This window comes from Oryzias latipes, chromosome 8 (assembly GCF_053564925.1).
Source record: "Oryzias latipes strain Hd-rR chromosome 8, Olatipes_Hd-rR_3.1".
NCBI classification, from domain to species: domain Eukaryota; kingdom Metazoa; phylum Chordata; class Actinopteri; order Beloniformes; family Adrianichthyidae; genus Oryzias; species Oryzias latipes.
The window spans coordinates 19,305,487-19,449,665 of NC_136244.1; the positions used below are offsets into that span (position 1 = coordinate 19,305,487).

General features: G+C 39.2%; 3 protein-coding genes across 9 annotated transcripts; 2 read left to right on the forward strand and 1 right to left on the reverse strand.

Annotated features, from left to right (window-relative positions):
• Window positions 1–1,990: 1,990 nt before the first annotated feature.
• Window positions 1,991–12,778, reverse strand: rdh8a (retinol dehydrogenase 8a). Of its 2 annotated transcripts, XM_004071356.5 has the most exons (7): window positions 12,546–12,778; window positions 12,278–12,463; window positions 4,637–4,798; window positions 3,638–3,817; window positions 3,206–3,299; window positions 2,935–3,118; window positions 1,991–2,849 (listed from the first exon to the last, which is right to left on the reverse strand). In XM_004071356.5, exons 2-7 carry the CDS (start codon window positions 12,381–12,383, stop codon window positions 2,622–2,624), a joined length of 954 nt encoding a protein of 317 aa, XP_004071404.1. In that variant the 5' UTR covers window positions 12,384–12,463; window positions 12,546–12,778; the 3' UTR covers window positions 1,991–2,621. The 2 variants fall into 2 exon arrangements, with proteins under 2 accessions (XP_004071404.1, XP_011476362.1); XM_011478060.4 differs by having other exon boundaries at window positions 12,278–12,714.
• Window positions 12,779–21,181: 8,403 nt separating this feature from the next.
• col5a3a (collagen, type V, alpha 3a) lies at window positions 21,182–63,949 on the forward strand. Of its 5 annotated transcripts, XM_078951678.1 has the most exons (68): window positions 21,182–21,299; window positions 21,417–21,573; window positions 28,941–29,105; window positions 29,418–29,631; window positions 29,821–29,983; window positions 36,400–36,519; window positions 37,598–37,996; window positions 38,655–38,771; window positions 38,880–38,999; window positions 39,093–39,146; window positions 39,244–39,285; window positions 39,681–39,743; window positions 40,901–40,975; window positions 41,153–41,239; window positions 41,374–41,430; window positions 41,652–41,705; window positions 41,823–41,876; window positions 41,982–42,035; window positions 42,504–42,557; window positions 42,804–42,857; window positions 43,805–43,849; window positions 44,882–44,935; window positions 45,106–45,150; window positions 45,301–45,354; window positions 45,645–45,689; window positions 46,177–46,230; window positions 46,565–46,609; window positions 46,892–46,945; window positions 47,446–47,490; window positions 47,619–47,672; window positions 47,766–47,873; window positions 48,083–48,136; window positions 48,457–48,510; window positions 48,611–48,655; window positions 48,804–48,857; window positions 49,294–49,338; window positions 49,458–49,511; window positions 49,606–49,659; window positions 49,837–49,890; window positions 50,155–50,262; window positions 50,544–50,633; window positions 50,771–50,824; window positions 50,979–51,086; window positions 51,340–51,447; window positions 51,542–51,595; window positions 51,748–51,801; window positions 51,896–52,003; window positions 52,202–52,255; window positions 55,825–55,878; window positions 57,189–57,242; window positions 57,361–57,414; window positions 57,813–57,920; window positions 58,014–58,067; window positions 58,146–58,199; window positions 58,359–58,412; window positions 58,512–58,565; window positions 58,663–58,770; window positions 58,869–58,922; window positions 59,048–59,101; window positions 59,173–59,280; window positions 59,367–59,420; window positions 59,697–59,732; window positions 60,169–60,222; window positions 60,315–60,606; window positions 60,718–60,830; window positions 60,912–60,980; window positions 61,645–61,878; window positions 61,997–63,949. In XM_078951678.1, exons 2-68 carry the CDS (start codon window positions 21,492–21,494, stop codon window positions 62,141–62,143), a joined length of 5,592 nt encoding a protein of 1,863 aa, XP_078807804.1. In that variant the 5' UTR covers window positions 21,182–21,299; window positions 21,417–21,491; the 3' UTR covers window positions 62,144–63,949. The 5 variants fall into 5 exon arrangements, with proteins under 5 accessions (XP_078807804.1, XP_011476360.1, XP_011476361.1 ...); XM_011478058.4 differs by lacking the exon at window positions 21,182–21,299 and having other exon boundaries at window positions 21,310–21,573; window positions 38,883–38,999; XM_078951681.1 differs by lacking the exons at window positions 21,182–21,299; window positions 21,417–21,573 and adding an exon at window positions 28,647–28,860.
• A 19,581-nt stretch (window positions 63,950–83,530) lies between these two features.
• olfm2a (olfactomedin 2a) lies at window positions 83,531–127,188 on the forward strand. 2 transcript variants are annotated; one of them, XM_011478056.4, is made up of 6 exons: window positions 83,531–83,987; window positions 115,109–115,258; window positions 120,140–120,295; window positions 123,270–123,489; window positions 124,121–124,227; window positions 126,214–127,188. In XM_011478056.4, the coding sequence occupies exons 1-6, from the start codon at window positions 83,931–83,933 to the stop codon at window positions 126,886–126,888; spliced, it is 1,365 nt and encodes a 454-aa protein (XP_011476358.1). In that variant the 5' UTR covers window positions 83,531–83,930; the 3' UTR covers window positions 126,889–127,188. The 2 variants fall into 2 exon arrangements, with proteins under 2 accessions (XP_011476358.1, XP_004071403.1); XM_004071355.4 differs by lacking the exon at window positions 83,531–83,987 and adding an exon at window positions 105,028–105,473.
• The last annotated feature ends 16,991 nt before the right edge of the window (window positions 127,189–144,179 follow it).

Here is a 144,179-nt window from a genome sequence, read left to right on the forward strand (position 1 = left end):
TGCTGGAATGCATTCTAGTTCCTGCTTCAAATGATGCGGCACCCTTGTTACTCTGCCGCGATTTTCAGATTGTTTCTGAACAAGTTCTTGTGAACATGGGAAGTAAAAAGCCGGTAAGTGGAATCTGATTTGGGCTGCAGCTGACCCAAGGTCAGTTTGAAGCACCTCTGTCTAGACATCAGCGTAAAGAGGCATCAAACCGCATCCCCCTGTCCCTTTCTTTCCCTGATTCTCTAATGCTTCCGTCTCTTCTCATCTTTCAGTTGGGTCTCACAGTTTTACAGCTCTGCTTTAAATTTCAGTCAGTCTATCAGCTTCCGATGACACAGAGAGGAAGGAGCAGTCAAATATCTGGCAATAGATAATCTGGATGCATTGCACTGATGGTGTCTAACTGATGTACTAACAAATCCGCAAAGGTTTTCTTTCTTTTATATTTTTTTGCAGCTAAATGTGTCAACCATGGAGAGGTTGCATGCAGACAAACTAACCTTTTATAATTGCATCAGAAATTGTGACAAGACTAACTACATCACATTACCCTCATTATATAACAATTCCACTTTTGATTGTATACAGCAATGGTTTAAAAAGACTTGTTGTTTAATTGGATTTTGCTGTAACTTTTGAATTCCCTCAATTAGTAAATAGGTCTTTCTTTCCCTTATGAGCACTCTAGTCCTCATTTTCCCAAGTGCATCATGCCCCACCCAATTCTGCCCAAAACCCACTACCTACCCCCTGCCATTAACCTTCAGTGTTCCACACTGGCATCTCTCTGAACATTCAGGACACACAGGCTCCTCCCCCAACCTCCTCAGATCCCCAATTCCCCTTCCCCACAACCCGCACACACCCGTTTGATTGTGATTGACAGTGTCTTTGTTCCATTGTGTGGAGCTGTCGTCTCTGATGAAGACACATACACAGAGCTGAGGCTCCTCTCTCAGTCTGTTTATTATATGCTGCAGCCCGACTACAAGTCTACAAGCAGTTCCTCTGCCTGCTGAAGATGAGCTGCATGTGGAGAATCCAAAAAAACAGCCACTTAGCATAAGATACACCATGTAAGTTGGACCAAAGCCTCTTTTTGCACAGACCCGGCCCAGAACGTCCAGAGCTGATGGACAGAGGGCCAGCTGGAGAAGGAGGCTCAGGCCTGCGGAATGCAGCTGAAGCTGTCATTAGACTTCGCTCTTCCTCAGGGATGGGAACCAGGTCACATTCTCTCACACGGCACAAAGCCGAGTGTGTGTGTCACAGGGTTGGGGTGTTCAAGGGAGGGGTTTTGATGGGGGGGCAGGCCATGACCTCTTTATATATTCATCAACAGATCACTAACTTGGCCATAGACATGCTCGAGGAGCACGTACACACAACCACACACATTCTCATGCATGCAAACACATGCTAATGCGTACGGTACACACCAAGTGCATGTGCACAAAACGCTACATGTTCTGCCGAAGGCCCTGCTAGCTTTTTGGACTTTCATCTTTCCTATAACTTTACGCTGCTGCTCTTATCAACATAACATGATAAATATGTGTGACTAAAATATATATTTCGATCAAATGGCTGTAAAAGCAACTACATAAGAAGGGATGTTTGCTGCAAGATTTCTTAAAGCCAAGGCCTCATCCATGTTCCCGTTCAGAAACAAGTCAAAAATTCTGATGTATAAGAAAATAAATTAAATGTGACACATTCACATTCTCTAGGGCAATCTAAACAGAAGGGTAATATTAATAGCTTTTTGAGCTATAAGTTACTAGTGAGTAGTAAAGTCGGGTCTCACTTCTGATGATCTGCTGTTTCCAGAGTAAGAATAGTGATATACTGCCCCCTGCTGGTATAAAAAGGTTTTGCGTGATAGTAGTTCCTGCAAATGTTTTAGGGTGTGAAAGTCCTGTCCTGCTACTTATTTATTTATAATAAAACTTAGCAATTAATATTTTTATGGAACTGAATAAAAACAAACAGTAAAACATTAAGGGTAAACCAAAAGCGTTTTATTTCTAAATCAGATTAAAAAATATATGATCCTGTCTTCATTCACGTTCAAACATCAAAAACATTATGTTTCTTAACAGATTAAAAAATATTATCCAACAGCAGTTATATCTATAAAAATACTACATTATGGCAAACAAAAATGCAGGCACAAGCAGATTTATCTATTCTGACTTTGCTACATATGTTTGCCACATATGTGTAAAGTGAGGTTACAATCTATCTTTCTATAATTATTTTTCACATATCAACTGGGTTCAGTTTTTGTGCTTTGATATCTTTTAATTGTTCGATTTCTGTCTGGTAATTTCCTTCTCCTTCTACTGAATGCACAACAGACCGGCATCAGTGTTTTCTGTACATCTGTGTTGGCTGTTTGCTTAATCTTGTGGTTTCATATAAGGTCAAAGAAAAAAAAAAAGGCAAAAATTTGTGCAATTGTGCATTTTGTCTAACAAAGCTTATCATGGTATCACGTTTAAGCTAAGAAGAGCCTCCTGTCTCCAGGTTACTGGTTCTAGTCTACCTGCTGGGCCTCGGCAGAGCCTCAGGGAAAGAGACTAGGGGTCTTGGAGGTTAAGATAAAAGGTGAGGGTTGAACCCTGCCCTCAGTCAGGAGAGATGGTGCGTCTGCGCAGGCAGCTACACGTTAGGCACTTCAGGATGTTCATGGTGATGTGCATGAGAGGACCGAAATTGAAGAGCAGGTTGTAGAAGGTGTTGACCGACAAGCCGCCGGTTTCATCTGCATATTTTAAGGCCACGATGGGCGTGTAGAGGCTGTTGGTCAAATTCCTAAAGCGAGGGCTGTCTGACTCGATAACCTTTTTAGTGCACTGCAAAAAGAAAACAGTTTGGGTGATTTCATCCGTTGATTTGAACATTTCTTTAGTCAAATACAAGCTAGAAATCAATTCTTACTTTTGCTATGTCCTCTGGTGTCTGACCCATAGCTTCAAATATATCTATGGACGATGGCAGGTAAACATCTTTAAAATACCGAATTGTGTCTGCATCTACTCCTGGATATTCCATCTTGGCCACTTCCTCCATCATCTTCGTTTCAAACTCAGTATGAACCGGGCCGGGCTCAATCATGGACAACCTGAGGCGAGGCACACACACAGAGTCAGCATGTGCAGTGAAAAAGTAAAGACAGATGTACAGTTAGGGGGAAAAAGGGGTAATCTACCGGATATTAAACTTCAACAGCTGGACAGCCATGCTCTCACAGAACCCCTCCATGGCAAACTTAGAGGCAGTGTAAACATCGTTGAACACCACTCCTTATTCAAGAACAAGAAAAATATAAGGGACAGGACTAATTTATGTCATCCAGTTACACAGTATTTAGTTACCTGAATCATTTTTTTCTTTTTCTCATAGGGAATTAAGTTATCTGAGGCACAAAAGAGACATTTGTGCGCTAACAGATTGTTACAAATGTTAACACCTCAGCAAGTTGTCCTATTAATCTTTCCAAATGTGTACAATTTGACAGAACTGAACATAGTTTTTACTAGTCATTTTTAAACGACTAAAGGCAATTTAAAAAGCTTCAAAAGCCTGAATCTTCTGGTCACTGACTTCCTGAAAATTCCATTTAACAGTTGAAAAGTCGTACCCTGGAGCCCCATCACACTGCTCATCACCACAATGTGTCCCGAACGCCTCTTCTTCATGTCTGGCATCACTTCTTTGATCATGCGAACCACACCAAAGAAGTTGGTGTCAAACACTCTTTTCATCTCCTCAATGCTGATGCTCTCCACGGGTCCCAGCAGACCCACGCCTGCATTGTTGACTGACAGGAAACACAGACACACACATGTTACTCTGGTTAAAAAGCTGTGATGATCCAACATTGAAAAAAAAAAAAATACTGATATTTGCTAGTCTGTTAAATAAATGATAGACTGTAAACACAGATGGCAGTACTATATTTGACCACCAGATGTCAGTTTGCAGCTAAAACAGGGAGCTGTGATGTAACACCAGTCAGTATTGAGATAGAGGCCACTGAATCTTGAGTAATTATGTGAAAAAGGGAGCAACAATGGATTTGAAATAAGATGGAGAGTGCTTTACAACACAATGCTTCATCCAGTCTAAAAGTATCAATCCAGATACATTAACTCTGCTGCAACAGAAAATCAGCTGTAGGCAACAACCCGTGTTGTTTTTGACATCTAGCGGGATTTCCAACCTTTGGAGCCCTCATTTGCTTTGTTAAAGCTGCAGCGCCCTCCCGGTTCAGACAAAGAGGCTGTCAGGGGCACACGAAGCTGCGGGACTGCTGTCAGACATGGCTCACTCATGTTAGCTCATAATAGCTTTTTCAGTTTAGGTGCAAAATCCATCAGCTCACTGGAATTTCAAGACTCCCAATCCCCTCCTTCCACCCACTCAACTGCAAAACCACACAGAGTGTAACCTCTGTGTCAAATCATCTCTGTTTTGGACTGTCATCTCTGACAAGTCAGCCCCGGAACAAGCACTGATGATAATGTGAGCATTTATATGCGCTTAAGGAAAGGTCTATTTTAATTTACAATTTAATTTAATTAGTTTGATTTAAAAGATGCAAAAAGAAAAGCTTGTCTTTGAAGTGTGTCCCACTTACTCAGAATATCAATGTGGCGATCCTTAACACTGTTGATGCACTGCCTGACAGACTCGTCGCTGCACACATCTAATGGAAGAAGCATCAAGGTCTTCCCGTACACGTCTCCAGCTGCCTCCAACAGCTTGTCCTTTTTCTTTAGGTCCCGCATGGTGGCGATGACTGATGATGGGAGACATCAGTTGGACATGGATGACAGCAAACAAAAACAAAGACAAATGTGTTTTTAAAAGCCCCACTCCGATCATCTTCGGATCTATTTTAAAAGTGTTCCCAGTTGTCTTTTAATGATTTTTGAGCTGTTTTAAGCCGAAATCCAAAAATCAGTGCCGTTTCACAAGATGTAGTTTCTGCAGAGCAGCAGTGTTGGCGCAGAGTAAAACCACCTCTGCTTGCCAACATCAATCTATTAACACTCTCTCCCGCTAGCTTACAGCCACTCACAAACAACCCCGATCTAACAATACCGGTGCAACAGAAATGGCGAGCAAAAGTGGAGCTAACCAGGCGTAGAGTTTTGAGTCAGATGCTAGCTCATACAAGGAAAACAAAAATGCACATGGATCTATTTGTCTGCAAGTGGATGCATCAGAATGGAGTGGAGCAGGTTTGCCATTGACTCTACGTCAAACCGACAAACTTTTCCAACTGCTTATTTCATCTGCGTCTGATTCACAAAGATATGACTAATGAAATACTCAGAAATGCAATTTTATGGTTAATTTTCCTTATAGATGTCCTCCAACATCAGGAAAATGTCACAAGAAATGTTAAAAACACCAAAATCACATTCTTTATTGTAATGGATCATTAAAGGCCTCTTTTGATCAATCCAAGGGAAACTTTTCCAGCATTGAGTTTCCGTGAATCTACTGAATTTGTTTTTTTTCTCATCTGACTGTGACACTAAAAAAATGTAATTTTTTCCCCCTGAAAGTTAAGTACAAAAAGCAGTTTAAGATTCATGGTAAAGGAGACAAAGTAACACACAAAGGTGTGCAAACACTCTGACAAGGCAGAACACAGGACTGGACTCAGATGCAGAGCTTAAGGATTTAATTTCTTGAATCAAGAGAAGAGCTAGCTTTGGCAGGTGAAAGCACATGACAAACAGGCACAGGACAAAGGGAAACACAGGCTATAAATACATGAGGAGGGGAGGCACAGGTGGGAATGATCAGGGATGATGAGGCAGACACAGGTGTGGGGAGCAGACACAGCAGGAAGGGGAAGGTCTGGAACGAGAGGTAGGTTAGACTTTCAAAACAAAACAGGAAACCCCACACGAGACAACAGGAAACTTGACGAGACATGACAGAACCCCCCCCTTAAGGACCGACTCCTGACGGTCCAGGAGCCCCAGACCTAAAGAAATCCGTCAGGAGCGACTTGTCCACAATAAAGCGTTCCGGAATCCACTGTCGCTCCTCCGGACCGTATCCCTTCCAGTCCACCAGGAACTGGCGACCCCGGCCCCGCTTCCGGACAGCCAGAATCTTCTCCACCGTGTACACCGGACCACCCCCCACCATTCTGGGCGGAGGGGGTGGCTCCGAGGGAGGCATCAGGGAACTGTCCACCACCGGCTTCACCTTGCTGACATGGAATGTGGGATGGACCCGGAGGGACCGGGGCAGCCGAAGGCGGACCGCTGCTGGGTTGATGACCTTGGAGACAGGAAACGGACCCACGAACCTTGGAGCCAATTTCCGACTTGGAACGTGCAGGTTGAGGTCCTTGGTCGAGAGCCAGACCTTCTGACCGGGACGGTAGGTGGGAGCGGGACGCCTTCGGCGGTCAGCGGCTGCCTTGACCCTGTCCTGTTGCCGAACCAGGACCTGCCGGGCAGCCTCCCAGATGCGACGGCAGCGGCGGACCAGGGCGTGGACCGACGGAACTGCAACATCGGGTTCCAAGGCTGCAAACAGGGGTGGCTCGTAACCGAAGACACACTTGAAGGGCGAGATGCCGGTAGCTGAGGTGGGCAGGGTGTTGTGCGCATACTCAACCCAGATCAAGTGCCTGCTCCATGTTGAGGGGTTCTGAGAGACCAAGCACCGGAGGCCGGTTTCCAGCTGTTGATTGAGACGTTCAGTCTGGCCATTGGATTCGGGATGGTAACCCGAGGTCAAGCTGACCGTGGCACCGATGAGCCGGCAGAACTCCTTCCAGAACCGGGACACGAATTGAGGTCCCCGGTCTGACACAATGTCCTTCGGGAAACCGTGGTACCTCACAATTTGGTTCATGATGATCTCTGCCGTGCCTTTAGCTGAAGGCAGTCTAGGCAGGGCGATGAACCTGACCATCTTTGAGAACCTGTCCACGACCGTAAGAACAGTGGTGTGACCACGTGAGACAGGAAGGCCGGTGACGAAGTCCATGGAGATGTCCGCCCACGGTCTGGAAGGTACAGGAAGGGGTTGTAGGAGCCCCATGCGACGACTGGTGGAAGACTTGTTCCTGGCACAGACTGAACAGGCAGAAACGTACTCCCGGACCTCCGGCTCCATGCGAGGCCACCAGAACCTCCGAGAGATGGCGTGCATGGTCCGCCTAACTCCCGGATGACAGGAAAGCAGTGAGGTGTGGGCCCAGTGGATCACCCTAGAGCGCAGTGTCGGGGGTACAAATAGGCGATTCCTTGGGCAACCACTGGGCGTTTGCACCCCACTGTTAGCCTGCATTACCTCAGATTCTATCTGCCAAGACACCGCTCCAACCACACAAGTCAGTGGAAGAATAGGTTCAGGTTCTTTGGCAACAGGCGCGGGGTCGAACTGACGAGACAGGGCATCCGGCTTCACGTTCTTGGACCCCGGCTTGTAAGAAAGGGAAAAAGAAAAACGATCAAAAAAGAGTCTCCATCGGGCCTGGCGAGCATTAAGTCTCTTGGCAGTCCTGATATACTCAAGGTTTCTATGATCGGTCCAGACAATGAAAGGGTGCTCCGCACCCTCCAGCCAGTGCCGCCACTCCTCCAGAGCCACCTTGACCGCCAACAGCTCCCGGTTGCCGATGTCGTAGTTGCGTTCAGCCTGCGAGAGGCGCCGGGACAGGAACGCACAGGGATGGACCTTCCCATCCAGCTCCGACCGCTGTGATAGGACGGCCCCTAACCCTTCATTGGAGGCGTCAACCTCCACGATGAACTGACGGTGTGGATCAGGCATAATGAGCAGTGGAGCTGATGTGAAGCGGCGTTTTAACGCCCGGAAAGCGGTCTCGGCCGCAGGCGTCCACCGGTACTGCACCCGTGGGGACGTGAGGGCATGGAGGGGTGCTGCAATTGAGCTAAAACCCCGGATAAAGCGTCTATAAAAGTTCGCAAAGCCTAGGAACTGCTGCAGCTTCTTTCGGCTGTCAGGTGTCGGCCAGTCCCTGACTGCGCTGACCTTGGCTGGATCCATCTTTACCGCCCCTGCTGACACAACAAAACCTAGGAAGGTGACGGTGGAAACGTGGAACTCACTCTTTTCGGCTTTGACGTAAAGGTGGTTATCTAGAAGTCGCTGGAGGACTGCGGAGACATGGGAGACATGAGAGTCCAGGTCCGGGGAGTAAATCAAGATGTCATCCAAATAAACATACACAAAATGATCCAAGAAGTCCCTGAGGACATCATTGATCATGGCCTGGAAAACGGCGGGGGCGTTAGTGAGTCCAAAGGGCATGACCCGGTATTCATAGTGGCCTCTTGGGGTGTTGAACCCTGTTTTCCACTCGTCCCCCTCTCTGATCCTGACCAAATGATAGGCGTTACGGAGATCGAGCTTAGTAAACACCCTGGCCTGCTGGAGCTGGTCGAAAACAGAGGACATGAGCGGCAACGGATATCTGTTTTTGACGGTTATGTTGTTGAGCGCGCTGTAATCTATGCAGGGTCGAAGGGTCCCATCCTTCTTTCCGACAAAGAAGAACCCGGCACCAGCTGCGGATGAGGATGGACGAATGAGACCCGCTGCCAGAGATTCGTCAATGTATTTATTAAGCGCCTGGCGTTCCGAAGCTGAGATTGAATACAGGTGTCCTTTAGGAATGATGGATCCCGGAACCAGGTCGATGGCGCAGTCGTAGGGGCGATGGGGTGGAAGGCTCAGAGCCCGGGATTTATTGAAGACCTCAGACAGATGATGGTAACATGAGGGTATTGTGCTCAGGTCAGGGGCCTCTGGACCTGGAGCAGAACGAACAGGAACAGGGTTATTGTCTATGATGGTTCGTTTACCTGCAGCATGGGGACTTTTGTGTCCGTCACATCCTGGCCCCCATTCTAGTATTTTCCCGGTCGCCCAGTCCACCAGGGGATTGTGCTCGCGCAGCCAAGGAAATCCCAGAACCAGCTTCCTAGAGGAGCCCTCAAACAGGTGGAAAGACATGATTTCTGAATGGTTTCCTATGGACAGTTTGAGGGGTTCTGAGACATGAGTGATATTAAAAAGACCCCTCCCATGGAGGCCCCGGGCCTGGATGGGTCTGTCCAGAGGCTGTGGCTTAAGACCTAAGCTGACTGCCAGCTTCCAGTCCATTAGGCTGACATCAGCCCCGGAGTCAATGAGAGCTACGAGAGCTGTGGAGGAGCCGTGGTGGGTCACCACTAATGACGTGAGGCTCCGTGTGCGTCCGTCCATAGCGGAGATCTGACTCACCGTTGCTGTTTTTTTCACGGGGCAGGAGAAAACGGGATGACCAATCTCCCCACAGTAGAAGCACCGGCCCTCCTGCAGGCGTCGCTGTCGTTCCTCCGCCGAAAGTCGTGTCCTTCCCACCTGCATGGGCTCTTCACAGCTGTCCGCCGTGACGGAGGGATGCGGGTCGGCTGAGAATCGGCGGTGGTTTCGTCTTTCCGCGGATTCAGCCCCGCGAGAAGACCCGCCTCCTGATGATCCGCTGCCACGTCGGGAGACGAGTTCATGGAGTCGGTTATCCGTGCGGATGGCGAGAGCGATCAGAGAGTCGAGACCCTGAGGTAAATCCAACGGAATGAGCTGCTCCTGAATGCGCGGAGCCAGCCCTTTCATGAAGACATCATACAGCGCCACCGAGTTCCACCCGCTCTCGGCTGCTAGGGTGCGGAATCGGATGGCGTAATCGCAGACAGAGTCCCCCCCTTGGCGTATGATGGTGAGCTCACGGGCTTTATCCCGGCTGGTTGACACCGGGTCGAAAGTGTTCTGAAGCGCCTCCTGGAAGGCGATGAGAGATGAGCAGAGCGGGGAGTCACGAGCCCACTCAGCCATGGCCCATGCACGAGCCCTCCCCGCTAGATGGGAGATCATGAAGGCGATTCTGGCTCTGTCAGAAACGAAGGCATGGGGTGAATGTTCATAATGAATAGAACAATCAGTGAGGAAGGGCTTACACAGTCCAGGTTCTCCAGAGTAACGATCGGGAGGGGCGAGCTTGATTTCCTGGCTCCTGACAGGCATGGAGGTAGGAGGAACTGGGATGGAAGCAGAGGGTCCTGGAGGAGGGATTGTCCAGGGGGAACTTGAACGGAGGTCTTGAACTTGGGTAGAGACCTGAACCATATGAGACGCCAGGGCCTTCTGGAAGTCCTCCTGTTGAGAAAGGCGGGCTTCCAGGCGTTGCAGGATGGATGTTAAACTACTGCTCTCTGCTGAGTCCATTCTGGCCTGTTTGTACTGACAAGGCAGAACACAGGACTGGACTCAGATGCAGAGCTTAAGGATTTAATTTCTTGAATCAAGAGAAGAGCTAGCTTTGGCAGGTGAAAGCACATGACAAACAGGCACAGGACAAAGGGAAACACAGGCTATAAATACATGAGGAGGGGAGGCACAGGTGGGAATGATCAGGGATGATGAGGCAGACACAGGTGTGGGGAGCAGACACAGCAGGAAGGGGAAGGTCTGGAACGAGAGGTAGGTTAGACTTTCAAAACAAAACAGGAAACCCCACACGAGACAACAGGAAACTTGACGAGACATGACACACTCAAGGCTGGAGCTCAGGGTCAGAGTTTCCAACAACAACAACAAAAATCCCCACCCCTGTAACAGAATTGATTTTGTCTGAACTTTACACGCTGGACAACATTAACCTACATAGAGCGCTGCAATCTATCTGAACCAGCTGCTATCACGATGCTCTGTGTTGCGTCGGCTTTCTCTGCTCTTTTTTCTTCACTTTCTGCTGACTTTGAAAGCGTTACCTAACATACCGTGTTGCACAATGACCTGGAGGAAATAACTTTTAACACTGCAATTAAATCTACCTGCTCCCCTTGTCAAATAAAAACAAACAAACTACTGTTTTAACCCAAACCCAGTTGTATAACAAAGATTAGAAAGGGATTATTTTGTTGTGGCAGTTTAGGATTTACCGGACATATTACATCACGTTGACATGTTATCAGTATTTGATGATACAAGCAGTGAATTCATATAATTTTTCTGGCTACATTTTAGAAGGGGGTATCTTTAAAAACAGTCAAAAGTGCCATGCACTGAAGGGATCTTAGCAAACCTATTGATTTAAGAAGCAGCTGCTCCATGAAATGTATGTATTTGTGGGGAAGTAAACAAGAGAACCATTGTTCTTGTGGTTCCTGAAGGAAATACTGCAGCAGCTTAAACATTTTTGACTGAACCCCACTGCTGTGGAAATTCAGAGACTTTTTTAACAGTTTCTTTTTGTTCGTGCCACTGCAGCAAACTCTCACTTTGTGCAATATTTGATCTGCTGAATTTCTGTGCAAATCAGCTTTACGCGGCTCAAAGGAGGGAACACAATCAGCTTGAGCAGGACGATGGGAGAGGTCTTTTCACATTCATGGTAATAAATCTAACAATGCCTTACAGTCACGACTGAACTCATGTGTGACTGTAATTACAGGTTTCTTATAGTAGTAATTGAGGGTTTAACTCTTGGCACTTACTGTAGGCTTGCAGCCAATCAGAGCTCTGGAGGTAAACTCACCAACTGGGCTGTGGCTGCTACAAACTAAACAACTTTTTGAATTCAATTTCAGGTTTCATGAGTGAAATGATGGCTGGGAAGTGGAGACACACAATGTCAAAGTGGGACACCCAGCTCCCCTGTGTCCCAATGAAGACTTCAAACAAGGTCCTTGCTGTAGAGTGAACCCGTGCTTGTTCAGGTCTCAAACTTTGTCCCTCGTTCCACACTCGCTCCACTGATGGAACTATAGGCACATTAGACACGGCACTAAAATGGAGCAGGGGCTTTACAATTCTCAGCTATAAAAGGAGCTTTGTGCCGGAGAAGTCACTTGAAAAAGAACTGACAAGACTTCTTTTCTGAGTCCAGCCTGTCATGCGGCATCCTTGCAGATCCAGCCCTGGAAGCACCTCTTTCAGATGTTAATAGGCGCACTAAAGAAGGAGGGGGCAGAATCCCGGACCTGACAAAAGCCTATGATTCTAAATATTAACCGGGGTTGCTGTTAATCGACGCAGAATGACGCGTGAGCCGGCGGAGAGAGTCGTGCATGCAACTCACTCCAACTAAGTTGGTGCGTAAAGAGGGTGCAACAGCACGGTGTTGCTGGGAAAGTAAACACGGCCATTCGAGCCCTTTAAGCGAAACTCACTTTTATAGATTTGCCACTGATATGTCGGAATAAAAGGTATGAAATGTGAAATAAAGCGCACTTACCATGGTAACGCTTCTTTTCATCAGAGGCCAGCGTAACTGCAATTCGTAACCCAATGCCGGAGGAGCAGCCGGTGATCAGCACAACTTTCTGCCCGCTGTTCGCCATGATCTGTCCGGGGAGGCAGTGTGTTTCCAGCGCTCCTCTGCTCCGGATGGTCGCTGTGGAGGAAGCCGCCGATCACCGGACTTAAAAAAAAGAAAGAAAAAAACTAAAGCGGATCATGCAGCCGTGTGTGAGCGCCTAACGCAGTCACATGTGTGGACTAACCCGTAACCTGAAAGCGACGCAGCGGGGCACCTTGAACGTTGATAAGTCCTGCCTGGACGCAAAATTATAGTCAAAGTTTATTCTTTTTTTTTTTTAACAGTGGAAGCGTGCATGCGCACGCGCGCGCGTTGCAGAGTGGGCAGTGCTTATTTTATTTCTGTGCTTCTGTGTTGACCTCAGCAACACGTTGCTGTCTTTTCTACTGTCATGTTGGCTATGCTGCATGTACGCGTGAGTGTGTGTGCATGTATATATATATATATATATATATATATATATATATATATATATATATATATATATATATATATATATATATATATATATATATATATAGAATATATATGTGTGTGTGTGTATTCTAAAGGTGTGATCTGGCAATAGCGTATAAAACCAAATTAAATCTTCTTTGCCTGGTTTTCGTGAAGTTAGTTTGACTCATTGCATTATTTGCTGTCTAATAAAACAGTGAGAGGAGCAAAAAAGCGACATACTGTCCTCTTGTGGTAACGCAAGGTATTACCTGCATGATTAATTTCGATCATACTCTGTTGTTTCGATTTATAATCTCGGTGTGATCGATGAATGATATTTTTAGAATTAATTTCTAAAGCTACACAACTGAACACAACTGTTATTAGAAATAGTAAGGAATTGTTCTATGTTTGTTTGTTAATTCTTACTAAAAAGGAATGTTTCAAGTTAAGACATTTCCACTAAACTCTGAAATATTTCCAAAATAAAAGTCCCAATTTTCTAAAATCTGCATGCATACGTTTCAATATCAAGCTTTAAAATATCAATTAAAGTCTTCTTTTTTAGCATTTTAACGCCCTTTGTAATCCTACACAAATGTCATTATTTCAGAAATTAGATCAGCTGGGATCCCATCTAACTGCATAACTACAACCCAGATAATAACAGATTCAGACTGTGAGAAGAATTTTCTGAGTTTGTTTTGACTCTGGCTAAATCAGCAAGGGTCTGTTTGGTTGAGCAGAGAGACTTTGCTCTCATAAGAGGTTGAAGGTGTGCTGATAAGATAAGACATCTTGGTGCAAAAGTCCGTTTTGTTTGGATCTGTTGCTAATGTGATGCAACTTCATGCAAATTCCTAAATACTGTTTTTCTGTCTTAGGATTGTCAGTTTGTTTTCCTTGTAATCCAAATGTTATGGCCCACAAGCAGACATAAATAAAGACCCCTCAAAGGCATTTAAATAATTAGCAAGTGAACGGTTTGTGAGTGTTTTGTGCCCTAATTTTTACATTAACTCAAAGATTCAGCCTACATGCCATGTCATGTCAATGCAGTTAAAATGATTTGTGCGTAGTTGTTGCAAAAATATTGATATTGTACTCGTTAAGCTGCTGAAAGCCCACTTTCCCTGAGAGAATTATCCCAGAAGGATCTACAATGTCTGTCTGAGTCAATTTTATACAGCATATGGCTGTTTAATATTTTCAACAGTTAACCTAACATTGACATATTTGCCATGTTGTCATCTTAAATGCATGAAACACTGCTTGATATTCACTCATCAGGTATTATCTTGATTAGGGTAGATTCTAGATTTTAAACAAAGCTCAACACACTTTAAAAGATTCTTCCTGCCTCAGCCTAAACAAGAAACCTGACTTTTTTCACATCCAATATATTTTCTGGCACCAATACCTTCCCATCAAAATATCATGTTCAAACATTTGCCCTGTCCCCGTCTGACCGTTGAGTGACTTTTCAGTTTTTATGGTTAGATGGCAGACTTTCCGGATAAAGGTTATTTTGGCATTTAGATTCTTGTTACCAACAAAAGCGTTTAAATGTGACAACTGTGACATTTTATAATCCTCCTCCCCTCCTGCTCGAATGCAAAGCAGCCAAATGATTAGAGGGGGCACTAACACAACCCGTGACATGGCTGAAAATCTCGGTTACAGCTCTGTACCCTAAACAACCATCCAGCCATCTATTTTCTGAAGCTGCTCAATCCCCTTTGGGGGTTGCTGGAGCCTATCCCAGCTAATTTTAAATGAAGACACCCTGATGAGTTGCTCTTCTGCCACAGGGCTCTCTAAACAAACAAATGCAAAGAGTTAAGATTACAGAAAAAGGTAACTTAATCAACCATCATAGCTCCATCTGATTTATCAACAAGCCTAAAAAAAGGAGAAAGAAATTTAAAATAACTTTATAATTTTAAAGCGAAAAATTGTTTTAATAAAGGAAAATGCGTTCCGTCAAACTGTGTGGTGTAAGTTACTTAAAAACCATCAGAATTTACAAATAAGTTGTTGATGCATTTTAAAAATAATCCATGAATTTACAATATTATTGTCACTGCATTAAAATGCATCACGTCCATGCCTTTTGTTTTACATATACTTGTAGGTCACTTTTTGTGTAATACCTGCTCAGGGGAACATTAACTCTGAAGTAACAAATGTGATTTAAAATTCGTTAGCAGTGCCATACACTGATTTGTTTCTGTAAAATGTAATCTGTTTGTTTAATACATAAATGTTGTAATAAGCTACTCCCAACACTGATGTCAAGTGACACACTTGGAAGCATTTTTAATTAAAAATAAAACAGCTTTGAAAAGTAGCAACCAAAAAAGAAGGCATCAAAGCCAAACCACATGCAGCAGAAATGTTATGCATGCAGCCATAATCCACAACAAAACCATTTTAAATCCCTCTCCAAAACAGCCATGGGTTTCTTTAATTACCAAATAGTTTTTTTCAACCCTCTGTCTGCATTTTGTAAATCTGTAGAAATCAGCAATTTGAATGAAAGAAACAGGAAAATGAAGTGGAACATAAGTTGAAACAAAAGGGGTATACCGGAATTAATGCACATCCACAGCAGTTCCACTTAACTGCTCGCCATGTCTGAGGTGGTTCCTCCTGAAGAAAAACAGAAAAGGATAATGCAAGGGAGGAAGCCACAGCAAAAAGAAACAAGGTTCTGCTCAAAAGCCAGCAGATTCTGCTGAAAAATGTGAAGAAATGACTCTTATTTCATGTGCAATCAACAATGCATTAGCATTCACTGTTGTGGTTTTTTTTTCCAGAGGTTTATCGTTTGACTTACCAGAAGCATTTTTTTGTTTTTGTTTACAGAATTCTTATAGTTTGAATGCTTTCTTTTTTTGGCTCACTGATGCATGTTTCATTTTACGTTCTTGCTGACTGCACTTCTATTAGTAGGTCTTTTAGCAAATACTGCAAAACAGAAACAAAGAGACCCCGATGTAGTCCCCCGAATCCCAGGCTTTTCATGAGTCTTTATCAGAAAGCAGATCCAATCTTTACCAAAAGAAATATTCCTAATTATTAAAATAAATGTTTACATTTGAAGAAATGTTGTTTTAGGAAATATTTTTTGAATGTTTAAGTTAAGCAAATGAAACTTCAATTTAAGTTGTCAAAGAAAAAACTCTTAAAACACAATCATAGCTTAATAAATACTTGTTTTAAGAAAAGATGAATTTTTTTATATAAACGATGGGACTATTTGTGTCATAATAGTCTAAGGAGAAATCAAGTAAATCAATTAAGTAAAAGATGGAAATAAATATCCAAATGCTTTAGAGTTTTAATTAATGATAAGACTCCAAACACAATAAAATCATCATTTTAAAATACATCCACCAAATGCTAAAATTGATGGAGGTTGTGTTTACTGGATAATTTGAACGCCTCTAAATAGACGGAACAGGCTTGGATGGTAAAGCAGAAGGAAGCTGGAAAACTATTGACGTCTGCCGGACTCCAAGCTTTTGTTGTGAAATTTGAAAAGCTGCAACACAGAAACAATTCAAAGAGTGACAAAAAGGAGGTGGTAATAATGTAAGTCTTTACACGCTTTTCCGTGCTTTGTGCTCAGTCTATTTTAAAAGTCTTGTTGTGAACCCTCCGACCCCCCCCCCCCCCCCCCCTTTTTTTCCCTCTAATGAAAAGTCAAATGCATCCATACCGACAAATGCTCACTGCAGCAGTAAGTACTTTTTTATTTTTCTGCAGAGCTTTTCACCTTTCTCAGAAGTCATCTGAAAGCATTCCAATTGTGCTGTGAACCCCAATCATCTCTTATTTCCTCTCTAAAGTCCAAGTCATCAGCAATGATCCTTGCATCCCAAATAAACCTCATTTTTTACAGTTGACTAACCAATTTCCTGTGTACTGGCTTTAAGGATATATGAACAGATGCTTCAAGGACTTTGACTGTTTTTCCAGCTGACTGAATAATGTCTGCTTTCATTCACCGCAATTAAAGATGAAATGCTGGGAATATTTGATGACAAAATTCGGAAAATTAGTAAGAAAAACATGTTATTTCTTAGCAGTAAAATACTAATGTTGCCTGTGACTTGTCTGGGTCTTAATTATGTCCCTGTGGTACTGGACAAAACAGAGCGATGCAGCAGAAATGACAAGGGTTCCTATCTGTACAGAAAAACCAACAAGACTGGAATGTTTGCCACGGATGAAGCGACACTTTTTGCTCTTTTGTGTGCAGTCTCCAGAGGAGGTGTGGAATGCAAAACCTTACCAGAACACAAGCAAAGAAAGAGATGAAGGCAAAGAGTAGATGGAGGTCAGTGGAAGGGAGGGAGCCTTGAAAGGAGAAGAATCGGCGTACAGAAAGGAGGGAAAGTGTTTTCTGGCATTTTTTCTGGCAGAAAGAGAACACCTTTAATTGAGAGAAAGAGATGAAAGAGGAGACCAGGAGCAGCACCAGCAGTAAAGAGTTGACATTTTTTTCCCTTGTAGTAGCAGATCACACAAAATGAACTCGGCACAGAAAGAGCCTGGAGAACATTATTCTCCAGTGCTCATTTTTGGGCTTCATAGAATCCGAAAAACATTTGTATGTATAGATATTTGAATGGGGGGAAATGGTAGGAATGTGAGTAGGATTTATTTGTGTGATGGAAAAAAAAGGCATGAAATAAATAATCTTTGGTTGTTAGGCTCTGGGCTGATCTTGCTTGGGATGAACTTGGAACATTGATATACAAGCTGATCATTGTTAGAGGCCAGACCATTCCAAAGAGGTGGAGAACAGGATGGAGGAGAGCAGGCTGTCTTCACTTAGATTTCTGCAATAAAACATGCAGAAAGGAACACTGCTGTATAAGAAAGTTTGCAGGCGTTAAGGAAAACAGAAGGAACATGTTGCATTTGAGTGTCACGGATAAGGAAAACCTCCCTGTAAGACTTTTTTACATATATTCTTTGGTACCAAGTTACTTTTAAAAGTCTTAAACCTCATTTTCTAGTGTTTCTCCATTACATTATTCACCCTTCTACATGGCCTTGCAGGTTATTATAACACAATCGCTGTAAAGTAACGAGAGAGAACATATCAGTTTAAGCAAGAGTGTGGCAGCTGATTAGGTTTATTTGATCTGTTGTTGGAGCAGCTCATTTAACACACATGGTGCTTAAATGTTAATTGGCTTAGTCTCCCTTCTCTTTAATGATCATAATTATCCCTAGACTGCCAGTTTGCTTTACTTACTGGCCCAGTGCAAAGCAGGAAATTTCCAAACATGCTTCCTGTTGTGTCAAATGCACCACAACTTCCTTTAGTTTCAAAGATTTACTGACACTTTCCCTTGTATTTTACAGTAAATGTACTTTAAAAAAAATCTACTTTTATTATTTACAATATTTGTTTTGTTTTGATTACATTTTAGGTGTAAAAAATGTATTGTTTTGTAAGGATGTAACAATTAATCGACTCAATCAATGAATTGATTTTCCAAAATCTAGATCAGGTCTATTGTTCTGATTAGACAATAATACATTTTTGGGTTTATTATAAAAGAAAGTGGCTTAATTTTAATTCCATATATGCAGAAAAGCATTCATGCAGTTTAGCTACAAAATGTTGTTGTCAATCTAATTCTGCCAAATAAACGTCCTCTGTCCTCTATCACATTTCAATAAAGTTGTCTCTCTGCTGCTCTGCGCTTTTGTTTGGGGAAAAGTACAGCTTCCTCAAAGTTCTTATGTAAGAGCACTCTCTGTCTGATGTATGGACATAATATCACAAACAGTTATTGGCTGGCACAGTCGTACTTTTTGATCTGCAGAGGTGCTTTCACATATCATAATTTTTCGAACTCCCGAAAGATAGAATAAGATTTCTTTTCTGCAGCAAAAATGTTTTATGTGTGCATATTTGATTGTTAATTCACCCTAATTTCTCCACTTAGATTACCATCATAAAAATGATGGAAAATGTAAAAAAAAAAAAAAAGCATCTCAAAATATAGGCAGACATCTCATACTGAATCTATACTTTCTTTCTTTTCTTTTTGGCCAGATATAAAAGTCTAGTGCTTCTTCCTTTAGAACTTTTTATTGTTCTCTAAACAGTGCGCACACTCGAAGGAAAATCTGTCTTATCTCACTCTAATTCTTGCTTCTCTGCAGTAGGTTTCACAGTAGAGTCTGAAATGCAAAGAGATAACTGATTACTTCACTTCCACCCTCATGCAATGATTAAATAACACAGTATGTCCACAGTCATTTATCAACACAGATTTACCTGCAGAGAGAGACTTCCAATTTGAAAGCCATCACTCATGTGAAATAAATGTCAGCCTTCAACACAGCGAGCATCATTTAGCCACTTGCAGGATTAATTAAGGAATACATAAACACACATGAAATGCTGCTGAGAAAACAACACCCTTTAGGCTTTTTTTTTACCTCCAATTCCAGTGATTGATTTTCTTTTCTATTTTTTTTCCATCCACTAGACTATAAATAAATGTCACATTGCATAATGGGCATAGTTTATTATTGTGTTATTTCCATGTGATTGTGAATGAGTGCAAACTCAAGCGGGTCTGCAGGTTTATGCTAAATGGCAATCAGGATAAAGAGACTGCCAGCATGGTTTGAGCTCTTGCAGGTTCTCTTTTCATCATTTAAATGGGTTTTCACCAACTTGACAAATAGAGTCCATTTACTATGGAGAGTGAATGCAAAATGACAAAGCACTGATATGAAGCGACCATCTACTTAATCTTTGCCAGTTTTTGAAATGTCCTTTATAATAATTTCATGTAAACAGTTCATTTTTAGAATGTAACTAACTTTGGTTGCTAATGTGTGCATATTTAGGTTGTACAAGTTTGATAATGGACACAAGTACATAGCACATACTTTGAAACTATTTCTCACAAAGAGCTCAGACTGCACCGTGAAGTCTTAGCAACTATCTGCTAAGAGCTGGCAGGAATGTAGCCCTGACTCTGGCTGGCTAACCTGTGAATGGACACAGTAAGAGTTGAGATCTATCTAAACTTTGTTGCTCCTTGGGTGTTTTGTCAAGTTTTCTATAGATTTCTCTGGCCTCCCTTATGCATTCAGCATTTGTGCTTTATGTAGAAAATATTAGATTTTGAATAACTGTTGACATTTAATTAAAATCGTATTTTACTATGTTCAAAAATGTTTTGAAATCCATCAGTTTTATATATCATATTGAAGGTCAAAAGGTGAAAGTTATGATTGCATAAGACGTGTCCCTCCTGTCAGTGAAATTCCACATCAAATCATTTCTGAGTGACGCTTTGCTTTGGTTTGGCATATTAACGCCAGGCTCTTTCTTCTTCTTTCTCGTCACTCTGCTCCCCTGAGATGGCTTCGCTCCAGATCTCTGTTCACTGTGATTTATCTTCCCCACTACTGTGCAAAAGCTGGTTTCTTGGACTCTGGAAACATTAGATTTAGTAATTTTCCAATTAGCAGAAGTCTTTACATGTCTTATCACAGAGCAAGTCTCAACTCAATAGGTTTTTTCCAGGAATTCATTATATTTCAGGTAGATGGGATTCATTTTCCACAGGGGCTCAACAGGCAAACTACATGTTTAAATGGGGATCTGTTAGGGCTGTCCTCTTTTAGATGATCTTTGACTTTGTTGAGACATATAGATTCAGATGCTAAGCGGAAAATGTTTTCAGCTGATCATAATATATATGCCGCATCATAGGCCATTTCTGTTGGTTTGATGAATTCTTTGCATAAGTAGTCAATCTGTGTTGCACAGCAATAATAATTTTCTAAAATACTCAGAAGTCAATTGATTGCATTGTAATGGTAGTTGCCTATGCTTTGTATAATGGGAGCTTGAATGTCATCTTCAGCCAGAGTTTCTGTTTCAAAGCTTCTTGGGGAAAAAACATAATTGCAAATACATATGTATAATTGTTTGATTGTTTTTAAAATAAAAAAAAACAAAAAAAAGTTTCTGCATGGTAAAACTGAATCTTGTTTCTTTATTTCTGAAACATGCAAGATCTGACTAGAGATCTGTTCAGCTTAAGAGTGGACAATGACAAATCTTCCTGATTTTTGGCTTCAGGTGTGCCTGCAGCTAAACAAATCAAGCTGACCAATCATGCATTGCCCTGCTCACAGTCAATAACCTCCAACCTGAAGGGATTCAGCCTGTGGCCTCACTTTTCAGGCTCCAGCCTGAACACACCTTGCATGGTGGTATCTGGAAAAATCAAGACTATTGTGTTCAGGAGGAAGACTGCCGAGCAGTACATCACCTCTGAGGTTAAAGACTGCTCTTAAGAGCAGAGACCTAACAAATTATCTCGCGTAATAAAGGTGATTTACGGCAGAGTTCTCCGCCAGCGCACCGCTCACTCATGTGTCTTAGCGCACGGTCACGTGGGGAAACGAAGAAGGAGGAGGTAGAAAACGGAGGGAGGGAGTGATGGTAAGATTGAATGAGAGAGATAGAGCAAAACTTGGACGAGTCATCACAGCCTAACTTTTCCCAACAATCAAGGAAGTGGACTACACGGCGTCTGTGTCTTTCTCCGCGCGTTTCTAGCAGGTTTGCACAAGCAGAACGGGCTACAGTGAGAAGCAGTGGCTGCAGAAGGAGACGGGGGTCCCTGCTTAAAGGATGGACCACCAAACAAGGACCACGTCTTGCTGGACAATACTTTTTCTGTTCATCCTACGTCCCTTAGCGACGAGTCAAACTGGTAAAGTATCGTCAAAAAAACAACAACTGAAAACAACATACCCTTTGTTTTATGGCATTAATGGGTTTATTAAAATAATGCTGTCACCTTATTGTACGAATTGTTGCATGCATTTTAATTCATATCTTTAGTTTAAGTAAATATTAATATTTTCCTCATTTTTTTAAAATAATTTAAATGTCTTGATTTATTAGTTTTTACCCCCCACCCCCCACCCTCCCCTGGTACTTGACTCTGTTTAATGATGCTGCTGCATCTTGTCCAGGGGAGTTGCTCAAGGCTATAGTGTTAAAAAAGTGTCTGGAATTGCTTAAGGAAGTTGCAGGAAAGTCTTGGAAGTGTGCAGAAGCAACAGCAATTATTCTGGATATCTATTGCGCATGTGCATACAAAACCCGAATCAACTGTTGCGTTCCGATCGACCACTTCTGAGGTTTGGATCCTCGCGCGTCAGGCGGCAGGTGTGGTCAGGAGGGTGAAGCACCCCGTGATGTCATGTTGGAGTTTGCCTGTGATCGACGTCAGTTTACCGTGAAAACGTTTAACGTCTGCTCGAGAGGGAGGAATGGCTGAACCCTGGCTGAAAGGATCACAGTGGATTAAAATTCCTGTCATGGATCTGTTTAATATTCCCCCATAAGTCTTTGTGAATGCGCTTTGCAAAAACACTCTTGCTCCCATGTTCACAATAATTCAGGCCAATATTTGCCACGTCTCCTTGCAGGTTATCACATCAGCTCCTATTTCTTGGTTGGGACTCTATAAATTTAGAGCTCCACAACTCTTTTCATTTCTTATGTGTTGACTTTGGTCACTGTCAAACAGATGTGGCTGCCTGACTGTCCTGAAATCCACTCTGTCTTCACTTCTAAAGATGTTCACCACATTGTAGTTTTTGTCCTGTTTCATTACTTCCTCTGCTGACTGTCACCCACACAACCCTATTCTTTTACTCTCCACATATACTGCAATTCAGAAAATCCCTGTGCGAGCAGTATGCCTCAACAGGAAAGGACAGTAGATGTTGCATTTGCTTGACATGCACACATGTTGAATCTGGCAACATTTGCTGGACGGTCTGGACCTCGCAGACTGAAATGAAACAATGAAAGAGAGACGTGATTGTGAAGACCCAGATCATATTTGGGGGGCACAGTGGTGGCTGTGTTTGCCGTTAATGACAGGCTGTGCAGCAAGAAGCTGAGACGAATTGAAAGTGAATCAAACATATGGTGGTGCAGATAACCAATTTTTTAGATATAGGCTTGTGGTTGATGATGCCTTTGTGTCTTTAGATGTTGTGCACAAACATGTGTGTATTACAATCAACAAATGTTTTCCTGTGTCTTCTCTATGTGTTTGAGAAAGATGAGAGAGCACATTGTATTCGTATTTACAGACAGGAAGTGAGACATTCTTGTGGAGATGCACAGCTATTTTTTTCAGTCGGAATCTTCTGTTGTGTAGCCCCAACCCATTTGCGTTGTTTTCTTTTCTCTTTTTTGTTTTGTTTTGTTCTCTATTTCAAAGTCTTATTTTGAAGAATCTCCATCTTTTCTTAAACCATCATCTCTGACTCATCCTTGATGCATTCTATGACAATGGGATTTGTTGCTTTCAGGCTCCTTGCTGTGCCATGGTCAATCCTGGCAATCCTTGCCTCCTACAGGTTCCTATGGGATGACCAGAAGTTTTTGAAATTATGGACAAAGAGGAGAATTAAAGAAACCTGCTAAATTTGGCAAATTAAGATTAAAAAAGCTAGATTCTGTAAAATGATGCCGCTATGATCTCTAAAATTATCTCGTCTAACTTCTTCCCTGACTTTTTGATGAGCCAAACCATTTGGAATTCCTCCAAGTCTTTAATATGCTGAATAGATGCTTAAACACTTTGTGGCGCCTGACAGCATCTATAGTATTAAACACATCTGGTTTCCAGAAATTCCCTTCCCCTTAGGCTTCATGGCTCCATCTTTCTGATCACTGGAAGCTCCAAGCAGCTTTATCTGGGACTACTTGGAGATGCATCCTGTGGAATTGCAATGAGCAGACATCAGAGGAGCGTACTCCCTTAAAGTATCCTCTTCCTCATGGCCCTCACCCATCAAATGCACTTGAAGAAGGCTTGATGGGTCTGTAAACTTAATATTGTGATCCAGCTGGATGTGGACTGGATGTGACGCTTATGTCTGGGAGGATGCCATGTATGGTGTTCAGCTTTGATTTTGGCAACTCTTGCATTGAAGTTTGGCTCTATAATAACTGTCTTGTCAGACTCTAAATGACAGCTTAGGGATGGGACTTGAATAGGCTTGTATTCCTGAGGTGTGCATGTGAAATGGTGTCTAAGAACTTGTTTAAATGACTCTGGTTTGGTTATGTTGCATCGTTTTTGGGGTCTGCAGTAATTTCTACAACCTAATAGAAGTCGTAAAGGACAAATCTGTGTTTTGTTTCTTTGTGAAACTCTTGTTCGGCACAGGGCCGTGAGGGGCAGGTGTTTTCTCTGTGGGCCAAGCAGCTTTTGGCCTGTCAGCTCATCATGCCGTGAGCAAACATGAGCAGTCCAAGCTGTTGAGAGGGAAGAATGTGGTGCTGATGCAAACTGGAATTAAATGACCAGACAACACTTGAATCCTCTGGCTAGAGCACAAAAATGTCACTGACAGCAATTTAACTGACATCAATAAAAACAATAATTTTTCTAAACTTTCCAGATAGTTAATATGTTTTCTGTTTTTTTAACTATAGTTTTCACCTATTTTATTAGCATTTGGCATTTCTAAGTAAGAAGAAGATTTTAGCAGAAAAACAGGTTCACTGCATAAACATTTTTTTTTGCTTAATCATGATGTAATCATTTGTCAAATTTATAATTGGAAATGTTGACATTTCTGAATAGTACTGCAAAGTTCAAATGTCAAGTCCTTTCCTCGGCTTATAGCAGGGTGTGGCTCACAAGACTATGGGAATATCCTACTGCCTACTTTTCCTGTTTGCTTCATTTCTTGTTAAAATCCCCCCAAGTCCCAGATGCAATGGCTTTTGACAGTATAATACTGTGCGTCTGAGTGGATTTTTTTTTTCCAGGCAAGGCTTGGAGTGTAGGTGGTGTGAGTCATAAAGCATGTCCTAAGAGACATTTGCTTAAGAACACAGAGAACACATTATGTCCATGTATGACTGAAATCATGCTGAGCAGTGTGACCTCAGGGCATGAGGAGAAAGGCTCAAGAGCCACAGACGACATAAAGAGGAAGACAGTTTGGTGGCATTTCTGGGTTATAGAGCAGAGTCTGTGTGATGGGTTTCTCAGCTATTTCTGCCAGGAAAACTGTGTTTGTCTCTGTAGCATGATAGTTGTTGCTACGTAACAATGCACAAACATTTATTTCATGGCTGGCAACTGTAAGTGCGTTTTGTACATTCACGGGAATGCCATGATGATCAGAGTCAAATTTAACCATCACATGCTGGAATAGAATTAATGGATATTTTAGTTCCTTACAAAATATTTTCACCTCTGATGGGACGGGAAAACTCCCTAAATCACTGGTCCTGGGAGGTTCTCAGATTATTTTTAAGACTAGCTGATCCCTGGCCTTGGAGGATGGGAACATCTTTGTTTTTGTTGGCCATGTCCACGTATGCGTTAAAGTTTAACTTGTCGCTTTTTTTTTAGATTCCTGTTGAAGAAACATAATCTGACAGGTGAGGTGAGGACATGAATGCTACAGGTAATGAGATGCAAGCTAAACATGTTTAAACAGTCAGTGCTGGAGGAAGAGGCTGCTGCATTTGGCAAAACTCAAGCTGACTAATGGATCTAAAGCAGAGAAAAGATTGTCTTCTTTTTTTTAGGGACCATTAAACAAATGCAAACTTTATTTAATAAATTCATTTTTTGATCATATTTTTTTCTTCATCAAGTGTCAAGAGAGTGGCCATTGTAAAAAAAGAAAGGAATACCATATGTGTTTTTTTGTTTTCAGCAGTGATGGATGTGTTTCTTATCCTAATTTGGTCAAACTATTCCTTGTCAACTGAATGAGTTGACCAATTCTGCCGAATGCCTATCATTCTTTGCACATTTAATTGCAGATAATTGTAAAAAGTGGTTTCTGCTGCTTGACTCAGCATTTTGCCTCTGGCATGGCTGTCTGCTCAAGTTGTTCTTGTGGTTTTATGTTTTGTTGGTCAGAGGTCAAGGATCTCCTGTCTACCCAGAGCTGAAACCTTTTTAGAACACAGCAATGCTTTACTTAAAAAAAAAAGTACTTCATCTTACAAGAGTATTTTCATACATAATCAATAGATGAAAGGAATCTGTTTGTCTCTTCAAGTTCATTTTTTTCAGGTGATTCTTTTATTCGTAAGACATGATAAAAATCCAGCAAATCCAGCAAAGTTATTTGACTTTTATACATTCATATCAATCTAAACGTTTGTACATTTGTGTTCACAGATCTGTTTAATGTCAAGTTTGTAAACAAGCTTTTTCATTTCACTTAAAGAAATTTCCCGGTCAGACACAAAAGAAGCATTTAGTTCTATGAAAGTTGAGTTCTATGAACTCATTTTAATCATAAATGATTTGTCTTGTGATGTTTTGGAGATATTTTTAAGTTTTAAAATATTGTTATTATTTTCTAAGATGAGGCAAATATTTTCACAGCTGTAAAAAATCTCAATTTTTTTTCCCACACACACACAAAATTAGATGGAAATTTTGTAACAACAGTGTAACCACAGTCTGCTGCATCATATCAGACACAAGCTACTGAAAAAAATGATGACCACATAAAAGCATTCCTCCATTTATTATTTTCACTTCTACAAGTGTTTGTATCCAGTTGACAGCAATGGTTGGTTTACTACTTTGTTTACATCAGTGTTCTGACTAACTTTGAAGATAAGCATACTTCAAATATGGGACTGATGCATCAGTCATAGAGAGGATCATACTGTGATCAAATGTGACAATATGTGCATTCCAGAGGTCATAAAGAAAACACAATGATTCAATTGTTCAAATATGCCACAATGGGATGAGCAAAAATTAATTCAACAAATTACATTTAAATCTGGGAAATGTCTGACAGGAATAAATTAGATGATCAAAGAAAAGAAACCAAGTCACGGCTTATTCAGCATATTATTCGTGGTTCCATTTGAGCAAGAAAGATTTAAGACGAAGAAGAAAAATCCTAACAAATAACTAAGACTTCACACACAAAAAGGTTTATTACAGAGATAAAGTGAGGCAACTTTGTCATAGAGCTCACAGTAATGGTGTTTTGTGCGCTTGAGATCCTCAGGATCACAAAAGCTTTTTCAGTTTCATCAGTTTAACAATATATAATAAGATGATCGGAATATAGTAAATTAGCAGATTTTGATTTGTTATAGCCCACATTGGTTTAGAGCAGGTGTACCATTGCTGAAATGCTGACGGATCAGAGAGGAAGCTCTTAACAGTTGGAAACTGTGTCAGCAATGACTGACATGTTAAATATTTAAGTCATGCCAGGGACTACAGCGGATAAAACCCTCAAATAAACAGAAGGAAACACTATTGGCTTCCTAGTTTATTGTTTTTCAAATTTTATATCTGTTAATAATAATCTACATTATTCTGTTGTTTATCAACTGCATAAATCCAAGCTTTTCTTTTTTACTTTTAATAATTCAGAAAGTTGTGTTACAATAAGCACGTTAACATTTCTTGTCTTTTACATTTTTACAGTGTGTTGGAAAACAAAAGATGCATAGAAGAGGTCATGCTCTTAACTATTTTCTTGAATTAAGGTACTGTCAACTAAATTTAATAAAAAGAAATGTTAAAAAGCGACCTTATCATTCATTGTGTTGTATTAATTTTAATTTTGTTTTATACCCAATCAGTATTTTTTGTTGTAGCAGTACTTTATTTAAAATGAGATTATTCAATAGTGATTAAAGGCATATCAAATATTTGGGCTATGAGTAGCTAGATGTCTACAGATGGTCCCTATTACAGTGTGACATTTGCATTTTATGCATTTTCTACGTTTAAACAAAGATGCTTCTTATTTTCTAATTTTCACATAGTAACAGTGGTTTTCCAAACAACTAGAATCAAACTTGTTTTCAGTCTTTTCACACGAGAGGGGAGTACGTTTGGCAAATACTGCCTGCTTAGCAAATAATAAATAATGTAATAAAAAGTAATTCCCAGTTTTTCTGCAAGCATCGTCAGTCCACTTTCTCTGTTTAATTAACAAGGAGAAGAAAAGGTGAGCTGTGGGCAGCAGGAGCTGCAGGAGGCAATTCAGGTTTAGGATCCTCATTTGAGATGCCTGGAATGCTGTAAGTGCTGAGTGGCTCTTTGCAGCAGCTGGTCAGAGACCAGCTCTGCACAAAGCTCTCATCCTTAATAATGCTCACGACAGCACTTTATCAGCAAAAAAACTGAAATAATTACATTTTCCAAAAAACAAACAGTATTTACTGCACAAAATAAAACCACCAAAATAGTACTTTTTATTGATTTTGTATCCGTAAGAGACAGAACTCAACAATAGATGTTTTAGAACTTTTTATTACTCTAATGTCAAAAAACATTGGTTGTGATCTGTTTGATTCTCCTAGTTTATATGCAGAATGTCTGGTTTATGTGTAGATTTGTCGAAATGAAAGATATCAGCTGATCATCAGAAGTGTTTCATTTTTTTAAAACAACTTTTTTTGATGGTTGGAAGCACAAGTTGCTGACTTGCTTGGGGATATAGCCATGAGAATGCAGGATTCTTCAAAAATAGTTTGATTTATTCATCTCTCTTTTGGGCCAGAAGAGGATTCAGTTGGTGACAAATAGGACATGGAGGGGTTTGTTGGGGCAGGTGTCAGCTGTCAGGTGTGTGCTACTGAAGGATTATTGGTTAGACTGTGTACCACCCCTACCCTATAATAAACCCTGCAGAAGCCTGGCCACCTGCCGCCACATCTCAGTGGAGCTTGTCTCTTCCGACTTCTAGGAAGCAGGAAGGCACCACACTTTAAAAACCAGCTTCCAGCCACACTAAACCCTGCTTTTCAGCTGAGCCAGACAAAGGAGGGCTGTCACATTTGTAAGATTTGGATGTTAAAGTGGCAGGAGCAAAAGAATACTGCTGCCATCTGCTATGAGCCCTACTCCATCACAAGTGTTTCAAAGAATTTTCTGCTCACCGCTAGAAATGAAAATAAACAGAAGGCAAGAAATAGACCTGTTTCAAAGCCTGTCGAGCAGCGCTTGTGGCATGAAGTAACTTCCATATTTTTTCCGGGATCTGCTCTGTAAAAATCGACAGATGGTTAATTTATTTTTCTCCTTTCCGTTCCCAGCTGATCCCATTGATGTTCTGCGAGCGCTGGAGCTTTCAGAGAACATGGAGGGGGTGTCCTTGGAGGCCGGTCTCTGCACCAGCAGGAGGGGCACCGATGAGACGGACATGGCTTACAAGATCAAAAAGATCCAGCTCAGCGCACCCACTAAACAGCTATTCCCTGGTATTGGCTTGATATTTTTCCTGAAAATCCACATACAGAATATCTATTTTATTCCACTTGAGCAATAAAATGATTAAAGATCCACCAAAAAAGGCAGAAAGCACTAAAATATATGGTGTTCATGATGGATTTTGCTCTCAGTAAAGTCTTCAGAAATGACTGAACTCCACTTTCTTCTCCTTATCTTTATCCATGTTTCACTAGCAGCAGGCTGTCTGTGTGTGTTATAAAAATGTCTGCTCCCTGTTGAGCTCTTCTATTTATGACTTAACAACTTCCTCTCCTTTCCTCTCCTCTCCTTGGTGCTCATAGATTCCAGATTTCCTGAGAATTTCTCTCTGATGACGACTGTTCGAGCTAAAAAAGACTCCCAAGTCTTTGTGCTTTCGGTGTACAACGACGAAGGGGTGCAGCAGCTGGGGCTGGAAGTGGGACGATCGCCTGTGTTCTTGTATGAAGACCAGCATGGGCAGCCAAGTCCAGATTTATACCCCATCTTCAAGAGGATCAGCCTGGCTGATGGAAAGTGGGTAGTAAGAGGTCGTATGAACTCCACTGACCCAGACATCTGTTCATCAGAGCTGCTGACACATGACTAAATGCACTCATCCTGATATTCTGTAATCTTTTAGAAACGTCTGAGTGGACGCTGACATTTCTGGTGCCAGTCTGGGTTAAATCTTAACCTGAACTTTTTTGTCCATTACTCTTCTAGATGGCACAGGATAGCCTACAGTGTGTTGGACAAGACTGTGACCCTTCACCTTGATTGTGAAAGGGTAGAGTCGGTGGAGCTGCTGCGAGGGGATGGCGCTGTCGTCAGCACAGATGGAGTGACTGTGTTTGGAACGCGGCTGCTGGATGAAGAGGTTTTTGAGGTATGCCGTTATGAAAATGATTAAGTCTGTGAAAGCAGTTGCTCATTTGGAAGCACATTCTTATCAAGTCCTGGTCTGTTTGAGTGTTAGTGTGGGCAGTGCTATTGCAGGTCTGGTTGGACAGATAGCGAGATTAGGTGCTTTTGATGTGCTATCTGCTGTGTCCAAACAATCCAGCCAATGGAGGGATAATGTACCTGGCGTTTTAGCCAAATAATCTGACAAAGCTCAGAAATCCTTTCAGAATTTTCAATTATTTTTAATTAATACCATAATATTCATATGGGATTGAATATTTATGTGTTCCCATAACTGGAGTGATAGTTGGGTTGTTTGTTGATCCAGTCAGAGAAGTTTTTTATGATGCAGTTGTTAGTCATTTCTAAAGTTTAGTTTCCCTTTAATTTCTTCTCACATTGAAGATCCACTCTAATAAAAATACAAATGTTTTTGTTGTTTTTAACATGTTCTTGCTGGGTTTTTTTATGATGGAAGATACGTATAAAGAAAATTAACCTTTAAATTACATTTCTGAGTATTTATTAATTAAAATCCTTTTGAATCAGATGAAAAAATGCCATTGGAAAATTCTTGTAGAAGTGACATAGCATGGCATTTTTTCATCTGATTCAAAAGGATTTTAATTAATAAATACTCAGAAATGTAATTTAAAGGTTAATTTTCTTTATACGTATCTACAATCGGCAGGCCTGCTCTGCTACATTCTGATGCATCCACTTCCAGACAAATAAATTCATGATGTCTACGTTTTCCTCAACTGAGCTGGCCTCTGGTTCAAAACTGTATGGCTGGATAGCTCTAATATTGCTCGCCGTTTTTGGTTTACCGGTAAGTTTATACAGTTTATGTTTGGGATCGTAATGTGTAATAAGATAGTGGGAGAGATTGGAAACAAAGGGATGATGGGTAATGGGGCAAGTTTACACTGTGCCAACAGTTCCGCCCACAATTCAGAGGTGAATTTCTAATGAACTACTGCCACTAAGCAGAAACTATGTCCAACATCCAGTGTGTCAACGACAATATCAAACATTTAAAATCATCCAGGTTGGAGCAGTTTTTGGAGCAATTCTATCTTTGACTTTAGGACAGACAGCATTTATTAGCAAAACCCACTCAGGATGGGGGGGTGGCAGGGCTCCCTCTTTTTAGCAGGTGCTAAAAGAACAAAAAGCAGAGGAGATAATGATATACATCACAGAGAGCAATGCAACGGAAGTCTTCTGTTCAGACTTGCCTAAACTCATTTCCCTTTGATAGTTAGCCCATACATGACACATTATCCTTGGATTTGTCTTTAAAGACCAGGTGACAGGTGATGTATCGCTTCATCCTGGCCAGGACTCTTTCTTTGTGGAGTTTCAATCTGTTCTATTCCCAAAACACTCATGCCAGGTAGATGCTAAATTAGTTTTAGGAGTAATTTAGGAGTAAAGTACGGAGGGGGCTGTGGCTTTCTGATTGAGTTCAGGGTGTAGCTTGCTTCTTGGCCAGTAATGGCTGAGATAGACTCCTGTAACATTCAACAGAAAAATGAATACAGACATACTGGACTGATGAGGTTCTTTTTGGCTGTAAATACTCCAAGTTAATGAGATTGTGCATAACCATTTGAGCATTAAAGCATCAATAATAATCATAACCTGAATGTATGCAGTCTGGACATGTATTAGCTGGGAAAAGGTATTGCGTGTCTAAAATGTGAATAATTGTCTTTATAGCAAACTAAAGATGCCTCAAATTAAGGCAAGGAGGGAATCCAGTTTCTCTTCTCTACAGGTTTAACCTTCACCGTCAGTCATCTTTTGTATTTGCCATAACTATAGGCAATCCCTTACCCAGTGTCACTCCCAATGAGGCTCCACTAAATCTCTCACCACCAGCATGAAATTAAGATCAGCTAAAGCTTGGGATGTCCTCAGGGTTCTGTGTCTGCTCAGCAATGAAGCAGGGAAAAAAGTGCAAAAGAGTTTTGCAGTGAGTGGTAAGAGGTGTACAGGCAAGTTTGAAGAACTTCGTCCCAGTCTCCTGTCATCCAATTTTCGCTGGGAGCTATTGTATTTTACCCTCAGAAAATAAAAAGGATACTATTGTGAATCTTTGCTAATATGCTAATTACTAGGATCTTTTGGGGCTCTTGTTGAGATCAAGGCACTAATGTGCTACAAGAGAGCTAACATTTATACATTTTCTGTATAAATGAACGTGGATTTAGAGGAAAAATATGTTTACCAAGTAAGGTATAATACTTTTCCTTAAAAAACAACACATTTTACCAAAAACATTTATCAAAGGTTCGGTTGCCTTTTTACCCTGCCACATGTTTGTCCTGTGCAAACCCTCCTAAAACTGGTGCAGTTGCTGATTCTCTGCTTTCTTTTTCTGCCCCTCAAATTTCACATTTCAGAGCATTAGCATTAGGATTCATCTGGGGACCTCAATTTCTGTCCCTAAAAGACCAGATTCAAACATCCGTGCAGATCTTGCATGCTTTACAACAAGATTAATTGTTTCCGGTAAAGAGGGCTCCTAAAACAAACCAGAGGTTGAGATCCCCTTCTTTGAGCAGCATCGTCTTACAAATTCACAGCCTCTTCAGGAAACTGTTAAATAAAACATGCTTAAGTCGACCGTGCTTTGTTTCAGTATAGTTTTGCATTCTTGATTGCACATTTGTTTTCTTTGTCTAAATGTTTAGGCTTGTTGTTGTTTGTTTGAAATATGCTTTAACAAAAAAGAACCACAAATGTCTTTGAAACAGCAATTCAGCATAATATTGATTATACAATTTTTGTTTACATTTGATTACAAATCAAACAATCTCCAAATATAACAGAGTTCATTGTAATTGGATATTTTACCAAGTAATTTTAAATTGTGATTCTTTTAAATATAGGTATTTCAGAAATGAATTTGAAAAAAGGAAAAACAATTCAGAAGTAATATATTTTTATCACACCATATTTTGTATCATTATTTTTGTGAAAGAGTTTTGTATACATGTATCTCCTCCATCTTCTTGATTGTTTACATGTTGATGTTCACATAAGCCGCCTGAAGTTTCTTCCCTCAGTAGCTTCATGTTACCAATCAGCTGCTTTAACACATGCTGTTCCGGTTTTATCTGTCCTGCCTGTCACACAGTCACTGGCTTACTATTTTATTTGAACATTTTATGTCCAATTTGAACTGAAAAATGTGTTTCCATGTAGGCTGCAGAAAACTGCCATTCTGGAAATGACTCAGGGCCTTTTCAAAAACCATCAGATGCCCTCATTTATCATTCTATGTGCAAGATCATGATGATGATGATAGAAGATTGATGGCTAAGAATATCCAGAATATTAATGAGATCTATCATAAGTTTTTTGGTTGCTTGTATGGAAATGCTTACATATTGTTAACGTTTCTTTCTCTGAATTTTCCTGCAGGAAAAAAAAATAAAAATAAAGTTTTTATGTCTTTTTTGAGTATATTTAATCATCGCTGTGGCACATCGGGGGGGGGGGGGGGGGGGGGGGGGGGTGTTAGCAGGACGATTTTTTAGAATCCGTTCCCAGGCTCTGGTTCTGGGGGTGAAGCCATGTTCTTTCTGGCCTTGTTCTCCCACTGTGGGAGCTTAGTGTGGGAGCTTTGGGACTGTGGTCAGCCTCTTATGTGCCCGTTGCTTCCAGACTACGGATTTTTACTGTTTAAACTCAATTTGTGCTTGCATTTGCAGTAAAAACTAATAATAAGTGCTTCTTTTTGGCTGTTGTGTGGCCTGTGTGCCTCCAATGAACAATGGCTGCGTAAAAAGGATCCAGGCCCCTATTTATTTGTCTGGAAAGTCTTATCCAATTTATATCAATTAGCACAGGATTTAAAAAAAATTGGTTTTGGCACAGCGTTTTAGTCATGTGGAAACAATGGCTTACTATTTTAGAAAAAGAACTAGCACAGACAGACTCCAGGACATTTATTCTGTCAGCGTTTGTTTGATCATGTTTGGCCTCAGTAAGGACATCCAGAGTTTGAGGTCAACCTTCTCAGTAGTGGCATTAGTTGTATTACATAAAATCAATTGAGCTATTTTTTATCCTTTTGGGGAGACACAGGCTCACTTATATTACCTTTTCACAAGCATCAAGAAACAGCAGAGCTGTTTCACTAACCAGGCTTAGCTAACAAAGTCGTGGATGGTTTGTGTAATTTGTGAAATCTTTTGAGGTTCTATCTTTTCCAGACAGAGTTGCTTTACCCAATTTTACACTCTTGTCATATCTTTGATGGTTCACAGAGCCACTAACATGAATTAAACTAAAATGCATGTTTCTAAATAACAGAATCTTCCAAGCAGAAACAAGAAAATAAGAAAGACAAAGCATTACCTTTGATGTGAAGCTGTAATTGGATTAGCTCCTTTTAGCTGTTCTGCTCGCCTCTTTGTCTGTAATCTTTTAGTGCAACAATTTGGCTTTTGGCAACAACAAAAAAAGTAAAACAGGAAAGGTGGTTACAAATGTCTTTCATGTTTGCTGTATTAGGAACCAAACCTACATTGAAAAACCATTCCTAAGTTTACAGTTCTATGCAGTCTTTGCATTGACATGCATTGCTGCTAGAGCATGATGCTAAAAAACACAAAAAAATCAGTTTAGTAACAGAGTAGCAATGTTCTGATATTTTCTTACCTCTGGCCACTAAAAACAATTATAGAGATTGCAGTGGGACTTCAATTACCACTGCCATCATGCAGTTAATCCAAGATTAGTTCTCAAAAAAGGCTGCTTAGCACTCCTTGGGTACATTTGTACAGGGCCACATATTTACAATGATTTTTCAGTAAAATAGATTTCTAATGTTGTTTTTCATTAGTTTAATTTTTAGAACAGTAAACTAATGGCAAATGCCTGGTGTTAAAATCCCTATCTGTGTTAATAACTCCTGCTTAACTGACTTTTTCATGATCTTTGAGGTCATCTCATATAAATTTGCACCAGCATCACTTTTGCTTGAACATCAAATTATCATTTAAAATCAATTCTGTTTGGTCTTCCTTTTTTTCCTTTGTCTAAACAAGAGCTGAATCATGCAATCCTATGCCCAGGGTTTTTCCATTAATTAAACTTGACTAATGCTCATCACTTTGTCCTGGCTGGTCTTTAATTGGCTCGCTGCACAGATGCCTTACTGTGGCCAGCTTGACCTTTCATAGTCTGGGTACTGAGGACTTCAGGCATGCTGAGTGTCATGAAACGGACGTGCTAAATTCCTAACAAGGTCATTTTTGGAAGTTATGGAGAGGCTGTGCTGCAAAGTCATGATAAGAAATACAGCAAACTCATACTTTTGATTTTCCTCCGAATTTACTATTACATTCAAATGTAATATATCTGATTGAATATTATTTTTAGTAATAAATAAAGATTATTACAATGCCATTTTTAGCACTAATTCAGGAATTGTGCAATACACAGGTGAAAAGTGTAAAGACAGTAGAACCAGCAGACTCCTGACTTCATGCTATATTGCTGTGTCATGTATGTTTTCTGTAGGCCTTCTTTAAGCCATGTCCATACCAGGCATGTGTGGCGTGTTCAAGAAAGCGCTGAACATGGGTTTCTGAACACAGTTTTAGCATAGGTAATCACACAGGTCTATTGCTGCCCAATCCTACCTACGGTTAGAAGAGGCTTGGTGCGAAATGTTGAAGCGGTGCATGCATGTCTTGCGAATCTTGCTCCAGGGCCTTTTTCTTTCACAGCTCTGTTCTGATAAATGAAAGACTTGGTTTCATAATTCCGGCCAGGCACAAATTGCAATTATACATTTTTCCTTTATGATCGAATTTCAAACGGTTGGCACTTCTGTGTTTTGAAAAGGACGCGACCCATATGTCAGTACCAAATCTGAGTCCCTGATTGATCAAAGTTCAACTGGTTTAACTTTGAGTGTGCGTTCAATTCCCATGCATTTGTATGTATATATTAAGAACCTTTGTACGATCTTAAAAAACTTGCGTAGAGACCAGTGAACACAAGGGTTTTAAACAGGGAAGCCTGAAACGCGCATGTACATGCATTTACATTGACCTTTCATTGGAAGCGGTTGGTTGGATGCGGGTTTCCAAGCCTGGTGTAAACGTAAAATTAGAGTCTGAGACGACTGTGAGTAGAATCAGTCCCACTATCTATACAATCCCAATGTCATTACAATTTGGTTTGCATCTGTCCGAACTATTCATGTATGGCATATATATACCTAGATGGTCAATCTTCCTGTGTCTATAACTTCCTTTTACGATGGACTGTGATAAAGTTCAGTCCAATATGTCTATAAAATATGTCTGTACTGTGCAGAAGTTGCCGTTCTTGTTTGTCAATGCTTGCCTAAGTTGACTTACTTTGTTTCAGGGAGACATTCAGCAACTTCTCATTGTGGAGGACCCCCATGCTGCTGCCAACTACTGTGCAAACTATATGCCAGACTGTGACTCTGCTCTGCCAACCATCAGCCAAGTTTCAAAACAGGAGGTCAGTACTGCCACAAAAAGGGAGAGTGTGTGTATGTGTATGTGAGGGGCAGGTGGCTTTTTCTTTTGGTGCACATTTTAATTATCACCAAAAAATACAGTTTTTGTGTAGCTTAGATATTTACATTTGCTTGTCTCTTTCATTGAAATGTCTCTCTTTCTCAGAGGTCCTGCATTTAATAAAAAGACAAACGTTTACATCTTGCACCCATATCCATTTCCCTCCAGCTATTGAACTTGGCCTGCTGAAGCCCTTGCTTCCTGCAGCCAATAAGTGAAAGGAGGACAAGCTTACATATAATAGGATCTGTGAGTGCCAAAAGTGTTTTCAGAAAGACACTTTAAAGATGATGACAAAATAGGCCAGATGCTAGAGTTGAAGTGTCCTTTAAAGATACGGCCAACATCAAAGTATTTCTAATATCTGGATTTTTTTTTTTTTTTTGGCATCACACTTATTTCACACACCTATAGAAACTGTGCCAAAACCATATAACACAAGCTTGATATATTATCTCCTCCTTTCCTTTAGGCGTGTATAAATCCTGTGATGGATGGAGGAGATAAGAAGAAAGGAAAAGTGTGTGTGGGGATGAATTTCATGGGGTTATTGTTATATTCGGCCTTCGTGGCTTCTGCACGCGACTCATTACATTAATGCTGGTGGTATCACCAAATGATGACAGAGTGGGATCGAGCACTAGAGTGTGAAACCATTTCAACAGCCACCCAGCTTACACTTATCCTACTGCAGGTGCACAATGAGCTTTCAGTGTGTGGCAAATCAACATTTTTCGCCTGCCTCACTTATTTCATTTGTCTCATTTGAAGCCATTCCTATTACAGAAAAGCACCATTCTATTTCAAGGCCACTTTTCTTTGCGAACAAATGTCACTTTATGTTTTGTCTTGGTTCTTTACAGCTCAGTAGCAATCACAATGGGATGTCTGACCCTGCAAAGGTGTCACCAGGCCTGAAGCAGGCTGTTTCCATTACTTGTGTTTTTATTCACAGCATTGTTTGTTTTCTCTCCCTCCTCCACCTGTGCCCTCGTCTTGCACCCTGCCTCTCATGAAAGAATGTCCAGCTTGAGCCTGATGCCTTGATGCAAAGTGACCAGCCAGCTGAACTCAAGGAGGTGTCTGAAAGGGACAGGAAGGGCAAAAAGCACAAAAAGAAAAGGGGCAAGGGCTCCAAAGGCAAACGCAAAGGCAAGGGCAAAGGCAAGAAGGGGTCCAGAAAGAGAAAACACAAAGAGGAGGAATCTGAAGGAAGCCTCCTCAGATTGTCGGAGTTTCAGTCTCAACAAGCTTTTCAGCCCACACAGCTGCCAGAAACTAAGACCACTGAGATCAACTTTCCCACTGAAGCATTTGACCAGACCATCACTGGGGTGTCCACAAACAAGCCTGATTTCACAACTCAGGCCCCCACTGTGGTGTTCAGCACTGTGCCTGTCACAAAGGTTACTGAGGAGGTAGACACACTTATCTGTAGAAGAATTCCTTCTACCACTTGTAGATCTAACCAGTCACCACCTGCTAACCATAGAGAGCACCCCTTCTTCTGCTCACCTTAGTTGTTTTGTTTTTTTGCACCACTAACCAGCACCATTCTAATCATTACCCCCTCTTCATAACTATCAGAGAAAACCGAGACTGTATCCTGAATAAAATGCTAAAATTACTAAACACTATGATATTATAAAGTAAATAATATACATTTTGCTTTTGATGATGATGATTCAAGGTAATTGCTGTAAAATAAATAATACCTAAATTAAATCATTTGTACCATAAACCAATCATTTTTAACATTTACCTTTTATAAAAATCAACAAGGACTGCTTGATTTTTATTTATTAATTTCTTGAATGTGTTTGTACCAATTCTGTTGCAGCTGCAGTTGCTTTCAGACCATCTAATATACAAGAGCTAATTAAAGTTCACTGCTCACCTGTCCTTCCATTTTATGGTTAACCAACAATTTTCCATTAAATCCACCTCTCTTGTTGACTCTAATGTTTTTTGTACATTGCAAAATTTGCCTTCTTGGTGAAGTAGGGTCTGCCTCAAAGTGCTCTGTGCTCCCTGGTTGACTGTTTCCATGACTCACATCTCAGTTTTGGCATGCAGGAAAACAGACTGCTAAAGGAGCCGGTGGTAGAGTATGGGGATGACCTTTACAAAGACCTGTATGACGATCTCTCAGTTTCCACAGTAACCGTGCGCCCAAATGGGACTGAGTATGAGGTAGGTTAAAAGCCATTACATGACATACGTTCAACTTAGAACAGAAACACAAAAAAAGTTATTTCTGTACTCAGCATTAAACTCAATGGCTTCTCTCTGGATCTTCAGCAGATGCTTGAATATGAAGATTTCAGAAATGACACAGAGTTAGAGTATGAAGAGTATGAAATTATCGAGGATGACTTTAACTTTGCAGAACGTGAAAGAGCCGAGACTCTGAATGTAGAGGTAAACCTTATGTTTTCTTTAATAGTCATATTCTGATTGCTGCAGTCAAGTGTCTTCTGATCATTTACATCTGTTTTCTGATATTCATTACAGAGAGCTCTCAGAGCAGAGAAAGGGCAAAAAGGAGAACCAGCTGTTATTGAACCGGTGAGCTGCTAGAGGCGTTTAATAAATTGTACAGTTGCTCTAGTCATGATCCTGAAAATTACTAGATACTAGATACTGAGTTTATGCTTATTTCCAGGGAACCCTGATGGTGGGACCCCCGGGCCTTCTGGGTCCAGATGTAAGCCTGATGTCTTGATGAGGCTGAAAACTGATAACAAGCTATGTAAAAAAAGAAAAACAAGCTTTTCAAGTGTTCTTGAAAAGTCCAGGACTACTTAAAAAATAGAAAACTTATAATATATCCTTGCTGTGCAGTGATGACAATGAAAATACATCAAAAAGTGCATCATTCAGTTACTGAAGACAGGAAATTATAATGAAGTTGTCGCTGGATTAAAGAGCATCAGTTATTAAAAAAATAAAAGGATACACAAAACATTTCAAAAACATATTAGCAAAATTTAAAAGAAATTCCAGAAATTGACGGATAATTGAATTGTGATCTTACTTTTATTGAAAGTAGGATAAAACAGTTTTATGTTTGTCTTCATACTCTTTATGTTTTTTTCATAGGGTCTGCCTGGCCCAGCTGGACCAGTAGGCCCTCCAGGACCCAGAGGAGATCCAGGTGATATGGTGAGTAGGTCACAGGCTGAATTTTAAGTGGTTCTGTTTGACTGGAGTTTGGCCAGTCGACTTCAGGGTCTTACACAACTCAGTCAGTCGTGACCTTCAACGGAAACATGTCAGCTGGATCCCAATGTCCTGCTGATGACACAGATTTTCACAGATGAAAATTGATTGTGTTCTGTGTGACTTGGTTTTGTAATCGTGTGTCAATTTACTGGATGTTTGTGTTTTTGTGGAGTACATTACAAAGCATTAACCGATGCCTAGAAAATTATTGATTTGTATTGTTTAATTTTGTTGTTTACCATTAGTTTGTGACCCTTAATAATAAGGTTATATCGAATTTTCATTGCTATCCATTTATTAAATTTAGCGTAGAAGTGTCAAAATATATAGGAACAGAACTTAGGACTTTAATTGGTCTCCTAAGGGCGAAATTGATTTGTTACTATGGCAAAAAAAAAGATAGTAATATTAAGAAAAAAACATATTGACATGTAATAACAATTACAATAACACAGAGTTGACCAGTGTTTATATGTTTGATTGCAATCAAAAATAAATATTTGCTGGTCTTTTATAGTATTTGGTGGCAAGATATGATAATGCAGCCTCAGTCTTTAAATGACTAAAAAAATACTTTTAGCAGATTTTTAATCTTGTTGTATATTTGCATTTACATTAAAAATATTATCAGTTATATACAAAAAAGCACAAATCTATATGTAGTCATTCTTCTTCTACTTTCCTGATCACATGATTTTACTTGATTCAAAATAAACTGTTTTTCAGGAGAAACGTTTAGTCCCATTTGCTTGTTTCCTCAAGAAACTAACAATTGCTGCACTCTTTCTTCTGTTGTAAGATCATTAATATACAATATTTTAAATGAACAGTCCAAGTAATTTTTTTTAAGTCAGAGCTGTTTTGGCTGATGGAACAAACAATCTGCCAAAGAGATTTTCTCTTTAACAAGTCTTGACTTAAATTCATTTGTTGGCCATGAACCAGAGATAAATGCAGAACTTGCCTCTTTCCGATTCACTGTATTTTGCATAATGTCTGATTGTTCCTGTCATTGTTTTGTCTGCCCTCGTGACCTTAATTTAGAAACAAAACCCCAAGCTGTGATCCTTCACCTTTTATTTGCCATGTCTTTTTAGGGTCCTCCAGGACGCCCTGGCCTTGCGGGAGTTGATGGGATCCCAGGTCCTCCAGGGACCTTGTTAATGATACCTGTAAGAACTTAGAGCACAATGCAACAAGCTCCAGGATTTGTACACTCTTTCTGAATAGTGTGGTGTTGGGGCATGCCCACAAGGGGGGGCTGTGTGGTTGAACTTTATTTACATTTTGGGAATCCTGCTTTGGGACCTAATTTTTTAGTTAATTTTTTTCATTGCATTTCCCCCTAGTTTAAGTATTCAGCAGGGGATTCACAGAACGGACCAGTGATGTCTCCCCAAGAAGCACAAGCACAAGCTATTCTGCAGCAGAGCAGGGTATGCTTCATAAAGACCTGCAGTACGCTGCAGCACATTTTACAGCACTGCTGAAGTAAAATTTCAAAAGAAAAACTCAAACCTAAATAATTCATAATAATTATTGTTTTTTTTTTCCTTTTGTTTTTTCTAAGCTGTCACTTAAGGGACCTCCAGGTCCACTGGGTCTTACAGGGCGACCTGGCCCATTGGTAAGATGCTCTCGACAGACCATCTTTACATCACAGCTTATGGATTTTTCTGACCTTTGTCTTAACTTGTTCTACATGTCTTAGACTCAAATTCCCAACTCTTCTTTGTTTCATCCCCTGCTCTGACTTGTACAATTACCACTATAAATCAGTTATAGTTGTTATTTTTTCTTCCTGTTATATGATTTGTCAGGTGAAAAATGTTCACATTTGCTTTGTAGGGTGTTCCAGGAACATCAGGGCTCAAAGGTGATAGAGGAAACGACGGTCCCCCTGTAAGACTATCAATTGTCAATGCAGTTTTTCTTGTCCCAATATGAATTTCTCTTTGCCCCGGCTTCCGTTTTCTCACCTTTTTGCCAATTGTTTTGCCAATTTTATGCTCCATTTAGGGACCTCGTGGGTTGCCAGGCACCCCTGGAATTCATGGAAAGCCAGGGAAGAGGGTGAGAAACCAAGCTGATAAATATTCTCCATATTGTAATAAAGCACGCTGGGTTTAATTCACTTTGAAGCAGAGCCATGTCCTAACTGGATTGGATATTCCATAGGGCCATGCAGGTGTGGATGGGGGCCGCGGAGCTCCCGGGGAAGCTGGCTCTAAAGTAAGCTGTTTGCGATATCATTAAACTGTACTGTGCATTAATGATCACATTTTAATTAGCTGTTTCAGAAATCTATTGACTTTGTTAGCAAGGAAGTATTTTTAGATTCTTAGATCATTTACTCCACTTGAATAATTTAATCTCCATGTGCAAATGTGAACCTTCTAAATTATTTTTGAAGTTGTTAGTAAAGAAGCATCTCAGTACATAACAGCTGCATGATAAGCTGATAAATAAATCACTCTCCTGACACTGGGTCTGACAGAACACAGTCTTTATCAGTCCAAGCAGCATTTTAGAAGACCTACAGCTAATCTGAAAGCTCCTTCTGCCTAACAGCGTCAGAGCAGGTGGGAGTCTGTGCCAGGGGAGACTTTCAGAACAATTCAGCTAATGCTTACAAATTACCATATGTGCATGTGTGTGAATCTCAGGTATTGATGCACTTGTTGGATTTTTACTCCCCAGGGTGACAGGGGATTTGATGGTCTGCCCGGTCTCCCAGGAGACAAGGGACACAGAGTGAGTTTGATTTAGTAATTTGACATTGTTGCTCTTTTCTATAGTCATAGACATAGTAACACGATAGGCATGAATTCTTTACATGTCACCTGGTAGATGCTTATTTGCATACTGTGATTCTGGTGATTAGTGGGATTTCTATTATAACATTAAACACTAAGAAGTATCTGTTCAATATGCCTCTACTAAGGAGAAGCTGTCCAAAAAAAAATCACTAAGCTTGTGACTAATGCTTTTATCTTGTAGGGGGGCAGCGGAAAGCCTGGTCCTGCAGGGCCTGCTGGAGAGCCAGGAGAGAAAGTGAGAGCTATTCTATTCTTGCTTTGCCACAAATAATCCCCTAAAACCACTTTTTTTTAATGGTCTATTATTCTATCCTGCTGCTTTAGAAAAGCGAAACCTTGTTATCTTCAATCAACAAGTTATATATGCAGTAAATGCAAACGTAAGGAATCACAGATGTGAGCAGATTTTAAAGTCCAACTGATCATCTGTTAATCTATTGCAAAAGCGTTCCCAGTGGTCTTTAAATTAGGATTACTCCAAATAAAAAAAACTGTTTTGGACATAGTTTCTTTAGAGCGGCAGTAGTTAATTAAAAACTCACTTCAACGGTCCGGCCCAAAATCATCCATCAGTTCACACCCCAACCTAACATTAGCGTGCAACAAAAATGGTGAGCAACATTGGAGCTACTCAGCTGGACAGTTTTGAGCCAGCACGGATGAGAAAAACAAAGACATTCATGGATCTATTTGTCTGCAAGTGAATGCCTTGGAATATAGCAGAGCAGGGAGCATGTGGTTGTAGCACCTACGTCACATCTGTAATCCTTTTCCAATGGGATTTTGGTCTACTGCTAGATTTATAATGATTTGAATAAAGAAATACTCAGAAATGCAACTTTGAGCTTAATTTTATTTAAATATGTTCTCCATCAGGAGAAAAGTACCATAAGAACATGCCATAAAAAAAACAAAAACACAATTTTCATTGGGGTGGGTTTTTATTGAAATACATCCATAAACTCATTATTTTTTCAATTTTGAAATGTTTGCTTGAGTTCCTTCCCTGAAAGGTTTAGCAAATCCATAAAAACTAACTATAGAACTGGAAATATTGAAGCAACTAGACCAGTAAACATGTTTTTAATGATACATTTTTTCAAATTGTGTAATTTAAAATGCATCAAATAAATGCTGTATGAAGAATCTGTGTTAAATCTGCTTATTTGTCATAAATTTTAGGGACCTCAAGGACCTCTGGGCCCAAGAGGGCAACCAGGGGAACCTGTGAGTATCCACCTTTATATCTTTACCATATATGATAATGTTTCTTATATAAATGAAGAAAAAACATCTGGTGTTACTTGGTGTAAAAAGAAACAGTATGTGATTTCCTCCACAAACCCAGTGGATTGTGGGTGATCGCTGCCCTGAAGTTAAATTTTTACCCTGGTCGTAAAGCAAAAAACAACACAAATGCATAATCTGCTCTCCTTACTGCTTGAGCAAACCTCTTAAAGAGATGCTTCCTCAGTGTTTTCTCTACTGTTAACAGAGAAAAGGTCACTAGGAAAAAATTCTGAACACTGAGCCTAGACTCAAATTGTGTCACTCAGATTCTGCTTATGGTTTCCAAAAGTTAGCCACACCGCCAAAGAGGCTGTCATTGTTTTTGTGTATCTGCTGTGAATGCTGGCTAATTGGTTATGACTCATTCTCTATCTTTCTCCCAGTGGGCGAGGTTAGGGCTCAACAGGGTTCTGTCCTCTGAATGGACCACTCAGTGCTTGAGGAAATGGAGTTGCCATAAACTATGTTGGGAAAAGTCTGTTAAGCCACACAGCTGCTGCAAAGGAGAGGTCTTATCTGTTTTGCTGAGACAGGGGAAGGGATAGGAAAAGTGAGACAGCGGGAGACAAACACAAGACAGAAATTTGGTTGGTAGTGAAGGAGATGAAATAGATGGAAGTGAGGAAAGAGAATGGTGGCGAGGTAAGAGATAAAATCCTGGCCTGAATGATTATATTTCCATATCAATCACTCCCCGGGAGATCACAGATGTGGCTTTGGAACAGGTGGCTTGGCCAGCCTACAAAGAGGGAAGCTGACAAAAACAGATCACACAAACAGGCTGGAGCGGTCGTCGTGGCAAGCACAGACAAAACAGACACATGAGTGAAAATGAAAATTGACTGTCTCTGTTCACAGTTGATTTTTTTTCCTTTCTTATATTTTTTCTCCATGTCTTAGTATTTCAAACCTATTCATTTTCCTACAGTACAGATAAACTGCTGACTATCCGCTTTCTTTTGTCTAAAGGGCCCTAGAGGTCTTGTTGGGCCAAAGGGTCCCCTCGGCCCACCTGGGCAACCGGTAAGTCAACGTTACTTTGATTGGAATATCAAAGCAGTTCAGCCTCTTTATCATCATAAAAGGATCTGCAGTGCATAGAATAATCAATACACCTTTGAGGATAAACTAGAAAGCCAATTAAATATGTCAATATCCCATCTATTGTTTAATCTGTTTCTAATATCGGTCAGGGAATACGAGGAATCGATGGAGTGCAAGGGTCAAAGGGCAACCTGGTAAGTGTTCTACTTTATTAATAAATGGTTATATATTATTAACTTCAAATTACAGAAATATGCTCAAAGGGATATTTTTTAATATTTTCTTTTGAGATATTTGTGAAGTGAAAGCATTTGATTTAAAGGACATACTGTTTTACATGTCAGGGTCCACCTGGAGAAATTGGGCCTCCGGGTCAACAAGGCAGTCCTGGAGTGCAGGTAAGGATCTTACAGAAGATCTTTTATTCATATGAAGCAGCTCATTACATAATCTGTGCATTTAATAAGATATGATATCCATTTTCCATTATACTGTTTTTCAACTTCATACAAAAAGAAAGAGAATGTATAGGAAGTATTTGGAATCTTTACACACTTGATTAATTATTTAGTTTAAATCTAGCAAATTTCTTACCCATAAACATACAGACATAAAAGCCAAGCAAGATCTAGGAAACTAGCTATCTTCCATCCTTTTGACATGAAATCTGATGCATTTTTTTGCCCAGGGCTTTCCTGGTGCTCAGGGTCCAATCGGATTGCCAGGAGAAAAGGTTGAGTATATGTGTTTTGTTTAATTTTATGTATGTGACCCTCTTCATCATCAGATTCTAGAAAGAATGGGAACATGTGGGAACATGCTGGGAACATGTTGAATATGTGTATACGCGTCTATTGCACTTTGCGGATATATTATTTAAATTAACTGTTTTAAAAAAATTTTTTATAGCAGCTATGGCTAAGTAAAATGTCTCAGCATGAATAAAATAGAGTCTGAGGCGTTAAAGCTAAAGATTTGGGCTTTTGACCCCCGTCATTAAAAACTCTGGCTTAGTAAGACAATGTGACCAAATCCTCATTGACCCATATTTGGGAAAGACAAAGCTGAACAGGAAATCAATGCTAGGCTAATACACTAAGATTCAGATACCAGAGGGTCCTAGTCTGGTGCTATCCTGTATAGACTTCATGTTTTATTCCATGGGGATAGTGGTATATTTTCTTTACACTGAGGATATTTCCTCTTTGTGTGTCATTTAGGGTCCACAGGGGAAACCAGGTATACTGGGACTGCCAGGCATTGATGGCCCTCCTGTAAGTAAGCGGTCAAACATGCATGTGCACTAAAAATATCATAATGTGGTGCTCATTAATAATGTAAGAATATGAAAGCCCTGATGCAAAAAACAAGTTTCAATGGTTTAATACTATACTAGCAATAAATCTTAGGGGTCAGATTTGTTATGCATTGCTGGTTCAAACCATTACAAAGACTGAATTTATGAAAAACAAAATTTAGTTTCACTTGTGAGACTTAATAAAGCCTAATTTGTGTCACTGCAGCCGTGTTTGCTCTCTATCCTTAAACATTAAACATTGAATTAGAACAGGTGTAGATGTGCAGTCTGATACTGGTTTGGTTTTTCAGGGCCACCCAGGAAGAGAGGGCCCCCCAGGAGAAAAAGGTTTACAAGTGAGTGTCTTTTCATCTGCAGTGTCACAATGTCATAGGCAAAATATAACTGCAGTCAAATATATGATCTTAAACTTTGAACAGTTCCATCACAGTTTGGCTTGACATTTGTACCATTTTGTTTCTAAAATGTCATCGTTTCCATAAAGTGTTTTCATGCAGAACCTCCTTAGAGACAATTTGGTTTTGTCCTACCATAAATGATTGGACTCTGTGAATGATTGCACTGGTCTTTGAAACCTAAAAAAGGCTTTTTTTTTTCTGTGTGCTGCATTCGTGTAGGGTTTACCAGGCTCACAGGGCCCTATCGGGTACCCAGGCACTCGTGGAGTCAAGGTGAGACATAAACGCATCACAATCTCGGACGTAATGTCCACTGAAACATTTATGTTCTCATTCTTTTTATTCTGCCAGTATGGCTACCTGTGATGGACAAGCTGTTTGAGTTGATAACTGACATGTGACAGGTGGGGGAAGAACAACCCGGTCCTCAAAGGGACTGCTACCAACAGAGTGGAGAGTATTTGACATGTAGGACAAATGGAGTCGAGCAGAGCTTTGTGTGTGTGGGGGAGTGCACAAGTCTGTTTTGATTGAGTAGGCTTTGACCAAGTGCTTACTCTTTGTTTTTTATGTTTGTGGTTCATGACCTAACATACTTGATCTCTTTTTTTGTCATTAGAATGAAATGAGTGTTATGGTCGAAAAAAAGCTTTACTATTGGTGGAAAGGAAGTCTTATACTTTGAAACCCTTTAAGAAATGCTGGTGTGTAACTGACAGTGTTCTTTTTTTGATCGACTCTTGTTATCAGACTTTTCTTCTGTATTTTCACAGGGAGCAGACGGAGTCAGGGGTATGAAAGGTAGTAAAGGAGAAAAGGTGAGAGAAGCAGATAGTCTCAGATAACTTGTCAAATTGAGATAATTGACTAGAATGATCCCTTTCAAATGATCCATTACAGTTTAAAAATAGCTGTCTAAAATGTGATTTTTTTCATTGCTTTACAGGGAGAAGATGGTTTCCCAGGGATAAAGGGTGACATGGGCATCAAAGGAGACAGGGTGATAATTCTGTCTGATCCTGAGCCTTTGTGTTATTATTTTACAGAAGATATCAAATTTTTGGTGAACCTTTAAACTGATTATTTACTGTAGGGCGACAATGGAGCTCCAGGTCCACGTGGAGAAGATGGACCTGAGGGTCCAAAGGGTCAAACAGGATCTTTGGGAGATCCAGGAGCTCCAGGAATAGCTGGAGAGAAGGTATTTCTCTGAGAATAATTGATGTCTACAACTGCAACACAAGACAATAACTAGTCTCTACAGCTGACAGCTAGGGTCGGCTCTATGTCATCTCTGTGTGATCAATTCTAAGGGTTATGCAATGTTTCAAAATGGCTTAAGCAATAAAACCCCACATTTGTGGCTATGTATTTTCCCATTTGGTGATTTTTGTGTGTGTTTGTGTGCAGGGTAAACTTGGAGTTCCTGGATTGCCAGGATATCCAGGAAGACAAGGCGCTAAGGTGATGCAACATTGTTTAGCTTCCAGTGTTGCTTTATGTGTCCACATGTTCTAAGATTTTTAGGCAGCAAGACGTGTATTTGTTTGCTGTTTGATTCAAAATAACAAATGATGGATGACCATGTTTAGAACGCTATTTTATTTATAGTTTAGTAGTGACATCAATTCATTACAAGCTGATGAATGGCGCATGTAGGGCTTTGGATTTGATTTACTTTAATTTGATACAGTGGGTAATTATAAGTTAATAAGACACGGGGGGAGGGGGGATGTGTGATAAATGGAGGGCTCAGGCTGATTAACCTCCACTTGTGTGTGCAGGGATCACTGGGTTTCCTGGGGGCACCCGGGGTCCTAGGAGAAAAGGGGCGAAGGGTGAGAACTATACTAACTTTAACTGTTCTAATTATGTTTTGAACTGAAAAAATAATGAAGCTGGTGATTCGTGACGAATTATTACTGTCTGCAATTTTAGGGTCCAGCTGGTCAGCCAGGTTCTGGGGGCCAAAGAGGTCCTAATGTAAGTATTGTAATCTTTCACTGAAAAATATGCTAAGCCCCTCTACGACAGTTAAACTTTGTAAACCTATCGTGAATCATATTAACAACATTTTAAGTCCTACTCTAAATAATTTATGTCTTTGTCAAATCCTTATGCGTTTTTCTAGGGAGCTCGGGGAGGAAGAGGTGCAAGGGGGCCGACTGGAAAGCCTGGTGAAAAGGTGAGCTCAGATGTGTGAACATATTGAACTTATTGAGCCCCTTCCCTATAAAGATATGCATCAACCGGATTGAAGCTGATTGTTTGACATGTCATTTTCCACAAAAGGTTTGTGTTCAGTGAGGGTTCTGCAGCTTACACTCTTAGCAACAATGGATTTCAGAAAACATGAAGTAGGGTGCTTGGAGAGCCGCCCATATGTTGAAGAGTCCTTGGGAAAGACACTGAACCCCACTTTGCTTCTGTGGTGCGGCATTCGGCAGCAGAGCCGCTGCCATCAGTGTGTGAATGTGAGTGTGTGAATGGGTGAATGTGACTATGAAACGCTTTGGGCCTTCGTGAAAGGCATTAAAGCACTATACAAGTATACATGATTTACCATTAACTATGTGGTTTTAACTGTTTTTCATTTGTGTTCTTCTTTGAACTCTTGACAGGGATCAGCTGGCCAAGATGGTCCTCCAGGATCTCCTGGAGAACAGGTATACTTTTGCTTAATTTTCAGTGCTTACAGTGAGTGAATTATATCATAAATGGAAAAGCTAAAGAGTATTTTGTAGTAATAAGTTGTTATTTAGACCAGCTATGTTTTATTTCCTAGGGTCCTCAAGGACCACAGGGAAGAAATGGTGAAACAGGACCCAAAGGGCCAAATGTGAGTGGGTCAAGTATATTTTCACTGATTTGCTATTGCTATTTCCTCGTTGTTCAGTTTATTTGCAGTGTTGCTTAAAAAAGTTTTTTTTCAGGGACCCCCAGGAAAAGATGGATTGCCGGGCCATCCAGGTCAAAGAGGAGAACCGGTGAGTCAAATTTAAAAGATCTTTTTATGTAACACAAAGATATTTCAAATGCAGGGTTTATGAGCTATTTGTCCTTAATATAGCTAAAGAAACTGCAATTATACAAGCATCTGTGTGTTCTGCCTATGATGTATTTCTTTGCTTAGGGCCACTAGACACACTTGTTTTTTTCTTCAGGGCTTTCAAGGCAAAAACGGACCACCAGGCCCCCCAGGAGTTGTTGGACCACAAGTAAGATGATCACCTTAGACATTTGTTTTTTATTTTTAGTGGAACATTTCCTTTTTTCAGCCTTCAAAAAAGAGATGGAGCTACTAGAAGTTATCAATTCAAGACAGTTTTCAGACATCACACAGCTAGATTTTTGGAACTAAAATCCTATTTGGAACTGGCTTACATTTTGACATCTCATCCATATAGCTCTAAGCCATTTTACAGACTGTCTGTTGCTGTTATATATTGTGTTTGTGTGTTGAGAATCATTGCTGTCCACAGGGAAAATCTGGTGAGATAGGGCCAACTGGAGACAGAGGGCATCCAGGTTCACCAGGACCACCAGGTGAGCAAGGTTTACCAGGAACTGCTGGAAAGGAGGGTGCCAAGGTGAGTATTGTTTCTTTGTATTGTTGGAACCAAGTTATCACTCCCTCTCAGTCATGGCTGAATGTCTTAAACTGTAGCAAAATCACATTACAATCTCTAAATAAAGAAGAAGGAAAGAAGGAAACTTCTTTCTGGTGCGTCTGTTGTTGCTCATAAAACACAATAACTAAGTGCCAGAAACTAGTTGTTGTGTTTTATGACTACTTAAGGGTCTTCTGTTAGGTTTTCAGCTACAAAACCTTTTATCTTAAAAATATGTTTGTGTAATGTGTGGGTTCAAGGGGGATCCAGGACCCCTAGGAGCCTCAGGAAAAAGTGGCCCTCCGGGACTCAAAGGCTTCAGAGGGACCAGAGGGACCCCTGGAGCAGTGGTAACGCATACTTTTAGATATCTGACATTCTGACTTTCTCTTTCTTCAAGTAAGAAACTTACTTGAAATATCTTGGTTAAAGTTCACATCTCCAAAGCTTTTATAAAAAATTTAACTCCCATGGTTTGTCTCTCCAGGGTCCTGCAGGTCTGAAGGGAGGGGAGGGTCTGCCTGGTGTTGCAGGAGCTGCTGTAAGTTTATTATATGAAACTAACCATGTACCCTACGCTGTCACAATGGTACATAGAATGCTACAACACACAAGGCACCAGCCTGTTTCCATAGTGATTCATGATCATGACCAGTACATTAAATAACGGAGTGATTCATGCCTTTTATTTCCAGGGGGCCACAGGAGAAAGAGGCCCTGCTGGTCCTGCTGGCGCTATTGGCCAGCCAGGACGGCCTGGCAGCGTGGGTCCTGCTGGGCCGATGGGAGAGAAAGGCGAGCCAGTAAGATCTGGAAATTTTCTAATTTTATTTCACAAGAAGCAATTCTTTAAAAAAAAAAAAGTCACTCCAAGTTTGCCATGTAAAAGAGATCAAAGAAGAGCTAAAGAAGATAACTCTAAAAAGATCGTGCTTGCTTCAAGGCAAGTTAAATAGTTGTAGCATTAATCAATGTGTCAAGCTGTTATATGAAGACAACAGCAATTGGCACGGACGCATTTGGAAGATCTGTACTGTTTTTGCATGTGCTCTTCAGGGAGAGAAAGGAACAACAGGGCTGGCTGGACGTGATGGGGAGCCAGGACCTGCAGGACTGCCAGGGATTGCAGGGCCTCAAGGGCCTCCTGGCGAGGATGGAGACAAGGTAGTCACATTGGATAGTAGGTGTAGGATGCAGCTCAGCTGTAAGACATTCACTCATAATTTTTGATCATAATTTTTCTCATTCGTCTGTGCAGGGAGAGACAGGAGGACCTGGCCAAAAGGGTAGCAAAGGAGACAAAGGAGAAGCTGTTAGTAAACACATTTGTGAACAGTTGCAACATAAACTCCTCATCTTGCATCAGATAATAATTGGTTAAAACGAGTTAATTCCCAAACAGGTAAAGTGTTGAAATTGTGCCTCCTAAGGTCAGTGTATTTAAACAAGGACCTTGTTTTTTAGGGGCCTTCTGGACCTGCTGGCATTCAAGGACCTGTGGGTCCACCGGGCCCATCCGTAAGAACAATGAATGAAAAATGATATTTTATACACATCATCTTGTGACCACTGTTATGTTTTTCGCAGCGTTGATTGTATGCAAATGTTTCAGGGTGCAGATGGAGAGCCAGGTCCTCGAGGGCAACAGGGTCTGAATGGACCAAAGGGAGATGAAGGACCACGGGGCTTTAAGGGGGCATCCGGTCCCTCAGGACTGCAGGTGTATATCACCAAGTTCCTCAATGAATAGCTTTACATTATCTTATATTTATCAATTAGTTCAAGTAATTGTGGCTTTTTGGTCCCTATGGTAAAGAATGAAGTCTGTAAGACAAAAGATTTCGGGACTTTATAAAACATATAATCATATTTCATATACTATGATTTTGTCGCCTCATCACTGTCTTTTTTTTTGCAGGGAATGCCAGGACCACCAGGGGAGAAAGGAGAAAGTGGACATGTTGGCTCAATGGTAAGCACTGCTTGCTAATCTCCACCCATAATCTATTCTATAGATTATGGGTATTTTAGTTAAGACTATTGCCCTTAACAGTTTTAGAAATAGGATCTATCAGAGTTATATTAAAATGTGAAAAATTGAAAAGTGAAAGTGCAAAAAATCAAAGTACTTAAATTCAAATGGGTTTGTAATAAACTGTTTACTGCCCCATGAATGCATGAGTAGAGCCGACTATAAATTAGCCTGCTGTTGTGTATTTTATCTGAGCTGTGGGCGTTTTCTTGGCGATAGGTGGTTAAAGAAAAGAAGCTGTAAACATAAATTAGTCTGCATAATTAAAAACAAAAAGAATGTGTACTTGCAGTACCGTGAGTATTAGGCACCTCTCATCTTCTGCAGTATTTATATCTTGTAAGTTCTTCTACATATGCATTGGCTTTGTGGTGGACTTGTAAATTTAAACTAGCACTGCTGTTAGTCAAGAAACTGAATTCTAAGTCAGATATGCTCTGTAAACTCTATGCTGTAGTCAATGCATGCCAGCCTATTAAACTTTGATCAGTCGACCAACTATTTACCTAATTAGCAACAGCTGTGCCTTTTATGCTGCTTTGTGTCAAACCTGTGAGCCAACTCTTTTCCTCTGCTGATAATCATTGACATTGACTCATTCAGCGTTAGTTTGTTCCCCTCAAGGTGGCAAAAATTGTTCTAATTTGTAAATATATTTTAAACATTTAGGCTTTGTGTTGTCACACGCTTATTCAAAAAAGCAGCTTTTTCTCTGAGAACACCTTCAAGAAATACAAACAACACTGACTGCAGTACAGCTTCTTGGAAATATTCATTAGCCCTGCATGTTAACCACTTCATCTTCAGTGTTACCGGCACAAGCAGCATTTGCAAAATATGGACGAGGGTTCCATCTCACATTCCATTTTGAGAGGAATAAATCTTTGCCCCCCCCAAAAGAAAAACATTGCATAAAGATTAACAGAGGTGTCAGACATGAATTCAGTGTGTCCTAAGTGATAATTTTTCAAACTTTACACTACGGTTAATTAATGCTTAGGAAATTCTCATGAGATTTTACAGCATTTTTGAAGGGTTAAGTCAAGCTAAAAACATTAAGTAAAACATAACTTACCTTTAGCTTTCTAACTCCGAGCAAACGACCATAGTAAATGATTACTTCAGACATTATTAAGGCTTTACATCTACATTAAATAACATGTTGTTGATATGACATAATGCAAAGGAACTGCATAGAAAAACACTTATTAATGCTTTGAACAGTTTCAGGAAAGGTTGAATAGTAAACTAGTGCTGTTATGCAATTCATTTGTTTGAGCGATTCATTAAACATGACCTGTAATTATTAATTTAATTAATGTTTTATCTAACCTAATAATTGCGGTGCAGAACCACATTTTGGGTATTTTCATTTAAATTCATGACATCGACGCACGAGGGGTTCAAAATACAACTAAAAGTGCCCTTTTATGAAGTTTTTCCTATTAAAACAGACTTCCAACCTTTACTTTTACAGCAGGAAGGGGGATTATTTTCAAGCTCGAACAGTTAGAAAAACAAAACAAGAAAAAACCATCAGATCAAGAGTGCTCTAATTTAGTAGGAAAAGTAGGAACACTTTTCTGAGCAATCCAAAAACATTTACCACTGACCTCTTATTAATGCCTGACATATTCTATTCCACAGTTTATAATCCCATGTGATCAGCCCTCTGCGTTAATTTATGACAACGGACACCTTGTCTGGGTTTATCCTACATAATAGAAAAAATTTGTGGTTTTAAGGCTTTGTTTTTAGTTAATTCGGTAAAAACTACAAAGTCACACATTTATGACATCTCAGCAGCTACGTACAAGGACCATGTCTATGACAGGGACAACAAGAGCAATATAAGATTATCACAGTCCAAATAAAATGTTCATGCAAGTTAACAGTTGAATCCTTGTTTTATATTTGAGAACACAACAATATTTATAGGTTAGAAATTATATTTACGTGATTAAAAAAAAAACCTGTAAAATGGCTAATTGCAATTAATGCAATAATTTGACACCTGTATAATAAACATTAGTTAACGGCTCACTAATGAATTAAATAATACACTTATTAATGCAAAGTAATAATAAAACTGCTATTATTGATTAGTTAATGCTTTATTAAACATGAACTAACAGTAATAGTGTTACCAAAATACATATTTATGCAAATATGTTAACACTGAGCCTAAAGCTATTTCTGTATCTTCCCCAAAACTTGCATTACAAAAGCATTTGACTTAGCATGCAATAAAAAGGAATCCACATGCAAGATTAGGTAACACTGACTTTGGCTCTGCTTCATAAAAAAGTGGACACTAACAAACTGAAATGATTTGGTAAATAGACCTATAAGAGCCACATCATAATGAGACTGATATACACTTGTAATGACTTTTGAAGGTCTAGTTAGTTCTAAGCGTCGTACCAAGGGTGGATTATATCTATGAATATCACTGATGCAAAAAAAAAGGTGAGTAAGGTGAACTATTTAAGTCTTAATGCTTTAATAATTTTCCCATGTTTTTATGTGTGATGGATATGTAATTAATACTAGGAATTTATATGGATTTAAGCTGAAGAACAGATGATTCAAAAAATGAATATGGCAGTTGTGTATGCAAGAGGAAAGAAAAGGATAAAAAGAAAAGCTGTGACAGAAATGAGACACTGGAGCAATGGAGTGGAAGGAAGAGGCGGGGCACTCATTGTGAGCAGGAAGATGGTGTGACAGCTGCTAATCAGATTAGCCTCAGCCTTGGCTGTCTAATGAGCATCCTCCTTTGTGACAGTCATCGCACAACGCTGTCAGCCATGAACAAACGCTCAACAAGATTCTCCAAAGCTCCCCTTCTCCACAGTCAGATTAGGGAGGGAATGCATTAAAAATGGAATCAAAACAAGTAGGAGAGAGAGGAGAGATGCTAAGAACTCAGTGGGAAAGTTTGATTCATGTGACAGTGTTGCAGATCACAGAGTTTTCCCTCTTTAACGCTTGAGTATCTCCTGCCTGAAGGATGCGCGTGTCTTCCAGTCCCATATAGTATTTCCCTGGGCAGGTAGCTGTTTCTCTTTTTCAGTGTCATTTTCTCAACACAAAACTTCCTCGAAGACTTCTGAATTATTCAGAGAACAACTTAACATCTACACAAAAAAAATTGAAGCTAAGCACTGTTGGGATTAATTGCTTGGCGTTATCTTGGGCTTCATTGACGAGTCAAATCACAAGTTATCCCTGGGTTTGCACATCACAGGCTAGAGGTTTCTTTTTAATAAGAGAGAATAAGAGAAAAGTGGTGGGAGGCTAAAACGAGAGAGTCACAGCCTGTATCATATTGAGGATAATGACCTGTCTGGACATCTTCATCATGTCAGTGTGATAATGTTCTTAGACACTGGGCCATTGCAACGGCAGTTCTGCATGGCTAACATCTAACTCTTACTTTACCAAAAAGCACTTGCAGTTCATTTTAGAGACTGTTTAAGAAAAAAAAATCCTTTCTTTTTTTTCAGGGACCTCCAGGACTGCACGGTCCACGAGGCCCCCAGGGACCCATTGGTGGAGAGGTAAACAAATGTTTTAGTCATATCTTTATATATATTCCTAATTTTAAAATTTGCTTATATAGCACATGCAATATATTTATTCACCATTGGGACCAAGAGAAATAAATTCAGGCATTACTTTAGCATTGTTTATACAAATAAGGGTAGTCATACTAATTTTTAGAACACAAACAGAAATGTAATGTTTTATTCAAAATATTAAAACAGAAAAAAAAAACATTTCAGCTAAGCATTACAGACAGCAATTTGTATCTTATTAAGTGGTTTTATAAATGCACCTACATGCTTCATTTCCTTTGGTAATGCAAAATCAGCACTGCCAGCATTACCATATATTCAGATTAGCCCTTCCCAAAGAACAATTATGTGTTATTTTACACAGTTTCAGTACCTAACATCTTTGATTCTGTTTTTAAATTGTTTAAATAAGATAAACCATGTATGCATATTAGCCTGTAGTTTAATTGTAGTTGTATTTTCTTTTAAAAATTATTTTAGACAGTTGTCAATGTGGATTGTGTTAGAGGTGGAGTTTTCTAATCCTTCCATACAATAACATTAGAATTTATTGTCTCAAACACTTGATTTTTTTTAGCATTTCTCCTATACCTCGCACAAAATGTGTCTCATTTTTATGCTTTAGTTTCACCTTAGATCTTCTCAAACCTGGAGTTATTAAACTGTTTTTGAATATTTTTTCATGTGTGAGAGTTATATTTGCGACAAAGAAAAATAGTTGAAGTATTGATACTATTATCCATGAGAGGTAGTTATATTTACCGCCGGTAATGCCCGTCACTCTGCAGCCTCTCATGTTGGCCAATTATTCAACAGGGAGCTGCAGAACACAGAGAACCACTCTATCGCTTCAAAGAGCAAGCATGGAAATAGAGCTGTGTGGAAATGGCAGAATCTATTAATGGATTTCGATTGGAATCCTGAAAAAATGAATATATTATGTGAGGTAACTCTTTAGAGGTTTAGCAGCAACAAGTCCTTGCTTTTTTAGCTCTCACGTATTACTACTTTACTTGATTAGATTAATTTTAAGATACAGGACATAAAACACTAGTGTGCATGCATGCATGTGTGAAATATGGAGAGGGGAAAACTGAACACCCATTAGCCAATGTTCAGTCAGGCTCTCATAAACACACACTCAGTCTTTCAGTTTCAGCCTCCTATGAGCAAAGCTGCTGACAAACAGAGAAAAATGCATAATTCTGTGGAATCTCATATTCAGATTTTCAAGTAAATATTTCAACTTGTCCTTGTTTCAGTTTGAGTTTTTCTTTTCCCTGCCATGACAGGGCCAATCTGGATTGCCGGGAGGAGTTGGTCAACCTGGACTTGTTGGAGAGAAGGTTAGCGCACTCCGGCTGCATGACATGTTTCTGTGCACATGCTGTGGGGATGTATGTAGACTGAAGCAGTGTTTGCATGTGCCGTGTTCTCTCAAACAAAATATTTCCTTCGAATCAGGGCGAAGACGGAGAAGCAGGAGACCCTGGGCCAGTCGGAGAGCCTGGGATTCCTGTGAGTCACATTGGCTTTATGTCTCTTGCTTGGGTAACTGCATACTTCAACAAAAAAGCTCACTCATGAATTTATGTATGCATGTTTTAGATGAAAACCTCACATGACCTGTTTTATTTAGACTACCAGTTGTGTTTAGCCTCAGAAAAAAGCACTACAAGACAAAAGGTGCAATAATAACAGTGATCACAATTGAGCTGAACTAAACTGATTTTTAATTACTGAGATCAGAATTAATCATATATATTGACAATCCCCAGAGTGGAAACTTCTGGTGACAATTAAGTTTGTGAATAAAAAAGCAGCAGGCTGCCCATAACAGGGTGCAGATAGGAAGCCTATATCTTTCTAGTTTTACACTTTTCCACTTTCAACAGCTTTATCTGTTAATGTTCCAGGGTGCCAAAGGCAATGTGGGCGAGAAAGGGGATGCTGGGGCCCCCGGTGCCGCTGGGCCTCCTGGACCCAGAGGAGTACCAGGGGAAGATGGTCCCAAAGGCAACCTTGTGAGCAGAGCAATTATATTTTCTTGTTCTCTTTTTTAATTTAAGTTGTGTTATTTTATGTTTTGAATCTTCTTCTCCCCGTTTTTTTCCTAGGGGCCTATTGGATTTCCTGGAGATTTGGGTCCACCTGGAGAACCAGGTGTAAATGTGAGGCCTCTACTAAAAATAAATAATTTTTTCAAACAATATTTTGCCTTACGTTGTTTTCTCTTTTTCTTTATTTAGGGAGCTGATGGTGCACCTGGTCCAAAAGGAGACAATGGAGAACCAGGCAAAGCGGTGAGCAGGACATTCACAAATTGTAGTAACTTTTTGTCCCTGCATACTGTATATTGACAATTCCACTGGACACACAAAATCTGACAGTCAGAATGGCAGCAATCCAACACCTGTTGTCTGGAAAAGGACAAATACCGTTGTTTGTTTGTGTGTTTATAGGGACCCACAGGAGCTTCAGGTGAACCTGGTCCACCTGGACCTCCTGGTCGGAGAGTAAGATTCATTTATAAATGATACAAATGTCTAAATTAATATTTGTATGTGTTTGTAACCGTGTTTTGTGTTGCTAATAGCTTATTTCATTTTAAATAGGGTCATGTTGGAGCTGCAGGAAAAGAGGGGAAGCAGGGCATGAAAGGAGCCAAAGTAATAAAAATAAAATTCTGATCTAAAAGACAATTAAGTCGTTGATCTGTTTTATTCCAAATGTCTAAAACTATATCGCTGATCCTCCACTCTGAAGGGTGCAACAGGAAATCTGGGTCCAATGGGAAAACCGGGACCAGTAGGACCCCAAGGTCAGCCAGGGAGACCTGGTCCAGAAGGACTCAGAGGCATCCCTGGTCCTGCGGTTAGAATGAAAAAGCCGGAATGGCAAAACATTTGAACTTTTCACCAAAGTAAATGTTCACATTGTCCTGATATCATGCTCATACGGTTATATTTTAGGGTGAACATGGGTTGAATGGCCCACCAGGACAAATTGGACCACCTGGACCAATAGTAAGACCATTCTTGGAATTGAGTAACAATTTGACAGTTTAAAGCTTTTTTACTCTAAGAAAAGGTCAATACAGTGACTAAATCAAACAAAGTACTGTGTGACTAACAAATGACACCATCAACAGGGACCACCGGGACTTCCAGGATTTAAAGGAGATCCTGGACGTGTAGGAGACAAAGTGAGTGTTTTGAGAGCTTTAACACCAATCCACAGTAAGAATCAAGGTTAGCCTGAATCCTCCATATGCAGGGCCATGGAGGATTGATTGGCCTAATTGGGCCCCCAGGTGAACCTGGTGAAAAAGGAGACAGAGGCCTTCCAGGAATCCAGGGCTTACAAGGACCTAAAGGAGATGAGGTATATATGTGGAGTCTGTATGACCCTGCGCTTTTTCAATGAAATCTTTAGGTTTATCATCCTGCTGTGACTGTGATCATACTTAGGGTATGGCTGGATCACATGGTCCTACTGGCCCACCAGGACTACCTGGATTCTCTGTAAGTAGTCTAGTAATAACACCATGCTACATTTGCCCATTTTGCCCCTCCCTTTGTTCAGTCTTCTACTCATAGAAACAAAGCACAACTTAAGAGGCTGTTTAATCTAAAAGAAAATACATTGCAAACAGTAATGTCCTGCATGATGAAGACTCACACCATTTCTTAGCAGTTTTTCTGTTTTTACTTGTGTAATTAGATCATTTTCTAACAGTTGATGGCAGTAATACTGTTGATTGTGTTCTAATGCCTGTATAATATTCATGCCCCTCTCAGGGTGCAGCTGGAGAGAAAGGATCAAAAGGAGAGCCAGTGAGTAATCTGTCTTCTTTATGCATGGCCATTCCTTTGTTCATACCTTTATTTTTTGGAAAGCAGCATGCTCAAAACATATGTTGAGGACAAATGAGAAAGTATGCCTGTTAGCTTTTTTATGTTTACCTTTTAATCATAATACAAATGTTTTTTTTAACATGTTTTTGAAGATAAAGGCGTCTGGTACAACCACAACCGAGCTTAGCTTGAGTGTAAATTTTCTGTTTGTCCTTATGTGATCTAATAGGATTTGGTCTTAGTAGGTTTTATGCTATAAAAACATAATTGAAAGCCAGTGCCATGAAAATAGAGGCAAAATTGGATAATCCTGTAAGCAGAAAGGCTATTACGCATTTGTCAGGATAAAGTCAGTTTAGTTTGAATCCAGCTCCGGTAGGATTAAATGTCCACAACTGTTTGTTCGGTTCTTCAGGGTGTCATAGGTTCCATAGGAGATCCAGGCCCTGCTGGACCCCCTGGACCTCCAGTGAGTACCTGTCATGATCCATTAAGTGGTTTTATCAGAGCCACTTTTGTCTTCCAATCTCTTTGACTGCTTTTTGTCTGTGCGACCCCCAGGGGCTTCCTGCAACTATGATTGAGCCACTTCCGTTTAGGGAGGGTAGGCGAAAGAGACGAAGGCAGGCAAGAAGAGCAGCATCAGCCAAAGAAAACAATGTGGATTTGCACAAAGAAGGGCCACTGCAGAGAGAACAGCCTCTGGAAGACGCTGAAGGAATGGAGGAAGTCTTTGCCACCTTGTCTTCTATGAAGAATGAAGTGGAGTTGATGAGAAGGCCTATTGGAACCTTTGAGAGTCCTGCCCGGACATGCAAAGAGCTTCTGATGGTCCAGCCTAATTTCAAAGATGGTTAGAAAGTTACTAAAGCAGATACATTGCTTGTGCTCCTTTTAGTGCTTTCCATTTTTTCTGTTTTCCCTTTTTGTTTCTTGATTGTAATATGAACAATTGGCATTTTAGGAGACTACTGGATAGATCCTAACCAGGGCTGTCACAAAGACTCCCTCAGGGTTTTTTGTAACTTCACAGCAGGGGGAGAGACCTGTCTTTATCCTGACAAAAGGACTGAAACGGTGAGCTTCCAATCCCTTGCTGTCAGCCTTAACTGGACTGTTAGTTCATTTGAATCATCCGTTTCTCATCTGTACATCTAGGTGAAACTAGCATCATGGAATAAAGAGAAACCTGGGAGCTGGTACAGCCAATACAGAAGAGGCAAGCAGGTAGAAAAAAACAAATGAATCAAATCTTACCATTCTGTGATAAATTTAGCAGCCTCAAAATGCCTAGCAATCTTCTTTTCAGACTTCAGAAACACCACAATATACAGGCATAAGAGTGTTTGCATCTCTCTGAATGAATAAGAACATTTGAACTCATTCATAAATCTGTTCACAGTATAGTTTGATAATAACTTTATATAAGATGTGAAATTAAGCAGTTTTTTTGACAAAGTTATTCACTCAAACTTGTTGTCCTGTCGACACACATTTGAGTAAATCATATAATCCTATTACTCTTTATGGATGTTTTATGGCCAATGTTTATATAATCTGGGATCTTTGATTGACTCCATCTTTTTTTCTGAACGGGCTCGGCTAGTTTTCTTTTCTGCCTCCATCTAAAAAATGTGACAATTATTTCTATTCTTCAAAAGATACTTTTTACCATTTATTTCTTAAAAAATACAACCTTGCTCCCACAAAAAACCCATCAAGCTTTTTAGTTTATTACAACTAAAAATCAATTACTAAACTAAAGCAAAAATCAGGCCAAAATTCTGAGAAATTTTTAAATTTGTTGTTTTTTTAGTGATAAAAAGCAGCTACATCTTTTCATTCTGTGCCATGTTTGCTCACTAATGCCTTTTGCTTGTACATCATTCAGTTTTCCTACAGTGACAGAGATGGAAACCCTGTGCATGTAGTTCAGCTGACCTTCTTGAAGCTACTAAGTGCTACAGCCAAGCAGACTTTCACCTATAACTGTCAGAACTCAGCGGGCTGGTTTGACAGCACCTCCAGCTCCTACCAGCATGCCCTCCGCTTGAGAGCCAGCAATGATGAGGAGCTGACACAGGCCAAAAGCCCCTTTATCACAGTGGTACACGACGGATGCCAGGTCAGTAGAGGCAAACGTTTTGAGGCAAACGTAAAATTAAAACAGTAAAAAAAAAAAAAAATAGTGTGTGTTTTTTAAGGTAATCAGATTTTGACGATGAGTTGAATTTTCCTTCCAGTTCCGCAGGAGTCAGGAAAGAACCGTTTTGGAGATCGCTGCTCCCTCAGCGGAGTTGCTCCCTATAATAGATGTGGCTCCAGAGGACTTTGGCAAGAACAGCCAAAAGTTTGGATTCCAGGTTGGACATGTATGCTTCAACGGTTAACTTTAAGGCAGCTACAAGCACACGAGGAGACCTTTACAGGAAGTTCTAAGTGAAAGAAACAGGACTTTAACCGCTTCTACCGCAATATTTATTATGTTGTGTTCCTGTATGTGGTGGGTTTGTGGTTTATTATTTAAGACTCTTCGGGAGCTGTTAAAAAATAGATTTGGATTTCTAGCAGTTAGAGGAATAGAAAAGGGAGAAGATATGCAAGCAATGGGAACAAAGCACCTTTACCAAAGGGAATTATTGCAGTTAGATAGATCAATGTGTTGCTGTTATATTATCCCACGTTCCAAGTCAGCTATAATTTCCAGTCAAGACTTTTAAGGACTACGCCACTTGATGATGACTGGTGGATGTGTTCAATAACTGTCACCACTGTTTTAATGTAAAGAAGTACTTTGCAGATTGTGAACTGAATACTTTGTACCTTATCTTTTTGGAATATTGAAACAAAGTCAATCATAATCATACTCATTTGCATGCTTGAATCTCTCCCTGACAACAATTGCATAGCAGCTGTGACTAGTCTGGCATGTTAATACCACACATGCACTGCGATTCATGTGTGGAAGAATGGTAAATTGTCCTTTTTTTACCCTTCAACTGCAGTTTTCCCTGTGAATTGACTTGCTTGGTATTCATTAGGTGTATCTAGTTATTGAGTCCAACACTTACTTGAAAGTATCTGGTGGCTTCCTTTATTGGACTGCTTTGCTCCACATGCTTTGATAAAAAGCTTTTTGAGTCCTCCATGTTTCCTCAGGCCGCAGAGCAGTTAGTTTCTGTTCAGCAGTTGCTCTTACTTTCTAGGACTTACTGCAACAAGCAGAGGTTTATGGTGCATCAAGGTAAATTAAAAGTGTACACAGTTATTACATCTCTTGAGAGCATTTTATTATTGCAGAATTTCTTCTTTGGTTTCCTGTTTTATGTTAATTTGTTTTTACAAACCCAAATTGAAACAGTTCCAACTCTGGAGTGATTTACTTTCCATTTGATTTAAAGGTTATTCTGTTCTTTTCTTTTTTTTGCTTTTTGTTTTTACATGTGTATTCTTTTACTAGTGGGATTACCAGACTAGGGAGAAAGAGGGGGAGAGAATATTGCTCTTTCAGCAGCATCAAATACCCCCAGAGGCTGGAGACTTGTTACCTGGTTTCTTCTTTTTTGTACACCTTCTGGCTGATCGTGCTCTTTTCACATAGCCTAATAAAGGACGGTTAACAATGGTTACTGGCAGCATGACGTATTGCTTTAAATTGAAAACCCTGCCTTAAGCCAATTTAAGATTTTACTGTGTGAAAGATTTGCAAATGTAAACTTGTATATCTCTCTAAACCAGAATTTGTCAGAAAAACAGATCCAATAAGCAAGTTTTTAGAAATATCCCAGGTAAACTAAGATCATGTTATCTGCCATAAAAATCCTGGATTTGCTAAATGGATCCAGCTGTTTGTAAAATGACCCTTTTACGCCTGACTTTCCCCTTCATGCAAGTTTCGTTTTTTGGTGCTCTAACTACCTCCTCTAAGACAAAAGAAGATGTTTACTGTGTGTATCTCTGCTCTATAGGTCTATGTGTCATAGTTGTTTTATAGCATTTATGCAACACAGCGTATGTCTCCCCATCTGCCCTCTCATCAATCACCCCTCTTGTGTATAGTGTTTGTTAATCTAAGTTTACATTCTGTACAGTTATATTAAGGACTTTGTAAACAATATCCTGTTTTTTCTGAATGAAAAAAAAAAACAACAAAAACAACTGTGAGTTCATGTGCAAATAAAAACCCACTAGAAATAGTTATTGTCTTTTTTCTTCCCCCAAATTGTCACGGCAGCTTAGCATAAAGTATATGACGGCATGTTATGTTGAGTCACAGTGTAATAGACTCTTCATTACCACCTAGCTCTGCAGCATTCACTCAGCAAGCATGCAATCAGAAAGCCCACACAATCGATGTAATCAACTCTGGTTGGCTCCATAGTTCATTTATTTCAATTAGCTTAGTTTCAGCTCACAAGAGGGAAGGCAAGGAGGAGACAGTTGTGAGGATGGACAGGCTGATGAACAGCGAGAACAAAGACAAGTAATTTTCAGAAGAATGCTGATGGACAGCACGCGGACACAAACACACACAGATTCACACAGTACGCTCTGGTGTACACATCGTACTGCCAGGCGCTCATCCCCTTTGGGAGCCGTTGCTCAAGGTTAGTAACAATGGCAGAATAAAGGTTACTATGCTTTTGTTCTCCTCTTTTCTCCTCTTCTACTCAATTGAATTTTAACCACACTAAGCTCTTGACTAGGAAAGGTCATCTGTTTCCACCATCGGAGAATAATGATAGCAGAGGAACAAAGTGACTGTCTTTTTGGTATTTCCACAGCAATCTGCCCTTTTCCCTCGTCGACAGGCACATAGTGAATTCCCTAAGTCGATTTGTTGTCTTTTATGGACACTGCTGCATACAACCACTTCCCCTGAAAGCTAAAAACTTTGTGCCATTTTTGTCCATTCATCAAATTTTAAAAAATCTTTAAAACTTTATAGTTGAAATTACACTCTGGAATCAGCTGGGATTCAGACTTTTCACTATAAGGGGAAATAGTCTTCCTTAAACAGCTGATCTGGGTCTCCAGCACCGCAAAAGCCTTTGGGAATCCCAGGATATTGTTCTTTCATGTTTGGGAACTAACATTTTATGTTAATGAATATAAAGTTTTTAAGCACATAACAGCAAAGCATAAAACTGCATGAATGAAAATTCTGATATCAGCAAGTCTGAAAGTCACAAAAAACAAAAAATGTAAATTTTAATGTTGAACTGCTTCACCCAGTTTTTAATCCTGTAGACATTTTTTATTAGTAAAAGGCCAAAACTCATTGACTGTTAATGAGACTTGGACTGAGTGACCCCTCCCCACTTGCAATCCAAACAGGAAGTACTAGCTGGTTCCATAGACTTCTACTGAGAAATAAACAGCGATTACTCAGTCACGATATTTGTCAGAATAACCATTCTTGCTCTACTTGTGTCCTTGGGCAAGACACTAAACCCCACCTTGCTTTTGATGGAAGGTTGGCGCCAGTGTTTGGCAGCGGAGCCGCCATCAGCATGTGAATGTGTGTGTGAATGGGTAAACGGGACTGTGACTGTAAAGTGTTTTGGGCCTTCGAGGAAGGTAGAAAAGCGCCATTTACCATTTACTTCCTTTCTTTAACATGTTTATGCTTATCCTAATTTTCTTTGTCATACATTTTTTTCTGTTTTGCAAGTTATTAAACTTGCCAATCAGATGCATCAACAAAAGCACGTGGCACCCGCTGGCCCCATCGTTTAAATATGAACGTTTGATCAACATATTTCGGACCAATCACTGCTTACTGATGTCATCTGGCTCCAACATATCGTAAAACAATGGCAAATCAATTGAATTCTTTCTTTTTTCAATAGGTATTATCTCACTCACGCGATCTAGTTATTATATACAGTCAACCACACAACAGTGTGTACAGTAATATTTAATGTGTGCTTTTACGCAGTGCTGTGCAGAAATCTTAGCTGTTTTTTTGTCAATTCAAAAATGTTATTTAAGAAATATTGGAGAATTCTAAATGAAATCATTCATTAAAACAAATTTTTAGTTAAATAGCATGTCATTTTCTTGTTTTTTAATTTCATTTGAAAAAGTTGCATTAAATAACTCTTTGTTTGTTCAATAAAAGAAAAGTCCTCAACTCAATCGAGTACCAAATCTGTGCAGTCTGCACAAATATACAATGTCTTAGCCATATTTTTTGCTACATCTGTGTCTCAGGGGTGATGCCCAAAGCCTTACGTGCTGCTATCTGCTGTCACCTTAATATTTACTGTCACCATTTAAACTCTAACATCTGGAATTGTGAAGCAGGATTTTTTTTTTGCTAAGCTCTAAACCACCTATGCATTCTATTCACTGCTCCATCAATAATGTGAACAGAACTGTGGGTCTATAGTTGGCACTGATGAGCCACTTTTAGGCCCAGGAGTACATTAGTGTAACCCAGAGGCGGCAAGATCCATATCTGCTGCATACTGGACTGACAGATGATTGGAAGTGTGGGCCTCTCATTCCCCCTTTTTTTTGTCTCTATTCTTTCCATCTCTCCCTCCAGCTCCTTCCCTCTTGTGTTCATGACTCCATCTCATTATTCTGGAGCTGAAGATGTTACAGACATTTTTAGATGTTCACTAGACCGCTTATTCTCCCTCTCGCCAGTCTGCCTGTTCTTCTGCTTGTCTCCTGTGGCACCGATTTTAACTAAGCTGAACGTGTTACAAAGTCACACAGAGAAATGAGCAAATTAAACAGATGTTCAGATTAATTACTGGCAGTCAGCAGGAATCTCAGCATTTCAGAGTGAATCGGGACATTCCTCTGGTCACAGCACATCCACTCAGTGCTAAAATGTTTCACAGCACAGTGTGCAGTCCAATGAAAATTCAGACATCTATGCATGTCTGTGTGTATGTATGAGTGCTTACTGTTTTTACTTTAGACTCTTGCATAGTGCGTGAGATGAAAAATAGTGAATCCTTTTTGAAATCCTCCATGGTGCAAAGCTCCGGCTGTGTTTTTGTGTCAGAATCTGAAATCATGAGCATTTGCAGCCGAGCAGGGGTTCTCCTATTAGTGTGCACACAAGCACCTCAACTGGCAGGTCCCATTTACAGCTCCTTTACCCCTCAGATGGGTGGGAGAAATTATTTCCACAGATGCTGCTCCCATCAACCGTGCTTATCAACTAACCTAACATTAGCTGAGCAGTGGAGAATGGCTTGAAGGTAAGGGAGGGGAGATAGAAATCCCTGGGTGAGTGGACCAACGACTCAGGAAAGATTCAAAGCCCTAAGGCCAGGTGTGTCTGAGAGAGTGTCAGATGATTATCTGGCAGACGGTGGGGCCACATTTAAACAAGCAGGTGAAGAACAACTCCACTTCCTCCTGCGATTTCTGTCTGCAGCAGCAGTCAGCATTCATGGCCACAATCAGCACAGCTTTGCCATTCTCCTTTGTCTTATTCTTTGGTAGAGGCAAGATTAGGCTATGTGCAATCTCTCCTGGAAAGCCAAAGTAATCGATGCTGTCTCATTTACTAATTCAGAACAGAAACAAGGAGTTAAACAAAAACCTGTCAATAAATAGGTTTCTGTGATGTAAATCAAGAAGACAAGCTTAAAGTAACAAACTGATCATCTTTTGATCTATTTTAAAAGTGTTCACCCTGGTCTTTTGATTATAAATATACTGTTTTTAGCTAAACTTAAAAACTGTTGTTTACTAGGACACAATTTCTGCAGAGCGGCAAGAAAAATTTGCTTCTGAGTCATGAGCGGGTCTGTTGGCATGGAGTAAGCCGTGCGTTACATCCATTTGTTTACAAGCTCATAGCCCTTAACAACCCGAACCTAACATTACCAGTTCAACAAAAATGATGAGCAATTTCTGAGCTATCCAGTTGTACAGTTTTGAGCCAGATGCCAGCTCAGATAAGGAAAACAAAGATGTACATGGGTCTATTTGTCTAGAAATGGATGCAACCAAATGGAGCAAAGCAGGGAGCTTGTGGTCTGCCGATTGTAGATTTTACATGACACTACAAGCTTTTTTCAAATAGCAATTTTCCCCTGCTTCTGATTCACAATAGTTTGAATAATGGAATACTCAGAAATGCAATTTTAAGTTAAATTTTCCTCATGTATGTCCTCCAGCGAAAATGCGACAAGAACATGTTAAAAACACCCAAAAATATTTTTTTATTGGAGTAGTTCTTAAAAAAAACTTTAAATCAAAAGTGAACAGTAAAGTATCATTTTTTTTGGCCTGAACAGGAAGGTTGTATAGTGTGCATGCTTACGTTTGTCCATTTGTTTCTGATGTTTGACAGTGAGGCAGAGCGAGAGTGCAAGTTAGAGAGGATGGTGTAACTGTATGACCCCATCATTCAATACAAATGATTTTTTTCCCCATAAATCAGACCAGGCAGGGAGGAAAAGAGTTCAAAAAAAGACAGAGACGGAGTGATTCAGCTGTGCGATTACACTGGTTCAGATCTCTGCTAAAAAGAGAGGGAAACTAATCGTTTCCATTCACGTCAATGAGTCTGGCTGCTCCAGTTTGTGGTGCTGAATGCAAAGAATTCCTTGACTTCTCTTCCATCTCTCTCTGTTACCCCTGTTTCCCTCACTTACTCTCCTGTCTGATGTTTATTCTGTCACAGAGAATCAGTTGTGGCAGCGTTTCATTGGCACTTAAATTTAGAAACTTTGGAACAAAAAGTCAAATTGCTTGGACACGGATTTAACAAAAGGCATAAACTGGTTAAAGACAATAATTAATTTTCTCTTAAATATTAAAATGGTCAATCATGTTATAATAGGAAAAAGGAGGCCATTTTATCATTTCTTCTTTTGGGAAGAGACAAGCCTCTGATCGTGTACAGCATGAATTAAAATAGAGAAGTTTTCTATCAAATCAAATCAATCTTTATTTATATGGCACTTTTCACACTTTGTAACATAAAGTGCTATGGATGTGAATATTATTGCCTCAATTAGAATCAAAATGTGGATCCATCCTTCACTAACACCTTTAACCCTTTTACACCACAACATGCTGTGGTCACTGTAAAATGAATTTGGTTTTGTGTAGGTCTGAGTTTCTGCAGTTGAGCTACAAGACGGGGGGGTTAGAGGTGTGTTGTTTTGAAAGATGAGGTGAGTGACGGGCTCATGAATAATGATGGCCGACAGCTGCTCATTAACCAGGAGACTGTCTGTCAGCCAGCAGACTGGAGCGGCAGCCCTTCCCCTATGTTTACACAGACGTAAGAATACATACACATACATCTGAGTTCATGCAGATTTGCTCACAAGCACAGAGTTTGCATCTCCTTCATCTGAGTCCCATGGGCCTGTAGTCAACAGGAGGCTGATCATGACTTTCCCCCTGATAACATGAACACAGTGTGTACTTTACCTGTGCTCACACCTGGAACATATGAATACAGAAACACCTGCACCATGTGAATTCTGAATGAGAGTAAAACATGCAAAAAACAAGTATTGAGATGTCCAAGGGAGAGGATGTGCTGACGTTTTCAATTATCACAGGGGCTCTGTCAGAAAAATAGTTCTGGGAGCTTAATTTTTAAGTATATATACTGATATACCTATTTCATTGTTGAATTTGTGGTTGTTTATTTTAAAAAAAATTATATATATATATATATATGTTGAAAAAGACAGTAAATGTGCAAATCAGTGAATCCATACTTTAAAGAAATATTTTTAAACTTTTTTTAGTCTTTTGAGCCAAAAAGCATTCATTGATCCAACATGATCAATAAGTTTATTCCACTGCACATAGATTAAAAACAAAAAGTTTTTTTAATCTATTCTTTTAATGGAATTTTGTCTAACAATGCACACCTGGTTAATCAATATTTGGCTTTTGTGTAATTTATTATCCATAAAAGTAAATATTTAGAGGAATAATGTGCACGTTTACTATTCTTAATTCTAAGCATTTTCTGACAGCAGTGATTTAAAATAACTAAATGTCTTATCTATGGAAATTAGTCTTGATTGTTTTAATTATTAAAAGGCGATAGTTTTTGTTGTTTTTAAACTGACCTTAAAGAAAAAATTGCAAGACATGTTACAGTGTGATTAAAAATCATCCCCAATCCCAACCATGATTGCATGACATGCCACATCTGTAATGTGTTTATAACTTGTCAAACCTTTCCAGTTTTTATTAATTCATCATTATACCCCAACATGGGGTTGTTTATCTTGGCAGTGTGCAGAAAAAAGAACTAAAAATAACCATAAACCTTTATCTATTTGTTCTTCATTGAAGATGTAATCACAGCAGCCACACACAAGGTTGGGAGTAGGTATTATTCATGTGCTGAATCCCTTTCTGTGAAGAAATATCTTTGTAACTGAACTATTGACCTTTTTAAAAAAAAAGAAATAAAAGCAAAAATGAGAGGCATGTGTTGAATTACCTTGCACTGCAGGAGAGGTTAAGGAAGAAGTGCAAATTTGGTCTGCTACTCATCTACAGTTCATTGAACCACAGTCAAAAGAACAATTTGCATCAACAGTGGGCTTGGAAAGAAAAGACGGTTTGAAAAAAAAAACAGCTCTTTAACAAAAGCAATGAATCCTGTGAAAACCACAGTTTTGTAATGAAAATGTAGTAATGTTCGGAAAATTATCCTGCAAATGTTGATCATTATAAACACAGTTTACATAGTCAAGAGCTCCTTGATTTTAACCACTTGTTGCTTTTAAATGCATAAGTAGGTCATACCTAATATCAAATTTATATAGGATATTGGTTGGTAAAAAAAAGTTTTATCTTTAGAAGAAACAAACAACAGATAGAGAATTAAGATGGTAATAAAAGAGCTAAAGAAAAACACCCAAAAATGATCTTGGGAAGGATTATGTGGATCTTAATTTGCTTTAAAAAGCACCAAATGCAACACAACAGATGATGCAGGCTATAGCATCTCTGGCTCTGACACCGATGTACTTAAGATTTTTTTCAAGACTTAAAAATCAAGTGGAAAGTTTTGTAAAAAATGTGAATTAAACCACAATATTTATTTAAAGGAATGTGATGTTTTTGTAGAGGTTGGGTTTCATTTTTTTACTCCTAAAATGTCTCCAATATGTACATTCCTCCAGAAATGATATACTTCGTACTTTGGAGCATCAACCGATTCAAATTTCTGCTTATATAAACCTCTCTAAAAATATTTTTAATAAATCAATCAAACACGTGTTTTGAAAAGATTTCACTTGGAAACTGTCCCTTGAAATTATGGCAGAGACATGGGTAAACTGCCAGAAATGTAAAAGGCGAATCCAGAAGGATATTAAGTATTTCTTAAGGGTTTATTTATGTATTTGTTTGTTTAAAAGAGCTGTTGAAAAAGGTAAACATTTTTTTCTTATTAGAAAAATTGTGTCCTCTATTAAATAATGTTGACTTTTAAATTATAATTTTAAAAAGTGTAACATGGAAATAATTTTATTTTGACAGTTAATTAAGTGTTTATCCATCCATTGCTTTTTTTATGCGAAGTGTTACTTTCGCCTGTGTTCTCTGTGGTTTCTTCTTATCCCACAGCAAGATGAAATTTGAAAGAATTCCATTTATTTTGCCGTCTACATAAATGTAATCATGTTGGTTTTGTAAATTTTTGTCATGTTGTGTTTGGTCAAAATTTAATGAGGTTATATTAACCTGTCTCACACTGGATAAATAATAAAGTCTAACGCTCTAAATTGAAATAAATGAAAATTGAATATCTTGAAATGAATATTATAATTGGATTAAAAATACTTAAATTTTTGTTTTCTTCTCAACAAAGTATTTTGATAGTGTTAAGTTTGGAATATACAAATACTGAAAACAAATATTGCAGAAAATAAACAGATATCATTGCAATTCACTTGGTGTTCCATTAGACAATTAGCAGTAAGCACATATCACTTTAGCAAGGACAAATAGAATCCTTAATAATTCTGAAGCTTAACTAAAGCTTTCCCTTAAGTAAAATAAAAAAAGAAAAATGCTAATATTATGATCAATGCTCAACATAACCAACAATAAATGTTGCTGGAGGAAGTCAAAAGAGAAATAAAGAAACCAAACAAGTGAAGATAAAAAAAATCAAATAGGACAGTTTGCAGCTGGTTGAGACAGCATCTCAGGACCTGTGCATCAATCTCGAGGTTCATCTCCACCTTCACACTGGCATGTATCAATCCCACAGCTTTGCACTCCTCTTGATGCTCATGATCCAAAATAGGTCTTCAGCAACTGTTTTTTTAATTAATTCATAAATATATAAGTAATCTGCTGTTATTTGAAAGTCAGTTTAATCTGCGACATGCTAAGTGACCTGAAAGAGTAAGCTAAAGAGTAAGAGTAAGAGTAACTTAAAGAGTTACTAGTTGTACAGAAGCATGATGTTTCATCAGCCACAATTGTTGATGTTTGTTGTCTGAAAAAGCAAACATGGTGGAAAATATGTTGACAAAGCAGCATAAACTTTTTTTACATAAACTTTCAGCCCTAACGAGACATCAGTCCATGAGCCTCAATGAACCCGTCAATGTGAGGTGAAGAGAAATTACAGTAACTTTTTATCTTTCTATCTTTCAAACATGCCCCATATAGCCTACACAATATACTCCCTTTTCTGATTTAGAATCATACCTGTAGAGGTGTTGAAGTGTCTTGGAGAGGTGGCAGCAGATTGTCTGACTTGACTGTTTAATATGATCTTGGAAAGTGAGAAGATGTCTGAGGAATTGAGGCAAGTGTCCTGGTTCTCATTTTTAAGAAGACATCTGGAAACTACAGAAGAATAAAGCCAATGAGAAAGAGTAGTGGTAGCTAAACTGAGGTCAGAAGTGAACATTTGTGAACAACAATGTGTGGTTTCAAACCAAAAAACAGAACCACAGATACAATATTTTCTTTAAGGATATATATGGAGAAGAACGGAGGAGGTCAGAAAGAGCAGAAATGTGTCTTTGTAGTGTAGTGTAGGTATGTGTACAGAGAGAGGAGCTGTGGTTTGTATGAGAAAGTTTTGAGTAAGATGGTTGTGAAATGCTCTGTAGGAGTGTTAAAGGAGTTCAAGGTGGTGGCGGGACTGCACCAAGTATCAGCTTTGAGCCCCTCTTGTTTGCTGATAGATGAGATTAGACTGGAATCTCTGTGGATCATGATGTTTGCAGATGACAATTTGATCTATGCTACAGTGACATGAGGGACCAGGTGGAGGAGCATTTAGAGGGAAAGTTTTGTTCTAGAATGGAGAGGAGTGAAGGTCAGCCAGAGAATCTGTGAGTAAATGAGTCTTTAGTGAAGGACCTAGGTAGTCAGGGTTAGAGTAACAGAAAGTGTAAGAAAAGGGCGAAGAGGCAGGGGCAAGCAGGTTAAAATGGGTGGAGAAGAGTTTCAAATGGGATTTGAGTCAAAAGAGTGTCAGCAAAAGAAAACTGTAGATTACAGTGGTGAAAGCAGACATTTTGTTAGTTTAGAGAAATTGAGAAAGAAAGAGACTTTTTGGGTAAACCAGAGAGCAGGGCATTACAATAATCTAAACGACTGAAAATAAAAGCATGCATTAGTTGTGTGTTTACTGTTTTTAGTGTTAAAGCGCTTCGAGCTGCACAAAGTGCATGAGAAGCGCTATTTTATAAATAAAGTTTGATTTGATTTGATTTGATTTGATTTGATTTGATTTATAAATAAAGTTTGAGAAAGAGACAGGAGGTAAAGCTGGAGGTAGCAACGCTGAAAATATTGAGGTTCTCTTTGGGAACGACAAAGATGAATAAGATCAGGACTGAAAACATCAAAAGGAAAGCTAATGTTGGTTGTTTTGGGGATAAACTCAAGGAATAAGATTGAGAAGATTTGGAAACATTTAGAGGAGGGACAGTAAGTCTGTTAGTAGAAAGAGGCCTGGAGGAAGACCAAGGAGGAGCTTCATGGATGTCGAAGGATGGTGGTAGATATGAGTGAGAAGGATACTAAGGATAGGGTTCGATGGAGGCAAATGATCTACTATTGAAACCATTTGCCGTAAAACAAAGAAGAATTATGCACTTCTTGCCAGCTGCCAAGACATCCAGAAAGTATCCTCCTGACTACCAGCAATACAAATTTGTCCTCAGTAGAGGACATTTCTAAACCTGAATATCTCCTGCCCACTGCATTCTAAATTAACCACTGAGGACATTTGGGGCTTTTCAATGAGTGGCTCTCTGGGAATGGTAGTTATAGTGGATTTGAAACCATTTTTTACTGTACAATTTTTTCTTCTCTGGTAGTCATGATGAGATTGAAAAATGCCACAGAGATTTAGTAGTAAGGACTGTACCGGTATGTCTTTAAAACAGAATCCTGTATTATGTTGGACCATTACAGCTGGTTTTCAATTCAGACTTAAAATTGTGTTTCCAAAGTGTCAATCTCAGGGTTTATGTAATTTTTATGTATTTTATTTACATCAAGTACAATATCTGTGAAGCAATAGCTAAAAAAAAACATAACTCCAAGTAAGCAGTTAGACCCAATGATTGTTTTGAGTCTAACATCAAAAGTAGAATTTAAAGCAGAGGATGTTTGTAAAATCGGATTCATCATACAAAATTCGGTTTTATGGCATAAGAGCCTCATGGCTGAAAATGCCTACAATCTAAGAATGAAGGGTAAGCTGGAAAAACCTTGAATAAAACTAAATGCATGCTGCTGCTGCAGCCCTATTAGCTCTTTGGCCTTACTCTTGCAAGCAGGAAACACAAACACTCCCTCTTTAAAAGATTTCATCCTCTCCCTGCTGGTCTGTCTTTTTCTCCAGTCCTGCTCTGTCTTGTCTTCAATCATTCTCAACACACAGCTACATAGTTGGCAAATGCACACACAGCTACACACATTTGCTCTTTCCGCCTATCTTGGAATGAGCCGGGGATTGATTCTTGTCACACTAGAGTGGGGCGAAATGAGCAGTCACTCTGAATAGGCAAAGGCGTCAAATAATACAGATATGAATGACGCAGAAATAATTGAAGAAAGTGTTTTATATGTAAAAGACTGAGGAGGATTGAGTGGAATTGAATCTCAGGGAAAATGAGCAGCAGTCTGGGTGCCAGGGGACTGACTTACAATAACTCCAACTATTTTTGAAGAAAATAGATAATAATTGGAGTGGTCTCTGGGTTTCACAGGACCTGACAGCATTCAATATCGTTCATCAGTATTTCATCTAGTCCTCCTCTAATTTTGTCACCCCCTTTTTTTCTAGCAACTCCACAATGTCAGTGGCCTCTTTTCTCCCACTCTTTATTTTCTTTTTCATTTCATCCGCTGATTTCCTATGAGCACTCACAATTTTGTCTCACTCCCTTTTTCCTGCCCTTCTCCGTCCCTCTATCCCTCCCACAGCCAGCAGGCATGGGTCTACATCAGTGGAATTGATCAGATATTCCAGGCACATGTGGACAGCGCCAACTTGCATAAATCAGGATTATTTTGAAGTGTCCACGCAGAGCTCCTCAGACTGCTCGTAAGAAACGGGAACATTGAAAGGGGAAACTGCTGCATGCAATTCTTATTCGTAGCCCCATTTCAATGCAGAAATCCCCTTCTCTCTGCTAAAAATGAAAAAGTGTAAGTACTTTTTTTGCTATAAAATTTTCCATCATCTCTTTCTTTTCTTTTAGAGTGCCAACTCAGTATGATACAAATGAAATCTAAGAAAAAAAGAACTCCACCTCTGGGTTCTCAAAGAAAGCTGAACGTTTTTTGAAGAGGGACCACTTCATCACTCCTCAGCTGGCATGCCTGTGGACTGATGCTCTAACCGTATTCCTTGTTTTCTCACATGACATGCAGGCTGACTTGTTGGCATGACAACATCATATCTCTATGGTAACGGGTAAACCAGGAATTACATTTTTTTTTTGGAATTTTGGCTGTACAAGCTGTGACTTAGTTAGTGGACCAACATCTTAAAAAGTAAATGCAGTAAATGAAGATTGTTCTTCAAACGTTTTGAAGAATGAACTGATGCTCCCATCACTCACACTATCTTGAGTCATTATCTTGAGATTTTTTTCTTTAAAAAAAAAAATGGTTCTCCCATTAATAAAACAAATTGTTGAAAAAATAATAAAGTTTTGTTATTTACTATCTATAACTATAAAACATTTTATATTTTGATCTGAAATGTTTTTTTTTGTTGGATGTGAACCAAAACAGAAAAGTGCTGTTGATCATTTCATGAATGTAAAACAGAGTAAAAGATGATGTTGCTGGGAGGGTGTGTGTGTGTGTGGGGGGGGGGGGGGGGGGGTGAACAATCTTGGCTGGATTAAATTAGTGTTGATTTACATTCTCTCTGGGTGAAGATGGTCTTCTCAAGGTAAGCCTCCTTACTCAAAAAAAAAAATGTTTGGTTTAGTGATTAGAAACTGTCAGTGGATGTGAGGATGTGTGGTTGTTTGTCTTTGTGATGTACTGCTAAGCCCTCCAACATTCACATATATTTATTATTCATTAAATGATCTCCATTTCAGTTAAGACCGGTTGTGTAATAATAAACCAATATTACTTCTTCCTAATACATGTTGCCAACCTTACACAGACATAAAATTCAGTGAAAAATCAATCGACAGGGTCCATAATCACGTACTGTAGGAGACTTCTGGAGCTTCTCATAAGCATTTGTCTCCCTGTGGGTGGCCGCAAACCAGCAGGCTGCATAAATAAATTTCCACACTGTGCTGTGTCCTTGCGCTTCCTCTCCTTCTGTTTCGCTCCAGATAAATTGTGCTCTGTCTCCTTCTCTCACTCCAGGTCTCTGGTTATTGATCGAACGAGTACTGGAGGGTGTGAGGATAAGATAAATAAGGAGTCAGTGGCCATGAAGAGCTCCCTCAGTCCTCCTAACATGAAGGGACGGATAATCATCTGTCAGCCCTTGAGAAAGTGTGCATATATGTTTGACCTCTTTCACGCAAGACTCATCTCGTACTGTACATCACAATGAAAAATGTTGTCTTTTTGCCTTTTATTGTGTAATAGTGTAATTAATGTATCTACGTAATTCATTTACTGATAATAACACGCAAATTAAGCCAACAACAGAACTGCTTTTGTAGAAAGACCCAATAAAAATGGTTGAAGACAGGTTGGCAGAAATGAACTTTAATTTTAAATACATTTAAGAAACAAATAAAATTATCTGACAAAGTACAATCTGAAAACTCCAGCAAACATTGAATAATGCAAAAAGGACTGAAACAAGAAAAAAGTAAAAAGAAGACTCAAAGAAATTGAATAGAAACCAAAACTAAAGACAAAGTGAGATTTAGTACAGCAGCTGGGATAATTTCAAATTTTACCAGGTTCTCAATGTGACAAATAGAACAGGAACCTTAACGTAAAGATGTGAAAATAAAAAAACAGCTTATTATACAAACCAACTTAAAAAAGCGACTTGAACTTGAAGTTTGAGGTTTTTGCTAGAGTGACGGTATGGAGCCACATCCAAAGCAGAGCAGTATTAAATCAGGTTTTATTTTTTTCTTGTTTTAGGTTGTTTTTTTGAGAAGGATGCAGCAGAAAAGCTCAAAAACAATCCAGCTATATTTGACCAAAGTCTACAGACTCAGCATCACTCGTGTTTGTCAGCAAAACATTTACTGCATTTATAAAGTCCTCTGTTCGTAAACACGGACCTATGCACTGTGGGTAAATAACTGTATCTCTGGCAGCATCCAGAGCAGTGGCGTGAGGTTTCTCTTAGATTTTGAAAGCTCTATCTGTATCAGCAACAGCAAGCTGAAAAAGCAATTTGCTTTGTCACACATAGACATGCTTGACTACGCTGAATAATTGTGCTGCAGCTCAGGAAAGAGCTGTTTTCCTTTTATCTAATGAAGGCCTTCAGGGCTAGGACAGGGGGTCTGCATGCTTTTCTACCTTTTTGGTTGTTCTGTGTATGTGTGTCTGCATATACAATGAGAAATGAACTTTTTTTTTTTTTTATCAGGACATGGATTGGAGCTGAAGACGATATATTTGTACCAAAATAAAAATAATTGCTGTTGTTTGTTTGTTGTTTTATATCTTTTCCCATACAGATTATACCATCTAACTTCACAGGCGTTTAATGACTCATCAAATCTGCCTGTTGCCTCTTGTCTGTCACTCTGTTTCAGGTTTTAAGCATACACACACACAAACTGATACTCTCTGGGAGTATCATGAAGCTATAACGGCAGAAATGTACCCCATTCCAAAAAGAATGAATTATTAAAAGAAAGTTGAGTGGGAGATAAAGCAAAAAATCATAAAGACTTTGTGGAAAATTAGATTACTTGATATGTTAATGAAATAAAGCTCAATCATATTACTGATATTACCAAAGATGTATTCATTCATCCATCTGTATTTGTTAATATATCCATATAAAGTACATCATATCTAAGAGGCTTTTAACACACAGCCTTGAAAGTGCAGGGTTCAGACTCAGCTGCTCCCTAGGCTGGAGACCCATTCATCCTCTAACATGTATAAGAGTTCAGAGGCCTGCAAGAAATTCCTGTGAGTTTGAAAGCAATGGCCACAGATAAGCAATTTACTGTGATAAAGTGGAAACGCCCCACCTTATTTCTGTTTATTTCTGTAACAGAAGTTGTTTTAAAACAGTGGGAGGACAAAGAGCCATAACATGATTACAGTGGGAATGAAGGAATGGCTAAAACAAACACCAGGAGAGGAAAAAAAGCAGCACCTCTTATTACTATGCTCAGGAAAAGGTTTCTGAATTTCTGTCTGTAATGGCTATAGCATTTGTTCCACTGTGGAGCTGTAATTAAGCCATCAGCGACAGTTTGGAGTCTTTGACTTCATAATGAGGCTGAATGTGCGCAGTTCGTGCTCTGTGGATAAGCCGCTGTAATCACTTCTATCTGCTTAATTATGTAAAACCATTCTTTTATCCCACTAGTGTCTGGCTCTTTATCATGTCCTCTCTCCTTTTCAATCTCTGTTACAGTCCCTCGTTTTGAATGTAATGCTACCCCAAAAATCATAGAAACGCAGCAGGACTGAACCTACAGGCTGGAAGATATCAATCTGACATATTAAGTACATGCTCGTAACCGTCAGAAGAAGAAAAAAGTGCCGTAAAATAAAGAACCGTGAGTTTGAATCAGACAAAATACACTACATATAGACAATAGACTACATTTCTGCAGAGCAAAAGCAGTTAAAAATTTGCCTCTGATTTTAGGTGGGAGTGAGTAAGCCTGCCCCAGCTCCCATCATCCCCTTGTTTACTCGCTCTCCCGCTAGCTTAATGCCCCTCACAACCCCAACCTAACATTACAGTTGCAACAAAAATGGAGAGCAATATGGAGCTATCCAGCACAACAGCTGTGCAGCCAAATGCGGCTCAGACGAGGAAATCAAAGACATACAAGGATCTAGTAGTCTACAAGGGGATGGAGAATGGAGTGAGTGTAGGGAGTTTGTGGCTTGCCTTTGTAGGTTCTCTGTCGAAACTACAAGCGTTTTAAAACTGCGTTTATTCGTCTTCTCCTAATTGACAACGATTTTAACACAGAAATACTCCGAAATTCAATTTAGGATTCATTTTCTTTATATGATGAAAAATGAAAAATATGTTGAAAACACCATTTTCAAAAGAGAGGGTCTTTAAAAAATGATGAAGTGATGTTCTATGTCCTTCTCTGTCCTTTCATATAATTAGTAAGAATAAATATTCTAATATTTTATTCAAATTGTCTATTTAGATTTTAGGATCTTTAGTTGCTCCTGAATTTCAAAAGGGCTTCTGCCTCACTGTGATGGAAGTGAAGATGTAGGCTTGGTGCTGGAGGTTATTTGAAATGAAAGTAAACATCTTCCTTGATGTCCCTAATGGAGACAACCTGACTGTGCTCTTTTTAGATAGACCCACATCAAAGCTTTCCTTCCACACCGCTTCAGAGGCCGCTGCACCGTTGTGCACAGGCAGCACACACAACACGCGTGCCTGCTCACACAAGTTTGCACCAACCCTCGAGAGTGTGGCAGTGGAGAGTGAAATCTTGTGATGCTTGGGAGCTTTGCAGCACAGACAGGCTTCATTGAGAGAGGAAAAAATGGAATACATAAAAAAAACAGGGAGATGCCACAATTTCAATGGAGCAGAAAAAAAAACAGTGGAGGAAAATGTCAACAACAAATAGCTGCTGGTTTCTGTTGCTGCAGGCGACATAGACTTTGGTTCCCCCTGTGTTTCTTTCCTCTCGCATTATGCATCATCTTTTCATCCAATTAAGCACTAACACGGGCTACAGAGTACAACTCAGGGAACATTTTAACATTGCCCATCCTGGGAGAAAAAAAAAGGAGGGAAACAGAGGGATGCTTGCCAGTAGAAAAACAGCAAAAGAAATAGGGACAGGCAGTGGTGATCTAATGCACGTGTGTGTTGGGGGGGGGAGGGGGGGGTCCTATGTGGTTATACATAGAGGATGATCCTTATGGTAAACCATCCCCACGAATCTGTCAGTTTTTCTACCTCATAGTTCTTCGGGCGTCTATGAACCTGTGGCGGACGGGGACCGCTTGTTTGAATTCAGGCTCATGCTTTTTCCTTAAATGATGATTGATGAATTATAACACAGAGCAGATGTGGAGCATAGCGGGGGCTTCTCCTCAGAACTCCTCAGCTGACTCTGAGTTGTCCTTGTCCTGGGTGCCTTCCTCCTGTGCAGGTAGCAATACTTTGCAACCCATGGCGGGGTGTGAAAAGCCATGTTTAGTTCGATATTCTGCTGCCATTTTTGCCACTTTTGAGATATTTTCTGAAGCAACAGCAAACTGCTCCAAACCCAGAAAATGGTTAAGCTTTACCATCACTAACATAACTTCCACAGTTCAGCTGTAGATTTATGCCAAATATACTGTACCAACATATATTTTCCCCTTTTTTAAAGAAAATTAACACATTTGTAAACATAAAACTATTACAAATATATGTTCATGATGACTGGATGGCTATAAATTTGTCCAATCATTAAAATGAACATTTTTATGCTCTAATGTAATACTCAATAGGTGACTGTGAGTGGGAGTCTATTTGCATGCATACACAGTCTGCATTTGGAAATGCTGAGTGAGGAATTTATTGTTGTTTATGCCGGTCCAAATTGATTAAACATTCATTGTGCGTACATGAGTGTGACATGCACACTGGAAGTAAAGAAAACACAAGGCCTTATTTTTGTTAGTTTAGTTTTTTTTTGTTGTTTGCAAAAGTGTCAAAGCTAATACCTAATGTTTTTGTGCGACACTGACATGTTATGGTGTTTTAGTGTGCAGGAAACTCCCAGTGGTTATTGATTTTTTAGATCATAAGCCAAGGACTGGATACTCAATAAGATTCTATTCCAAAAACACCCTGAAAAAATGGATCTAGACCAAGCCCTCTGGATACTCATGAAGCATATGGTTCTTTGCTTCCAATTCATAATAACTTTGCAGTATCAGCTGATATATTTTCACCCAACCATGAGCTCGGTGCTTGTTCAATATATGGAATAACTTCTGCCCTCTAACTTTACGAAAACCAATTAAACTGTCTTTATGTTGATCTATGATCTGGTCTCTTAGTGTGTAAATAACCATCTGAGTCATTGTAAGCACCATCTCAAAGCAGCCTTTTTCCACATTTCCACAGTTGGGTGGGGTTTGGATTTCTTTGCTCTAGCTTTTTTTTCTGCTTTGTTTAGACAAAAATTAAGTCCTGGAAATAGGAAAATCCATTTAATAGCTGACTTAATAACGCTGGCTCAATATAAATGTCTTTTTACACGGCTGTGTTTGGACTTTTTTTTTCATTATGAAAGGTGTTTGCAGCAAGTCAAAGAAAAAACAGACTATAAGGAAACTGGAAAAAACAAACATGAAAGTTGTAAAATGAAAATATTTCAAGACAGTCTAGGACCAAAAAATCCCACAACAGATTAAAAGATAATCTGAAGAAAATAAAACATCAAATCAACCAGAGGTCAGCAGCTGACACAACAGAGAATTTACGTGATTATGAATGGGGAAAACTGGTGGCAAAAATATTTGGAGATGGCTTCCAATATCAGGGTTAAGATGTGGACTGAGAAACTATTATTACTAATGCCAAATGTGTACAGTCACTACACTAGAGCAGAAATGGAGAGAAATGAAATCCTCCAGAAGACAGCTCTGCAGTTCTATTTCTCTTTCTATCCAGTAGTCTTGTATCAACATTGGGATAAAAGGAGAAAATTGCTCCATCTTTTTCCCCTGCCATCTTCATCAATACCATTTATTCTGCTGTCATCAAGCAAAAAATAAATAAATGAAGAAAAGCGAAGATTAGACATAGGGAGGTTTATTTCCAGAGCGTGGCCATTTAACACAATCGCAGCATTAGTTTTCTCTGTTGGCTGCATGGTTCTTTGAACAAACAACCATCCACCATGGACACCAACAGACTAGAACTCTGCTACAAAAAGAAAATGTAAAAATAAGGTTTCCCTATAGAAACCTTTTGTTTTCCCCCTTTTTTCCACATGCATTGCCACTCCCTTGATCTGATCACCTCATTCCTTCTCTCTGGGGTTTTTCCTGCTGGGGAAATAGATAGATGTAATTTTCATGTCACAGAGGGCAGTGGCAGGCGTAGAAGGAAGTAACACTCAAGTGAAGCGAACAGGAGCAAAAAACAAACAAACAACATATTTGCAATAGATTGGTTTGAGTTGAAAACATGCAAGGTAGTTTTTCCCGTCTAAATTCTCAAGTTGAGGTAAGTACAATTATCTTACCATTCCATTTTTAAAACCAGGGATCACTTCTAAATAACAAAAATTACAAGAATCAGAATCACAAGTTCACTATTAAATGTGAAGTAGTTCACTATAGATCTATTTTGTTTTATTTGGTGGTAATAAAAAGGAAAAATCACATCACTTGTAAATTAACTTAGACATATAGTGACTGATGAAATCACAAGATATTTTATTAAAATTTAAAGAAAAAATAAAAGCTGATGCTTGCACATTTTATATTTTAGTACTTTTCTAAATCGAAATAGATTTGATTTCTTTTATTTTTTTCAAACCCACACCTATCTAACATGACTTTTTTTTTACATGTTCTCTTTGCCTTTGGGCAAGTAGTAGCCTAATGTTAACATTTTTTGTTAACTTTAATCAGTTTTACGACTGTAAAGTTATTCATATTGAGTAAAGCCATCCTCCTATAAATGAAAATGGACACAAAGACAAGGCTGGGATATTTTCAATACTTATCTGGGATTACAGATCCACAGAATAACAAATGCTGCTGATCAGAATGCCAAGGCATTATTCAATAACCTGAAAAGATTCATCATTTTTATTGAGATTAAGCCAAGAATAATCTTTTCCTTAACCTTAGAGAATTTCTCTGTTTTGACATGTTCTTATCAGATATATGACAGCGACTAAAAAGACAGTTTGAGTACAAATCTGCAAACTATGATTATTAATGTGAACATGGAGGAAGAAAAACATCTATCTCTCTCTCTCTATCTCTATCTGGATGAACAGAAATACATTAAGCGTAATGTCTGTCTCTTCTTTCCCATTTATTCCCTCAATCCCTCCCTCTCTTGCTCTCTCTTTCCATCTCTCACACAAACGTGCACGCGCACCCATGCACAGCGCTCGGTTGCATCAAAGGCTGGTACTTCTGTGCCTGTGCACATAGATGTGCTGCTCCTAGCGCCCGCACCCTGCAAGCACAGCTGTCACCCTCCAACCTCTGCGCCTCTCCTCCGCTCCTCCCGCTCAGTCGCAGTTATCCTTGCAGGACAGAGAGGGCAGCTGCCTGTTCGCTGACTACAGCATACGAAGGAGTTTTTCACCCGCTCTCATCACCCGCTGACAGTCAGTGTTTGTTCACAAGACGAGCGGCTGGACGCGTTTTCGAGCCGCTGGGGGCTGCCTTGAATCCCGGTGATGAGGTTGGTGGCGCACAGCCGACACAGCATTAAAGGAACTCCTCTGTGTCTGAAGAATCCGCCCCAATAAAGGGACAAGAGCCGAGGGAAGAGCAGCTGGACCTGGTGTCTGCTGGGGCGCTACCATTCTTCCAAGAATGCATCTCTTCAGTGCCATGTTCCTGCTCGTCATGTTTGCTGACATGCCCAGCGAGGTAGGGGCGCGCATATGACCAGAGTGAAAGTTACGGTGCCAGCGACTCATCATTTTTGCTTGAAATTTCTAATATGAAAACATAGGAAGCAGTCAGTGATAATAAGACCTGCTGCAGCATCCCATAATGACAATGTTGTCCTAAATGCATCTTCATCCAGAATATACGCATTCGTGGACAAACACTGATGCGTAGAAGAAAGTTCTAGGTGCAAAATGATCAGAGCCACTGTGCTAAAAGTAAATCTGTTTTAACTTAGTTGACTGTAAAACTGTCAGCTTTTGCATATTAAATATATTAAATTGCATTAATATGATCACAAAGGCGCTGTTTCCTATAGAGAAAAATGTGTTTCTGAATTACTGTGCGTTGCTCACCTCCCATTGGATAAAAGCTGTTTCCAAATGACCAAAACGGACTCATAAATATGCTTTAATTGACTGCAATAATTACACTGGGGGAAGACGCCATTTGATATATTGCATGGAACAGAAACACGTAGTATTTGAAGCACAGACAGAGTACCAGACTGGTGCCACTAATACGTAAGTCTTTCAAATGCGTGATGTGTGTCTGCACGTGTGGCGTGCTCCTGTGCACGACAGTCCAGAAAAGCCCCAAAATGACGAGCTTTGAAGTGACAGTCGCAAATTCAAGTGAAGGACATTAAATAATTTGACCCAGAAAAGCTTTCACCAAAGGCAGGAACGTTTTTGAACCTGCAGGAGTTTGGCTGTTCTGGGTGCGCGCGGTGTTCAGCATAACTAATGTCCGATTAGAAAGTGCGAGGCGTTTCCTTCCTACCATCCTTCTCTGCGCGGGAATGGCATCTACAAAGCGCCCGGAATTTGCAGGAACAACCCCTTTCGCACCTTCAGCTCATACGCGGCGGGACGCGCAGCACCCTGGACAGCGGCGCGCCTGTACAACAGCTGTTGGAGAGCGTTTAGCACCGCTCCTCGAACGCATCACTATTTGCCAAAAGCCTCACAGTCAACAGCAATAAAATCCCTAACGCGTAAAAACCAATGTAACTTTGTATTTATGCTGATTGATCACACATTAAAGTAAAATTAGAGATGAAAAACAGACAGAGGGCCCCTGTGTGCAAAGAAACATATTAGGTTTGCTATGGCGATAACATTTATTACCCTTTTTATTTATTGATTTGTGCAGATGGATTTCCTGAAGTGAAACATATAAATGTCACACAACATGGAACTATATTAAATCTTCATAGGATTTGGTTACTCTCTCAATATTTATCAAGCCAGCAAGTTATTGTGAGCTGATATGTCCGTTTTTGTGTGTTTGTATGTTGTTGACCCCATTGTGACCCCATTTAGTTTTTTAGACATAAACGTAAGCACAACGGAAAAGTTTCCCATAGTCCAGTGTTTGCTGGGTTGAAGTTTGACACATTAAACAAAATAAAGAGCTAAGTTGTCCTCCACAGCTGATGTGCTTCTGTAACTCAAATCTGTGTTAAACCTGGAAAATAGAGCAGATCGTACATTCATATATCTGGACCTACGCAGCAGTGAATTCCTACAGTAATTGGCCTTGGGGGGCAGTTTGTTTTAAGTGTTCTTGTGAAATATTCAAAGGGTATGAAAGAAAATACGATGCCACCCATCTTCCACCCCAAGACTCAGCAAAAACATAAAGAATTGATGATTTGTTCAGTAACACTCTCTAAGATCAGCAGCAAGATCCACATTTTTTTTTTCAGTCGCCGTTTTTGCACTGAACCCCGTGAATTATTTAGAGCTCTTTAATGAGACAGATGCACTTCTCTTTTTGCTGTGTTAAATCCGTTAAGTAACCACAAAGCCCAGGGGTTCTTGTGCCACAGATACAGATGTGTTCCTGGCTGACCCCAGAACAGATGTGTTGCTTTGGTGTGTTGGCTGAGCCATCCATGACAGGACACTCTGACATAAGTGAATATGCATGTGTGAGTGTGCATGCTGATGTAGGAAATCATTCAATGTCTGTTAACTAAAGAAACACATTTGCTGCAAGAAGAAAACTATTGTTATTGTTTAGATATTGCTGTTTCGTTTGGTTTAGTTTATTTATTTCAATTATATTATAAAAGATATACACTCTCTGATTACTATAGTCAGTCATTCAAGAGAATCTCTTTTTGACAGAACTTAAGAATGATAAGAGATAGGCAGAAGCTGTTTAGGCATTCAAACAAGCAATTCAAAAAAAAAAAAAAAGCTTAACAAAGTTGAGACTTTCATCAGTATACGATGCTTTTGAAAAAATATATAAGGAATTCCCCAACAGGAAATTTGTCGCATTAATTTGAATAGTCAACATTCCATTTTTTTTAGATAAGATTAAAAACCCAACCTTACTATGTATGATAAATCCAAGCTAATACAGTGGGAGGAAAATGACTGAGTTTTGACACTAACAAAGAAAATTCCCCTTGGAGAATTTTACAAAATTTACCTCCACATGCTGTTTACTGTACTGACCATTTTATAAACTTGTTATATTTGCCTGCAACTTTATGAAATAAATGAAAAGCAATGTTTTGCAAAAGATTTATGTTTTTAATTGACAGCACTAAAGCTCTTGTAGAATTTAGAAAAATAAAAAACTAAAAGTGAAAGCAAAAACAACCAGAAAAAATTTGAGGAAATTGTGAATTTGGTTGGTGCCTAGATGTATATTTTACATTCTAAATAAAATGTTATTTCATGAATATTTATTTTTGCTCAGCGATCACACTGAAAACCAGGCATTTGCTTTGAGAAAATGTTTAAGGAGTCATTGCCTTTCAGTTGTCTGATAAAAAGATGTTTCATGTACCTAAAAGATTGATGCTCTGGTGTTGAAGCTAAAAAAAAGTGTTGTTGTGCTTCAATGGAGCCCGAGAGTGCAGGGGAATGCTTGTGCTGTTTTAAGGGGGATTTGACCTCAAAGCAGGATTTAGAGTGATGGAAGAGAAGAGTTGCTTTTGTCTTTCTCTGATTTAACAAGTGCCACAGGGAAAGAAAACCTAATTGTCTGTTATTCTAAAGGAGGAAGACAGAACGTGGTGTTTTGCAAGTGGCTGAACTCTTCCAGTAATTTCTCCGAATTCCTTTCTCACCAGGAATCATGATAAACAATAAGGCAGAAAAGATTACCATTTAGAGCTGTGTTAAGCGCTGTTTCCTGTGAATGTGTGCGATAATTGCAGCAGAAACGCAGCCAGCTAAGGTCGATTTATAGCTGATCAGCAAGTACATCAAATCAGGTTGCTCTTCAAAACATTGTGTGGCACATTTACAGTCACATTTACACAAAGTTAAATGCGCAGAACTGTAAAACAAGAGTTTATATTACTATGATCACCTTTAATTGGCATTTCTACAATTTTGACTATGCTTTTAGCTAAATTAAAATACATTAGAATTGATGAAATAAAGCAAAGTTATGCAACACAGTCATCTGATATTAATTTCATATGCAATAAACTCTAGATATAAGAAGGACAAGTCTCCTTACCATAAACTGAGGCAGAACAAACAGTTGGCTTGGTTGAAATCCAGCTGAGACAGCTTTGAATAGTCCAGTGCCCTGACTGTGACCCTTTGGCCAAAAAACTATTTTCTCATGCCAGCTCAATTAGAGCAACGCAGGAGGATAAATAAAAAGTCCTTCAGGATAACACTACTCATAGGTCTCTTTGTTTCTGCCTTTTTAACCCAAAAATCAAATATAATAAATGCAACATCATTAAAAAAAACTTTGGCATGCTACCTCTGTTTATGATCAGTATTTATCCCGCTGTATATGATATTCAGGAAGGGCGCTTTGCAACATGATGATCTCAGTGGATGTTTCTCTGGAGGAAAGACATAGGATCGGCAGATTGGACAGATTGTGTTCTGCCAAGCAGCAGCCTAACCTCCACCCAGAGAATAAGACAAATGAAAAACTGCACTAGCATGGTTGTAAATCCGTCAGTGCGAGCCAAAGACACAACTATTAAAATCACCTTGCCATGCTGCACACGTCCAAGAGTTGTATGAATTATCTGCATTGCGTGGCCACAAAAGCCAATGTAACGAGAAGGTCAAGCTGCAGGAGACACACATTTGTAAAACAATAGCATTCCACACTCTGTATGCAGTTCATGCATGTTTGCTTTTCATACTACAATCACTACGATTTTGAATTTGTTGCCGTTATAGGGAATCTGTGTGTTTATGTATTGTTACCCCGTTACACAAAATAACAAACGCATGTAGCCTAATTTTTGTTACCTCTCAATCAGAAGCAATCATGTCTGTCTCTACAGTATGTGGGTGAGTAAGTGAGCAGGCAGGGTTTGATTAGACACAAAACCGGCATCCACCTTCATGCTCTCCCCATCAATATACAAAGGTGCCGCTTCACAATCAGCCACAGATAATGAGCTTGCATTATGTGTGATTCACTGCTACTTGCAGAGATGAAATACTATGTGCTTGTGTCATGACTGATTAGGTTAGAGCTTGCAAAAGTGCACGATAATGGTTCTGCATTGTGTGTCTGAGCTATTGTTGTAAGATTTGTTTTATCAAAGAGATGCTGCTTAAGAAAAGGGCTGAAGAACAGAGCGCTCTCAAGCCTGTGAGCTGTCCGCTGTTCGTTCCTGCATCTTTAATGTTTGATGGGCTTTCATGTAGCCCTCCTTCTTCATCATCTGAGGCTTTTCCATATTAGTGTGTGTGTTTGTAGGGACAAAAATGTGCGTACACTACATCTTGGCGCTAAAAGGTTTGTTTGAGATTTGGTTTGGAGGTAAAGTTTTGATAAATCCTTTTTAAAAAAATGTATTTGCTACAACTATTTTAAATAGAGGCAGCGCAAGGTAAGTGCATGTGCACGTGAAGCACGTGCAATATGCAGTCTCGTCTTGTTGTCTATAATAAAGATGCTCATGATTTTTCTTACTTTTCTACCTGCAACAAAGAGCAACACCATTTTTAGCTTCCTAGAAATATAAACAAATGACTCACTAGAGAAAAGTCTCACCAAAAAACCCCAGCAAATGTTGCTTCATTTCATAATTGTTGTTGTTAACTCAAGATATACAATGTTGGTTTGACATATTGTGGCAAAGTGAAGGCAAAGTCAATGAAGGAAGGGCTAACAAGCACATTTCTTTAAAAAAATAAAAACTTTGAACTAGTTCTAAAAGTGATTTAATCCCTGCAGACACCTATTTTGAAAATACTCCACTTTAAAGCATATGTAAACATGTTTACAGTTTAGAGTCTTATTTCAGGAGCAAACGTCTACTTTCATGACAGCAGTTAAAAGTTAAGACAGCCATTTAGGTGTAGAATTGCACAGACAGATGGAGTTTTGCTGTCAAACTCTTGGTAAGGTAGAATGTCACTATTTTTGCTAAAAGATTTTTTTTGTTTGTTTTCGTCTTTTCTGATGCTATCAGAGTTTTTTTTTTTTTTTTTCTTTACCTGCAGGAGGATTTCCGTTTAATATTTCAGGACACCTTCTGTGGAAATTTGACCATAACAATTTCAACCCTAAAACACTATTTTTAGCTGAGTGGTCACTGTTTCGCAGATGTTTGTTGTGGATGTTTTTGCATCAGGTAGTGACATGGTTGCCATTCAGACCTTGTTATACTAAGCTCACACTTGTGTTGAAAAAAATGTGCAAAACATTGTGTGATGCAAACGTGAGCATCAAAGTCGCAAAGAAGAACATGAATATATTTAGTTTATGTTTTCATGGGCCACTTGGCCATTCTGATCCACACACTGACCACTACTTGGCTCCAGGCTTCTGTGAGCTCTAAATGACCTCTGTTGCTGTTTTCAGTTTTTGTTGAAAGAACAGCCGCCTGCTGTCCTAAAATGACCATTAGCGTTCACGTAGACCAAGCTATAAGACTCGGGGGCTATCTGAAAAATGCAAAATAGAAAGGTATTTAAAGAATAGAATAGAATACTTTTTCATTAGGATGGACTTGGCTAACATGGCAACTAACCATTAAAAAGCTGTCCTCTTAGACACTGATTACATTTGTTATACATGCAGAACAAAGTGACAGCACATTTACATTACATATGAGCCTGTGTCTGCCCTTCCCTTTAGAAACTCATTTTCTGATTTACGATGGCTGACTAATGGATGAATAATTTTCTGTAAATATTTTGGTTCGTCTTAAAATGCATAGGACATTATTTGTATGTTTGCTGTCAAAAGTGTATATAAAGATCAGCTTGACTGGTGGAATGAATATCATCTCTTATATCACATTCTCTCCCCCACTTTCTCACTCTCCTTCTGTGTGCATGTGCTGGAGGCTGCAGGACTCCCAGAGGTTTATGTCTGTGACTCTAAGCAAGAGTGACATTTCTCTGACAACACCCAGAACAGGCACACTCATGCACGTCCACACACAATCTTACTGTGTGTCACTGACGCACACACATTGTCTTTTTTCCTTCTTCCCCCTCTCCCCTTTGCTCTGCAGTTCGCAAACATGTCAGCAGTTGGATCCACAGCAGACAAAGACCCAAGCATTGCATGCAATCGATTCCTACAAGCAATGCCGAGGCTATTAAAGATACTATGTTTTTATGGTGGGAGTGACAGACACCAATTACAGCACAGACATGGCAGATTATTTGATCACCGCTGGGTAAACTGTTGCCAGTTAATCCGAGGACAACAATCGCTCCTGTTACAGTTAGAGCAATGGATCGCGTTTGGTGTGTTTCTCAGAACGTCCATCTCTTCTCTTTTGCAATGCAATAGGCACCTCCTGACCAGTTTTCAGTACGACCTTCCTTTTCCCGACTCAATGAATCTTTTATGAGCATGGCAATGTGGGTTTCTGAGTTGTAGATTGGAATATAAATACGGCTGTTATGCCTAGAGCTCCTCTTCCTGCTCTGATACAAAAGCCTTCATAAAACCGAGCAGATTGGGCAAGCTTCTACTTGAACAGTGCTGTTCCCATCTCTTCCCTCTTATAAGCAGAAACACATCAAAAAGTGTTGTTCGTTCCAAACCCCAGACTGAAATGTTGCTGCCACCCTCTCATTCGCACAGCAAAACAAAAAAAAAACAAGTGTCAAGGAAATTTATTTTCTGGGAAAGACGATGTTTTCATGTGTAAATCTCAGTCAGCTTTTCTGAAATCTTTAGAATTTTTTTCTCTCGTTTCTGTTTCAGGTGAAATTACAATTGATAGATGCAAAGGATGCAAAAAAGAGATGAAAAACAAAAGAGGTTATCATTTTTGAACTGTGTTTCACATTTCACTGTAAGTAGCCATGACACTAACCAAAGGTTCAGAGTTTTTATTTTTCAAATATAGGACGAGAGCTAAGCAGCTCTGCACAAGTGGATGCGAAAGGCAAGAGGAGCTATTTAATCGATGTGTTCTCCACGTGGCACTCTCACGGCCACTCAGTAGGGCCATTGATATTTGACTGCGCCAAAAGCTTAAAGGTTCAAGTCAGGAAGGCGTGGGAGCCCAGTGGCCCCCAGACACTGATGAATATCAAGCAGGCTGGGAGAGATCCTCTCTGCAGCCTCTCAGTGTTCAAGGTAGAGAGGTTCTTTGATAGAGACCTTACATTACAAGAACAGGGGAGATAACAAGATGCTTCAGAGGACAGGACTGCAGCTTTTCTAACATTAAACCGACTGATTGTAAACCCCTAAATATTACTAAGAGTCTACAAAACCCACAGACAGTCCGGTTTGAAATCCTGGAACACTGGCTCGACTGAAAAAGAGAAGAAGCAAGGGAGGTAAAAAACTCTGCATTGTTGATGACATACCCTGAAAGAAAATCTGGCTTTGATGGATCACTGAAATTCAAGTAGAAACCGTTTAGCACTCACCCCAGCATGAATTTTTAATTGATGATGGTGGAATCGGAATCACATAAGTAGGTTAGAGGTTGTTAGTTTAAATTAATTTAACCTTATATTAGCTTCTGCATTCATCAGACTATGTAGTTTGTCCTTCTCAGTGGACAAAAAGGAGGATTTTTGCTGTTTGAATGTGCAAACTCAGTTGTTTTGTTGTTCCCAGCTTTTTCCTTATGTGTTGGACGACAGGCCTGCAACAACAAGGAGAGCTTCCAATAGAAATGCTTAACTGCATAACAAGAAGTGTAAGATTTCGCACTTAATCTTGATGTTTATCAGTCAGACATCGACAGGAATTCACCAACAGTTCAGAGACATTTTATAAACTGCAGACGGTGTGAAGATCTGGGTTGATGAAGAGTGTCAGTACAAAGTGAGAGGATGTGAATCAGGTTTGAATCACGGCCCGGTGGAGTAACTGAGCCGGGCTGCCTGACTGCAATTGTGTTTGAGAGACACACAGGAAAGAGGGGACAGGGTAAAGATGGTGGAAATGAAAACTGTAGATTGCAGGGATGGATAGCGGGGAGAAGGAGGGGGACAGTCAGGGAGGGCCTCTGACTGTGCCTGCAGGGTTGTTATTGCTCATATCTGAACCAAACTGAGAACAAAATTTAGAGGCCTATCACTTTGTCCCTGTGATTTTGTTCTCCTGCGAGCAATGACACCCCTTTCAGATCGCCTTTTATAAACTTGCCGTCACTTAATCAATACAGTCTTGACCGTGACAAAAACCGTGGCATGTGCATGCTGTTGCTGGATGACTAAGAAACAACAAATTGAAGAAAAAAGGATAACGAGTGGGAAGAAAATGATTAAAAGTTAATAAGAAATTCCAATAAAATCCTGCTGTCTTGACTCGCCTCAATTGACAATCTGATCATGTATACTTAGACAAGCTGTTGTTGCAATGTCGCATTGCGAAGAAAAACTACCTGATTGACAAATAAGTTCTCATTTTCATTTGGAAAAAGGATGAAGGTTCTATAATTTCAGGATCAGCTCTAGGATTTAATGTAGCGCTTGCTTTATTTATTTAAGGCCCGTGTGCTTCAGCCACACTAATGGTGATGTGATGAATAGGTATTCAGGAGAGGTCCCCTCATCTCTACGCCTTATTGCCTCAGGCTACTAGCCCTCTCCGGCCCAGCTCTCATTTCTTATCCTCTCAGTGAGAGTAACAGCTTGCAATGAGCTGTTGCAGGGATCTTCAGAGAAGAGCACTTCTTACTTGTCAAGCACATTTTTCTACCTGGCATGTTCTAGATCGATATCTGCAGCTGTCTTGCCTAAACCGGGGTTGATTTTATCTAATTAGCCCAGACTGTGAGGATTAAATGTGTGTTTTGAATTTTCACTCCAAAGTAAATACTTTAACGACTTTCTGCCTGTGCAGAAACTGATGAGTGTATGAAAACAATCTTCTATTTTTATACATTAATCGTTATTTTAAGGAAATCAACAGTAAATACATGATTCTGCTATAATATAGACATTTGTCACTTTTAAAAGATTACATTCCACCTTGTCAAATTGACAAATATTATTGTTGTGCAGAGTTTTGCCCTTGAGTATGTGAAATTAAACTTTTGAAAAATACTTTAATCTGCTTCCTCCCTAAATTTCTCTGGAATCATGTCATTCTTGGATGACTATTGGAGGTTATTTCTATCTTTTTTAGACTCCCGATAGGATGGGTGTAATTCTGCACACACGTTTATCAATTTTTCTTGTAGCATTCAGGCAATAATCAATAACAGCACAGAAACAGGAAGCTGTAGGAAAAATATGCAGCAAGATTTGAGACCAATGAAAAATAAAGAACTCTGAAATGTTCAAAATAAGGTAAGTTAGTGTCTTCATTAAAAAAATAGGGAAAAAAAACAAATGTTCATGCCTGGAATATTAATGAAAGCTTTTTTTTATTATTATTATGTCTGCTCTATGTAATGCAAAAGTTCATCATTAACCACCACGAATCTGCATTTTTTTCAATGTCGAACTCGCTGACAAAATGTTTGCATAATAAGAGAACCTATAGAGCGATTGTTAAATTAGCCAACGGAGAGCTAGTCTTACAATCCAATGCAGACTCCTGCAGTGCAGCACAACACTCTAAGGGCCACTTTTTACCATATGGGCATCTCTGCCTCACCTTTCCACACGCAACATTTTTCATCTCACACTTGGCTACTTCTGCATTATAATATTTAAATAAGCTTCTAATTTCTTCAGTGTATACTCATTTTCTCTGGTTTGTTGATATTTTCTGGCGCGTTTGTTTGTGTAATCACTGAACGGATCAGTGGCCCCTCATTTTGACAATCCAGCAGAGACTGTGCAGATGACATAGCTGCAGTCAGCCTGATAAAAGAGTGGTGTGGAATAGCATAACTATTTTCCTTTAATAATTCTTCATACCAGCCAGCGTGGAAAAACTCCCTTAGTGCGCAGAGATGGGGAAATTTGTTTATCTAAAGGTTTCTCTGAAGAATTCTGCCCATAACACTGTCTGTTAATGTAATATCCAGTTAGGGGCTCTTTTGGGATTCCTCACCACTGCACGCTATGCCTCCCTATTAATGTCTCCCTAATTAAATGTTACAGCTTCCTTGAGTATTCCTGACCTGGAGACAAAGTATACGAATGGAATCAGCTGTGTGCTTTGATAAAAATGCTGGACAATACACAAATGATAGCATTAGTTATTTTTTGCTTTTGATCATTTTCTACTGTAATGCTTTATGATGTGCATGCTGCAAATCCTACGTTTTTGGCAGAATCTTACCTCTTTGCTCCTTTTTTTGCAGTTGTGGCAGAAAATAGGAAAAACGTCAACTCATCACCTCAGCAAGTCTCAAATGCACTACCTTCTTTTATTTTTCTTCTCTTGCTCATATTCTCCCTAAGAGCCTTTTTTTCTGTCAGTTGTGTCGTTCTTTGCCTTTCCTCTCTCTGGTGCAACCTCCTGCAGTGATTAGCCAATCGTGCTGATACCTATGCTCTTTAACTGTGTGACATTTACAAACAAAGATTCAGGTAGAAACCAAAAGAGGACACACTTTCCACACTAGCTGTCTATTTAGTTATCTAGTAAAAATGTTTTCAAGAAGCTCTCACACTTCTAAATATTGATAATGGCATCACAGAGGAAGCAGAATAAAGGTTCTATAGAAGCTACCCTAACATAGTTCAATAATTGAAATAAAAAAAGAGTTGTTGACTTCCTGAATAAAATATCTCATACTGTTTGTCTTTTTCTCTGCTGCAGTTAGAAGGGGAAATTGTGCTGTTACAAGTAAGCATCTGGATTAAAATTACATTATTCTGGGAGGCAGTTGGAAGGCCAGCGCCCCAAATTCAGCAAAGGCCATTTTGAAGAGGAAAATGGCCATGGGGGGCAGCCTCAATTAGAGGGCTTTTTTCTAGCCTCACCTCCCGTTCTGCTGAGAAGAAAAGGTCCAATTTTATGTCAGTAATTACTCCTTTTTATAGAAAAAGCTGTCCACATGTAAGAATGTTTGATTAGCTTGATGTGAGAACAGAAGGTTTAGGATGGTGGGGGGGGGGGGGGGGGGGGGGGACTGGCACTCTACAGCTGGATGCAGAAATAGTTGGGTTTGTAGGACATTATCAGGTCATCGTAAAAGCAAGAAAAGATAATCATGATAATTGTAGGATTGTGTGTCTGCATATATTTGTCCCTGGGTGTGTTGGGGAATTTGGTGTGCTTTAAAAATGCACAGTTGCCTCTAGAAGGGCTGCCATGAGCAGCGCTCAGCTGGTGCTGCAGGAATGAAAAAGACCAGAGCTCCAGAATACTTGGCTACTGATTGCCACATTTTTTTTTAAGTCTAAGGGAAGAAGTAAGTCTTTGCAAGCATCCAATCTGTGATTCAAACATAAATTCAGCTCCCCTAAAATAAAACTGCCCCCCCCTCCCAGATATTGTGGAGACTGTAATCAAGGGAGCAATCAAGAGCAATCATTCTTTGTACGAATAAATTTGAATGCATGTTCAGGTAATACACTGAGGAAGCCACTCAATTGACTGCTCAAACAAGCTTGCAGTGTCAGGCTTACGGGGGCAAAGACGCTATTGGAAACTGAAATGTATTCTCATCCACTGCATTCATTTCTTTTATTTATTCTTGGAAGCTAAATCAGTGTGAAATGTTTTCAAATTTGGACCTCAAATGCAATGATGTATTTAGCTAAGAGGGAGATATTGCTCAGAAATATTTGAGCAAGATGATAAAATCAGAAAAAGTACAATTGGAGACTGTTTTATTGGAATGCTACAGAAGTTTAAGGAACCTAAATTTGGGATCATGTTCTTGAAGGAATCTTTCATTTTTCAGTCTTTAGGCCCCATGGCTAGAAATGGGCACGTCACTGGTGGCATATTTATTTTTGTTAATTTGTGGCTACTTTTTTTGGCCATTCCTGCATGTATTTAACATTTTTCACCCGTGTCTGCAATTTAAGACTTGATTTTACGCTCAGGCATTTGTGCTTTTTTTCAAGGTTTTTCTTCTATGCTGTCATGATATGCATACAAACTGGATCATGCTTGAAAAAAGATTGAGAAATCTTTTTTCTATGTTCATGGGATGAGAGCAAATGTTTGGGATCCCTGAGATTATCTGACAGTTTGCTTTTGTACGGTTTTACATTTATAGTCGCTAGTTAAGAAAACAACCAACATACATGTTTCCTCTGAGCACCCCCCCCCCCCCACACACACACACACACACCTCCCCCACCACCACCACCACCACCAATCATCTCCACAGAAGGCTGCAAAGCTCAAAATACTGCACAGACATCTGTTCATTTGTTCCAGCTAAAGTAGACGCTGCCAGACCTCTATGGGCCTGATGCTGTCCTTGTTTAGACACATGCCACATTGGCCTCTTGCTGTCGACTAAAACTATTCCTTTGTATTGTTACACCACCATTTTTAAATACCAACACTGATTGTAGTTTCTACTTTTAATAAAACATCAAGTTTGACCAAATTTTGGGGAAAGGAAGAGCAGGTTTTTGGTATCACATTACACCCCCCCACAGAGAATGCCCTGTAGTACCGCGGCTATTTATTTTAAGATGAAAATCATTAGATCTGATTGTGTCGCCAAAGTAAATAAGGAAAAACAAATGCAGAATTAAAAAGCCCCCAGGATACGAATCCGAGGTCACTGCAGGATTCCTTTGGCGTAACAAATGGAAACATGTTCTACCACGTGTCAAATGAAGACATCAGCATATTTACTAAAGTTGAATTCATATGGAAATGTGGGGACAAGTGGGTCCCAAATGTAACAATTAAGACCAGATCTGAGGCCGTGGCTGAAAAAGTATCTGTATAGCTACCACATGGCTCAGAACTATAGGAGCAGATTTACTTAATCAGTAAAAGAGGCTGACTAAGAGTCCAAGAGGAGTATCACATTACAACTACAAGACTAGATACCAGCACAGACATTAGAAATAAAACTCATTTATCTTACATGACTGCCACTGAATATTTTTCAAAAAAGCTCACTGATGAAATGCTCCATATGGCAGAGCACGATTTATAGAAAGGCTCACATTTGAATCCCTCAAAGGCTGCAGGACTGAGCACAAATACTGGTCATGTTCCTAGAGCCTGTGCTGATTAACAAGAGTCTCCGTTCCCTCTGGAATTTCAAATCCTTGTTTTCAGTAAATTTTTACCACATGCTTTCAACTCTTCTGCCCAGGATTCTGACCTGCTATACTCTGCACCAGCACCATCAGTGCTGCAGACAGCCTGCCCGACGAGCTCAATGCATTCTACACCCGCTTTGAGACGTCCACCCCCCACACGGAGGGACCATTATACTCTTGGACAATTACACCCCCCTCACCCCCACCAGTCGTCTCATCAGCCCAGGTAAACAAAGCCCTGAGGAGGATCAACACCCGCAAGGCAACCGGTCCGGACAACATTCCTGGACGAGCCCTCAGAGCATGTGCTAACGAGCTGACAGACATTCTCACCTCCATATTCAACCTGTCCCTCAGCCAAAGAGTGGTCCCCTCCTGCTTCAAGACCACAACCATTGTTCCCCTCCCCAAGAAGAGCCCTCCCACCTGCCTGAATGACTACAGGCCAGTAGCACTCACTCCGATCATTATGAAGTGCTTTGAGAGGGTGATGCTGACCCACATCCAGAGCAGCATTCCAGACACACTAGACCCCCTGCAGTACGCATACCGGCCCAACAGGTCCACCTCAGACGCCATCGCTGCAGCACTGCACACCTCCCTCTCACACCTGGAGAATAAAGACTCTTACATCAGGATGCTCTTTATTGACTACAGTTCTGCTTTCAACACGGTTGTTCCCCACAAGCTCACCCATAAACTGTTCTCCCTTGGAATACATCCCATCATCTGTGACTGGCTCCTGGACTTTTTGACTGGCAGGCCTCAGTCTGTCAGAATAGGGAACAGGACTTCAGCCAGCATCATCACAAACACTGGCACACCACAGGGCTGTGTTCTCAGCCCAATCCTCTACACCCTGTTCACCCATGACTGTGGGGCCTCTCACAAGGACAACATCATCCTAAAGTTCGCAGACGACACCGCTGTGATAGGACGCATCACTGGCGGGGACGAAGCAGCCTACAGGAGGGAGGTGGCCAGTCTGGTGACATGGGGTGAGGACAACAACCTCACCCTCAACACAGACAAGACAAAGGAGATGATAGTGGACATGAGGAAGGAGAGGAGGAACCCTCATCAGCCGCTTCTTATCCGAGGTCTGGAAGTGGAGAGGGTGAGCAGCTTCAGATATCTGGGGGTCCACCTCAGCCAGGACCTCACCTGGACACTAAACACGTCACAGCTGGTGAAGAAGGCTCATCAGCGGCTGTACTTTCTGAGGAGGCTGAGGAGGTTCGGCATGTCCCCGAAGATCCTCAGCAACTTCTACAGCTGCATGGTTGAGTCCATCCTGACCAGCGGCATCACAGTGTGGTACGGCAGCTCTACCGCTGCGGACCGCAAACGCCTGCAGAGAGTGGTAAAGACTGCGTCCAAGATCACCAGGACTCCTCTTCCCTCGCTGCAGAGCATCTACAAACGCAGGGTCTGCAGGAGAGCTGCCTCCATCATCAAGGACCCCACCCACCCGCAACGAGGACTGTTCACTCTCCTCCCCTCAGGACGGAGGTACAGGAGTGTGAAGTGCAGGACCACCAGACTCAAGAACTCTTTCTTTCCCTCTGCCATCAGACTCCTTAACAGCTGACTGGAGTCTGGAAAAACAAACTGCACCTTGCTTACCCTAATTGCTGCTACTGTCACTGTCACTTTTGCACATTTGCACTTTTGCAACAGCCACTCGACATCTTGTGTTTTTGTGTGTATGATGTGAGTGAATTGTTTTTGTTTCCTCTATACTTTTGGGCATTCGGAGCAGACAGCAAAGAAAGAATTTCATTGTGCAGGGAAACCCGTTTCTTTACTGTGCACATGACAATAAACTCTTTGAATCTTTGAATCTTTTGTCCTCCATAACTGAATCCTGTGATGACTGAACATTTTCAAAAAACGTTGTGGTTAATCAACTTTTGCATTACATAGAGCAGACATAAAAAAAAAAAGCTTTCATTAATATTCCAGGCATGAACATTTGTTTTTTTTTCCTCTTTTAATGAAGACAGTGACTTACCTAATTTTGAACATTTCAGAGTTCTTTATTTTTCATTGGTCTCAAACGTTTTAAGTCTTCTATGCCACCCTGCATCCCAAATTAGTGTTATATGGGATGTTACTTTGAGCACAGGAACATGGGTTATTTCGCCGCTGACATCACTGGAAAAAGACATATGATGGAAGTCATAAAGCTGGGTTCCTCAGGGACCTTTGTACCTATGACATCATGGGCTGCTCAGACTTCAATGTCCTTCACAAGGTCACTGATAATATTTGAGAATTCATGAGACAGAAAACCTGGTAGAGATCAATTAGCAAGTAGTCTGGGTCATGGTCGCCACACCTTAACACTTTAATGAGAGAAAAAAAAAAGCAGTTCTGTTTAAGCTCAAACTCAAGGTTCGCAGGAGCTTCCTCATGTGCTTCGCAGAAAGCACTGATCAGACTGCCTGTTTTGCAAAATATTTGCAACAAAGAACAAGAGTTAAGAGGATGATTAAAACGATAGTGATATGTTTAAAATGTGGATTTTTTACCAAAGCTTTTTTCAAGGTAAGCGGAAAAAAGTGCATGAAAATTAGATTAACTTGAAGACAGTCTTGCTTCTTTGCTATGGTTTCACAGCAGGCAATGTTCAATTAATATTTATCGGCTGTGCTATGGCTTCACTTTCATCTCATACTTACTGAGGACTTAAAACATGTCATTAAATATAGCACAAGTTCTTATTTCATAAAATGTGTAAGCACTAAAGCTGCTTTGCTTCAGAGGATACCAGAATCCTGTTACATGTAACAATCACTTTTTATGGTTTAAATGCAACAAGCTTTTTATCTTTCTTGCAGTAAATTCCATCTAGTGGATAACATAACATATACATAGTGTCACTGAACAGGCAGATGGCTGGTTCCAATTGCAGCAGGTTTTATTAGCACAGCTAAAAGTCCACAAAGCTAAATCAAGGGCAGGCAGGCAGGCAGGCAGGCAGGCAGGCAGGCAGGCAGGAAGCAGGCAGGAAGCAGGCAGGAAGCAGGCAGGAAGGCATCAATAACGACCACAGGAGCATCAGAGAAGAAATTAGAGTAGTCAAGGCTCACAACAGTCCTTATGTATACAGTGAGTGATGGGCAAATGAAAGTCAGGTGTGTGGCATCCAAAAACTGTGCACTGGGGTTGCTGGGAGATGTAGTGCATCCAGTACTCTCGAGACGGTTCCTGTCGGTGACCAGAGGGGGAGACAGAGCTCAGAATTCTGACAAACACAGACTGGGTGTGTTCACTATCCTTCCTGCATGTGTGTTGATGCAAGTGCACTCTAAGGCTCTCCTGTGGTTTGAGGCTCTTAAAAGTAAAACCTCAGATGGGTTTCTATGATCAGAGACCCACAGGAACCATTAATAGATTAAACACTCCATGTTAAAAACACATCATTGTTGCTTCTGAAGAGTACCTTGAGGTGAGGCCTATTTGTGCCACTTAAATGGTTTCCATGGAGACAAGGTCACACTTTGTTCAGGCTATTATTGATCTTGATCCATTTGGAAGGCTGTGGGCCTTCTTGTCCATCAGCTAATTAATTAATCATGACTTAGTAAAATAGCCCAGGTTCAATAAAGCCAGATGACTGCAGCACCTTTTAAACCTCCAGCAGGTGCTTGATTTCTGTTCAAGCTTTGTCTGCATCCTCCTCTTTGATCAACTGTGGTTGAATTGGGAGTTAGTGTTTTTGTACTGAATACGAAGCTGGCTGTGTGGGTGTGCTTCATGAAAATGTATGATTTGTGTACTCCTCCCTGTTCTAAAGTTTAGTTACCTCTCCAAGAACTTGCCCTGATGGCCTCAGGATTTTGTGTTCCTGAAGCCATTAATGGACATGCACAAATGCTTCCATATCTGTAGTTGGTGGGCATTTTCATCCTTTGAACTGATTAAAAATGCCCTTTTATAGAGCTCACCACAGGCAAGGAGAGTGACTTTTTTTTAGAAATTCATAATAAAGCAAAAGGCAGTGTTGCATATCTATGTTGCAGCACCAACATATTAAACAGCAAGAACATTTGTTTGTTACATAGTTTTCATATTTACAGGGTGTTTTGTGAATTCCAGGAGTTATGATTGTTGGCAAAAGTGATGAGCTCAGTGAGACATATGCAAAGTGAAGCAGAAACATGTCAAATGATGCCCTTTTTTCACACTGCCAAAGGGGCCAAGACAAACAACAGGGAAAAGAAGACAGTGAAGGCTCTTAGAGGCAAAGTAAAAGTCACCTAAAAAGAGGAAGAACGGAGGGTGATGAAGTACAGCATGCAATGATACTGCAGTGTTGCAGAGCAAATTAAGCTGCTCAATTATTAGTGTGGAAATAATGAGAAATGCAATGGCTGTACAAATGAATCAAAAAGGATTAAATTAATATAGGTTAAATGGCCAGCTTCCTCTCAGTCTACTATTTAATGAAGGCTTGTTCTGCCAGCAGACTCTGTTCATCAGATGATTAGCAAAGCCTCAAACGTTTCGCAGTATGACAGACTGTCGTCATCGTTTCATTCATTATTTGTTGCATAAGTTTGAAAATGATGACACGTGACCCTTAAGTCTAAGGGGGAGATTTTAATTAGTTCAAAAGAGCTAATCTTAGATATAAACTTTTTGCCGCGTAAAATTTCATTTTAAAAGAGATGGGATCATTAAAAACCCCAAAAAATGTCATTTAAAATTATCCTTTTTTTTTCTCAGTATGATTGCCATCCAGTGTCTTATGTGAGTATTGACTACTTCACGTGGAGTTGGTTTTTTTACATCACTACTGCATTAAGAGCAAAATATAATAAGTGAAGGACTCTGCTCAGTTTCTAATTAACTATGAAAGGTAATATCTCCCTGTCAAACAAGCAGAAACCAGTGATTTAGTCTTTATTTATTGTCAAAAACAGAACGTCTGAATATTTCGATTGAAAACATATATGAAAGCTCATTAAAGGAAGTATTTTCTGAGCATAAAAAAGCAGAAGATAAAGATGTGCCCTCCAGCTCTGCTCATTAAAAGCCCCTCTAGCTCCCTTTGGATTTCCTCCATCAGAACCAACTTAAGTTTTTGATATGAAAATGCAGAAAAAGTGACAACATCATGAATTCTTTTCATACTCTGGTTTGGCTTTACACTCAAAGTGAGTGTTGCTAAATAATGCATCGGGCAGATTAATGCGTGTTTACTGTCTCAGCGGTTCTGTGAAAACCTGCTCTTACATAATGCATTTCAGGTGATATATTTAGCAAATGGTTGAGATTTCAGTAACTGGAATATTTCCAAAATATTTCTTGTAACAGTGATGTTACTCTGCTTATCCTCAGCAAAGCTGTTATATTAGATGTTGATTGAAGTTTTTCAATGGTACATTAAATTTTTTCTTTGTTTGTTTTTGAATCTTTACTGCCATCTAGGGCATATTTCCATTACTGCATGTTCTTCTGACATTCAAGTCCTCATCGCAGCCACACTAATCCATTCTCATTAGGCTTGAGAATAGTGAACCATTTAATTTAATGCAAAAAAATAATAATAATAAAAACAAGATTACATTTTTTATATTTTTGCATTACTGCTGTTTAAAAAATAGGTTACTCACTACCATCCACCTTCTAAAGTATATAGTTTAAAAAATAAAAAATGTTTGGTTGGACAACTTTCATCCTATTAGCTCATTTGTTTACAAAGACAGCAATGGCTAGTTACGCATTCAATAGAAAATGTGCAGAAAAAGAGTTGATGCTTCAATATCTTGCAAGAAATGAAGGCTTATTTATGAAGAAAAAGATGTTTTAAATTGAACCTAGTATTCAGAAAAAGCATAAAACATGTTTAATTTTACACACTGTGACTAATTAGTCCCCCTGATGTGTTCTTATGAAACCAAAGTCGCCTGATTGAGTCTTCCACAACCAAAAGCATTAACAGTCACCGGCAAAACAGGTCTTTTTTTCTGCAGTTCTGCTAGTAACCACATGGGGCCAGTCTTATTGCAAAGATGGAAAATGGCACTGAAATGAGAGCCAGCAGGTGAGCTGAAGTGTGCTGACACTTCTTGGATGGAGTGCAGAGAGCTGTCTCTTCTCATATAGCTGTGCGCGCCACACTGAAATGCCCATATCAGTCACTCAGTGTGATTGGTTGCTGAGCCAAGCCCACCCATGGCTGACAAAATGAATAAGTCGGCAGGTTTGGAAAGAAGCGAGTAGGAAGATGACCTGGCCATTTTGTCAGAGCAGGCCACTCTGTCATCATTATGCACAGCTATGGAAGGTGTAAAGTGGCCCCATATATTTCTGAAATTTGTTGCAAGGCAAGGCATTAAACAAGGAGGACAAATTCAATACATTGCGCAACTTTTGTAACATTTTATTTGGCATGTTGCTGTAGAGGTGAACAAAGCATTTTAAGCTGTGATGTTTTGGAGACATTTTTTCTCACACTCACAAAATCAATCCAGATATTTGAACACGTGTGATGTCCTTGATTAAACAAAACATGAGATTCATTTCCTACTTTTAAAGTAGGCAGAGCAAAAAGCAGCTGTAGTGTCGACTGTCCTCATAGCTGAAATAAGCATAAAAAATTGCATGGAAAATATCTTTTCCAAAAATAAAGTATGTGTTTAATCCTTTTAGAGGAAGCAACCCAAGTTTAAAAATAAAACAGCACTTGGGTTGTGTATAGACACTTTTTGAAGTACCTTATCTTGAATCTATGTAAGTCTTATTTTCACCAAACTTTTATTAGATTATCTTCGTGATTATAGAATAAAATAACCTTGCAATGACAGACAATGAAAGAATTTCACATGCATTTAAACCATAAATTTAATCATTATTTTATTATGAAGGGTTATAGTTAAAAAAAACATCACTTTTATTTGAAGCCAAAGAAAACCAAAGTCAACTGGGCAACATCTGTCCAGAAGCAAATAACAGGAAATTGTGTCTCAACATGCAGTCTGATTTGAACCTTCACATTCATCAGCTGAACCTGTCATTGTCCACACATGAGCCCCCAGACAACCCTCACATTCATCACGCCATCAAGCCATCTATTCTGCACAGTGTGATGAGACTGCACGACCGCCCGCCTCCAAAGGATGGCACTCACATGCCCGGGGCATTCACATGCCACAAAACATTGCAAAAAGATCAGCTCGCTGAAACAAGTCTCTTCCAGATCTTTTTTTGCAAAAACATAAACACAAAGTCATGTAAACACGCTCTCAGACACCAAGACGTGAGTCATAAAAGAACAGCCAAATGTCAAAGAAAAGGAGAGGGGAAGGAAATGTGTGCAAAACAGGGCTGGCAAAACATGAGCAAAGGCTGATCGGGAGGGGATTAGAATCAGGAGCAGCCAATGTGCGGCTCTGCATCTTGAGGAAAAGAGCGGGGAGAGAGATAGGATGTGGGAGAGAGACAGGGGGTGAGGCTGAGGCACTCCGACAGCAAAAGCTCTCAGTCTGATCTTGTGAGCTGCTCCTCTCATGGATGTCTCTGTCCATTCCTTCGACTAACCTGGGGTGTGTGAGTGTGACAACTGTGTCTCAACCCTTCCTGAGGATCTGTTTGGGCTGTAGCAGAAGCTGACTGGCTTGTTTCCTTGCTCGTGCTGTTGGAGCAGAGGGGGAATTGACTGGAGCTGAGGTGTAGCCTAAGGTGGTGCTGCTTGTCGGGCCATTTTTGCTTGGCCCCATAAAGAGAAAACATGAGTGTTCCTATGCTTAAGATAGGAGCAGTGCTCAGCACTATGGCCATGGTAACCAACTGGATGTCCCAGACTCTACCATCTCTGGTGGGACTCAATGGGACATCGATCTCCAGAGGAGGCACCTCAGAGAGGATTGTCAGCGTAAGTACCAGTTTTTCCCCCCTGCGAGTGTTTGTGATGTTTTGCTTGGATGAACCCAAAACGAGAGACGAAGAAAAGGCTATGAGATCATTTGAAAGATTTAAAAACTGGGAGAAAAGATGACAGCACAGAGAAAGCACAGCAAGACTGTGGCAGAGTTTGCCTCTACGTTTCATCACAGAAGGATGGAGTGTACAGATGGAGATGGGACGGTCTCAAGGGCTATGCTGTCTCCAAAGAAGACATGGAGCTAGAAATCCACGCTAGAGTAATGTTTCAACCAGGCATGAATGATATATACACATTGTGATGCTTAAATGTGGTTGGGTTGCAGAGAGGGTTGGAAGATACTGAGAGAACCTCTGTGAACAGTCATTTGTTAATTTCAGGAAGATGTGAAAGCTCGCCTGATTGTTACACAAGCAGGATCTTATCCGTCCATTTTCTTCAGGCTGGAAAGAAGAGTGCTTTTTTTTTGTAGTGACTGAGTCTTTACGTAGTCTTTCAACTTTTCCTCTTGAAAACCATGCTGACTTTATCCATGTCAATGATCAAATTTATAAGATCTTTGTTGTATGTTAAATTGTGTTACTGCTAGTTCTGGGACTGAGCGGTGCGACAAAGAGGGGAAAACATCAAGTGAATGAATTCTTGAGATATTTATTATACAGCAATTTGTTCTTTCTTCATCCAGTTTTATTGTCATCTTATCTAAAAAAAAAGTCCTGCTCTGTTAAAATGACAGATATTTTACATCCCACGAGGTGTCAGCCATCTGGGTTGCAGTCATGCAAATGTTTGTGCAAGAATACTCAAGAATGTGGTGCATTGAGGCGTTTTTGTCTCAAGGGTGAAGGTCTGTCTGTTTGATGAGAGGTTTGGTGAATAGTTTTATTCCCATAGTCTATTTTTTTCTGTCTTTCTTAAGTTGCCATGGAGGATCAAGTTGAAAGAAAAACACAGTCATCTTTATTAAAATGTCAAAAACTTATGAGGACTATAAGGAGCTGAAACAATATCTCTGTCACGTTTGATTGCAATGTGATGGAATACTTATTTTGCTGACTTTGCAATCCAATTTAAGCAAACATTTCCCATTAGACGTGAATAGCATATCCATTTATTTATTCTTACAGTCCATCTCTACTGTAGAAAAAAAACTCCATCCAAACAAGTTCCATGGCTTGAAATATCAACATTTGCATTTCAAATAACCTAATAAATTACATTCTCATGAATTATTCTTACCACAAATGTTCTAAAAGAAAATAGTCTTATCTAAAGTGACAGAGGTTAAAAAAGTTCTCCTTCTGGGCTACATTTATTCACAGTTTCATCAAACCTGACGAGCCTGTTTGAAGTTTACAGAAATAGTTGACATGCATCAGGCTGTTGGGATGAAAAATGCCCGTTATCTCTTCTTAGAACAATAGTTGCAAATAAAACTTTAATGTGAGTTAGGTTCAAAGTCTCACCACTAATGAGAATTCGCCTGTGATGATCTGAGAAGCAGTCACGACTCGCACAAAGTTTAAAATCTCTGTGAAGAAAAATGTATAGCTTTCACTCCGTGAACAAGTCAGCTGAAAATAGTCTTAGTGAGATGCAGGCTGAGGCCTTCAAATGTGTACTTTGCATTTTAACCAAATAATGGACACATGCCTTTACAAACTGGCATTATTTTGTTCTGATATCAGTGAGCTAATTATTATTAAAGTTAAGCTTATTTTATTTTTCTCATTAGCGCTTAACAGAGACAATGTAATGCAGGTTTGGAGATGCTCTAGTGCTTTTGCGCCAGTGGCTGTGCATGGCTGCCACCCCTCCCTCATGATCCGGCCCCCATGCATGCTGTTCCAAACTCTCCCAGCTCAGAGCTATTTTCAAAGTGTGCTTCATGCTCACAGTGCCTGTCTGAACCAGCTGATCCAAAAACACAGCTGACTGGGTTTCTCTCTGGTTTCCTGCAAAGGCACAGAGGTAACTCTGCCTTCATGGCTACATTCATCTGGACAGAGAAAAATCAGGTTTCTGAAGGAGAGGACAGATCTTCAACGTCATTTAAAGATGAAAGAAGTGTTACAAAGAGTGTGGCTTTGTAAATGTATAAAATCATAATTTTACGAACACATAATATCAAAAACAATGCTTAACAATAATGCAAAAAATCAAAAGAATGTGTTTAAAAATCATTTTCAAAAATATTTTACAATGCATCATGAGTAAAAATACAAATGTAAGTATAACAATGCAACATAAACTTATGGATTTGTCTGTTGTTTATATTTAGGAGCCAGAAATCCTACTTATTACATTTAAAGCTTTGAATAAGCGTAATCTTTACAGTTTTCTATAAAGAACACCAAGCAGGCGACTGTTGTTTGTCATATAGTTTGTCTTTAAAGAATTCTGTGCTGCTTTACTTCAACTCTCAATTCTTATAATAATAATTCTTAATTCTTTTACCTGCAGTTGTCCAAATCAAGGATAGAAAAATGTGTGCAAAGATGCCTTTATGTGCGGAGCAACAATACATGAACTAAACATAAGTAAAAAGGTCCAAAAACCTTCTAGATGGCTACAAAATCAGTTTAGAATCCGCCATTTATACAAGTTATTCTTTTACATCTTTTAAGTTTTTTATGATTAATACGTTTAAAAAAAAAACAATTTCAACCAGCTCAGCAAGCAATAAAAAGCATTATGTTGAGTCCTACAACTTCAGAAAAGGTCAATAGCAAAAAATCAGTTTTAATAAAATAAAAATAAAAAGACTCCTCACAGTAAAAATGAAGCCTGCTGATTCTCCCAACATAACAAGCAGAGATTGTACTGCTTTAGGATTGTTCCTTTTTTCATAATTACAAGAAGGTGTAAGGCAGACAGCACTGTCTTGAGCATGCTGCGGTTTGTATCTCTATCATTTTTTTCTTTAACTGCAGGACGTTTTTGTGTGGCTGTGTGGCAACACTCCTCCACCTTTCATGAAGAGTGAAAAAAATAACTGTAGGGGGAAAATGGGATTTACATATTCCCACCATGAAAAGGGAGACGTGGAGAGCATCAGGGATGTGAAAGTGATTGGGGTCACGCTGCCTCTCGTTGACTGAATGGTGGACCGTAAACTTTATCACTCTCACCACGCAATCCCATAAAGCAGATTGTTAAGATTGATCCTTGGTGATGGATTAAAGACTAGAAACTGGCACCGTTTTTTTTATTTGTGCCCTTTGCTTTTACGTTTATTGTGCTGCTTTTAAGTACTTTTTATTGGATCTTGGCAGGTAGTACCTGATCCGTGAGAGATGCACAGCTGGACCAGCATCCTGATTGTCAGTCTGAATAATAAAACTTTCAATTGTTTTGAAGAAAAAACTGATAAGTTGTTCAAAGCAAAGAGTTGTATTAGGCTTTGATGTGGTTCATTTGTCATTATGACAGCATAATTCCAACCTAATGCATCGGTTCATTCTTCTAAAGCAATTTCATTTGAACTTCACTTAATTCTGTAATATAGTCCCATGAATAAAGCAGGGAGTGATTTATTCAGGTGCTGTTTACCCACCTCTCTTATTTTCAAGCAGTAGCTGAGCAATTGTGTCACCGAAATACCTGCCACCTGTCTTCTGGTTTCAAATATAGACTTGTAAAATCTTTTAGACGTTACTGGCCGACAGATTCAGTTTGATCTGGTTTGGTGCATGTTAGGTGCTGATGGGGAGAGAACAGATCAGCACTCAGAGGGGTGGCAACCAGAGGAGGCAGCAAGGATAGAGCCATGATGACTTTATGAGTCACATTATTGACTGGCAGCCGCGCTGTGCTGATTGTGTTAATCGTTTTTTCTAAGGGGAAGAGGAGACTTGGGACTGCACTGGGGTTCTTCATCAAGTTTGATTCCAATAGCTGACTTGTACACAGAAAACTAAATCATTTTTTATTTGAACAGCAGGATTGTTTATTTGCATGCTTTTTTCTATGTGGTTATCTCTTGGAATGACCTGCACGTTTAATTAAGCAGGTCTGATTGTTTGAAGAAGTCAAAGTCCCACCCCGATCATCTTTTGATCTATTTTACAAAATGTTCACAGTGGTGTTTTAATTACGATAATGCAATTTTTAGCCAAAATTTTAAAAACAAAACCTTGTCATAGGGCATAGCTTCTGCATAGTGGCAGTAGTTCATTGGCAATTGGCCCTTAAGTTGTGGGTGGGACTGTTGCCGTAAGCCTGCCCCTACTTCCCGTTATGTGTTCACACTCTCTTCTGCTATAGCTTACAAACCCAATGAAATGTTACCGGTGCACCAAAATGGCAAGCAATATCTATCCAGCCGTACAGTTTGGAGCCAGAGGCCAGTTCGGACAAGGAAAAAACAAAGATGTACATGCTTCTAATCATCTAAAAGTGGATGCATCAGAATGGAGCTGTCATGGCTAGCAGAACAATATAGACCCAGAAGCAGACAGTGCTGGGTTCCGGATTATTAGCAAACTCGGGCGACCACTCGTGGCAATGGATTCCTGGAGACTGTAAGAACAAGATTTTAGGTGCGGGCTTGAGACAATAGGCAAAAACGTGATGACCATACTATGCACCAGGGGCAACGAACTGGCGATGAATACTGGTCCAGGAGCATGTTATGAGCTTATGAAGGCAGGCGGTTGATGAGGTAAGTAGCAGCAGCTGAGTCGCATCAGGAGCCAAGCAGAGAGGGTAGGGGGAGGAGACTGACAGAGGCACCATGCCAGGAGCGGAGCAGAGACCTTATGGCCTGTCACTTCATCAAGCTTTTTCAAATTACTTTTTTTTTCTGCTCCTGATTCACAACAAATTTAATAAAGAAAAACTCTAAAACAAAACACAATGTTAAGCTTAATATTTCTTTATATATATATATATATATATATATATATATATATATATATATATATATATATATATATATATATATATATATATATATAGTGGACCTGAGCTTTAGCTGTCTATTCCACTGACAAGTATTAAAAAATGTTAATGCTCGTTTATGCCAAGAAAAAAAACCATTAAGATTAGATAACTTGAATACAAAGGGTAGATTTAAGTGCAAGAAGTAATCAGATAAAGTTACTTTTGTCAAAATATCATCTTTTTTTTTTTTTTTTACCTTTACTCTTAATTCTTTATTGAATTCCCAAGACTGTGTCTGTATCCCTCTTCAGGATGGTGCTCTGCCTCTGTGCTGCAGCGGTCTCTGATAGTTCACTGTGTCATGGTCAGCTTTCTCCCGCTGCTCAGAACTCGCGCCGGCTCATTCCATATGCCCCTTCTGCCTTCTGCTTATGTAAGTTATAATAGACTTCCTGTCATGCTCATAAAGTAAGGACCTGCAGATTTATGATCTCATTTAGCTGTGGCGTTGGAGCAGCCAGCTCCAGGGCCGATCTAATGAAACGCCAGAAGAAGTCCTTATTGTAAGTCATCTGTAATAACACCAGCTTGAAGATCTAATTGGTTAATTCCTATGAACTTTTGTAATCATTCATAAAAAGGGAATCAGAATTCTTTATCAAGTTCTTTGATCCAATCCAATCACGTAGAAGTTAGGGGCTGGAATTACATGTAGGCTTTTATTTTCTGTTGTGCACAGGAGATTAGAGTTCTCTTCTTAACCTCACTCAGCAGAAATTTACCCCAAACTGTCATTCTCCAGCAGATAGGGCAGCTTGACTTAAACTAGAAGGAACTAGAGTCGTTTTTGTCTATTTCATCAGCCCTTTTAAAACCACAGCTTTTTTTTCTCTATTTATGAGCGTATCAGCACCCCCCTCTTTACTTTTCCTCTTGGGAGAAGTGGTTGTGGTTGGAGGAAGCCAGGGATCAATGAAGAGGCTTAATGCACTCAGGCTCAAGAGGGAACCTCATAGCAATCAAACCGGTAATCTTTAAGGATTATTTTATTCGAGAAAATGAGGCAAACCAAGTTTTAATTTCTCTTTATCTGCATGGCGCTTTTATTTCTGCTGTCTTTAGGCAACTAAAAGACAGCTTCAAACCTTACTCAAAGATTTTCACATATCCAGACAGTGAAGAGAACACTTCCTCCTTTGAGAGTCTTCACTGACAGGTTTATCCATTTACCTGAATTGCACCATCTAGCTGCCTTTCAAAGGGTGCCAATGACGCAGCAAGTTACAGGTTTTTTCTCCTGGTCAATGGTCTGAAATTTTTTTTAAGTTATTGTTTTGATGTTTTAAAATTAATGAACAATTAAAAAGTTTTCAATCAAAAGTTTGAATATCATGAGAGAAACACTATCAGAGTTCCTTTTGTTTTAAGACAGCAAAGACTTTGTAAAGTGTATATAAATAAACCAGTGATCTAAAAAAATATACTGAAGGGAAAAATACACCTTTGCATTTGAGAACTTCCTCTTTCATTTTGCTTTGTATCTGCCATTGCCATGAGAATGGAGATCATGAGTAAAATAGATAGGTGGGTGGTAATGAAATGGGAACAGATTCAAATAAGCTCTTAATTTCAGCCCAGCATTTATGAAACATTAATGAAGAGAGGGGAAACTGTGTCGCTGTGAAACCTTCCTGGCTCGGAAGAAGAACATAAAGAGTACAGCATGAGTTTAAAAATGCTGGCAGGCAACAAAAGATGGGTAATAGAGCTGGCATTCCTTCAGACTCTGCTATTTTTGTCACTGACTATATTTAAAAGTTATTTTTTCTTAGAACGGTTGTTTAAAATGCTGAAATAAAAAGAGACATTGCAACAAAAACTGTGGCTCCCTTTGAAGCTGATAGCTATATGAAAAATTAATGGTTACTTCTAAATTCATTCACAAGGTCCTTTCTAAACCAAAGATGAATATCTGTTGCGTAGGCAGGCATCTCCCGCACATACAGTCATGAGATCATTTTATTGACAGCTGCGCATGTCCGCAGAATTAGTTAGCTTAAGAGTTTTTGCAGGTTGAGTTGGGATAACCTTCTGTTTACAGTGCAGGATGCTACCACTAATGAGAAGTCAGTGTGCCTGCTGCATCCCACAATCCACTAGTTCTATTATATCAAGCTTAAGCGATTAAATGTGTTGTAGAGATTAGCATCAATTGCAGGAAAACAAAACCAGCAGTTCCTCCTAGAATGGTCATTAAAACGACTAGAACAGTGTAACATCACATTTTCTCGTCCTGAATGCGTGTCCAAAAATGCATATAGATATCCAGAAGTATATATATATATATATATATATATATATATATATATATATATATATATATATATATATATATATATATATATATATATATATATATATATATATATATATATATATATATAATGAGGCATGCAAAAAGGTTACAAAGGATGGGACAGAACTTTGTCTATTAATCTTCTTTGAGAATCTTTTTAAATTACACAATTTCTTATCTTCCTGCCTTAAGGCTGAATGAGAAACCCTGACCATGTAATTAATATCAAACTTGAATATTACCCATAAGTCATAGTGTGACCTTTAGAAAGCACTGCACACCAACTCTAGGTCATTTTTTATTTCACTATGTTGTTTTCAACTTTAGAACCACAAATCTATTTCAAATGTGTCAAAGTTATTCCTTAAAGCTTAAAAAAGAAAGCTCTTAAGAGATACTCCTGCACCTTGAAGGACTAAAAATGATTTTCATGAATAACTGTGTTCCTTTTTCAACACAATCTGATAGAAAACACAAACACACAGACACACAAACACACATATATATGAACCATGAATCTGCATAATTAGCCACGTAACTATTTACATTTTTTTCCTCTGACAATTTAAAAAAAAGTTATCAAGAAAAGAGATGCACAGTCTAACATTTTTTAACCAAGTAACATTTATCTAACACTATAAGCTAATTATAAAATTCCTTTTTCCAACCATTTATTTCAAAGACCATGTTGTTTAAATGATGAGTTCACTGTTTCTAAGTGTTTCTCCTTCTTGGCTGTGGTTGGTGTTTGTTCTCAGTGGAGAGTCTCAGTGTCCATATCGTGCTGGAAATGAATTTAGAGTCAGGTGCTGCTGTACGGTGACTAACTGCACAATGACTCACAGACATGCAGGAACGCTGAACATGCTGGGATGATCATTTAGCCTTTGTGCCAAAAGCTCCACAGTGAGCCATTCACATGGAAAATAGACATTCAGTTACCCTGAGATATTACTAAATTAGAACAGTGTACTGTGTTATTCCTTACTTTAATTAAATGTGGAGGCATTCATTTGACAAATTCTACTTAATATGCATTGAATATAATGAAGAAGATTAATAAGGGACATATTATATATATATTTATAATGCCATTATTATGGTCTGCAGAAGATGTTTTCTGCATATCTTCAGTCTATTTACTGCAGATCAGTTTTGGAAATCGTAGATTTAGGATTCACTTAGTCTGAGAACGTAAAGGGGGGAAAAGGGAAATCTGGTGACGTGAGAGTTGGAGTAAATAGTGTGGGTGGGAGGAGAGTCAGGAGGACTGGCAGGATGGACAAGATGTGACAGAAAGCACATTGGCTTGCATGGTGATTGCTGCTTCACACTCCAATTGCACAGCAATCCTTTACCCCAAGACATTTTAATCTGACCCACCCCTCAAATCAAAAGTTTAAAACTCTGTCCAAAATGAGCAGCATTGAAAAAAAAACTGCAGCATTTCAAACTATTATCCTGCTGATAATGCTCTCCCTCATTTGGTTGTATTTTACTACTGATTAAAGTTAATGATCGACACCATGAAGCTTTTCCTTCCCCTTTTTCCTAAATATGTGTGTCATTGCAAACCCTCAGCATTGGTTTAAATTAGATTAGTCTGAGAGGCATTCATCCTTTTAGCCTCAGACCTTCTCCACTGGTGAGGGTCTTCATTATTGATCCTTAACAACTGCCTTTCCTTTCTCTGTCCAAAGTTATTAGATGCTTTAATGCAACCCTGTGCATCCTTTCCTCCTCCCTTCTCATTTTTCTTCAGGAATTGCCATTGAGTTTCCTCTATATCACCGTAGTGTTTGTGTCTTCTACCCCCTTCCAGCAATGTCTGAGCTTCATCTGTACATGCATTTCTCTACTTTGTCTTAATTTGGAGTTTGGTTTTCATTTATTTTCTTGTTATAACACCTCTGAAAAACACCTATGTTAGCTTCTTTCTGTCTTTGGCACACTAGTTGTTACAGAGATTAGATTGCTGATGATTTTAATCTGCTGCTGGATAAAACCTCATTCATTTCTTTTGGGTAAGACTCAGTTTTAGCAGATTTTCAAAGGGAAATGTAAAGTACTGAAATTATCCATCACTTTCTGTCTTATGGAGACAGAATGAGCACAAACAATCGTGATAGGGGTGTATCAAAGAGTCCTTTTTCATCCAAACGTTTTCTGCAATACTTTCATGTGGTTGATACGTTTATTGACTTGGAAGTGTTTTCTAAGAGTGGAACGCTTTTCAGATTACTCTTGATGAATGCTGGCAGAATAAAACATTTTGTCTGCACTTGTGCATTTTGAAAAGCCTGCTTAGTGGCAGTACAGATAAACATCAGACAGTAACAAGCTTTTTCTCCACTTGCTCTTACACTGGTTTCTATGTTTTTTGTAGGCTCTTTACCCGAGCCCAGAAGAAGGCTGGCAGATCTACAGTTCAGCACAAGACGCAGATGGGAAGTGTATCTGCACCGTGGTCGCACCAGCCCAGAACATGTGTAACCGCGACCCACGCAGCAGACAGCTTCGCCAGCTCATGGAGAAGGTGACAGCTGTCAATACCACACTCACTTTGAGGCTTGACTGTTACCCACACAGATACACAAACACCAACTGTGAGGCTGTGCTGCCTGCAGCCGTCTGTCACATGCCGGTTTGCTGAAGTGACTTAGCCTCTGACTAATCAGCAGACAGACATGGCATTCATATGAAGATATGGTATTTTTCGAAAGTTTCTGAAAAAGAATTGCTTTAGCAGCAAATGAATCCAAAATGACCTAAGTAGTACACATTTTTAATAGAAATCTGATTCATGTTTATGGTACAGGGCTATAATAATAAAAGAATGTTGTAATGCCATAGAAAACAAGCAGCTACCATTTACAGCACTTTACTTCTTTTTGCCTTTTGTTCATTTATCTTTAGACATGGGAACCTGAAACAATAAATGGTTTTATGATTTGCTGAGCCTCAAAGCAGGAGCACTCATCTTCAGAACTGAGTCATAGCAGAAGGGATTGGTTCATAAAAAGCAGCACTTTGGTGAAAGAAGTTCCCCAGAGGACGTGTAAGCAGAGAAGTAGAAACAAAGAGAGGCGGCTGACATTGATCTGGTCCTCTGAGGAAAGGTGAGGCTGAATCGGGATGCTGAAGGGGCTCAGAGGTTCTGATGGATCAATTAGAACCTGCAACCTATAACATTTGTGTCCTTCCACTTACGCTGTTGAAACACTGAACAATGTGAATTTACACAAGGATATTGAGGGAGTCGCCGTGATTGTTAGTTTTAAAGGATGGCATAACAGCACGATAAATGGATCTTCAGGTGAATCATTCTAAAATAATGATCACGGAGTAGACTTTTAATTTATTTTACAAATAAATGACACATTGGCATATTTTGCTTTGTAGTCCTAAGTACATGCAGCCCAGTGGCTCATTTTATTGATACAATTCCTCCATGGTTTTCAAATAGAAGGGAAACTGCAGATAAATTGAATTCTTGACACAGAGTCACAAAAAACACGTGAAATACCCCAAAAAAATGAAAAGTAAAGAAAAATATAAAATAACTGAAAATGTTTAGAAAAACATCCAGATAAAAAGAGCTATCCACCTTTTTTGGTGAATTTACAAAGGAATATATATAATTACAAGAACCTAGCTTTTGAGTACTGGGGGTAAAGTACAAATATTTGGTATCATTTTTATCCAAGACCAAATATGAAGCCTTTGGTATAAAAAACTAACTAAACCTGAACCAATCCATCCATTGACAGTATACAACTGTTTTGTAAACAGGTAAAAAAATGTATGAATGTATTCATTTAAATTTGACCCTATTCTATAAAATCTTTTAAGTTATTGAAAACTTTGACTTTTAAGTTTATTAACTTAAAATAATTTTGGCAAATGATTGCCTAAAATTTTTTAAGTAGGGGTAACTTATTCGGGTTTACAGTGCAGGAAAAACAGTTTTCCACCTCTTTCTCCACAGTTTTAAAATACTGTGTTATCTACAAAGGATGCCTGAAAAATATGTACTTTCGCAATTATTGTGTGCAATTGCATAAAGAAAAAGCTTCAAAAGAAAGTTGTTAAAGTGGGAAATAATTCAACTAAAATAGCATAAGAAAACTAGATACAATCTATACATTTTTGAAAGGATTTGATGTAAATATATAATAGTGTTTCCTTTTTGTATTTGGTTGTACAATTACATTAAAAAACACTAGTTGTTGGTAGCTACACAATTTTAGGATTTTTTTTAATGTTTATAAATTTGTCAGAAACATTTTACAGAAACATTTCTTTGGGAATAAAAAATCAAAGATTATTTAAATTAATTGCTTAATGTTACTTTTAAAATGAATTCACATTTTTATTTTGTTCTTGAGTAAGATATTGGAAAAAATGAAATGAAAAAAATAAAAAAAAAATATTAAAAAAATAGTAAAATTTTACAAGCATGTTGTTCATTGTTGCATTTTTATGCAATGACAGAGTCAGCAGTCTAGCTTGAAAAGGACATCCAGGGTTAAAGCTATTTTTGCTGTACACCTGAAAGCTGCAAATCAATGAGTGTGATGTACTTGATGGCTCATTAAGCACATCCCAGAACATGGGACGGTACCTCTGGTCCGGATGCAGAAGCTTATGTTGACTGGAAGCCAAGGAGACACCAACAACCGCATAAGCTGCACTGAAGAGAAATACAGGAATGTGTGAAACATTTAGTTGACTCTGAAAGCCAAAAATGAAATGTAACATAAAAAAACTAAACCTGAAAGAAACGCTCCCAGCAGACTACACAACATCGCATCCCCTTTTGACCTCTGTCTGACTGACTGGGTTTAGACTGGATTAAATAAAAAATGAGGACATAGATGGTCATCCCAACAAATTCTACTTGATGCAGGATGAGTCATCACCCTAAACTTATAACAGACTCTCCTGCAAATGACTGGGAATCTGGGACAGCGAGGGTGGGGAGCATCCTGTGAGTAAAAAAGAGGATGGAGGATTTCCAGCTGCCAAAGCATTCGTGAAGGATGGTGACACAGCATTTGTTTGGACTCACCTTTACGCGTTCCTGCAGCTGCTTTATTAGTGCTGGAGCGAAACAGGAAAAGGTTTCGTGATTAAGTAATTCCTCTGCCATTTTGTGATTCTTGTGGGATCTGAGCTGCAGGTGGAACCCGTGGGTTGCACATGAAGTTGTAATAAGTGGGCTGCCAGGGAGTAGGCAAGCAAAACGTTTGGAGCCAAACAGCCTTTATGACACATTGTGACCTTTGAAAGTTGGGGCTGTTTTGTTTTTACGAGCATTCTTTGTGTGCCTGGAACTGTTATGGTCAGGTGGGAGTGGGCGTCTGTTGGCGTTGGGTAATTGGACATATGCAAATACGAAGCCTCCTTTATGCATAGCAACACTGAAACATTTGTCAGCGTTCGGATGGATTTTGGCCAGTTTGCTGCAACAAGCAGGAGGAGAGGGGGGTCTGTGAAGCAGTAGGTGGTTTATGCAGCAATGGAGTAGGCTTTCAAAGTATAAATGTGCTTCTTACTTGGCAAAAATTAGCTCAAAACTAAGTCCTGTGAGGAATAGGATTTAATAAACACCCATTCAGCACTATTTCTGTTCCCATTTCAGGTTTACTTTTGTTCCAATTTGTTTGCATCAATTACCTTCTGGGCAGGAAACATGATATATTTATATCTGACAGTTGTTTAATTATTTTTATTCCCAAAGCAGGATCTGCTGACTTGTTATTAAGGAAAATGAATCCTTAGGATCCCTGATCGTCTCACACGATTTTTCCAAAGTTCTTTTGGAAACTGAGGATTTTGCATTTCAGACATTTTTCGGTACATCTAACACTCAGCAAAATAAAATGTGCCTCTAATTTAACTCAGAAAACAATTTTCTGTACCCCATTACCTCTAAGTCGTTTCATTTGTGGCTTTAGTGGCAGGAGATCTGTCTGCTTTTTGTTTTTCTACAAAATAAATTGTAGAAGGTTTTACATCCCATTCAACATTAACCAGCAACCATGACCATTACTACATTCACCAAAGTATTCAAATTAGGTGAATTCAAAAGAACTGTGTTTGTACTTCGTCAGTAAAGTATATTTTTTGATTATTTTTTAGTTTTGAGGATGTTTTCATTGGACAGCAACGTGTGATGCCTTTTTTAAGCAGTTTGCTCATAAAGCAAACATAGGTGTGCAGGATTTTAGATGATCTGTCCTCTGTATTCCACAGAAGAAAACACAAAAGCTTGTTAAAGCCCTTTGCTTACACATTTTGTATTTCCCTTCAAGCTGTGCTATCTTCCTGTTAAATTGCATGGCTGGCTTTTCTTGCGGTTATTGGAGTTTTTTGACTGGCAGAAAGAGAAGCGTAATATGGAGTTGATCCTAAGCTTTATAGACATCAGAATAAGAGATCGGGCCAAAAAAGAAAAATGTTTCAAAATGAGACATACTTTATCCATGTGTGCAACAAAGATTAGTTCATTAGTTCAAGATACTAATGAAAGTTATGAAAATTAGGCAAACACAGTGGTAGATGTGAGAAATAATTTACCAAACAAAATTCCTGTCAGTTTATATGACCATTGTTGAAGTCACATTTATAGAGAGGATTAAAATGAAGATGCAGTATAGAAACCAAATGTAATGAGACCATTTTGAATTTAGGCACCAAACCACATTTCATCTGCTGATAAAATCCACTGAAGTAATTTTTATTATGTAATAACCCTTTTTTTGTACATTCATTTTATTTGCTTGAAAAGTCACAAACCCAGCAAGCTGTTTCAAACAAATGATGTTGTACCAGATCCCCAAAGTGATTTTTAGTTAAATTGTAATAATAGGCAATAGATCATTTAGTGCCTAAGCACTGTGGTACAATATGTTGCTATAAAACACAAATACCAACACAGCAGAAAAATACTGTAAGGAGTGGTAGACAATTCCATTTTTTTTTGTATGACATTTAATGAAGTTGAATATCTTAGATTTCATTTATTTATTTATTTTTACATGAAATCAAATATATCAGTGAGTCAGTTATAGGGAAAACTTGAGTACTTTTTCGTTTGTTTGTTTTTGTGCTTACTTGTAAAGTTTACACACAGCCTGGGGTTGACTGAAAGGAAAGTGGACGAACTAACCAGCATATCTGCAACTGAAAGCACAATTTTTTTATTTCTGAAAAAAAACATGAAATATTAAAGGAAAAAATCCTAACTTGAAAGCTTGAGATTTTTTATATTTGATCTTTTGTGGAAATCAATTAAAAACTGTGAAGAAGTAAAAATGGACTTGAATGGATTGTATATGTGTAGTCATTACACATTTCAGGAATAAACCAAAAAACATAGTTTCTTAAAGTGCATTTTGTTTGCATGGGACAGGTTCAGAACATCAGCCAGTCCATGGAGGTGCTGGACCTGCGGACCTACAGAGATCTGGAGTACGTAAAGAACACCGAGAGCCTAATGAAAGTGGTGGACGGGAAGCTGAAAGTAGCCTCTGAAAACCCCCGCAGCCTAAATCCAAAGGGCTTTCAGGTAATTGTCTGCATGCTTCCTCCCACCTGGAAGGTTGTGCAGTCAGGACTAATTGTCAAATGAATACAGATTCTATTGTATTGTGATCGCCTGGCAAGCTCACAGGATATGTGCTTCGCTCTTCACAGACAATAAAACTCGGTGACTCTTGATGGACTGCCTCGTAAACACCAGTGCACAAGTTCAGTTCTTTTGTTGAATAATGCGCTCAGTTAAAACAACATGAGCAAATTCACATACAACTGAATTGTCACTTCAATGCTTTAGCCTCTCAACCGCTTTTACTCTATATCCACAACATTGCTGCTGTTCTGTAAAGACATTTGGCACAATTGTTCACATTTGTCTCTACCTTATCCCTCCTGAAGGCTTAGATGCCATTATCAATGAGCCGTTTTGTCTTCCTGCCCACAAAATGTCTTGTCCAGGCTTTCCCTGCATTTTTCATGCTCTTTCAGAAATTAGATGGGCCATAAAATAGTGTTATTAAAAAATGTCTTAATAAATACACAATGTGCCTTGTCACTGGGTTTTAGGCTCAGGAAAAAACAAACAAATAGTGTCTGCATTCTGCTAAAGTTTTTCCTACATTTGTTGAATTCGTTGACCAATCAGTTGAATATGCAAAGAAAAATGCAGCATATTGCCACATTTATCAGAACGCAGTTCTTACATGTTTGTTCTGAAACAGAAAAAAAGCAGTGTTTGACCAGATCATGTTGGCTGACGAATGAGTCCAGCTTAACGTTGCCAATGGCACAGCGTGGGAGATTAACGAGAGTGAATTTTCACAGCTTGAAAAAGTGAAAATTAGATTTATGATGTGGCGCCACAGGGCAGAGAGCTGCTCCATCACCAGATTTACGATAAACCCTCACAAGGAGGAAACAACCCTTCCTGTGGCGACTGTACTTTATTGATACACCTTTATACCCTCTTGAGCTTTTTACCTTCACAGTCAGTTTTACTTCCTTGCTGCTTCCTGCACTCCTTAAGTACACATTGTTCTTTTTTTTTAACCTTTTTTACCTTGTGACAGTGTATTGGAAAAGAAATGCATGCTTTTAATTTAGCCATCAATGACAAATGACCATGAAAAAAACATGTCTAAAACTATAAACCATTAACAAGCACAAACAAAATCCAAAGGTTTATTTGTTAAACCATAATGGGGTTTGTGTGGTGCTGTTTCTCAAAATGTTTCTTCTCTTCTGAGAACATTTCATGTGCTCAGCAGTGAGTGGTTGTTGTGTGATTTTCCTCATTATGTCACCTCAAACATTTTCAAAAAGTGTCATATTACTGTCAGGATTGGCACGCACACATCTATGAGTCTGCAAAGCTACACTTTTGATGTGAATGTTTGGCAACATTCTGCTGAAATACCATGTATGAAGCAGTTGATAACGTAATGTTCCCCCCCAAAAAATACCAGAGTTCCCACTGCTTCAGGACTATCTTCAAAAATATACAGGGGAAATTTCAATGGGCACCATGCACTCCTGTTCCACCACAGATGCTAATTCTGAGCCCCTTGTTGACCACATTTTCAACATTTTAGACATGAAGGTGTGTTGGCTTCTTTTGTCCCAGTTTGGATGCAGCAGCAGTGAATGGAAAACTCCAAAAATGGACTTGCATTCATGTCATGCTTGGAACTTAAAAGGTTCCACACATAAAATAGCAGTTTTGCACAATTTTGAACAGCTTTAAGCAATCTTAGTAAAACTCACAATAAGTTTACTGATCCATACGTGGAGACTTTTCGAGTCGGGTGCTTTGTATATAACACCTTTATATGTAGGCTGCATGGTGGCGCAGTGGTTAGCGCTCTTGCCTCACAGCAAGAAGGCCCCTGGTTCAAGTCTTGGCTGGGGGAGCTGAAACAGAACAACAGTAGGGGAACTTTCTGTGTGGAGTTTGCATGTTCTCCCTGTTCATGCATGGATTTTCTCCGGGGACTCCGGCTTCCTCCCACCGTACAAAAACATGCTTCGTAGGTTAATTGGCCACTCCAAATCGTCCATAGGTGTGAATGTGAGTGTGCATGGGTGTGGGATATGTGTGACCCTGCGACAGACTGGCGACCTGTCCAGGGTGTCCCCTGCCTTCGCCCATAAGTGGCCAGGATAGGCTCCGGCAGCCCCGTGACCCCAAAAGGGACAAACGGATGAAAATTAATGATTGAATGAACCTTTATATACATGTGTTTTTGGCGATAAGTGAAATATTGTCTGAAAGACCTACTTCAATGAAAATCATGCTTTTGGTGTTTTTACCGTGTTTTTGTGGCATTCTTCTCATGATGGAGGACATATAGTAAAGATTTCTTATAAAAAATTTAAATAGCATTTCTGACTATTTATTTATTCAAATCGTTGTGAATCAGAAACAGATGAAAAAAATGCTGTAAGAAAAAGATTGTAGCAGTGATGTGATTGTAACAGCCGGAGGACCAAAAGCTCCATGCTCCGTTCCATTCTGATGCATCCACTTGCAGACAAATACGTCCACATCCGTCTTCGTTTCCTTTATTTGAGCTGGTATATGGCTCAAAACTTAACAGATGGATAGCTCAAATACTGCTCACCATTTTTGTTGCACCAGTAATGTTATGTTGGGGTTGTTAGGAGCAGTAAGCTAATGGGAGAGCATGTTAACAAAGGGATGATGGGTAATGGTAGCGGGCTTACTCCAAGTCAACAGTCCAGCCCACAACTCAGGGGGATAATTGTAATAAACTACAGCTGCTCTGCAGAAACTGTCCTAAAACAACACGTGTTTTTTAGCACTCTCAAAAATGGCATAATCCAAATTAAAAGACCACTGGGAACGCTTTTACAGTAGATCAAAAGATGATCAGAGTGAGTCTTTAATCCTTACAAGAACCCATAATCTCATTTTCCGTCAGTCTTTCTCTCAACACTGACTTCCTGTATATTCCATGTCTTTTTCTTTGTGTGAACAAACACAGGAGTTAAAGGATAAAGTGGCCCAGCTGCTTCCCCTCCTGCCAGTCCTGGATCAGTACAAAAATGATGCCAAGATGATCCTACGTCTCCGGGAAGAGGTGAGGAACCTGTCATTGGTGCTCATGACCATCCAGGAGGAGATGGGGGCCTATGACTATGAGGAGCTGCGCCAGAGAGTCCTGCTGCTGGAGACCAGACTCCACTCCTGCATGCAGAAACTAGGTATCCAGTCTATTCCAATGCAATGAATGTGAATGAAACAAAAAACATTTTTGCCACGGGGGTAATATTTCTAGCTTCAGCAGAGAAAGAGTTTCAGAGAAATTTGGTAATTGCTCATGTTCCCCACAGATCCCTTTTTTGTTTTCAGGATAACAGTAAAAATGCAAAAGCTTGGAATTGATTGTGGGACAAAGTGGAGTCATTGTTTATGACCCTTTTCACTTTCTGATGAAACACTTCTGCTTCATGGGAATTCTGCTGTGTAAGAAAACAAGGGTGTGAAAACAGAAAAGAGCAAAGAAAAGCTGATTTGAATAACGAAAAATACAAATATTTTTTACCTATTAGCTAAGTGGCCTAGTGAGAGAGCGTCTATCCCTTTGACTAGGAGGTTGTGGGCTCAAACTATCAAATGATTGTCTAGCAGGGCTGTGTCTGCAGCTCAATTTTCCCCAAAATGATGGGTCAGACATGGATTACAAATTGTCCTACACTTAGGTGTTTGAAATTTTTGAATAAACTATTTTTAAATAGTAAAACAATGACGCTGAACTTACTAGACTATGTCTACGTCTGCAGCTTTGTGCTTTTGCATACTTCTCCTGTAACTCTTCTGCTTCTTTGACCTCAGGTTGCGGGAAGCTCACAGGCGTCAGTAATCCCATCACTGTGCGTGCATCGGGCTCAAGATTCGGCTGTTGGATGACAGATACTATGATACCCAGCTCAGACAACAGAGTAAGTCTCTCGGTCTTTCCATTCTCACTTTTAAGCTCAAGAAAGAAAATGAAATACAGAAAATTAACAAAGTGGCTGTGTAAAAAGGAACATCCCTGTCGGCTGGGCTGTCATGCTGCGTCATTGACTGATTAAATGTTTTGTCTGAGTGGGACTTTTCTTCAACTGCAGAGATTGAGAGATGCAGAGAGAAACGTGAGTGCAAAGCCTGAGTCACTGATGGATTGCATCTGCTTCCTCTTTGTCTTCCTCTTACTCTGTACTTCAGCTGATTAATCACTTTATCATCAAAGAGGGAATGAATGAGCTGTTTTTGCTGAAGTTTTCTGAATCACCTGAATAATTACCTGGAGTGTGCCAAGAAGCTCCTGACTGACCATGTATTGATGCTCTTTAATGACGAGTGATGACATGTTTACAAGAAAGAAAATGGTTAGAATGGAGCAGGGAGAGAAAAAAGGAAAATAAACTGCATAAAAAAGTGAAAGAGGAATATTTTTTTTGCATGGAAGAAAGGAACCTGGTAACGTTGAGGAGAAGAGATGGGGCTGGCCTTTCAATGAATCCCAACAAGCTAAACAGCTGATGCAGACAGGAAAGGTCAACCTCTGTGAATGAATTATCTGATCTCTGCTTTAATCACCTGAGTAGCTGAGATCATATTCCACTCTTCATATTAATGCACTGTTAGATTAACAATCTGATACATCAACATCAGCTACAGTCATCAAAATTTCATGTAGGGATTTTCCCAAAGAATCGATCCCTGTTTGGTTTGGTTCGACTGAAGCTTCAAACAAATGAAAAGTTAAGTTTTTTCACCTAATTAATAATAAGCTTTAGCATTTCATTTCACTGATCTCAATCTACAAACTGCAGAAGGCTTGTTTTACACCTGACAAGGAGCCGAGGACAAGACAGAAATAATGGTGGAAGAATATAAGGCCAAAAAAAGACAGACAAGTTCTACTTGATGTTTGAGATGACTAATATCCACTTTCCTCTAAAAATGTCCTGACATCTTAACCCAAGGGAACTCACAGGGTCAAATATGGCAGCTGTTTTAATTTTCATCTTTGTTTTTTATATTTTCATTTTACGTATTTGAGCTGATGTTAATTGCTGCTACCCAAAATGAACAAACAAACAAAAAAATGTTCAATTAACTTTAAAATCTCAGAATAAAGCTTTTCTTGGCTTTTTCGGGGTTTAATAAAAAATCCTCTGTGAAACACTGGGGTCTAAACACTGCAGAGAAACTTGAAAAAGGTGTAAGGTCTTTCTGACCGTACACCTTTGATGATAGCAGCTGGTTTAAGTATGAAAATACTCCTTCCAAAGTTTTGCTTTTTAATTACAGAATGTTCAGAAAACCAAGAAAAATAGACCATTTTTATTTTTTGATTTACCTTTTCTTTAACTGACTTTAAAAGATGAACCAGTTCACCTCATTTACTCAAAATCTTACGTACATTTTTCAGGTTTTTACCCTAAGAAAGGAATGCAAAACTTTTACTAACAGCTGTTAAAGGGAATGCTGCTTCCCTTTATGTGCTGCTGGAATGAGATGGCACAAACAGTCAGAGAGTCAGCATGCAGATCCGTTGAGTCTGCTTGAGGAAAATCATAGCGTTGTTAAATGGATTGATTTTCCGTGTATGTGGACTGGAAAGGGCAGAGACCACAAGCAGCGGCTACCTGCAGAGTGCAGGCAATATCGTTACCCACATGCATGAACCATCAATAATTCTCCACATTGATTTCCAAGCAACTTCCTGAAGACACACACTCAAACAGGCAGATGCTCCACAAGTTCTAATCACTCTGGTTTAGGCTCTGTTGTTTCTAGTAACAGGAAATGACCCGTGCATTCTTTTAGAGAAGTTTCAGACACAACACACTGATAGTTTAATGCACCGCTTGTTAGCATGGATTAGTTTGTTCCTCAGAACATGAATAATTTATCTATTCTTTTTTTTTAAACAGGTGTGGTACGTTGATGGCTACTTCAAGGGGCGTCGTGTTCTGGAATATCGCACCATGAACGATTTTGTGAAAGGCCAGAACTTTGTGCAGCATTCGCTCCAACATCCTTGGGCTGGCACTGGCCATGTGGTCTACAACGGCTCCCTGTACTACAACAAATACCAGAGCAACATTATCGTCAAGTACCACTTCCGCTCTCGAAGCGTCCTGGTGCAGCGCAGTCTGAGCGGTGCCGGATATAACAACACCTTCCCTTACTCCTGGGGCGGCTACTCTGACATTGACCTGATGGCGGATGAGAATGGTCTTTGGGCTGTTTACACCACCATATCAAATGCTGGGAACATTGTCATTAGTCGCTTAGAGCCCCAGACTCTGGAGGTCCTGCAGACATGGGACACAGGTTACCCAAAGCGCAGTGCTGGAGAGTCTTTTATGATCTGCGGCACGCTCTATGTCACCAACTCTCATCTTGCTGGTGCTAAGATCTACTTTGCCTATTACACTAACACATCAAGCTATGAGTACACAGACATCCCATTCCACAATCAGTACTCCCACATCTCCATGATGGACTATAACCCCAGGGAAAGAATGCTTTATACCTGGAACAACGGACACCAGGTGCTTTACCACGTCACACTCTTCCAGGTTATAAAGACATCTGGAGACTGAGGGTCCAAGGTGCTGACCCAAACAAGCTGTGATAAATGTTCATAAGAGACAAAAGGGGCCGGGTGGAGGGGGGTTATGGAATATTTGGGCTGGGGGCTTCAAAGTACAGACGCAGGCTTGGGTTTTTTTAAAAGAATTTCAATCTTCATAGAGTGCTATTATTCACATTCTCAGAACACTCCGACTGTGGAGTCGCTAAAGACACAAAGACTGAGCGCATCTTTTTTTCTGTCTGTGATGAGTAAGCATGTGGTTTTTTTTTTATTTTTGATGACAAATAAACATCTTATTTACCATTTACCATGTTGTATTTTTTATGTCTATTTTTCCGTAATTTTATTCCTAAATGACATAAAAATAGAAAGTAGAATAAAATATCAAAGCTTATGATTAATCAACAAGAAGAAAAACTTGGAATCAATATTCTTGGAGAAAGTAAGTGTCTCGTTCATCTTTTGCCAAGTGAAAGGATTAGGCAGCAGCATGCTGAGAAGAGAAAATTTGAACTGCGACAAACCGTGTCCTAAAAAACAAATTATTCCTTTAAGAGAGAAAAACCTTTGGACTTGTACAAGCTGGATAAGAAATCATTGTAATTTTTGGTGCACATAATGATAGCTCTTATTTCAGTAAGGTGAAATTAAAGTGAAACCGAGGCATCTGGTTTAAAAAAAAAATCATTTTTAAGGATTAAAGGAAAAACCAAGATGCGAGAGTTGAAACGAAAAAGTTGCTTGCAATTAAACAGAGATATATTTCTTTATAGCCACAGATTGTTTTCAACCTTTAGTTTCAATTCAAATCTTGTTAGTCGGCAAGCGACCCTGCAACTCCACAAAACACAAAGCATTCTGGCATTTCTTTCAGAGGACACTGGAGAAAGAGGGGGTATCAAAAACAAATCCGACTGTATTTTCATTTTTTAGGTCTTTAGGGAAGCATTCTTTGCTGCAGACTCAGAGGACCTCAAATGAAATAAGAGGTCACCGTCTTCTTATCCTTTGTAACCATGGTGATTTTGCCCATCCTGAATGACCTTTCTATCAATAAGAACTGTGCAAAAGTGAACCTCCGTTATTGTATAGTGACTGACATTTAGGAGAAATAAACAATATACATTGATAGAGAGCATTCGGCAGCATCAGATCATCTCAGTGTTGAATTATTTACAACATCAAAGAAAGTTGCAAAGAAAGTTGGGATAAAGATTTCACACTAACTGTAGATATTGAGAAACTAACTGAGAAAAAAATGAATCATGATTCATATTAATAGACCAAAAGGTCCAATGAATCTTTTGCCTTTTTAGTGCCTACATAAAAATGTCAAACTGCTATAGGACTGAAGCAGCTGTTGATAGGGACTGCATTGAATTATAAAAGCATGTCAAAGATTGCTCACAGTAACGATAAGTGCCTTACTGATACATTTTTGTTGAAGGCGGAGGGTTTCAGTTCCATCAGAGCTAAATGTAAAGCATGACTGGCCATGGCAATAAAAGCATTAAAGATGACTGCTCCTTCCAGGCAAGAAACCTCTAATTTAAAAGTAGAAATGGAAGAATAACTGAACGCACTCATCTTATCTGTGGAAAAATACCATGTTTTCATTCAAATCCATCATTTTCGTTTCTAAAAACCTATAGTCAAATGAATCCCAGAGCAAAAACATGGGATAGATTTAGCAAATGTCCTTTATGATGAGACACTTCAGTTGCTAAACTGGAAGAAATTAAGTTGATCAAAAAATACTAATAGGGAGACAACAAAAGGCTTGTACATACATTTTTATTTTAGGGCATCAATACATTTTTTTGCGCTCTGTTGTACCCTGAAATACAAAAGAAAACAAGAAACAAGTAGATGCGGGAACGTTTTTAACATTTTTTTATTTACAAAATTTTCTTTTCTATTTTCAGATTTTGGCAAATACCGACAAATGTCAGGGACTGCAAACAAATCAGCACAGCAGGTCTCTCTTTTTTTTTTTTTTTACAATCCTGCTTCTGTGATGTTTGCAGATCTTGGTTAAAAGGTTTTCATGAAAAGCTTTCCAGCTTTCAGCATTAATTCTGTCCTTCAAAAGGTAATAATTATCACTTAGAACAGCTACAAGCCACCACAAAATAAGGAGCTTGAAGCTGTTACTGAAAATAGTATCAGTAGTTTGTCTAAAGACTGTACAAATTAAAGATTCCTTTTAGATTATTTTCTATTCATTCATTTCTCAGTCTCGTTTTAAAGGATGTTATTCCTATAATTATTTTAGCATCTACGTAACGAAGCCTTTGCCGCAGTTTCAGTTTTTAGATGAGAGTACAGCTGTGGTTTCCTGTTTGGATCTGTGCTTGTGCCCTTTAAATTCTGCAGATTACCTTCCCCAAATTCTTTGAATTATTCAGTGGTCTGCACTGTGGTGGAAATCCCCTAGTGTGCTCCTTAGTGTGAGTGTTTTTGGACTCACTAGATTAATACAATCATTTTCTGACATCACCCATTTGTAAAACCTGGTTCATAGTGTCAGCTGTCAAATTAAATCCTTAATGGGCTGAGAAAACAGGTTTTTTTAATTACATTTCAAGCTTTCTGAAAATTATTATGATCACAACAATACATTTTTATTGTAAATATCCTTTATATTTACCCTTTATTTCTATAAAACTACGTCAACAATTTTAAAAACTTTTCTTTCTAATGCCTATAAGAAGTTGTTATATTTTGCTATAAATATGCAAAGTGATGCTCAGACAAAAAAAAAAAAAAAAACTTTCAGTCACAATATAGATTACAGATTGTTGTCCTAAAAACACTTCCAAACCATTATATGTAACCCTGCTAAAGCATTGTGTCTCTATAAATGTGTCAGGTTACATCTTCTCTAAGAAAGGTCTACTTGTCACAACACAGCCTGTGTGGTGAGCAACAGTAGGCTACTTATGTGTCTGCTCTGTTCAGTGTCTTCCACAGAGTGAGATGGAAAGTGGTGGTTAGGTTACATGAAATATAAAACAGAAGGAAATGAAAGATGTTTGTCTTAGTCCAAAAGGGTTTGAGACTGAAAATTTCTTTAAAAAAAAACAAAAGTTTGTGCAGAATGGCACTAAACCAGGAACTTCAATGACCTGATTTCAGGTGTCTTTCATTAGCCACATCAAAAAAATAAAATGTACTTCACCTGACAGTGAAGATATTAATAATGTTAATAATAGAGTCAATATCTTAATTTATTTATTGTTATTTTCATCAAAACAAGCATTTTATTTCCTTGTGACAGAATTTGTCTTTTTTTAATGAAGATTTAAATGTAGCCCCTTCTTTGTATTATTATGAATTATTTTGCCTGCTTTAGACTTAAAAAAAATATTTAAATTGATGCCAATTTTCTTATTGCCTTTTTTGCCTATGAGCATTTGGTTTTTTACATATAAATGTTTCCCATGTTTTAACTCCCACATCTGTTTCTGTGAGGAACAAATGTTTTATGAGCCAAATGCTGCATAAACGTTGAAGCAGTGTTTTGTCACTCGCCCGTGGCGCATTATTTCATAATTTCCCACCTTTATAATGACTGTTTTCACATCTGGTGTCAGCTGCTGCTCCATCAAATTTGACGGGTGTGTCTGCATGAAAATGAGAAGCATTCAGGGAAATCAGAAGCATTCTCCTCTTTTCCCACCATGAAGTCTTGATGTCTTACTTTTAACTCAAAGGGGCTCTGTTTTATTCATTCGCTTACAACTCAACCAACATTCTGTGATCTTTTCATTTACTTACAGAAGTTGACAAACTCTAAAACTTTGCATTTTTTAAATTTTGCTCACACAAGACATTTTAATATAACATGACAACACAACTGGGTACAGTGACAATGGATCCTTCCATCCAGAAATATAAAAAAAAACATGCATACACTGGGAGAACATGCAAACTTAATACAGAGAGATTCAAACCAGGGCCTTTCCACTGTGAAGTGAGACGCCAACCCCTGCGCCAGTGGGAAGCCCTGACTACAGATCATTTTCCAAAAAGAGAATATAAAAAGTGACTTGGTTGATGATCAGAAGGGTGAGAAGGGTGTGATCATTTTTTCTTGTTATTCAGAGACTTGCAGTTGTTGAAACTGGGCTGGCAGCACCAAAAATATTCACGTCTAAACACCAAAGAATTGATTTCAAGATCTTGCTGAAAAACAACATGAAAAAAATAGAAAATGTGCTTTCTTTCATGCTTTGTTGCAATCTTGCATTTTTATTGAATGACACTAAATCCCAAAGAAAAGATGTGAAAAGTATCAGAATAAAAGTTTGTGTCCAGCAGCAATTAGGAAAAACATGTTTGACTTAACAAAGAAAGGAGATTTGAAATGATTTGTACAAAGAAGTTGTGGCATAAAGAAGCTGAAGGAGATGTGCATGTAGCAGTTGTGCATGAGCTGTGGCAGGGATCTGCAGCCTTTAACACATAAATAACCATTTGGTCCAGTTTCTTACAAAAAAGTCAGAGGGCAGCAAAGTCCTCCTCCCCAACATTTGGAAAAATAAGCTCTATTTATGTTTTTGTGGCTATCAAACCCTTCATTAATATAGTGTAGCATTTAAATATTTACAATAATTTAATTCTAGATATATCTTTCTATTATAATAATTTTGACAGCGGCACATACAAGTTCCTTTCAAAATAAAATACATTCTGTCTCAAATAGATTTGAAATTACACTTTAAGAACTTTGCCTCCAAACAGCAAAAAGACATAAAATAAGAATAAGAGTTTAAATGTATTCTGATAATGAACCATTCTGACTATAGATCAAACCTTTAACCATCGTTTTTGTTGAGTTATTTGACCTGTATGCATTTAGGAGGAATGGTAAAGTTCCCTAATACCTCCTTATTTAGTATAAAGTCAGCAGTGATTAAAAAAAAGACAATAAGTTTTTACCCATGTAAGACCATCTTTATTTAAAAATATAGAAATAAATACCAAAACTTAGCAAACAACCTAATTATTGAATGTAATCATTAACATTTTTCTCTAAAACCAGAGAGCATGTGCTCCCACCAGATGATCCCTCAGGCTCAGGAGCCTCTGGTTGCCGACCCCTGAGCTGGAGGAATCATCTGGTGGGAGATGGAGCCTTGTTCAACACACTGTCAGATTTTATTGATGCAAAAAAAAACATGACAAATAATGATTGACTGACTGCAGAGTGGCTTTATTGTTTTCATATATTCAGAGTATTTGGTCAACCTGAATTCTCATATATAGTGAGCTCCGGCAAAAACAGTCAAACTACTTTCATGGAGCAGATAAAATAGCATTTCTAGGAAGGAGACATAAAGACGACAACTGAGAAAGTAAAGGCAACTGTGTCAGTGTGACCTGTCCTAAGACACTCTGAGACTCTCATTAGATAAACAAAACTCTGTTACTCATCTTGATACGTTCACATGTTAGAACCAAGTCCTGATGGGAAAACTAAAACCCTTGGAGCTTTGTTTTATCCTTTCAGGTATGACAGTTTTTTTTTCCTTTATTGTACCTTTTTGCACTACCTTCGTTGTTAATTAACTGTGCCCTCACAACACACCTAGAGATCAACACTTCCTCACCCAGGAGGCCCTGCATGGGGATGACAGCACTGAACAAGGTTTTGAAGACTTGCTTCTCCCCCCGATTAAATAAAAAAAACTTGCATCATCTTCTCTTTTTATTCTTCTCACATTTCATATTCGTATTTGAAGTCTGAAGGGAGGAAGAGGTGCAAAGATTGAATAATGGCTTCCTGCAAAACAAGATAAATTTAGTCAACTTCGACCAAAAAACTTTGCTCATTAATTAGATGTGTGTTTTGAAGCTTTGACTCAGCACCCAAACCTCTGATTGTTCTCTCCACAGGTTTGTGTGAAACGGTGTCAGAAAAGAATGCTAGAAGTTACAGAGCCTGCAGAATTCCGTCTCTATATGTAAATTGACTGTAGTTTGAAAGTAAAGCACATTTAAAGCTATTTGATGATTCAAAGTAAAAACTTAAACTTTGTCTGTAGAATTCCATTAAATTTAAAAACCCCTAAGCACTGCTGCGGATTTTTACTGATTGTAATATCATGACTTCTTTCACACACCCAATATATATTTTAAATCTCTTCAACGTATTGTTTCCTCCGTGTTTGCTCAATGCAATTTTGATGCTTTGCTCAGGACAAATTTATAAAAACACTGAAATTGTTTTTTACTAGGAATCCATTTGCTAAATGTCCACCAAATGGACATAATGTTCTGCCAGAACAAAGATGTTATGTTACACCAACACTGAAACTAAAATGTTGATCAAATTTATTCTGTGTTCTTCAGGTTTACCTTCAAGCAAATCTATCAACACCTTTACAGTTTCTCCAGAGGGAGCAGAAACACAATCAATAAAAGTCTTTCCAGCTATATGTATACCTCCTCAAATCCCAGGTCTGCACGTCTAAACACTGACTCCAGGGCAAAATGAAAACAATACTTTTTTTTTTTTTTTAAATAAAGAGGAATCAAAAATGTCTAAACATGGACTCAAATGGATAAACACAAAAAGACCAGTCAGGGAAAAGAAATCAATGACAAGAATCTGGCAGAAAAATAAAAAATAAAAAAAGAATCTAGCAAACAAAGACAAGAAAGCCTGTATTTCCAGCTTTTTGTCATTGAAACTCTGATCTCCACCAACAAAGTTACACAGTCCACATTTTCTTTTGACCATCGAAAAAATGTCCACATCACATTACCCATCTTCATTTAGTAGATGGAAAATCTATACTGTTTAAAATAAATGCTGCTGGAACTGTGATATCTTGCTAATGAAAAAAACTTGCTGGCTCAGATACCACGTCTAATTTGATTGGCTAGAAGAAATACAAATATCCCCCTCATGTTTCTTGACAAATATATAAATTATTTCCCTTCTGCTGGATTCTGACATCCAGGTTTAAATATAACATTTTTGAAATTGTTTCGACTCATTTAAGAAAGTGTTTACAATACAATGAGATAAATCCCCAAAACTGTGACAAATGAGTAAGTGTTCAGATTATTCATCTGTAATTCTTTCCCAGTGTATAATGGGTTCATTCAAAAAAACTCAGAGAAACTATTGTGTTTGGCACCATGAAACATTTACAGAGAAAAGCTTCAATGTTTTTTTTAATTGCTTTGTAGCCCATGGGGTGAGGGTCATAATTTAAACCCACATGGAGGGATGTGTTAATAAAAAATAATTTTAAAATAGACAGAATATATTACAGAAGGAGCTTTTAGGCTTGGACGGAGCTTGGACCACAAAACACAATAAATTTAATCTGTTTCAAGTGTGGTTTTCTAAATGAGTAACTTCAGGGAAAATGGGGGTTGGGAGAGAAACGGGTAGAATGACAGAAAGTAAAATCCATGCCGGAAAAAAGTTTTTTTCCCAGATGATAGAGTCACTGTGTTTCTCAGCCACAAAAAAAAAAATAAGCGGGCTCCAAGAAGAAAGACTTTCTTTTAAAGGTTTTTCAATTACAAAAGCTTCTTTTTCTTTTCTGTCACAAATGGCAAACAGTTTCAAAGAAGAAGAAGGAGAAGCTATCAGAAAATACTATGTGTGTGGAAACAAAGGAGAATCCATTTCTCAAACTGTAGTGCTGGAATGAATAAATAAAAATTCAATAGTCTGTGCAAGATGATTAAAGAGACAAATTCAAAGGACCATTCCTCCGGGGGTTTCACTGGTCTACAGAAGTTTCAGTGGACTGCACAGGTTTAGCACTCTGAACTACACATGCATGTTGCTTCCAAAGGTATTCATGCAAGAAATGTTTACACTCCACTTTATTATTCCCAAAGAAACTAAACATGCCTGTAGTCTAATTATGTGAAATGCAATATACATACATTTTTAATTAAGATTTAGAGCTCTACAATTTTGTGTCTTAATGAGACTACGGTCCTATATGGACAAACAGACAAATGTGACATTTTGTGAGGATGCTGCACATGTCTAAGACACATGTTAACATGTGCTACAAGTTAGAAAGTACATCAAATCTGCTTCTAGCAGGTTAAAGTGTACAGACATCTAAATAACACCCTCTAGCAAAGGTTTCCCATTGTTTACCAAACCCATTGTGTCACCATCTCATATTTTGCAGTTTGTCTTTTTTTGCAGAAATGGTTGCGCTAATAATACATGTTTTTTTTCCTTTTGATGTCTTATTTTAATCCTTTCTTCCACTAAAATACTTTGAATTGTGCAATTACATTAATGGAAATCCATGTCTGAGGTGGCAGCCTTGTGCTTTTATTTAGCATAATGTGTTTAGCATAACGCAATTAGAGTTTGTCGGAGATGAAATCATGTTGAATGACTCATGCTCACAAGTTCAAAGGCAGCGTCTCTGAAAGTTCACCAGTTTTTGACATGAATTGAGTCACGACAACTTAACTTACAGAAGGGAGAAGAAACGAGCCAAGAGCTTCGGGAGAAAGGAATCTTGAACCATGGTTCTGTTTTTTCGACAGAAGATGATCAACAAACAGGAATTAACTTTAGTAGAAAAACAATTCTCAGTATGGGAATAATGAGCCAAGCAAAATAAAAAAAACAAGTTAAAAAGTTTTAGTTCTGGCTAAAACAGTAATTTTTGAAAACTTAGTAACCATTAACCAACTAAGAATGCTTCTTCATGGAGTAACAAAAAGGTGACAAGGCAGATGATCTGACAAGATTGACACTTGTAAAGGTAGCAGAAATAAAAACAGCTATGGATTATTATTAACATGAACTTGAATTGACTGTAACAGAGGGAGAACTCAAAACAACACCCAAAACTGTCACTGAAAAACCAAACTCAAGTGCAGAGTCCCCACAGTTGCCTTTTTCTCTTTTATAGCAAATTTTACAGTGATTTTGAGTTTGTTCATTTTCATCATGTTCTTTTACCTTTGCAATAACTAACTTTTTTTTTGCACACACATTTTTTTGCTATTTGTGTAGCCCTTTAAGGGAGCGTTGGTTGGAGATGAATTGCCAGTAAATCATCAAATCTTTTTAGTTTTACCACTTTACCACTTGTTCCTGTTGTTAAACAACCTCCAAACTCACACAGCAAGCTTTCACTGTAAGAAGACTGTAATGAATCAGAAGAATAAATAGTAACCTCTAATTATTTCACAGCAGTTGTGCTCGTGGGCTTAAATAAAAGCAATCAATGTCTTGTTAGCTCTTGCGTAACATAAGCATGTTTTTGTTTTTCATGAATGAATGAATGAATGAAAAAGAATGAAATGGAAATAGCTATTCTGAGAGGTTGTTAGTATGTCTGGTGTCATGAAAGGAGGAGCAAAACATAACAGCGTTTCACTAAGGAGATATAGCTGTGCAAAAAATGTCTTAAACAAAATGAATGCCAGACCAAGTTCTAGGTGAGGTGTTCCTAAATCACTGACTGGAACAGCACACTCTTTTGCAGACCATGCAGTTCAAACTTTGTGTTGTTCCAATGCTCACTTTTTCAAAGACTGAGTTTCACACATATGTCCAAATAGATTTTCTTATATAATCCTTTGTTCCATTATTGATGGAAAGCTACCCAGCCCAGATGCAATAAAGCAGGCTGCTGTTGGGAAAGAACCAATGTGTTGTGTGTTGGTATGCACATTTACAAACAAATTGAAACATATCTGCACAGATCATAGATGAAATATCCTAAAACAGAATTATCTCAAAATACTGCAATATTTAATAATTTTGTCTGTTTGTATGTTTTATTACCTTGTAAACGCTAAAAGCTGTTCTGCAGGTCTGCAGTTTTATAGTGTCTCTGGTGCTTCATTCTGAATAGAGACATGGGCAGGTGTTCCAGTTTCTGAAATCTCATGTCATTGTTGCAGTGGTGGAGCAATAAAAAATGTATGCCACATGATTTATAGCCTTTTGTGGTACTCCCAAAGTTGAATTCATTTTATTGTTTTTATCATGACTCATGTTTCTTTTGAACCAACTCCAAATACTTCACAGCTTTCACTTATTTGTTCTGTTCTTATTGTTTTTTTCTCTCACCACCTACAGAAAGAGATTAAATTTTGCTCCAACTCTAGACACGTATGCACTGCGTAGCTTCCCATACCCTTTGTATAATTCATGCCACATTCACTTGTAGGACATCGCATACATCTTCATCTTAACAGCCCTTTCGGAGAATGATTTGCACTGTACCACAGGCAGGCATTAAACGATATTGAGCTTGACAGTAGGAAGTGTTTAAGTTTTCATTTGTAAGAGAAAGAACAAAACACTCAAAGGGGATTCACTAAAGAAATAAATCCTTGAGGTTGGCTTCATTTACTATTCCAAATTGGCTCAAAAATGAATTTACAGCCTGCGCAAACACTTTAATGATTAAACAGAAAAGTTAAATGTTTGGGCTTTTTTTTACATTTGGCTGCAGCTTGACAAGTTCCCACCCTGACACAAAAATAAAGATAATTAAAGCCATTCACTTCAGTATCACACATCCACAAACAGAGCACTCTCTGTGTCGCATTAGCATGCAAATTGGAGCAGGTGCTGTGATCAGAGTGCTTTACAGATACAGTTATTAAATTAATTTTCCAAAAACAAGTGGCGAGAGCTGCTGAGGTAGTCAATAGGTTTTCCCAGAGTCTGCACATATTAATGGGCCTTTATCAATTTAGAATTCATCACAGCAGGGAGATGGAAGGGAGAGTGCATGAAGGCACCGCCTCTCTGTGGCAGGCCACCCCGCTCTGCAGTCCCAGTCCCATCCATCACCAAAGCACCGCCAGCACACACGAGAACCAGGATCTTTATATTATCTCACTGCCCGGCTGTCACAATCTATCTTAAGCTTTAGAGGGATGTTACAATCCGCTTTTGCAATGACAGCAACAGGTGTCCTGCTGGGAATGAGAAGGTGCACCAGCAAACCACTGAATGTCCTGAATGTGGGTTTTGCACAACTGACATTGATTTACTCTTAAGAATAATAGAGATTGCCTTGGTAAAGTCAATTGTTTCATCTGGAAAAAACACACTGAAACCCTCACAAGCTGATCTTCCACCAAGTCACTCTCCTGCTACATAAAAAGCACTTCTGACAATCAACTCAGTAAACATTCCTCAAGGGTGATGAGTGGCAAGAATTGGGTCATTTGTTCTTCTTTGCCTCCTTTTATTTTATATCTAAAGCAACCTTGAGCAATGACTTAAACAGGCGGGACATGAGCAAAGCAGCTAGCATCATTATTGCAATTACTTGGAAATCGAAGGGCCTTAGGGAGCAATTTTGTGCAACGTGTTTACAATCAAGCATCAAAGAGACCTTGGGGAAAAGATGAAGTACAGGGACTGAAAAAAAATGAGCAGTAAGCCAGCGAAAGGAAGTGAGAATGCAGGACGGGCAGGCGGCAAAAGAGAAAGAAGATGAGAAGACTGTCGGGTGCAAAAAAAAAGCTGCTATGAAATATGAGTAAAACAAAGTGAAAATATTGAGGAAAAATAGAAATGCAACAACATGGCTCCTCTAATTATTAAAATGCAGCACTTTGATCCACAGAATAACAGCTTGTAAGAGTTGCTGCATTTTCACCAGGATGTTCATTTAGCAGGTGTGTGAGGCAACAAGCTACCTGTCACACAGCCAGGCTGCATCTGGAGCTGGACTGATAAGAATGAGGTGAAGGAGGTCACCGAGCTGCTGCAGTGGAACATAACCGCTGGTCAATTCCATTTCCTTGAGGACACAGATGTCCAGCTGCAATCAAAACATTTGATATCAGTGGCGAACCCATTTTGCCCCTTTCTTAGTGTCAGTGGAGGAAATCCAGGAAAATGTAGAAATAGACAGCAAATAAAGATACCTCATAGTTATGGGATGGAAACCATAAAGGGTATTAGCAACAGTTGTCAAACTCTGACTTTCCTAGACGAGTTGCAGGAGCCGAAGATGAGGCCTTAGCTGATCCCAAGAGACAACAAAAGCAGGAGCATCGGAAAACACAAGCACGTAACAGATCCTAAAAGCCATAGATATCAGACAAACGGGTTAACACTTTTGGGATATTGGGTGGTGTGGATAAAGAGACAGCCACTCCCTCCCCCGCTTTAATAATTCACACCACTGTGTGCTGGAGTTTCAAAAAAAAACAAAACATGAAGGATCTGTATCCATGCAGGCCACCCAAAGGATCAAAACCCCACTCCGCTTGCAGAAAACCCTGCAACAAAGTCACAACATCATTCTCTGATGACAGGAGAAAAAGCAAAGGACAAATGTTGAAAGAATTACATGAAAGGACAAAATATACAAAGCACAAATACACATACCCGAAGGCTTTGTTTGCATCATTTTTATTAAGTCAGACCACAGCCTTGACCTTGTAATTCATTCTGACCTTGTATTGTACTGCTGAAAAAAAATAGCTCATGGAAATATAAACCTTTGGCATTTATTCAATTCCTGTAATAATGTTTATGGTAATGCATTTCCCAGGCTGCCTCACTAAGAGCTGAGCCTAAGATTTAAATTAACTCCCAAAAGACTTTGTTTTTTTTATCTTCATCCTTTTTTAGAAAATGATGGCCAGACAAAAGAGGGCAGCTGCAGAATCTGTCTGACTGGTGAGGTATTGACTGTCAGTGTTGACAGCATCGTGCTCACACCGGGGCTTTGTCGCGTGTTCAAGAATTCCCTTGCGGGTTCTTGAATGTGATTTTAGCATAATGGTGTTCACACTGGAGTGTCGCTACCTGATACTAGCACATGTACCTGCAGTTGGGAGAAACTTGGTACGAAATATGAAAGTGGTGCAAATCTCGCATATCTTGCTCCAGGCTTTCTCTTTCACAACTCTATTCCAATAAATGAAAGACTTGATGTCATATAAGTCCGGCTGGGCATAAAGTGTAATTATTTATTTCTCCTTCATGATCAATTTTCAAATGGTTGGTACTTCCATGAATGAAAAAGGACGCTGCCCATACATCACTACCAACTCAAGTCCCTGATTTTTCAAAGTTCAAATAGTTTAACTTTTAAATGTGCATTCAACTGCCGCACGTTATGTATGTAGAGCCCAAAAACGGAAATGAAAACTTGTGAAACGATGCATGAATGCAGAAGTTTAGAAACTCGAGTCGAAATGCACATATACACGCATTTACAAATTTTCATTGGAAGTGGTTGCTTGAACGCACGTTGCCAAGGCTGGGGTGAATATAGCATCAAACCAAATTAGAAGGAAATCAGGATTTAAAAAAAAAAGAAATGATTGATCATTCCGTTTACTAATAACTATTAAAAATAAAATTGAAGGAAAACCTGTGTTTATAATTGAATCAAACTTTTATGGACCAGTGGTGTAAAATGAGTTATCCATTAAATAAAGGTTTAACTGAGCTGGTGCAAAAAAGCTGAAATGTCAGCCAACTGACACATCCGTTCTAATGTTAGCTCCCTGCTTGGACAGTGTTCCAACTCTGGAGAAGGGTTTTGGGTAAAAGAACGAATCACAGCCTAAACTTTTAAGTGTTTTGACAGTGTTGGCATATTGTTCCAATTCAAATGTCAGGTAAGACAGTATAGAACTTTAAACAGCAGCCTATTCTGGGTGAAAACAGACACTGTGTACTGCACTGTGAGCTGACAAAGATGCAGGAAGCTCAGTGTCTCTGAAACTTCTCAAGAACTCTCATTAATAGCTTGTTGTAGAATAAGCTATAAAAAGATGTGGGCATAGCCATGATTAAACATAATAATTGTGAATTTTAGTTTGCAAGCTGCTGTGCAAAGAAGGATGTTTGCAAATGAAACGAAATTGAAATCTGACTATAAAAAAATATTGCTGGACTAAAGTGCTGACTTTAAATGTCAGACTAAAGTGCAGAAATAAAGGCACTTTGGTCCTTTTTAATTTATTTTTAAATTCTATTTATTTAAAAAAATGCAACTGTTTTTGTGCTGGTTAATTCTGTAAACTTACAAACACACATCATCCTCTCTGTGATCATAGAGTGGTTGTGGTTTATTCTTTTGACTGCCTAAATCTTTAAAGGCAAATGTTATTTTAGGATTGGAAGGAAAATCTTTCTTTTGTGTTAATATGAAAATGTCCAACTGGATTCATCACTTGAGAACTAAAAATATAAGTATAAGGATCTAAATATACTCATTCAATTACAGTTATAAAATTTCTAGATAAAGGAATTCTAAATTGCACTCTACATACTCCTGTGCTATAATACTGCTCAATCCAGATGAATGTTGATTGACTCGTCCACTGGGATGCTAGGTAGTGTACAGTCACAGCAAATTCACCCAGAATAAGAGAGTATATAAACTGTTATCAGCTGATTTGTGCGTATGCTCCTTTACAACCCGCATTTCCATGTGCTGTACTTTTATTTACATAGAGAATAGAAGAAGAAATGAAAGGTGAGGCTGTATCAATTTGCTGCTGCAGAGCACTGATATATGGGAATGGAAATGTAATCCATCTGGTAAATATAGCAGTGACAGCTGTCAGGAATTTCACCGAGAATGCAGCCTTAACTCCTGAAGTTCCACCGAGCTTTGATACGTTTATGTTGCATGAGGTATGAACTTGTTAAAAATGAATAATAAATCATGTAGAAAAGCACCAAAAGTCTCGTTTACAGCTCAAGTTTGTAGGACCTTGTCAGGCAGTGCTGACGGGAGAAGTGCCATTTAAATGAAAGCTGCAAAAATACAATCTGTAAATAAGGTGTAAACAAGTTCTTTATTGCAGCAAAAATTCATCAGCATTTAAAAAGAAAAAGAGGCAGTTATAGCAGCTTGGAAATGCAGCAGTGGATCCCAGAATTATTAGTGTTTAGAAGCAGGAAAGTGGTGAAGTATTGATTCATTATAAGAAGGTTCGATAGAGAGTTCATCTCTGCTCGTTTAATTTTATTTTTTTTCAAATTCAGTCGGTTGTGAAGGAAAATCTGCAGTAACAATTATCCAAGCAACCTATATCCTTGATCAATATTTCCACTGTCTGCTTTCCTGCTTATTTTTTTCACATTCTTCTAAACAAACTCGCTGCAACATCTACTTCTGGAAGTTTCAGGAAGCTGCAGAAAATCTTCAGAGACAATGTGTCAGAGAAACAATGCATATTAAATGATCAAAAAACATCTATAAGTCGCTCCAAAATATACGTTGCACTATTAGGAGAAAAATGCGATGCCTCTGAACGAATCCCCTAAACCTATAGCTCAATGCTGTGTTCACACCAAACACCATTCACGCATCAAATTTCCATCTGCTGCTTCTTTTCTGGTGGGGGTCAAATTCAATGCTCTTTTAGCTGTTCTCCTGTGCCTCTGTGATCCAGTTGATGACTTGCTGTCCGGCACTGGTCGGAGTATTAAAAAAGTAAAAATAAGAATTACAATGCCCCGATGCAAACACGAAAAATATCATGAGGTTCAGAAGAACGATCAGATTCTTCTTCATGTTTGTTTTGAAGGCGCTTTTGCTAGGCATGTTCTGCTTGAGGGGGCGGGGGAGCAGAAGTGTCATTTGTGGCGCCTTGAGCGCTCGCTTTAAATTGCGTATGATCACGTGACTTTCCAAATGAAGCTTAGTTTCACCACTTGCTTATTGCTGATCATTTGCGCTAGTTTTGAATTCAGAGCAGAGTCATCAATATGTCGGTTCTTATAGAGAGAGTTGGTCCAGAGATGTCACTAGTTTCGGTGTGTATATTGATTTTATAACCCCAATTACTGACTCATTTTGGTTCAGTAGTTCAGAAAGCTTCTCCATCACTAGATTCTTCTTCTATGTTGCTGTCAGCAATTACTGATACGCAAACCCATAGGGCCCTCTAGTGGTTGTTAGTGGGACACAACCAAAAGGGCAACCGCTTGTTGGTGGGGAAATTACAGCACGAAGTTTACCGGTTGTTGGTGGGAAAATAACAAATTTATGAGTCGCTCCTGAGAAAAAGTAGCATCCCTGGCCAAACTATCCAAAAAAAAACAAAATAAACTCGCCTTATACTCCAAAAAATACAGTGATAACTGTAGTGTTGAACTTAATAATAATTGTGGTGCAATTTTTGCCAAGAAAAGGAAAGTATGCAGATTACACACAGTAAGTACTTCTAGTACTGTCTGAATCAGTGGAGTTTTTTTGCTAGGCTTCAATGGCAAGTTGCGTGAAAGCAAACAGGCTAAACACGTTTTTCTCATCTGTCTCTTTTTTAAACCAACTCATGTCCTCCTGGCTCTTGCTGTCAACATCTACTTTTCCATTCGAGACTTTTGAGATGCAATTTCAAATAACCCACTGACTGACTGCCTTATTTGGTCACAGATGTTGTCAGAAGAGTTCCAACCCCTGCGTGGGTCATTGCTTTCCAGGCTGAACTTGCACTTCTCTGCTTTGTCAGAAGATAAAAGATGGCAAAAAAAAGGAAGAAGCAGAAAGAAAGTGCCAAAGCAAAGTAAAAGGACAGAAATACCTCTGCTGTTCAATGGTCCCTACAATGAGGAAACAGTCAGCACAAATAAGTTGTGCATTTCTTGCACGTTCGGGTTGCACTTTTTTTTTTAAACCATCAACAAAGTGTGGTCCCTGACAGGTTTTGCAGCCCAAAAGCAGTGCAGAAGGCTCCACATATTTTTCATGTGGACACCCATGCATGAAAAAGGGCTGCTGACACAACCAAAGCAGTCTGCCAGAGTGCCGCATAATTAAAGGTTGTTATCATTAAGACCTTAATTACATTAATTACGTTTAAGTGACCTGCAGCATGTGCACAGGATAGCGTGAACCTGCTCATTTGTATGTCCGCGTAAGCAGAAATTGACAAAAGACGTGGGAGCTGCAGTGTCAAATATGTGGCAGGAGGAAGGTACATCTTGAGAAGCAGTCATCTGAACTGCAGAAAGTGATGATAGACCGAGCTTACACTGCATCCCCATCTCTGTCTTTCCACACTGCAAAAACAGGCCTCTTAGAAATAAGTAAAAAATTCTCACCCCACGATGGCATGCCACAAGCTTCCTGCTCTGCTCCCTTTTGTTAGATCCACTTGTAAACAAATGGGTCCATGTATGTCCTTTTTTTCCATGCTGTTTCTTCATGGCAATTTTTTTTGTCTGCTCCTGATTCACAACAATTTGAATTGAGAAATACTCAGAAATGCAATTTTAAGCTTAATTTTCTTAAAATATGTCCTTCAACAGGACATAAATGCCACAAGAACATTTTTAAAAACATC

Coding starts and splice junctions, on each gene's coding strand:
- rdh8a (XM_004071356.5), bottom strand. CDS start 12,383: ATGGCGAACAGCGGGCAGAAAGTTGTGCTGATCACCGGCTGCTCCTCC. Junction 4,799..12,277: donor TGAAAAGAAGCGTTACCATG/GTAAGTGCGCTT, acceptor TCCCATCATCAG/TCATCGCCACCATGCGGGAC. Junction 3,818..4,636: donor TCGCCACATTGATATTCTGA/GTAAGTGGGACA, acceptor GTTTCCTGTCAG/TCAACAATGCAGGCGTGGGT.
- col5a3a (XM_078951678.1), top strand. CDS start 21,492: ATGGACCACCAAACAAGGACCACGTCTTGCTGGACAATACTTTTTCTG. Junction 48,137..48,456: donor CAGGAAGACAAGGCGCTAAG/GTGATGCAACAT, acceptor TTGTGTGTGCAG/GGATCACTGGGTTTCCTGGG. Junction 58,566..58,662: donor AGGGCATGAAAGGAGCCAAA/GTAATAAAAATA, acceptor TCCACTCTGAAG/GGTGCAACAGGAAATCTGGG.
- olfm2a (XM_004071355.4), top strand. CDS start 105,330: ATGAGTGTTCCTATGCTTAAGATAGGAGCAGTGCTCAGCACTATGGCC. Junction 105,474..115,108: donor CCTCAGAGAGGATTGTCAGC/GTAAGTACCAGT, acceptor TGTTTTTTGTAG/GCTCTTTACCCGAGCCCAGA. Junction 115,259..120,139: donor TTCGCCAGCTCATGGAGAAG/GTGACAGCTGTC, acceptor TGCATGGGACAG/GTTCAGAACATCAGCCAGTC.